The 144179-nt window shown below is 44.8% G+C and overlaps 1 protein-coding gene across 2 annotated transcripts; it reads left to right on the top strand.

Annotated features, from left to right (window-relative positions):
• Window positions 1-27608: 27608 nt before the first annotated feature.
• Window positions 27609-127523, top strand: stk40 (serine/threonine kinase 40). Of its 2 annotated transcripts, none has more exons than XM_068011142.1 (11): window positions 27609-27837; window positions 57717-57843; window positions 59339-59424; window positions 64934-65074; window positions 66617-66838; window positions 68235-68287; window positions 92064-92179; window positions 113101-113245; window positions 116736-116855; window positions 121265-121349; window positions 125049-127523. In XM_068011142.1, exons 1-11 carry the CDS (start codon window positions 27835-27837, stop codon window positions 125262-125264), a joined length of 1314 nt encoding a protein of 437 aa, XP_067867243.1. In that variant the 5' UTR covers window positions 27609-27834; the 3' UTR covers window positions 125265-127523. The 2 variants fall into 2 exon arrangements, with proteins under 2 accessions (XP_067867243.1, XP_067867244.1); XM_068011143.1 differs by lacking the exon at window positions 27609-27837 and adding an exon at window positions 29078-29346.
• Window positions 127524-144179: the final 16656 nt, after the last annotated feature.

The raw sequence follows: 144179 nt of genomic DNA, 5'->3' as shown, positions 1-144179 counted from the left end.
CGCTTCCTTCCTTCTGCACTGCAGCACTCAGGCACAATTTGCACAGTGGCAAGGCCAAAGCATTGAGCTTTCGGGGCTTGATCCCTCACATCTCTTGGGAGGAAGTTTAAAGGAATTCCCAAAGGGCAACAACAACAGAAAGGAGATGTAGTGAATGAACATCATTTGTTTATTCTGCGTCACACCAAGTACAGTACTACCCACTTCAACTGCATCTTCACCCATGATCCCCTAAATGCATCGAGGTGCTCTTCTAAAATCTTTTCCGGGTGCTCCTACGTGGTGCTCTCCCTGCACCGTCAGCTGAGGTGGAGACAGGCTGCTGACCATGCTGCTCCCTGGCTTGGGATGACCTTGGCTGCCGTTCTCTGGCTGCCTGAGATCAGGAGGGCCCCAGCACACCGAAGATCTCATGCACAGGTGTAGGGACCAACTCTGTCAGCGGAAATGATGGAGGTGCTGGCGTCACTGGCAGAGGAGCTTTGGAGCTGTGGCCCACACCAGCAGCACCCTGAGAGGAAGCCCTAGATGTGGCCGCCAGTCGCTCCACCCCCTTATAAGACACACTTGTACCTCCCTGCTGACCTGAGAGGGCGAGGACCTGGTGGAGAGTTCAGGTGCCTTGTTCCCCTCTCGCCTTGCCACTGCTGGATGGAGCTCTTGGACAAAATGTTGGAACGCAGGTCTGCGTGCATCTCTGGCAGCCACAGATCTGTCTGCTGGATCTGGCTCTCCATGAGAGTTACCAATCTCTCAATAGAAGAAGCCAGATGCACCCCCATCAGAGACAGTGCAGCATCCAAGGCCTGGATGGACTCCTCCATCATTTGTGTTGTGTGCACAGAGCTTCTGGTATCTTTGCCAGACATTGCCTCACTTTTCATTGCAGTTGTAGCATTTTCCACGTTGCCGCCAACACCAGAGGCACATCATCAGCTTGGGGCTCAGCACGAGCCTGGCCACCCACAGTCCCTGACTGCCAGTGGCCTGGGCTGTTACAGCCTCCTTCGGCTGCCCGGGCACATCTGTGATGTCGTCACCAGGTCATGTGCCCAAATCTAAACGCGACAGAATACCCATTGACGTGAGAGTGTCTGCACTGGTGGAGGGTGTGGGGGAATGTTGTGACAGTGCACCCTCTGAGGTTCCCCCCTCCTCCTCAGAGGTGGTTGCCTGACTCCAAACTCTTCAGCTCCTCACTCTTGTCATTCATCTTGACCTGCATGAGAAATCAGAGACATTGAACAATTAAGGTCAGCCCATCGTCACATTCCAACCACCCCAACTGTGCAGACCCATTAATGCAGTGCTGATCAGAAGCACAGCATGGCTTGTTACTACCAGATGCTCCCTTATGCCCCAGAGATGCTCCCTCACTCTGTTGGGTATACACCCCTGCCTCGCCATCAGCTGCCTCGCTGCGCTGCCAGTTCCAAGGGCTCCTCCTCCATCGGGATGAGGACATGGAGATAAGGCTCTCCACTGCTGGGTCTTGACACGCTCCTTCCGATAGTGGGCTGTCTTCTCCTGCAGACACGATAATGAACAAAGTTAGTCTCCCAGCAGGGAAAAGCCTTAGACCACTTTGGTGATAGTCCAGCAGGCCATGATGGGGGCACACACATGCCTCGCATGCGGGCCCTCTCGAGGAACTGTATGGTCTAACAATGACAGACATGCGCCCCTCCCTGAGATGCTGCCCAGCCAGAGGTATCACGTCCTAATGCCCTTCCCCACTGAATCTGACTGGGTAGCCACTCCCTTAAAAACAACTGCTTCCTCTCACTGAGCCACATGCAATGCCCAAAGGGTCCAAGGTGTTTGGAGTTCTCACCTTAGCAGCCCGGATGAGGTCATTGACCCACTTCCTGCTCTGGATCCATATCCTGTAGGTGACCCCACAGCTGCTGACATCCTCTGCAATCTCTGTCCAGGCTTTCTTGGTTAGGCAGGTAGGTCTCCTCCTCCCATCCCTGAGGAAGAGTGTTGTGTTTGATTGCTCAGTGATTGATTGCTCTGTGCTGTGTTTGCAAGACTGCTCATGATGCTGTCAGTCACTCCTGAGGGGGCGTGGTTCCAAAAGTAGAACTAAAACAGATCCAGCAACCATCTGAATAAAGCCTACATACGCACAGAATTTGTGCTTGGGCTATGAAACATAACATTTGGCAACGAGGATGGCAAGTAATTTAAATTTACCGGCCCCAACTCCTTTCCTGTCATGACCGGGAGATCCTCTCATTCCATGGGACAGATGGATTTCTGGGTTTAAACCTACTTGCCCACTAAGGGTGTGGATGGTGCGGATGTCGCAGCAACCCCGAAGAAGGCGATACCCCTGCATTGCCTCGGAGCAGAGGGCCAGCATATATTCAAGCAATTAATGGGCGATGTGAATATGTTCGATAAGGCAGTAAGTGCGAAACATAACAAAGATGACCTCCTGCCTTGCCCTGGCAGTCTGGAGGAGAACCTGCAGGGCGGCATCACTAAACCATGGGGCTACTCGGATCTTCCTTCAGCCACAGCCAGTGCAAAACTGTGATTAGCACCTTGCCTAGTATGCAGCAATGGCAGCAGCCATGGTCTGAGGGGAACAGAGGGCATTCAGAAAGTTTTGTTTCCTGTCCAGACAGAATGTATGCAGGGCTGGCGGTCCCTTAAATATGGCACCAGCTCCTGCCATTGCTTGAGATGATGGAGCCATCGGTGTCTCCTTCCCCGCCTCAGGCCCTTAATTCCACGGGCCCTATGTCACCCCTTCCTTAATTGGCTGCCCACCGTATGATCGCATTCGGACAGTCACATTTCCTTTATGCGGCGACAGCACCCTCTTCCGGTGCTGCTGCCCAGAGCCTTGCTGTCAATTTAAAATTCAACCCCATTTCTGTTTAATGTCTCATCTGAAAGACCTTCTTTCTTAATGGCCTAGCACAGAGCCACAGCTGACATTTAAATGACACCACCAGGGGCCCGGTGGAGGCACTTGGAGCATTTCAGCTGGATCCTGCTATGACATCTGCCACAAAGATGGCGTGGGAGTACGTGGAGCAGTCTCCGCCAACCACCTCTGGGCTAGATGTCCCAGGCCACTGAGGTACACTTGTGCATGTGGCCTCTGACAGTTCATGTACAGAGCGAGTGCAGAAAAATACGAGTGTCAGGTATGTTAACTGCTCCTCCAGAGAAAGTCAAAAAGGCCAACTCCTGGGGTACAATATTCTGTCTTTATTACACCTTCCAACTGAGGTTGGATTTGGAAAAGATTAAAATAAAAGCAAAATACTGCGGATGCTGGAAATCTGAAACAAAAACAAGAAATGCTGGATTCACTCAGCAGGTCTGGCAGCATCTGTGGAAAGAGAAGCAGAGTTAACGTTTCGGGTCAGTTCCGAAGAAGGGTCACTGACCCGAAACGTTAACTCTGCTTCTCTTTCCACAGATGCTGCCAGACCTGCTGAGTGAATCCAGCATTTCTTGTTTTTGTTTTGGAAAAGATTACCTGAGTCAATAGAAAGACAAGCCATCTAGATTATGTATAGCTGATATAAGCACAGATGGTTGGCTCTTGCTGTAGTTTGCAAGACACTGGTCAGGTTTTCACATGGGTAGATTAACTAGCAGACTCAAGGAGCTTTATATGGGGCCCTGTGTAAATTAAGCAGTTTCATTTAAGTGTGTGATTTAATTTGCTTTATTGTCTGTGTAGTGTGTAAGCTTTCTATGGCCTATTTCTTCATGCATTTTACGACAAGTTTGTCTTTTAATGGATGGAACAGGGTGTTGTGCAAAGGGACTGTTTCCTTGGTCCACTCCTCAATCACCCCCAACACCCACCTCCCTTCCCACAGCACCTTTCCATGCAAGCGCAGGAGATGTGACACCTGCCCTTTTACCTCCTCTCTCCTTATGGTCCAAGGCCTCAAACACTCCTTCCTGGTGAAACAGTGATTTACATTTGCTTCTTTCAATTTAGTATACAGTATTCACTGGTCACGATGTGGTTTGCTCTACATTGGGGAGACCAAACACAGACTGAGTGACCGTTTTACAGAACAGCTCCGTTCAGTCCACAAGCATGGCCCAGCCTTTCAGTCACCTGCCATTTTAATTCTCCACCTTCCTCTCACACTGACCTCTCTGTCCTTGTCCTCCTACACTGCTCCAATGAAGCTCAATGTAAGCTTGCGGAACAGCATCTCAATTTTCAATTAGGCACTTTACAGACTTCTGCACTCAACATTGAGTTCAACAATTTCATATTGTAATTTCTGCCCCCATTTTGTTTCCTTCGTCTTTGCAGGTTTCAGTTTTACTCTGATTTTTACCATGTTTTTGCTTTCGGACGACAGCTGTTCATCATTCTGCCATTCACACCTCCTCTAGACACATCTTTTGTTTCTTTACTTGTCCCATTACCACTCCCTTTGGCCTTACACCACCAAATCTTCTGTCATTTAATCTCTCCTGTCTACCACCCTATCACTGACCTTCCCTTTTGTTCTTTTTCCCACCCTCCCCCTTTCACTTGCTTGAAAGCTATTACATCTCGAACTTTTCCCAGTTCTGATGAAGGGTCATTGACCTGAAACATTAAATCTGTTTCTCTCCACACGTGCTGCCTGACCAGCATTTTCTGTTTTTATTTCAGATTTCCAGCATCCGCAGTATTTTGCTTTTGTCTCCTTTACACTGTCAAACCCAAGGACTCTTCTATCAAGCAGTCTTTGCATAAAAGAAATTTTTTAAAAAGGGTAAAAATTAGGATAAGGCAGCATTGGTGGTTCATTTTGTATAAAGAACACTGAACTGAGTGTTTGGGACCAGAAAGTCCCAGGTTTAGTCGTTGGTCAGCGCAGAATTAACTGATCTTGGTCAGGGAAATGCTGTAAATTAGCCAACAAATTAACCAATGTCCCTGCTCCTGATCCCTGTCCAGTGACTTCTGCTGGGAATTAATTAAAATACCTCGGTGGGATGACAGGAATTTCCTTCGAGCTATTTTTGCTAAAACCCTGTTTACTCTAAGGAAGTGTACCCCTCCCCCACCCTGCCATGTCTATGGAACTGTTTCTTCAAGTGGGATTATGGAGTGCCACATTCGTGACTGACAATGGTGGGAACCTACGTCCCGGGATTTGAATCGTATGTCTTTCTGTTGCTCCCTCCCTCCCTCTCTCCCTCTCCTCACAGATAGTCAAATCTCCTTCTTTTAACCTGTTGAGTTTCGCTTTTAGAAATGACTTGCAGGATGAGTCACAGCCGAAACCGAGCGCCCACACCAGGGAGTGTAGCTGATAAAAAGCTTGAACAAAGCAAGTGCTTGAAGCAGACAAAGTGAGGCATCAGAGGACGGGAGGACAGATTTCCAGCATCTTTCCTCTGTTAGTTTGAAGTGTGGGTGGGCCCCGGGGTCTGTGGGATCTTCCTGTTAAATGTTTACTCATGCATGAAAATCAGTCTGTGCCATGTGGCAGTGAGCTGGATTCCTGAATATTAACCTGATGTTCAGTCCATGGTGCAGAAGACTGAGGCAGTAGTAGGGAGACTCCGAATAGCATCAGTGTCCTGAACTAAACAGGAGGGTAAATCAGCCTGGGATCATGCTCTTGGTCATTATCCAGTGACAGCTGCTAGTGTATTTATATAGAGCCTTTAATGTAGTAAGACATCCCACAGTGCTTCACAGGTGTGTTATCGGACAAGATTTGACACCAAGCCATATAAGGAGATATTAGGACAGGTGATCAAAAGCTTGGTCAAAGAGGGAGGTTTTAAGGAGTGTCCTAAAGGGAGAGGAAGAGCGGTAGAGAGGCATAGAGGTTTAGCGATAGAATTCCCAAGCTTAAGGCCTAGGCAACTGAAGGCTGCCAATGGTTGAGTGAGCAATATAAGGGATACACAAGAGGCCAGAACTGGAGGATGCAGCGTTCTCAGAGGGTTGTGGGGTTGGAGAATCTTACAGAGATAGGGAAGGGCAAGGCCATGGTGAAATTTGAAAACAAAGATGAGAATTTTTAATTCAAGGCATGCCTGCCTGCATATGGGCCCACAAGTACAGGAGTGTTGGGTGAATTGGACTGGATGCAAGTTAGGACACGGGCAACAGAGTTTTAGATGACCGCAAGTTGACAGAGTGAGAATGATGGGAGGACTTCCCCCTCACCCCTTTAGTCATTTGCTGAGAAGCTCACTAAGAATGGCAACTTCAGAAAGGTACCATTGGGAGTCCAGGATGAGAGGGACTGCAGCTCAGGATGAATCAATGTCTTGACAGTGTGATGTGGTGAGACAGCTGTTAGTATTGCATGCAGCTGTGCACCATGTTGACATGTCAAGTGAAGACCAAACCCTTTGGGCATTATCCTACCTCCATTGGGCTGCTAAATGGGGGAGTTGGCAGGGGCCTGTGAATTTTCTTGGCGATGCAGCATGTAAGCCTCACTCATAGAGACAGACAGACAAGAAAAGACTGGCTGGTTTGTCGAGCTTGTTCCCACAAATGCTCATGATGCAACTAAGAATCATTGTCTCGTAGTGTGCCATTTTCACTTGCAGTCATGTCATCTTACGGGAAAGGCAAAAAAAAAAGACAAATTTTTTAAAAACCTTTAGGCCAATTCAAGAATAGGAAATCTGGGAAATCCCCTGCTCTGAACTTCCTGCTCAGCTCAGTGGAGGAGCCATCAATTAATGGCTGGCAGCTTGTTCAATAGTTACACCAATTACGCCAATAACGCCTGACTATGAGAATGACCTGAATCTCCCACTGGTGCCCACGAGTAGAGGGGGTATGATAACTCTGCCCATCACCCTGTTCAGTTCAAGTAAGCTGTATCACGGATGTGGATAGCACTGCAGGCTTTGGACCCTATACAATATGCTCACCCTGAGTCTGTAACCCCACATACCAACCCCTGAGTATGGTACTCTCACCCTGTGTATCTAACCTTACACACCAACCATTCCAAGGACTATCTTTTACTATTCTCAAAATAACTACAAAATCTATCCTAATTTTGTAACAATGTTATAGGATAGCACACTTCAAATTTCAGGTTGTTGTGATTACAAGGCTGCAGTCCTGGTGTGGTTAGCTCTGAGTTACCAACTTCTCTACATTCAGACTCTTTTCTAATGTGTTCCTCTCTCCCTTGTGTATTAATGGTAGTGTCTTCATTTCAAAAACACTGCATTGATGAGTATCTGTTACTGGGCCATGTGGGAAATTGGGAGATTACCCGAGTGGCACCATGAGTAATTCTATCCCCTTGTATTATCAGTGAGAATCTCACGCCCTGTTGGAGATGCCATCTGCCCCTGCCCATCACTGATGACACATGGGGTTCCCCTGCCCTGCATGACTTCCTCTCAATAGTTCAGTTCGCAGTCTTGGCCAAGTCATTGGGACAGTAGATGCTGGACAGAGGTAAGAGGGCAGAAAATGCCACTCAAAGAGAGGGAACTAAAGGGAGAGTCATCATCTCCTGCAGGACCATTACTGTTCTTCACACCTCATGGTGACATCAGTGTCACAGGTGATGTCTTTTGGATGAGACATTAAGCTGAGGTACCAACTGCCTCTCAGATACCATGGCGCTATATTGAAGAAGAGCAGGGAGGTTCTTCCCAGTGTCCTGGACAATATTTATCCCTCAATCAACATCACTAAAACAAATTATTTGGTCATGATCACATTGCTATTTGTGGGAGCTTATGTTTGTAAATTGGCTGCTGCTTTTCCTGCATTATAACAGTGACTATGCTTCAAAAAGTACTTAATTGGTTAAAAGCACTTTGGGATGCCCTGAGGGTGTGAAAGGTGTTATATAAGTGCAAGTCTTTCTTTTGCACGGAAGAGCTTCTTGCAGTTCAGGGAACAGTGTGTTGAGCTAACTGTAGGAGGAATGAAGAGAAACAAATTAAAAATTCAGGCTCCAGCTCCTTCAGTGGTTTCCTGAAATTTTTAGTGCTGTGCTTATAAAAAAAAAGCATTGGCTGCGATTCACTGAATTTGTGTAGAAAGTGTTTTTTATGATTCCAGCGACAGGGTAAAAACTGATTGCCTGGAGAGCCAGGAAAACGAGGAAAGGTTCCTGGAGAAATGAGTCATCTCCTGATTACACCAGCCAAAACACATCAGTTAAACAGCACATAATGAAAACAAGGCATTTAACACAGCCACGTGAACACCAGCATTGACCGGGTCACTCCGTACCAGAGGCATGCAAATACTTGGCATGGCCCTTTGAGGAATGTGGCACAGTATGGAATGAACTCCCTGTCTCTGTCAGATCGGTAGCATGAGTAGAGAGTGAACAGCAGGAGGATCAGGTTCAGACCTCTACCACCTGAAAGGTTAAGTTCGGCAGGTGCATGGGAACACCACCATCTCCAAGTTCCCCTCCAAGCCACACACCATCCCGACTTGGAAGTATATTGCCATTCCTTCATTTCCACTGGGTCAAATTCCTGGAACTCCCTCCCTGACAGCATTGTGGGAGTACCTTCATAACGTGGATTGCAGCGGATCAAGTAGAGGGCCCATCACTGCCTTTTCAGGGCAACTAGGGTGGCCAATAAATGCTAGCCTTGCCACCAACGCCCACATCCCAAGAATTTTTAAGAACAAAGACAATTGACAGATCTGTGAATTCAAGATTTCAGTCATTTTTTCCCCATCTATTTGTTGATCCTCCTCTTTTGAAGACTTTGTCTTCTCCTGCCGAGGTATGATTCAACGGCTAGTGATGCTTTGGTGTCCTAACCAAATCTCCATTCTTCTTGTCGGAGCCTGGACAGCAAGTGTTGGGAGGCCTGTCAACTTTGATAGGGTTAACTCCTCATAGCTGAATCTGATCCTGTTCTCACTCAGCATCCATTCATTTGGACTTTCCTGCACCCAGTGTGCAGCATGATGGAAATGGAAAGAAATGTATGCGATCATCTCCCTCAGAGACATCCACAGCCTCTCTTTTGGGAAGACAAGTTAAGAAAGAAGATACAGACCTGGCATGCTGCCCTGGGAAAGCACCTTGGAATCAAAGAGCACTGTGCTTGACCAATTGATAATATCCTTCCTGAGAGACGAAGAACAAATTTATTAGAGTTTTTTCAGAATATAATTAGTCGGTAGATAAAGGGGAACCGATAGATGTAGTATACTTAGATTTCCAAAAGGCATTTGATAAGGTGCCAGATAAAAAGTTAATATGCAAGGTAAGGGCTTATGAGGGTAACATATTAGCATGGACAGAAGATAGGTTAACAGACAGAAAGTAGTGATAAATGGGGCATATTCAAGTTGGCAGGCTGTACCTCAGGGTTGTCCAACCTCTTGCGTTGGGGAGGGGCACATTACAATTTTTATCTTATATTGGGGCTGGTGAGATAATTTTGGAAAGATAAAGGTGTTAAAATTTATCTTACGATTAATCAAAACAGCAACAAATGTACATTTTTGTGAAGAAGCTAATGAGAAGACTAATTTATTGACTTACTTTCTCTTCACTATGTTGGACACTGACTTAGTGAGAAACCTGGCATATTTTGCTTGCACAAGGAGTCAATATTTGCCCGCACACTTATGGTAGCGATGCGGAATATTCCAGATAGATGTCATTCAGTCAGGAGTTATCTTGGTCACTTTTTCTCCCTGTCTCTCTGTCCTTCTCTCTCTCTGCCTCTCTCTCTCTCTGCCCTCTCTCTCTGCCCCCTTTCTCTCTAACCCCTCTCTCTCTGTTCCCCTTTCTCTCTCTGTGTCCCCCTTTCTCTCTCCCTCTGTCCCTATCTCTCTGCCCCCTCTCTCTTTCTCTCTTTGTCTCCCTTCTCTCTCTCTGTCTCCCCCTCTCTCTGTCCCCCTTTCTCTGTCTGTCCCCTCTTTCTCTGTCCCCCATCCCCCTTACTCTCTCTCTGTCCCCCTCTTTCTCTCTCTCACTTTATCCCATTTTCTCTCTCTATCAATATTTCTCTCTCTCTCTCCAATCCCCTTTCTCTCTCTCTCTATCCCCCCATCCCCTTTCTCTCTCTCTATCACCCTTTCTGTCTCTCTCTGACAGTTGCAGAGAGTGGGAACGCTCAGCAGATAGTTGATCAGTTTTTTAAAAAATCTCAAGTCAGTTTCACAGTGACATTTGCTGACATTGGGATCATCTGTTTCCCAATGTCGGACAGATTCAGGATTTTTACAAGCCCGCCGGAAAACTGCGAATCTGTCTGAAGTTGGGAACGGCTGTTCCTGATGTCAGAATCTGTCAGCAGAAGAAGAAGACAAAGGGAAATTTCTCATCTCCAGTCATGGAGCCCTGGCGAGGATGAGGAACGACCCAGGTACAGTTTACACCTGCGGGCGGGATGGAAACCTTTGGCGGGCCAGATTCTGGCCTGTGGGCTGTATGTTGGACAACCCTGCTGTAACTAGTGGAGTGCTGCAAGGATCAGTGTTGGGGCCTCAGTTATTTACAATCTATATTAATGACTTAGATGAAGAGACTGAGAGTAATGTATCCAAGTTTGTTGCCAATACACAGTTAGGTGGGAATGTAAGCTGTGAGAAGGACACAACAAAGCTGCAAAGAGATATAGGCAGGTTACGTGAGTGAGCAACAAGGTGGCAGATGGAGTATACTGTGGGGAAGTGTGAGGTTATTAACTTTGGTAGAAAGAATAGAAAAGCAGAATATTTTTTAAAAGGCGTGAAACTTTTAAATGTTAATGTTCAAAGAGACTTGGGTGTATTCGAAAAAGGAACACAGAAAGTTAGAATGTAGGTACAGCAAGCAAATGGAAGGCAAATGGCCTGTTGGCCTTTATTGCAAGGTGATTGGAGTACAAGAATAAGGACATTTTGTTACAAGTGTACAGGGCTTTGGTGAGATGACATCTGGAGGACTGTGCACAGTTTTGGATTTTCTTGCCTTAAAGGCAGTACAGCAAAGGTTCACAGAATTGGTTCCTGGGATGAGAGGATTGTCCTATGATGGGAGACTGAATAAATTGGGCCTATAATCTCTGGAATTTTGAAGAATGAGAGGTGGTCACATTGAGACAAACATAAAAGATTCTGAAGGGGCTTCACAGGGTAGACACTGAGAGGTTGTCTCCACTGGCTGGGGAACCAAGAACATGGGGACACAGACTCCGGATAAGAGGTTGATAATTTAGGACTGAGATGAGGAGAAATTTCTCCACTGAAAGGGTTGTGGATCTTTAGAATTCTCTACCCCAGAGGGTGGTGGATGCTCTGTTGTTGAATATGTTCAAAACTGGGATAGACAGATTTTTGGTCTCACAGGGAATCAAGGGATATGGGGAGCGGGCGGGAAACTGGAGTTGAGGCAGAAGATCAGCCGTGATCGTATTGAATGGCAGAGCAGGCTCAAGGGGCCATATGGTCTACTCCTGCTCCTATTTCTTATGTTTTTATGTTCTTAAAGCACAGCCATTTCTATTGGAACAATAGATGATGCACTCATGGGGCTATACCACATCTAATTCCAAATTACTCTCTGAGTCATCCTCTATGTCCCAATTACTGCTGATGGTAAAATGAGCAAGACCTTCACTTTAACCAGAAATATCTGAAACCTAAGTATATTGTGCACATTCTTGCAGTGAGACTGTGCCTGAGACAATGGAGCTTAGTCATATTTGTCACATCAGTGGACATGGTGATATTAGCATTCAGGTTGCACATGGCCAGCAGTCACAGACCAAAATCAAGGCATACCAGCCTCTCCCCCAGAGTTGTAATTGGTCGCACTTCACATTGTGGGCAGGAATTCTTCCAAAATCCTTGTGAAGCAGGGCAAGGCTCCAACACCCACAGCACAGGCCTATTGGAAAAACATGAGGCAAAGGCAAATCCTTCGCATGGCCATTACTCCTGGTTTTTCACACGTCGAGCGTTCTGCAGGCCTCCACTGCCTGCCAGTGATGAGTGCATTTCAAGCCCTTTGTCCTTTAACCACATTTAGGCCCCAGGCTTGACGCAAACCTTTTTAATTAAACAATTCTACAGGATTTTCCCTATTTAGAATACGAACATGGGTGAAGGAGCTCTTAAGGTAGCAGGATCTTTGTATGTTTCCCAAAGTGTGCTCCACCTGACATGACAACTTGACCGTATTTGCGGGTTCACAACAGTAGCTTAGGCCCAACACACAACAGGCACATGTACCTGGAAATTCAGGCTTGGAAAAGCAACTACTGATGCAGGCCTCAGATGTCTCCTGTGTGATAATGGTTACTGATTTTGGGACGTTTGGCTACTGTCCAAAACCAACAGTCATCAGGTCCTTGCCTCTGATCATTGGCTTCCTATTTCTGAATGATAAAGGAACTTACCTTTATTAGCCGTTTGATTTATTGCTACCTGATCCTCCAATTGGTTAGGAGTTGGGTGCAAGACCTAAAGCCCTGTTCTTCTGGGCATTCCTCAGAATGGATGCACTTCCAACACTATGCCAGCAAAATAGCAAAATGAGGCACTGGAACTGTTTTTGTTTTTCCCACATTAGCGTGCATGACTGTCCCTTGCTTGCAAGCACGCCACCCCCACTCTCAGGGGAGGCGCGGGTAATCCCTTGACAATGTAAAGGAGGCAGAGACCTAGTGTCATTGCTTCCCACCTCCTTTCATCTCCTTTGCACCCGGGAGCACTGAATGATAACTGGCAGCCACAGGCTAGTGATGCAGTCTCCTGTTAATGTGGAATTATTGACATTTCCAGAGACATCCCAGCTCACAGGTACATGCATAGATGACTGATTCCGATCAGAAGCGGAGAAGAAAATGGCTTCAATTGATTAGGATCACGTGGGCAGGCATTTAAGCATATATAACACCTGAGCTACCCTAAACTTGAATACACTATACCTCAGAATCCTTAGTGATGAGGTGGAGGATTGAGCTGAGTTTCAGCGATGAGGGAGCGGGATTGAGTTGAATCTCAGCGATGAGGTGGAGCGATTGAGCTGAGTTGCAATGGCGATGTGTTTGATTATTTTTTGTTTCTTTTTTTAACTTTCTTTCTGCCCTCCTCTCCTGAAGGTGTTTACGTGTATTAGAATTGAGTTATATCCTCACAGGAAGCCCTCCGCTACATCACCCAAGTGGCCTCATTTGACGTGTGACGACAGTGTGCTTTTCGAGGGCAGCCCTTCCTCATCCTTCTCTTAACGTCTCCCTGTACGATGCAGCCGGTGTCACTCGAACGTCGTCAGGAACATTAACCCAGTGGATTCATTTTTCCATCCACCTGCCGGCAGGACTGAAGGAATTTGTAGCACCCAATGGCTGCCCTAGCTGAGATCAACACAACACAGGAAATAGGTTGACGCCACACGCCAAGGGTAATTTAGTATATGAAGTTTGGGGAGATTTCTCAATGGCTGTATGTAAATGAAAGTATTATTGCAGTTAACCTGGGAGCCCACAGAGAGTGTGACTCACGGTGGGTAAACTTTCAGCTTCGGCATTAGTGCAACCTGCGAAATGCCGTATCAGCAGCCCATTTTACGCTCAATTTTATTTCAAAAAGCAGGCTGCCGATTTGTTATCACTCATTTTGTGCTTCTGCCCAAGATGGATTTATACCCCTGTTCCTCTACAAGCTGCACTTTTATACACGAGTTATTGATGAAGCACCACATTCATAGTTTTGCCTTTCCTTGTGGCAGGAACTGCGATTATCCTGAAGAACAAACAAAATTAAACCCCAGTTACCCCATATCCAGCCTCTCCTGCAGGGAGGATTGCGAACCTTCCAGGCTTGTTATGGAGACTCCAGTAATTAAAGATTAATTTCCTGCAAACACTGCTACAAGCAACCTTTGGTAGCCCCCAAGCCCATTTCCTCTGAACAGTTTGGATTATTGGTTGTAAAAACATTGAAGATGGGAAATAAAGGGCTTCCTGACTGTCAGTCAAGGATCACTCATCTCAGGTAAATAAGAGTGTGTGCTTTCCAATTCACCATGAGGGTGTGTGTCAGGCAACCAATGGTGGGAAGGTGTTGTGGAGGCGGTGAGTGGGGGGAGGTGGGTGGGGTGGGGGTGCTGAGCAGCTGGAGGCGGGAGGTCTACTCCAGGAATACTCACAACCAACCTACTGAAATTACAGTGGGACACTTAACATATTGACGGTGGCGGCACCCGCCCCTCCTCCACAATCACGTGCCAGGGGCAGCATTGGTGACTCTGTTCATGGCGCCACCTGATGCAGGAGCAGGTGTCGGTGCCAACAGTTCAACATAATGCAGAGTTGACCCTTTCCCCAGTGCTTCCCCATACAAATCACGCAGAGTTGACCCTTCCCCACCTCAGTGGTGCCAGCTTCTCCTGGATGGGAAAGTGAAGGCACGCACGATGAGCTCAAGATTGGGGATCTGAAGGTAAGACTGCAGCAAGTTAAATTTAAATTTATGCAGGGAGGATTTTTAAATATTTAAAGTGGGACCCCATTGCAGAGCAGCAGAGGTGCTGCCGCAGAGCCTCGCCGCTGCCGGGAAGATCGGACCCGGCAGTCCCGGCATTAGGCTCCGTGGCAGCCGCTGCCACTCCGATTCTTTGGCCCCCGCCAATCTGGTCCGCCCTGCCCCCGCCACGGAACACTACGTCGGGCTGAGAACAAAATCCGGCCCTATGACTGGTCTCTGTGTCATTTGGCTCTATAAAGGCCTGATTTTCTTGTGGCCCACGCAGGGTAGTGCATGCACCGACAGGAAGTGGTCAGAGTTGGGCTAATTTTAATATAGTGGGTGAAATGTGGATGGTTGGCAAGGGTTCTGATTGAGTGAAAGTCATGTGGGTGCAGGAAAATTCTACTGCTACTGCTGGCGTTGAAGGCATATGGCTTCTTAAAGGTAGGTATACAATAGGAATGGCACCATAATGGTTAGGTTACTGGACTAGTCCAGAAACCTGCACTAATGATCTGGAAGTATGAATTCAAATCCCACCACAGTATCGGGAGCATTTAAATCCCATTCATTAAATAAATCTGGAACAAAAAGCTGCTCTCAATAATGATAAAACCCATCTGCTTCACTATTGCCCTACAGGGAAGGAAATCTGCCATCTTTACCTCGTCTGGTTTCTATGTGACTCCAGACCAACAGCAATATGGTTAACCTTTAACAGCCCATTTGAAATGGCCTAGCAAGCCACTCAGTTGTATAAAACTGCTAAGAAAAAGTATGATGAGAATAAAACAAGACGGACCACTCAGCATTGGTCTAGGGCACGGACCAGCAACCTCTTTTTAACTGAAGAGCCTTTTAAAAAAAATTGACGAAAATAAAAACTATTGGGAACCGCAAGATGAAATATGGCATTTCTAAACCAAATACTTGGCAAGTTGCCAAGTGTCTCTGGCAGAATGCATAATTTTTTTTTATTTATTCGGGGGAATGTGGGCCTCGCTGGCCAGGCCAGCATTTATTGCCCATCCCTAATTGCCCTTGAGAAGGTGGTGGTGAGCTGCCTTCTTGAACCGCTGCAGTGCTTGGGGTGCAGGTACACCCACTGTGCTGTTAGGAAGGGAGTTCCTAATGATTAAATTAATATGTTTCCATTTGGCAGGTGTGATTTCTGTCACAATACGTAGAATTAAGACAATTTTATCGACTATTCATTGTCGTAATTTAAAGAAAGCTTTTAATAGCACATTCAGAACAATTTATCGTCTCAGCTATATTAGAAATAATAATGTTCGCAGCCATAAAACCTGTTTCTCAAACCAAAGGCATTATCTATAACCATGGTGTAGCTGTACCACTCGAACAAGTTTATTTAGAGCACAATGATGCTTATCGCTAAAATAATCATTTGGAACCATAAAGTACGGCATAATGATTCAGTTTTTATTCACACAATAAAAGCACGGCTCTTACTTTTCTTGACTTAATATTTTTAGGCTTTTTTCATGTCAATGCAATCCAACTACAAAAAGATGGAAGCCACAAACGAGATGTTAAAGAGCTGCATGTGGGTCCCGAGCCGCAGACTTGCAGACCACTGGTCTAGACACTGGACACGACAAAGTCACATGCTGTCCAGTCAACCCTGCAAAACCATCCTCACTAACATCTGGGGATTTATGCTAAAATTGGGAGAGCTGTCCCGCAGACGAGTCAAGCGATAGCTTGACAGTCATACTCACAGCATCATACCTTACAACAAATGTCCCAGACTCCTCCATCTCGATCTCTGGTGTGTCCTGCCCTACCAGTAGGACAGACCCACCAGAGGTGGTATAAGTTGGGATGGAATGACCCTGGGAGTCCTTGACATTGACTCTGGACCCCATGAAGTTTCATGGTATAAGGTCAAACATGGACAAGGAACCTGCCTGCTGATTACCACCTACCTCCCTCCCTCGGTAGATGAATCAGTACTCCTCTCCATGTTGAAAACCACTTAGAAGAAGCACTGAGAGTAGCAAGCAATGTTCCCTGCATGCCACGTGGCTACATAGCAATCCAAAGGTCCCTGCACAGGCCGTGCACAAGTCTGTCCCATTAAGTTACTATGCGTGCGGGGCCAAGCACTTCAATAAATTAACCGTGTACTCCAAAAGAAATTAGAAGAATGTCGGTAGCAAGGGCACAGAATGTACTCTGGATGGGGGACTTCAATGTCCATCACCAAGAATGGCTAAGTAGCATCAATACTGTCTGAGCTAGTCAAGTCCTGAAGGACATATTTGCTAGATGCGGGCAGTTGGTGAGAGAACCAATAAGACAGAAAAACCTACTTGACCGCATACTCACCAATCAACTTGTTATAAATACATCTATCCATGACAGCATTGGTAGGAGTGACCACCGCACAGTCCTCGTGGAGACGAAATCCTGTCTTCACACTGAGGATACCCTTCATAACGTTGTGTGGCAATATAACCGTGCTAACTGGGATAGATTTTTGAACAGATCTAGCAGTTTAAAACTGGGCATCCACAAGGTGCTGTAGGCCACTTGTAGCTGCAAAACTGTATTCAACCATAATCTGTAACCGCATAGCCTGGCATATCCCTTAATCTACCATTACGATCAGACCTGGGGAACCAACCCTGGTTCAATGAGGAATGCAGAGTGTATGCCAGGCACAACAGCAGGCATACCTAAAAATGAGGTGTCAACCTGGTGAAGCTATAACACAGAACTACATGCGTGATAAACAGCGGAAACAGCATGCGATAGACAGAGCTAAGCGATCACACAACCAATGCATCAGATCTAAGCTCTGCAGTCCTGCCACATCCAGTTGTGAATGGTGGTGGACAATTAAACAACTAATGGGAAGAGGAGGTTCCATGAACATTTTGATGATGGTAGAGCCCAGCATGCAAGTGCAAAAGCCAAGGATGAAGCATTTGCATCTATCATCAGCCAGAAGTGCTGAGTGAATGATCCTTTTTGGCCAATTCAGTTCACTTCATGTGAAGAAATGTCTGAGCACAGTGGATACAGCAAAGTCTATGGCCCTGACAACATCCTGGCTGTAGTGCTGAAGTCTTCTACTCCTGAACTGGCTGCACTTCCAGTCAAGCTGCAACACTGGTATCTACCCAACAAAGTGGAAAAATGCTCAGGTATGTCTTGGCCACAAAAAGCAGGACAAATACATACAAAGCCAATTACTGCCCCATTAGTCTACACTAGATCATCAGCAAAGTGATGGAAGGCGCCATTGACAATGCTATCAAATTGCACTTACTCATCAATAACATGTTCACCGATGCTCAGTTTGGGTTCCGCTAGGACCAATCAGTTCCAGACCTCATTACAGCCTTGGTCCAAACATGGACAAAAGAACTGAATTCAAGAGGTGAGGTAAGAGTGACTGCCCTAGACATCAAGGCAGCATTTGACTGAGTGTGGCATTAAAGTGCCCGAGTATACTGAAGTCAATGGGAATCAGGGGAAAATGCTTCACTGGCTGAAGTCATGCCTTGCACAAAGGAAAATGGCTATGATTGTTGGAGGCCAATCATGTGAACCACAGGAGTTCCTCTGGGCAGTGACCTAGACCCAACCATTTTCATCAATGACCATCCCTTCATCAAAAGGTCAGAAGTGGGGATGTTTGCTGATGATTGCACAATGTTCAGATCCATTCCTAATTCTTCAGATAATGAAGCAGTCCAATTTTGCATGTAACTGGACCTGGACAACATTCAGGCTTAGACTGAAGAGTGTCAAGTAACCTTTGCACCGCGCAAGCACCAGGCAATGACCATCTCCAACGAGAGAGAGTCTAACCACCTCCCTTGACATTCAGTTGGATTACCATCGCTGAATCACCCACCATCAACAACCTGGAGATCACCATTGACCAGAATCTTAACTGAAGCAGCCACATTAATATTGTAGCTACAAGAACAGGCCAGAGACTGGGAATTCTGCAGTGAGTAACCCACCTTCTGACTCCCTAAAGCCTGTCCACCATCTACAAGATACAAATCACGAGTGTAATGGAATACACCCCACTCGCCTGGACGGGTGCAGCTCCAACATTCAAGAAGCTTGACACCATTCAGGATAAAGCAGTCTGCCTGACCAGCACGCCTTAAAGATTCACTCCCTCCTGGGGCACTGTGGCTGTAGTGTATACCATCTACAAGATGTACTGCAGCTATTCACAAGCCTCCTTCAACAGCTCCTTCCAACCCTATGACTTCTACCGCTTAGAGAAACAAGGGCAGCAGGTGTATGGAAATACCACCACCTGCAAATTCCCCTCCAAGTCACCCACCATCCTGGCTCAGAACTAGATCATCATTCCTTCACTGTCGCTGAGTCAAATTCCTGGAACTCCCTACCTGACAGCACTGTGGGTGTACCTACACCACATGGACTGCAGCAGTTCAAGAAAGCGGCTCACCACCACCTTCTCAAGGGCAATTAGGAATGGACAATAAATGCTGGCTTTGTGAGCAACACCCACATCCCATGAACGAATGAATGAACAAAGTGAGCATCTTGGGGCTTTGAGGAGACCCTGTGAGGAGTTTTGTGATTTAAGATGCCAAGAAGGAAGAATTGATGGCTGAGTCAATCTGAAGCTTTCCACAAGCCAACAGGGTGTGAGTAACGAGGGACTGAAAGAGCTGGACACACCACTTTGGTGATATGGGGACTGAGCAATTGCTGCAACAAGTTGAGCGATGGAGGGATGCCTTGTTCCCTGCCATGAAAAGAAGGGGTTTCAGACTTTGACCCTCAGGCATGGCATTGGGAGTAGGGCGGGCTTGTTTCACCCAGCATACCGAATACCTATCGGCTCCTGCTCTGGGACTTTCCCCCATCCCTCTCTCTGACGCAATGTGGGCCACTGGGAATTAACAGTGCATGATGGGAAAAGATTTATCTAGTTTCAGGCTTAATTTTCAGGCCTTTCAGTACACTCCTTCCCGATTATGATCGCAGTTTGCTGGAACCTCTGCGGGTTTTCTGGCCCCTCATGCTCTTTGTGAGCACCATGACAACAACCTAGTGTTTCCCCTCACACAATGGTATATGCTCCTTTAAATTAGGTAATGATAAACCATGTGCTGCCCAGTTAGGAATACCTCCTTGATCGCAATCTCCACTGACTTTATACAAGTACTTGATAGGATCTGATGCATGAAGAAACCTTACGCAGAAGGCATCTGTTACTTCACTGCAACTCCTTCGTAACACATAGGGAGTTGCTGTAGCTGATGTTCGAGTGTTTCAGCCTCAACATAACACTGTCAGTAATAAAGGTCTCATCATGTGTCTGTAAGTGAAGGCAGATTTTAATAGAAGACAAGTCCAATGCCACCAGAGAAGGCCCTGCTATTGTTCAAGAAGTCTCCCAGTTTCAAAGAATTTCAATCAAACTTATCTATAGAATATTAAGTACAGAAGATTAATGGACTTGAGGTGCTTAAGGATTTGATAGGATACATAGAAATAAACTTTTTCCTCTGGTGGGCACAATCTTAAAATTGGAGTCGATAGAAAAATACCATTGCACAAGGTCAAAATCTATCCCAGTGTTGTATTTAAAATTCCTAATCCTTCTTTGTCTCTGACCACTACCACTCCCAGACATCCACCAGGATTTGTGGGTGAGCAGCGCAGAATAGTGAATGATTTAAAGGGATATGGGGATAGTGTGGGAAAAAGGCATTGAAGTAGATGATCAGCCATGATTGTATAGAATGGCGGAGCAGTCTCGATGGGCTGAATGGCCTACTCCTGCTCCTATGTTCCTATGACTCTTAAAAAGGCTCTTGATTAAGGTGTGTGGGTGGTCTGTCCACTCCAGTGACAAAGTGAAGTAACTGGCAAAGTACCAAAGAAGCCAAATAAGGACAGGTGGAATTCAACGTGGAAAGTGCTAAGGTGATGACTGTTATCATGGAGATCACAAACACAATGGATGGGTTCCCACTGGCAAATAATCAGAAGACAAAGGACTTGGCTCTTATCAATTGCCATTCGTTGAAAGGATTCAATTATTGATGGACTGGTATCAACGAGGCTGAGCAAGTCATAGGATGCTTTCCAAGGTCATTAGATTTCAAGTCAAGCAGGATATCCTAGAGCTGCTCTGGATTACCCAAGACACACATGACAAATAGAGTACCAGACAGTACCTGATGCATATGGTACACATACAGGAGTTGTCACTGAGACACCTGTGAGCCATATTTTACCAGACAGGAGTAAAGGTAACATACAAGCATATAGTATCAGTTGGGAGTGAGCTATGCCTTTTTACCTGGTGTCTGTGTATATGATTTTTGGATCAAATTATAATAGTGAAAAGGTGAACTTCTGTTGGTTAAGATCAAATGTTTTGCAGGGGGTCATGGTGGGAGGGGCAGAGGGCAGCAATACTGGTCGTTATTTAAATGTTAGGGTAGGGCTAGTGGTTGTTGACCCAGAGATTCATCTTGATTAATAATGTGGTTGGGCAACGTTACAGAGCTCTACTTTGTTTCCTAGAAATGACAAAGCTCCCAGTTGCAGGGCGACCTGAGGAGAGCCCACAGGGATCCTAGCCTGCCCATGGGAATCAGGCTTTAAGGAGGGTGAAAAATATGTGGAAATGTCCTTGGCCAAGGGGTAGCTGGCTCATAACTCTTCCTCTAAGGCATTTGCATTTGATTCCTGGATAGCCGTAGCTGTGGAGGCTTTGGAAGCTTGAGCCTCGGAATTTAAACCTTTATTCCAAGTATCACAAAACTCTACAATATTCATCTCTGCAGGTTTTGACTTTCTGTCCTCCCTTTGGCCTGCAACCATAGGCGTATGGAAGGTGAGAGGGGACAACGGGTTCAAGGTTTCCAAATCAAAACCAGTAAAAGGAGGGATCTGGGCTCCAGATGTCCAGAGGATACTCTTCTTCCCCAGCTCCATTGGGAAGACCATTTGAGACAGCTGGCTTCAGTTCTTTGCAGCTAGGTGGGAGGGGATCACCACATGCTTGAGTCACAGGTGCTGCTGTTTTCTGTGTTGTACAGCTCAAGGAGAACCCAACTAAAGGGCAGTCTGGCTGGCGAAAGAGACACAGGTAGTTTCTAACCATGAACAGATAACACACACTGTCCTTCCTATAAGACACAATTTCTGGACACAAGATGGAGGTGAAATTTATCGTGAGGAGCTGGAATCACATTTGCTGACCATTATATGACATGCTTGATATTCAATTCTACTGAATTCACTGTAACTGAATATCGAGCAGAGCCTCTAATGGATAGAGATGGTGGTGCAGTGGTAATGTCACTGAGCTAGTAATCCTGAGGCCCAGGGCAGGCTAATACTCTCGGGGCAAGGGTTTAAATCCCACCATGGCAGCTGATGGAATTTTAAAGTTAATTAATACATTTTTAAAAATCTGAAATTGAAAGGTAGTGTCAGTAATGGTGCCATGAAACGATCATCGATTGTCATTAAAAAAACCCATCTGATTCACTAACTTCCTTTAGGGAAGGAAATTTGCCGTCCTTGCCTGGTCTGCCCTAAATGTGACTTCAGACCCACAGCAATGTGGTTGACTCTTAACTACCCTCTGAAACGGCCTAGCAAGCCACTCAGTTGTCAAGGGCAATTAGGGATGGACAACAAATGCTGGCCTTGTCTGCGATACCCGCATTCCTTGAAAGAATGGCACCTGCAGTATTGTGTACGGTTTTGGTCTTCTTACCCAAGGCAGGATATACTTGCCATTGAGGGAGTGCAATGAGGGTTCACTAGACTGATTCCTGGGATGGTGGGATTGTCTTATGAGGATAGATTGAGGAGGCTGAGCCTGTATTCTCTAGAGTTTAGAAGAATGATAGGTGATCTCATTGAAGCATATAAAATCCTTACAGGGTTCGACAGGGTAGTTGCGGGAAGGATGTTTCCCCTGGCTGTGGGGGGGGGGGGGGCGCGGGTGGCGGGAACCTAAAACCTGGGGACATAGTCTCAGAATAAGAGGTAGGCCATTTAAGACAGAGATGAGAAGGAATTTCTTCACTCAGAGGGTGGTGAATCTTTGGAATTCTCTACCCCAGAGGGCTGTGGATACTCAGATATTGAGTTTGTTCCAGACAGAGATCAATAGATTTCTACATATTTAAGATATATAGGGATATGGGGATAGTGTGGGAAAATGGCATTGAGGTAGAAGATCAGCTATGATCTCGTTGAATGGTGGAGCAGGCGCGAGGGGCCGAATGGCCTACTCCTGCTCCTATTTCCTATGAATAAAAAAAAGCAATATCACCTGCTTTTCATCACTGCCCATATCAAATACCATCCCCAGAGACCTAAGCTATCTTGGACCAGAAGTCTCCAAAGGAAAGGACTATTATAATTGGAGATGGTTACCCTCCCTCAAGCCATCCAGACAGTTTACCCAGGGGATTGCCAGTGTGTTCTATTCCAGAAAGCCAGTTGGTGAAGGATAGAACTGGGGCCAATCTTTATACTCTTTTATATTTATTTACAAAATTATATATTACAAGCATACACCTGCTAACTCAACAACCACAGTTTGAATCTGTATCTATTTATATAGTCTTAAGTGAAACCCCACCACTTATATATAATTAAATGCAATTAATATACAATTAACACAGGGCTCTATTGATTGATCTCAGGAATGTCTATCTTCATGCTGTTATTCAGTGTCACTGAAGCCTCTTCCCTACAGATTTCAAGGACATTAACGCCACAATGTATATGGGCATTGAACTTCTTTCAAACAATGGTCCGACCTACGGTAAATAACTTACAATTCAATTTTGGGGCGTGTGGGAAAATTTAAATGTTTTCTCACTGCCCTCCATTCAGATACATAATTCTCCTTCTTGCTAAGAGAAAAAAAACACAAAAAAAGACTGAAAATAAGTAGGCGTAGTTCTGGAGCAAAAAAAAGCCTTTGCTAATGATTCATCGTTCCCAGTCATTGATTTGTGGTTGAGCAATAACATGTCATAACGGACATGTTATAACTCTAAGCGTTGCATCTCAATGGGCTTAAAGGTCACTGGGCACTTTCTGAGGCCATTATATGTGGCTGAAACTCTCCCACATCCAATGTTTGCCAAGCTGCAGAGCCTGATTGGGCCATCTGGCTGTCAGTTTGTGCGTTAGACTATCTTTAGGGTCTGAATATGTCGAAACTCTCCTAATCAAAGATGACAAATCGTGTGTAGTTAACAATTTTATTCCCTCACTGACCTTATCACTTCTTTGCAATCAACCCATTTTGAGGTGAAGATCATTGTCAAGTTTGGGGAAAAGATTATCTGTCCCTAGATCTGTAATGGTAGTTGCCAATTGTCATTTAAGGCTGATAAGTACGATGTTCGTGAGGCTGGATTCTGTTTATCTGAGAATCTCAGTAAAAATTAAGGTAACTGTGCAGTTTGTCTTAACTTCAGCATAAGCATAGTATGAGAAAAGGGCCATTTGGCCCACCAAGCCTGCTTCCTCCACAGTGCTACCCATCTTATCATGAAATATACCATACCCATCCTCATCCAACATCTACAAACATAGTGCCTTCTAGTAGGGATTACTGAACAGCAATCAGGTCCATATCCAGATCCAGGAGAGCGGAGACAAGTTTATTGTCAGCTTAGATAAGATCAGGAAAACCACATAAATATTGTGGCTACAAGAGCAGGTCAGATGCTGGGTATTGTGCAGCGAGTAACTCACCACCTGACTCCCCAAAGTCTTATCACCATCTACAAGTCACAAATCAGGAGTGTGATGGAATACTCTCCACTTGCCTGGATGGGTGCGGCTCCAACAACACTCAAGAGGCTCGACACCATTCAGGACAAAGCAGCTCACTTGATTGGCACCCCATCTACCATCTTAAACATTCACTCCCTCCACTACTGGTGCACTGTGGCTGTGTTTACTATCTACAAGATGCACTGTAGCAACTTGCCAAGGCTTCTCTGACAACAACTTCCAAACCTGCAACCTCTACTGCCTAGAACAGCAATGGCAGCAGGTGTGTGTGAAAACCACGAGCTGCACGTTCCCCTCCAGGTTACTCACCATCCTGACTTGGAACTACATCACCGTTCCTTTACTGTTGCTTGGTCAAAATCCTGGGATTCCCTATCTAACAGCACTGTGGGTGTATCTACACCACATGGACTGCAGTGGTTCGAGAAGACAGCTCACCAGCACCTTCTCCCAGGCAATTAGAGATGGGCAATGAATGCTGGCCTTACCAGTGACTCCCACAATCCATGAACAAATAAAAAAATGGTGGTTGACCTTCTGTGTTTTTCTTGTTTTTTTTGTATTTATTTCATATTTGCAAAATTAGGTGTTTATTTTCTTCCTCTGTATTTCCATTCAATAGCCCTGTATTTCTCAACCACTTGCCTTAAGCATCTGAGCCATTGGATGAGCTTATGGACAGCTACTAAGTTTTCTATTATAAATTCCCATGCCGTTATTTATAATGAAAACTGCCTATGTAAACTTGTCATGCTGTAATTATATCTTCCCACCAGCACGGTAGCATCTCAATTTTACATCTTCCAGCTCCTCAGCTTGTACTGCAGAGAAACTCAGTGCTCCAAACAACTCTACTTCTCAAATTGCTGTAAATCTTGCTATTTAACCAAAAATAACAATTTACAACAACAACTTGCATTTATCTGGCATATTTAATGTAGTAAAATATCCCAAGGTGTTTCACAGAAGCAGTATCAAACAAAATCTGACACTAAACCACATAAGGAGACATTAGGACAGGTGACAAAAAGCTTGTTCAAAGAGGTAGGTTTCAAGGGGTGTTTTAAAGGATGAAAGAGAGATTGAGAGGTGAAGAGGTTTAGGGAGAGAATTCTAGAGCTTCAGGCCTAGGCAGCTGAAGATGCAGCCACCAGTGGCGCAGTGATGAAAATTGTGCAAGAGGCCAGAATTGGAGGAACACACATATTTTGGAGGGTTATAGGGTCAGAAGAGGTTATAGAGAGAGGGAGGGACGAGCCATGGAGGGATTTGAAAACAAAGATGAGAACTTTTAAATTAAGTATAATGTAAAAATGAGGACAAAATGCCCAAACATATACTGGGTATTGAATTACGTCTGCACGCCCTGGTCTGATTGTCCCCTTCCCTCTAATTCTGCCTTATCTGAACTGTACCCTTGGCCTTGACTTCCAGTGTGCAATGCCACACAAGCTGGACGAGCTCACACACAGTATGTTCACACACAGTAAGCTGACTCACAGTACTCCAGTTGGGCTTTCACCAGCAATACCAAAGTAATGAACTGCGAATGTTGGAAATCTGAAACAAAAACAGAAAATGCTCAAAACACTCAACAGGTCGGGCAGCATTTGTGGAGAGAGAAACAGAATTCATGAATGTTTCAGATTCAGAACTGGAAGATGTTAGAGATGAACAGCTTTTAAGCTAATGAAGAGGAAAAGGGCTTAATGAATGCTTTATACACTTCCAATATAATGTCAGAAAGAATATATTAGCCGTGGAGGGGGTGCAACACAGATTTTCTGCACAGAGGGGCTAAAAAGGTTAGATTATGTGTAGACTAGACTCTTACTCGCTTGAATATAAAAGATTAAGGGGTGCTCTAATTAATGTGTCTAAAATGATTAAAGGATTTGAAAGGATAGAGAGAAACTATTTCCTATGGTGGGGCAGTTGAGAACAATGGGGCATAACTTTAAAATTAGAGCTAGGCCAATCAGGGCTGATGTCAGGAACACTTTTTCACTCAAAGCATAGTGGAAATCTGGAACTCTCTTCCCCAAAACACTGTCAATGCTATCTCAATTGCATTTTCAAAACTGAGATTATAGATTTTTGTTGGGTAGGGGTATTCAGGCATATGGAACCAAGGCAGGTAAATGGAGTTAAAATACAGCCTCAATTGAATGGAATGGTAGAACAGGCTTGAGGGGCTGATTGGACTACTGATCCTCCTAATGCTCTATTCCTTTTGCTTCATTGTTGGCACCATCTCTTTTTTGGCATTGCTTTCATTCTCTCCTTCCTCCAGTTCTGGCCTCTTGCATGTCCCTGATTTCAATTGGCTCACCATCAGTGGCTGTGCCCTTAGCTATTGGGCCCAATGTTCTGGAATTGGCTCCCTAAACCTCTCTGCCTCTTTACCTCTCTCTGCGCCTTTAAGACGCTCCATAAAGCCTACCTCTTTGACAAAGCTTTTGGTCACCTGTCCTAATGTCTCCTTGTATAGCTCGATCACAGAATGGTTACAACACAAGAGTCCATACCGGCTCTCTGCAAGAGAAATTTTGCTGATAACTCTTTTGTTAAGCACCTTGGTACATTTTACCATGTTAAAGGTGCCTTTCAATACAAGTTACATTTTTAACTGTGTAACAGCCCTGACAACCAATTTTATCTGCAGCGCCTGTGGAAGAGTCTGTCACTATAGAATTGGTCTTCATAGCCACTCCAGGCGCTGCTCTACAAACCACTGACCACCTCTAGGCGCTTTACCCACTGTCTCTCGAGACAAGGAGGCCAAAGAAGACATTTTTAAAATACCTAATCACTGTATGCATGAACTTTGTTTTTCAAAAATATACTTTATTCATCAAAATTTGTAAAAAAAACTACAGTTCAAATTTGACATTTTGGAAAGTGCAATAGAAATCAGAGTATTTCCACACACACATGAGGTAACTCACAACTCTTGCCATTCCATTTTATATGCAGTGTGCATTTGAATTATAAACTTGGCGAATGACAGAGCCTCTTCGGGAATAATGATAGACATAATTATGGATGACTCAGTTCCCCAGTTTTATTCCCATTCATATTTAAATCTAATCTGCACATTTGACGTTTTCTTCGTGTTTAATGAGTTGGCACACACTCACAGCTCTCCCGACAGCCTGTGACTTTGCTCACAGCCTGTTTTTTTATAGTCCAAACATGTTTCCTTTTTTAAACTCGCGTTTTATCAAATAGCTGGCTATTTAATATACCTGTTTCAGGAGGAGGCGGTGGTTGTGATTTCAGAGGTAACTGGATTGGTTGGCGTTGTGCACTTTTATAGATTTGCTCATTGGCTTACTGGCCTTGGTCGGCTGGGATCTGTGTGTGTGCTTTGCAACTACCTGGGAGAAGGAAGCAGTTGTAATAGGAGGAAAGGGGAGGGCTTTGCGGGTGGAGGACCTTTTCGAAGAGAGGAAATGCGATCGGATTCATTCGACGGAAAAAGAAAGATTTGCGACCTTTAAGGTTCTCCAGAATGCGGGGGTCAGTGACAGCAATCTGAATGGAAACAAAGATCCGAGTCTAGACTCGACCGAGCAGAGCTAGCGAGAGGAGAGACTGCAATGGTAGGTCGAGCAAACTGTTTCACCTTTTATAGGGCTGTGTGTGGGAGGGGGGATTTGACTGATCTGCAAATATCACAACCGACTCTAAACTCTACATGATTGTTTATGAAGTGTAAGTTCTCAGGAGTGATTGGAAATAGTGACTTTTTGTAATACGATGACCAAAACCATGTGTTTTCAATTTCCCCTCCGTTGCAAGTTTCAAGTTCATGAGATTTATGGTGAATTTCACATCTATCTTTTAAGGGTTTGGGCATACGTGGATTTGGAAAAAGTCATGTTAAATGGGCTCTTCCAGTTCCTTTGAAAGATATTTCTTTTTCTGACAAGTTTTCAAGAGGTCCTTTTGCAAAGATGTTTCACAACCACAATAAAACTTAGCTTTGATCGAGCCAAGATATCGTTATTTGATTACACTTAAGGTCACTGGGTGGCGCTTGCAAGGACAAATATTAAAACTGAACCAAAATCGACAGTGATCTGACAATAAAGGTTAAGTTTAGCTGGTCGTGGGTTATTCGCTCTTCAGTGTTAAATATCCTGGCTTTGATTTTAGGCAAAATTGCACACTGATATAAATGCAAACCTTTCAAAACTTCCAAAGTTCTTCACGTGCACTTGATTCAAATTTTTAACATCAGTTCAACCAACTGCGTCTATTGTAGTGAAAGATCACCCACTCCGAATGAGGGACAAAATTCAGACTCTTCAAGGCCACCGCTGTGAAATGGCATTCATCTGCTGAAACGAGCTGACTGCTATATTCGGACAGCCAGCAGGAGAAATTCATGTCCCTTTTTAAAAACAAACTAGAGCCCCGATGTGGAGGTGAATTCGGATAAAATGGCTTGAAATGCATTAAAAGGTTGCATGTTAGAAATGGATGACAGGCTTAAAATAATAAGGGCATGCACCATTGATTTACAGCTGCCCTCCTGTGCTTCCAGTGATTTAAATGCACTGGGCATCTCTGCATGGCGCAGACTTGCTCTCCGAATCTCTATTTCAGGAACGGCACGTGCCCACCTCCCTGTGCCGAGCGCGAGCTGTGATTGGCTCAGCGCGCTGTCAATCTAGAGGATTGACAGAGCATGAAAAGCAGGTAGAGGTAGCGAGCCCCACCCCCCGCTCGCTGTGTCGGGATCTGAGTGGCGACTCCGGGGGGTTTACCATGTCAATCAAAGCGACGGCGGGGCGTGTCCTTCGATGGGATGTGCGTCATTTCCGTTGTCAGGTGGTGGCTCCGCCCTCTTCATTGGCTGGGAAAGGCGAGGCCTTGGCGTGATGGAGTCCGCTGTTGCTGCGCTGAGTGTCACCTCATCGCGCTGGCTCCGGGCTGCTCCACGATGGCTTCTAGCATCGACTGAATTCCCCGGGACAGAATAATAATTGCAAATAGTTTTTGTTTCAAAAATAAAAACCCGACCGAACGAAATAAGAGCTGAAGCCGCAGGCTTGGCATGAGAGGCGGGGAGCAGGTTTAGTGCGGTCGGCGCTGCGAACCGAGAGGTGAGTGAGTGGCTTTGTGTGGGGCCAGAGGCAACCGGGAGTGGGAGGAGGCAAGCTCTCTTTGGAAACCTCCCAAACCCCCATTCCTTTCCCAAGAGAAGCGATGGGATTTCTTCAATTCCCCCCATCTATCCCCGACTTGACCCCCCCAATCCATGACTCGACCCCCCCCAATCCATGACTCGACCCCCCCCAATCCATGACTCGACCCCCCCCAATCCATGACTCGACCCCCCCCAATCCATGACTCGACCCCCCCCAATCCATGACTCGACCCCCCCCAATCCATGACTCGACCCCCCCCAATCCATGACTCGACCCCCCCCAATCCATGACTCGACCCCCCCCAATCCATGACTCGACCCCCCCCAATCCATGACTCGACCCCCCCCAATCCATGACTCGACCCCCCCCAATCCATGACTCGACCCCCCCCAATCCATGACTCGACCCCCCCCAATCCATGACTCGACCCCCCCCAATCCATGACTCGACCCCCCCCAATCCATGACTCGACCCCCCCCAATCCATGACTCGACCCCCCCCAATCCATGACTCGACCCCCCCAATCCATGACTCGACCCCCCCCAATCCATGACTCGACCCCCCCCAATCCATGACTCGACCCCCCCCAATCCATGACTCGACCCCCCCCAATCCATGACTCGACCCCCCCCAATCCATGACTCGACCCCCCCCAATCCATGACTCGACCCCCCCCAATCCATGACTCGACCCCCCCCAATCCATGACTCGACCCCCCCCAATCCATGACTCGACCCCCCCCAATCCATGACTCGACCCCCCCCAATCCATGACTCGACCCCCCCCAATCCATGACTCGACCCCCCCCAATCCATGACTCGACCCCCCCCAATCCATGACTCGACCCCCCCCAATCCATGACTCGACCCCCCCCAATCCATGACTCGACCCCCCCCAATCCATGACTCGACCCCCCCCAATCCATGACTCGACCCCCCCCAATCCATGACTCGACCCCCCCCAATCCATGACTCGACCCCCCCCAATCCATGACTCGACCCCCCCCAATCCATGACTCGACCCCCCCCAATCCATGACTCGACCCCCCCCAATCCATGACTCGACCCCCCCCAATCCATGACTCGACCCCCCCCAATCCATGACTCGACCCCCCCCAATCCATGACTCGACCCCCCCCAATCCATGACTCGACCCCCCCCAATCCATGACTCGACCCCCCCCAATCCATGACTCGACCCCCCCCAATCCATGACTCGACCCCCCCCAATCCATGACTCGACCCCCCCCAATCCATGACTCGACCCCCCCCAATCCATGACTCGACCCCCCCCAATCCATGACTCGACCCCCCCCAATCCATGACTCGACCCCCCCCAATCCATGACTCGACCCCCCCCAATCCATGACTCGACCCCCCCCAATCCATGACTCGACCCCCCCCAATCCATGACTCGACCCCCCCCAATCCATGACTCGACCCCCCCCAATCCATGACTCGACCCCCCCCAATCCATGACTCGACCCCCCCCAATCCATGACTCGACCCCCCCCAATCCATGACTCGACCCCCCCCAATCCATGACTCGACCCCCCCCAATCCATGACTCGACCCCCCCCAATCCATGACTCGACCCCCCCCAATCCATGACTCGACCCCCCCCAATCCATGACTCGACCCCCCCCAATCCATGACTCGACCCCCCCCAATCCATGACTCGACCCCCCCCAATCCATGACTCGACCCCCCCCAATCCATGACTCGACCCCCCCCAATCCATGACTCGACCCCCCCCAATCCATGACTCGACCCCCCCCAATCCATGACTCGACCCCCCCCAATCCATGACTCGACCCCCCCCAATCCATGACTCGACCCCCCCCAATCCATGACTCGACCCCCCCCAATCCATGACTCGACCCCCCCCAATCCATGACTCGACCCCCCCCAATCCATGACTCGACCCCCCCCAATCCATGACTCGACCCCCCCCAATCCATGACTCGACCCCCCCCAATCCATGACTCGACCCCCCCCAATCCATGACTCGACCCCCCCCAATCCATGACTCGACCCCCCCCAATCCATGACTCGACCCCCCCCAATCCATGACTCGACCCCCCCCCAATCCATGACTCGACCCCCCCCAATCCATGACTCGACCCCCCCCAATCCATGACTCGACCCCCCCCCAATCCATGACTCGACCCCCCCCAATCCATGACTCGACCCCCCCAATCCATGACTCGACCCCCCCCAATCCATGACTCGACCCCCCCCCAATCCATGACTCGACCCCCCCCAATCCATGACTCGACCCCCCCCAATCCATGACTCGACCCCCCCCAATCCATGACTCGACCCCCCCCCCCCCAATCCATGACTCGACCCCCCCCAATCCATGACTCGACCCCCCCCAATCCATGACTCGACCCCCCCCAATCCATGACTCGACCCCCCCCAATCCATGACTCGACCCCCCCAATCCATGACTCGACCCCCCCCAATCCATGACTCGACCCCCCCAATCCATGACTCGACCCCCCACCCCAATCCATGACTCGACCCCCCCCAATCCATGACTCGACCCCCCCCAATCCATGACTCGACCCCCCCCAATCCATGACTCGAACCCCCCCCCAATCCATGACTCGACCCCCCCAATCCATGACTCGACCCCCCCCAATCCATGACTCGACCCCCCCAATCCATGACTCGACCCCCCCCAATCCATGACTCGACCCCCCCCAATCCATGACTCGACCCCCCCCAATCCATGACTCGACCCCCCCCAATCCATGACTCGACCCCCCCCAATCCATGACTCGACCCCCCCAATCCATGACTCGACCCCCCCCAATCCATGACTCGACCCCCCCCAATCCATGGACTCGACCCCCCCCAATCCATGACTCGACCCCCCCCCAATCCATGACTCGACCCCCCCCAATCCATGACTCGACCCCCCCAATCCATGACTCGACCCCCCCCCAATCCATGACTCGACCCCCCCCAATCCATGACTCGACCCCCCCCAATCCATGACTCGACCCCCCCAATCCATGACTCGACCCCCCCCAATCCATGACTCGACCCCCCCCAATCCATGACTCGACCCCCCCCAATCCATGACTCGACCCCCCCCAATCCATGACTCGACCCCCCCCAATCCATGACTCGACCCCCCCCAATCCATGACTCGACCCCCCCCAATCCATGACTCGACCCCCCCCAATCCATGACTCGACCCCCCCCAATCCATGACTCGACCCCCCCCCAATCCATGACTCGACCCCCCCCAATCCATGACTCGACCCCCCCCCAATCCATGACTCGACCCCCCCCCAATCCATGACTCGACCCCCCCCAATCCATGACTCGACCCCCCCCAATCCATGACTCGACCCACCCCAATCCATGACTCGACCCCCCCCAATCCATGACTCGACCCCCCCAATCCATGACTCGACCCCCCCCAATCCATGACTCGACCCCCCCCAATCCATGACTCGACCCCCCCCAATCCATGACTCGACCCCCCCCAATCCATGACTCGACCCCCCCCAATCCATGACTCGACCCCCCCCAATCCATGACCTCGACCCCCCCCAATCCATGACTCGACCCCCCCCAATCCATGACTCGACCCCCCCCCAATCCATGACTCGACCCCCCCCAATCCATGACTCGACCCCCCCCAATCCATGACTCGACCCCCCCCAATCCATGACTCGACCCCCCCCAATCCATGACTCGACCCCCCCCAATCCATGACTCGACCCCCCCCAATCCATGACTCGACCCCCCCCAATCCATGACTCGACCCCCCCAATCCATGACTCGACCCCCCCAATCCATGACTCGACCCCCCCAATCCATGACTCGACCCCCCCAATCCATGACTCGACCCCCCCCAATCCATGACTCGACCCCCCCCAATCCATGACTCGACCCCCCCCAATCCATGACTCGACCCCCCCCAATCCATGACTCGACCCCCCCCCAATCCATGACTCGACCCCCCCCAATCCATGACTCGACCCCCCCCAATCCATGACTCGACCCCCCCCCAATCCATGACTCGACCCCCCCCAATCCATGACTCGACCCCCCCCAATCCATGACTCGACCCCCCCCAATCCATGACTCGACCCCCCCCAATCCATGACTCGACCCCCCCCCAATCCATGACTCGACCCCCCCCAATCCATGACTCGACCCCCCCCAATCCATGACTCGACCCCCCCCAATCCATGACTCGACCCCCCCCAATCCATGACTCGACCCCCCCCAATCCATGACTCGACCCCCCCCAATCCATGACTCGACCCCCCCCAATCCATGACTCGACCCCCCCCCCAATCCATGACTCGACCCCCCCCAATCCATGACTCGACCCCCCCAATCCATGACTCGACCCCCCCCAATCCATGACTCGACCCCCCCCCAATCCATGACTCGACCCCCCCCAATCCATGACTCGACCCCCCCCAATCCATGACTCGACCCCCCCCAATCCATGACTCGACCCCCCCCAATCCATGACTCGACCCCACCCCAATCCATGACTCGACCCCCCCCAATCCATGACTCGACCCCCCCCAATCCATGACTCGACCCCCCCCAATCCATGACTCGACCCCCCCCAATCCATGACTCGAACCCCCCCCAATCCATGACTCGACCCCCCCCAATCCATGACTCGACCCCCCCCAATCCATGACTCGACCCCCCCCAATCCATGACTCGACCCCCCCCAATCCATGACTCGACCCCCCCAATCCATGACTCGACCCCCCCCAATCCATGACTCGACCCCCCCCAATCCATGACTCGACCCCCCCCAATCCATGACTCGACCCCCCCCAATCCATGACTCGACCCCCCCCAATCCATGACTCGACCCCCCCCAATCCATGACTCGACCCCCCCCAATCCATGACTCGACCCCCCCCAATCCATGACTCGACCCCCCCCAATCCATGACTCGACCCCCCCCAATCCATGACTCGACCCCCCCCAATCCATGACTCGACCCCCCCCAATCCATGACTCGACCCCCCCCAATCCATGACTCGACCCCCCCCAATCCATGACTCGACCCCCCCCAATCCATGACTCGACCCCCCCCAATCCATGACTCGACCCCCCCCAATCCATGACTCGACCCCCCCCAATCCATGACTCGACCCCCCCCAATCCATGACTCGACCCCCCCCAATCCATGACTCGACCCCCCCCAATCCATGACTCGACCCCCCCCAATCCATGACTCGACCCCCCCCAATCCATGACTCGACCCCCCCCAATCCATGACTCGACCCCCCCCAATCCATGACTCGACCCCCCCCAATCCATGACTCGACCCCCCCCAATCCATGACTCGACCCCCCCCAATCCATGACTCGACCCCCCCCAATCCATGACTCGACCCCCCCCAATCCATGACTCGACCCCCCCCAATCCATGACTCGACCCCCCCCAATCCATGACTCGACCCCCCCCAATCCATGACTCGACCCCCCCCAATCCATGACTCGACCCCCCCCAATCCATGACTCGACCCCCCCCAATCCATGACTCGACCCCCCCCAATCCATGACTCGACCCCCCCCAATCCATGACTCGACCCCCCCCAATCCATGACTCGACCCCCCCCAATCCATGACTCGACCCCCCCCAATCCATGACTCGACCCCCCCCAATCCATGACTCGACCCCCCCCAATCCATGACTCGACCCCCCCCAATCCATGACTCGACCCCCCCCAATCCATGACTCGACCCCCCCCAATCCATGACTCGACCCCCCCCAATCCATGACTCGACCCCCCCCAATCCATGACTCGACCCCCCCCAATCCATGACTCGACCCCCCCCAATCCATGACTCGACCCCCCCCAATCCATGACTCGACCCCCCCCAATCCATGACTCGACCCCCCCCAATCCATGACTCGACCCCCCCCAATCCATGACTCGACCCCCCCCAATCCATGACTCGACCCCCCCCAATCCATGACTCGACCCCCCCCAATCCATGACTCGACCCCCCCCAATCCATGACTCGACCCCCCCCAATCCATGACTCGACCCCCCCCAATCCATGACTCGACCCCCCCCAATCCATGACTCGACCCCCCCCAATCCATGACTCGACCCCCCCCAATCCATGACTCGACCCCCCCCAATCCATGACTCGACCCCCCCCAATCCATGACTCGACCCCCCCCAATCCATGACTCGACCCCCCCCAATCCATGACTCGACCCCCCCCAATCCATGACTCGACCCCCCCAATCCATGACTCGACCCCCCCAATCCATGACTCGACCCCCCCCAATCCATGACTCGACCCCCCCCAATCCATGACTCGACCCCCCCCAATCCATGACTCGACCCCCCCCAATCCATGACTCGACCCCCCCCAATCCATGACTCGACCCCCCCCAATCCATGACTCGACCCCCCCCAATCCATGACTCGACCCCCCCCCAATCCATGACTCGACCCCCCCCAATCCATGACTCGACCCCCCCCAATCCATGACTCGACCCCCCCCAATCCATGACTCGACCCCCCCCAATCCATGACTCGACCCCCCCCAATCCATGACTCGACCCCCCCCAATCCATGACTCGACCCCCCCCAATCCATGACTCGACCCCCCCCAATCCATGACTCGACCCCCCCCAATCCATGACTCGACCCCCCCCAATCCATGACTCGACCCCCCCCAATCCATGACTCGACCCCCCCCAATCCATGACTCGACCCCCCCCAATCCATGACTCGACCCCCCCCAATCCATGACTCGACCCCCCCCAATCCATGACTCGACCCCCCCAATCCATGACTCGACCCCCCCCAATCCATGACTCGACCCCCCCCAATCCATGACTCGACCCCCCCCAATCCATGACTCGACCCCCCCCAATCCATGACTCGACCCCCCCCAATCCATGACTCGACCCCCCCCAATCCATGACTCGACCCCCCCCAATCCATGACTCGACCCCCCCCAATCCATGACTCGACCCCCCCCCAATCCATGACTCGACCCCCCCCCCGTCCACTGCTTCACCCCCAACCCCCCTGATGATCTCTTGCCCCCTGCCTGTCCTCATCCCCATTCCTTCCTGCTGCCTGCCCAGTCCCCACTCTGTTCCTCCTCCTACCCTTCCTCAATCCCCATGTCCCCTGATGACTCCTCCCCCAATCTCTCCCACCCCATCCCCACTTGATTTCCCACCCCTAATCTCTTTTCCCCCCACTGCAATCCCCTCTCACTCCAATCTACCTCCCACCACCATGTTCCACTCCATCTCTGCACTCAAACCCCCACCCCCCCAACATGGAATATTTTCCAGGATCAACAGAAATGTGCAGAATGATTGACTTGTGATTCTCGCTGCAGCATTGCATGGCTTTGATTCTTCCAGATGCAAGTGCTTGCATTTAAAAGACACTTAAATGCATAAAGGGATATTTCAAGACCTTCTCCATAAATATCTAAACAGAGCTGCATTGTTACTTGCAGTGGCTCAAAGCTTGAAACAAAGGCATTGAAGGGAGGGTGAGTCTTTCTCATTCATTTGCTAGTCTTGGTCAGTTGTCAGTTCAGCCTCAAATAGAATGGAGAGTTGGAAATTCTATTTGTTGTTGTGGCATTCCCATTACCAGGTGATAACCTGAGTATTGGCCATTGACTATCTTAAGCAGTCATCTCTGCTCAGAAACGGACTTATCAGTATGAAGAATGAGTCTCTCAAAGTCATGCCTTATGGCTGACAGTCCCCTGGCACCACTAGTCATGTCATGTATGTCCTTTGCTATCCATTACTTGTCCCAGAATTTAATCAGCCTTATACAGTTGACAATGACAATATGAAACCAGATAAAATCATTCTGGACAGCTTTGACCCCCAATGTCATTTCCTACTCTAACTAACAGAAGAATGGTGTTGGCTTTGTTTTTTTTTAAGTTGTCATTTTGGTGTTTGAATATTATATAGGTGAAATTTGCTGAAAAGATGAGTTCCCACTTTGAAGATGTGGAAGCCTGTCTCTGTTGGACTTGCTTGGATTTTAGAAATAGCACAATGGCTTTCTGTCTCGGCCTTACTCTGGAAATAGTGCCCTGGTGGAGCTTGCTATAAAATGGCCACTTGGTGGTATGTTTTTCTCATGTAGACTGTATAGCAGGGGCAAAGACCATTGGGGTAATCAGAGCAAAATGCTGGAACTCTGAAATGAGGACAGCAAGTGCCAGAAATACTTGGGTCAGGCAGCGTCTGTTTAGAGAGAAACAGAGTTAACGTTTCAGGTCTGTGACTTTTCATCAGAACTGGCAAAAGTCAGAAATGTAACAGTCTTTGAGCAAGGGAAAAGGTCGGTGGGGGGGAGGGTGGGGTGGGGGGAGAACAAGAACAAAAGGGGAGGTCTGTGATAGGATGGGGGGTTGGAGAGATTAAATGACAGATGTCATGGAATAGAAGGCAAATGGAGTGTTAAGTAGTTGTAGTAAAAGGTAAAGCATTTGTCCAGAGAGAGTGCTAATGACAATAATGAACAGCTCTGTCTGAAAGCAACAACATGAAAATCGTGTTTAAGACTAGCACATGGTTAAAAAATAAATGATAAAATAAATATAATAAATAATGGGGCCCATGGTCTGCAATCATTGAACTCAGTATTGAGTCCAGAAGGCTGTAGAGCACCTAATCGGAAGATGGGGTGCTGTTCCTCAAGCTTGCGTTGAGCTTCAGTCGAACACTGCAGCAGGCCAAGGACAGAAATGTGGGCTTGAGAGCAGGTGGGTGAATTAAAATGGCAAGCAACTGGAAGCTCGGACCGAGTGGAGGTGTTCCGCAAGGTGATCACCCAATCTGTGTTTGGTCTCCCCAGTGTAGAGGAGACAGCATTGTGAGCAGCGAATACAGTATACTGAATTGAAAGAACTACTATTAATTGCTGCTTCACCTGGAAAGAGTGTTTGGAGCCTTGGATGGTCAAGAGAGAGGAGGTGAAAGGGCAGATATTACATCATCTGTGATTGCATGGGAAGGGGGCAAGATGTCGGGGGTGATGGAAAAGTGAACCAGGTGTTGTGGAGAGAATGGTCCCTTCGGAGGGGAGGGTAAGATGTTTTTGGTGGCATCACGCTGGAGGTGGCGGAAATGGCGGAGGATGATCCTTTGGATGTGGAGGCTGGTGGGGTAGAAAGTGAGGACATGGGGAACCGTGTCGTGGTTCTGGGAGGGGAAGGGGTGAAGGCAGAAGTGTGGGAAGTGGGGTGGATGCGGTCGAGGGCCCTGTCAACAACTCTGCGGGGGAATCGTCAGTTGAGGAAAAAGGAAGACATATCAGAGGCACTGTTGTGGAAGGTTGCATCATCAGAACAGATGCATTGGAGATGGAGAAACTGGGAGAATGGAATGGAATCCTTTTGACCATTGGGGTTTTGTTTCAGGTGACTGAAGTCTCTTTCCCTATTTTCCTAATAACGTACAGCCCTGAAGCAGAAAACTATTGGGGATGTATGCAGGGTGAGGATTGAAATTCAAATCCTCCAAACCCAGGATCTGAAGCGCAAACGCAGTATTGAATGATATGGGCTTAACAGCAGAAGCCAATTAACATAATTTGTGCACAGGCGCCCATTTGTTTTCTGATGCTTAGCATGTGCTCTTGGCCAAGTAGCAGATATTACACACCCCATGTAGTGTATCGAGGGTGTCGTCTGCTGCACCGCATTCCTGCTCTGCTTTTGAGTTTTCCAGATTATGGTACTAAAGTTCCTTGGAATCAGAGTTATACAGCACAGAAACAGGCTCTTGGGCCCATTGTGTCCGTGCCAGCCATCAAGCACCTGTCTGTAAGACATTCCAACTTTCTTTGTGAAATAAAATATGGATCTTATTGATAGGATGTTAAGCGTATGTGGCAGGGTTAACAATTTTTGCAAATAAAGATGCTAGAATTTGATTTGTCTTGTGGCGGGGATGGGGGTGGTTGGTGGAGGTTGTGCCGTCTCGGAAACTAAAGCTTCCTATTCACATTGGCGTTGGATTCTACCTCTTGAGATTTTTGAGACTAGTCAACAGGTAACCTAGATTAGTACATGTGCTTTTACTGAGCATTGCTGTCTTGCCAGCCCAATGTGTTAATCACATTTGTTCCATGGTGCTTTAAGCTGATCTGAAAATGATAAATTCCGTGCAGCCCAGCCCCAAAGGAGGAAGAGTGCTGAAAGACCATACCAAAAGATCTGTAATCTAATTCCTTGATTTGGAGTGGGGCCTCCACATACCGAGCTCTCTCTTGACTGGAGCTTTGTGTTCCGTTTACACTGTCCTCAATGAGCTTTCAATCTTGTACTCTTCCTACATTGGAGTTGGTGATGACCACTAAATTGGCAGGGCAGCTGAACTGCAAGTCGTTGTCATTAAAGCTGAACCAATAGTGATGGAGAGTGCCAATTTTCATCTGGATTGGAAGTCTAATTTATATCCTACCACATCCTTTGAAAGCACCACATTTCTTATATGGAAGTTTGCCCAGGTGGTACTTTGCTCCTTGATATAAGATTTAAAAAAAATTCTTTTTTATTTAGGAGAATGGTCCATTTTAAGGCTTAGAAGTTTAATCTTGTTTTGTAACTTGCTAAGAATTCCTTTGATATTCAATTGGATGGGAACTTAGTTGCAGCTTTTGATGTGGTCCTGTTGCAAATTGTTATTAAGCAAGTGTTCTGCAGCTTAATTTTTGTTGTCTGCAAGTTCCTTGGATCTTAAAATTAATCTCATTCCACTGAGTTTCTGTGTTCCTTTTGTAGCATTTGGCAACTTCTATCTTTTATGTTTAATAATGAGCCAATATTATGAAGTGAGCTCATCATATCCTGTGGCGTAGTTATATTGTAGAACTGGTTGCTAAAATGTTTTTCCAGTACTGGCTCCTAGCCTCACTGTAGGATGATCTGCCCTACTTCTGGTGAGGGGCTAATATTACAATGCTAGGTTCCAATTTGAAACCACTGCAGGCATGTGCTCTTTGGAACTGTTTTTCTGACTACATCCTGGCATCAGGAAAGGTCCTATCAGTGTAGATTGGTGATATCTGTAAAGATCATGCAGGAGTGCTTCTGCTGCTTGCCTCGCTGGTGTCCAAGCAACATGGCTTTTTCTAGTGGCTAATCAGTTTCTGTTGCCTGCAGAGGTGACTCTGGTAGCATGCGCACTCTCTTGTTCACAGCATCAGCTTGCTGCTGATAATGAAGCTGCTGTCAATGGACTGGCAAAGTAAATGCAATGTTCGGGACTGACTATTTGTGACTGCAGTCAGAGATGGCACCAGCTTTTCTGAAGGGTCAGGCAACCACCATGCCCAGCATGGTTCGAAGGCAGTAAGGCAAGTGGCAGCAGCACTCTTGTTCAGTCTGTACAGATACTCCCAGCATGTGCAGACTCTCTCAACTCCCAGCATGTGCAGACTCTCTCAACTCCCAGCATGTGCAGACTCTCTCAACTCCCAGCATGTGCAGACTCTCTCAACTCCCAGCATGTGCAGACTCTCTCAACTCCCAGCATGTGCAGACTCTCTCAACTCCCAGCATGTGCAGACTCTCTCAACTCCCAGCATGTGCAGACTCTCTCAACTCCCAGCATGTGCAGACTCTCTCAACTCCCAGCATGTGCAGACTCTCTCAACTCCCAGCATGTGCAGACTCTCTCAACTCCCAGCATGTGCAGACTCTCTCAACTCCCAGCATGTGCAGACTCTCTCAACTCCCAGCATGTGCAGACTCTCTCAACTCCCAGCATGTGCAGACTCTCTCAACTCCCAGCATGTGCAGACTCTCTCAACTCCCAGCATGTGCAGACTCTCTCAACTCCCAGCATGTGCAGACTCTCTCAACTCCCAGCATGTGCAGACTCTCTCAACTCCCAGCATGTGGTGACTCTCTCAACTCCCAGCATGTGGTGACTCTCTCAACTCCCAGCATGTGGTGACTCTCTCAACTCCCAGCATGTGGTGACTCTCTCAACTCCCAGCATGTGGTGACTCTCTCAACTCCCAGCATGTGGTGACTCTCTCAACTCCCAGCATGTGGTGACTCTCTCAACTCCCAGCATGTGGTGACTCTCTCAACTCCCAGCATGTGGTGACTCTCTCAACTCCCAGCATGTGGTGACTCTCTCAACTCCCAGCATGTGGTGACTCTCTCAACTCCCAGCATGTGGTGACTCTCTCAACTCCCAGCATGTGGTGACTCTCTCAACTCCCAGCATGTGCAGACTCTCTCAACTCCCAGCATGTGCAGACTCTCTCAACTCCCAGCATGTGCAGACTCTCTCAACTCCCAGCATGTGCAGACTCTCTCAACTCCCAGCATGTGCAGACTCTCTCAACTCCCAGCATGTGCAGACTCTCTCAACTCCCAGCATGTGCAGACTCTCTCAACTCCCAGCATGTGCAGACTCTCTCAACTCCCAGCATGTGCAGACTCTATATCCAGGCAAATAGTAGGTCCTAGGCTTGACTACTGGTTTGTGCTGGCTTATCTGATCAGAGCTGGGCAGCAACAAGAATGCAACAATTGGCCCAATCCCCATGGGTTTGAGAAGGTTCTTGCTGCAAATGACTGCAGTGACTTCTGGCAAGTGTTCTTTTTCACTACCTCTACATGGACAATATTAGATTTGACTGTGTTGACTTTACACCGATTATAAATGGTTTGCGTGTAAAGAATGACTGCTTTTGTGAGGCACTGGACTGTGCAGCAGCTAAGGTCAGCTCTTTGGTGTGGAAGGGTGAGTGAACAGAAAAGCAGTAAAACATAGTAGAAATGATCATTTTGTTTCTAGTATCTTGTGTTAATTACTGGTTTGAATACTGCTGAGAGTTGTGGAAGTGACCAAATGGGGCAGAGTCGCTTCAGCTTGTGTCAGAGTTGTGGTTACTTTGCGATTATTGGCTGTGGCATAATTTGTTGTGGCTAGTGAGATGTTGTGGTCTGTTTTGTTCATGCAAACAGGCTATAGATATTTGACTTTTGGCTCCTTTTTTGAGAAATACTTTTGTCATGGAATTGATGAGATGATGAACTCTTGCCTTCGACACAAGAACACATCTAATGAATTTGTGTGCCACCTATTTTTCCCAGAAATTCTAGGTCCTTTTTTAAAAAAAAAACAGTAATTCTGCATTTGTGTGTATCTGGGGCATAAATACTGGTGTACTTGTCTGTAATATTCATCCATGCTTTTAGTCTTCAGAAAATCAAAAGTAATCAACAGTAAACAAGCAGCCTCAGATGTAGTAGTATCCTTTGGTCTACTTCACATATAAAATCATACCCTGTTTAGGGAATGTTGCCACCCTGCTGTCAGTAGAAGCCTGGACTTTGCTGCTCATCTGCAGACTGTGGGACTGGCTTACCTTGTTTGCATTGCCAAAACCAGAACCAGCACTCAATGGCAAAATATTCATGTTTTCTTATGCCACTGAAACCTGGGCTTGTTTATACTGTGGAGTGTGGCCAACAGAAAGTGACCTGCTTGGTTGCACTTCTGGTATAAAAGTGTCTTTAGCTTATGCCAGTGTAGGTGTTGACCTATTGTCATAGTACTTTTTATTAGTTGAATGAAGAGTGCTGTTAATTTCAGTGTATTGGTTGTACCACCACATCTGTAATTGGTTTGTAAAACTCTTAATCTGGCCTCCCAAATTTGAGTTCTAAAGGTTTGTGAGAAACTACTTGTTCACGCTAGTTTTGGAAATATTTAGGTGATTCTGGCTCTGGAAAGGTTATAGGTGGGTTTGAAAGTTTTCCCTGTGGCAATTAGTCACTATTTAAATGTTAGCTTCCAAATGCTGCCTTTTTGAGTCCTATAAGGTTGGTATCTGGAATCTCCACCTCAGCAGCACTCTCCTTTCTCCTTCAACAAAGCACTCCACAGTAATACTAGGTTTGTTTAGGTAATATGCAATTGAGGGAAATAAATCACACTTTTGGTGCTGTGTTTATACATTTCTTGTGTTTTCCACCTCAAATTGTCTCCAACATTACTGCCTTCAGTGACAGACCTGCAACTATCAATACCTCACTTTGGTGATACATAGCTCTCTCCGGGCAGAACCCAAGTTTGGAACGACAAGCTGGGTGGTGTTCACATTTTAAATGCACAGACTGTAAACAGTTCACATGCCTATCTGCAAGTTTTACTGAAAATCTGATCACATTCAGAATGTGTTTGATCAGAGTCTAATGTTACCTAAGAGCAACCGTGCAATAATCACCCTACTTCAAAATAAAACATGATTGTGCAAAGCTTCTTGAGATGTTTAAGCATATAGGATACTGTATAAATGAAACTTTAGTATGAAACTATCATTTCTTTGCTTTTGTGAAGCTTTTGGATATTCTTGTGCTGGTTATTTAAGAAAGAAAGTAGGACTTGCATTGGTATCGTACCTTTCACAATTTCAGCATTCCAAAATGCTTTATAGCCAGTTAAATACTTTTGAAGTGCAGTCTCTGTTGTCATGCAAGAAATGCAACAGCCAATTTATACACTGCCAGGTCCCACAGACAGCAATTTGATAATGACCAAATAAACTGTTTTAGTGATGTTGGGTGAGGGATAAATGCCAGGCAAAATATTGGGGAGAACTCCCCTACTTCTCTTCAAAATAAAACAGTGGGATTGAATAATCCTTGGCTTTTTAAAAAAAAAACTGATAAGACTGATATCTCTGGGATGCTTTCTCTGCTGGTTGGCTGGTACGAGAATGAATAAGTGTTAACTTTGGGGGCGCAAAGCAAACAGGAAAGGATAGAGATGAATTAGTGGAAATAAATTTTACTTTCCTTTATTGCAAGATTTATGTGCTAAACAGTCTCATTTCTCTGGTTCACTGTACTTCATTTCAAAATCATTAGTGCAGACACTCCAATCTGGATTATTGCTAGTAACTTCGATTTACCTAGTTTAAAGCCTTCCCAATTTCTGTTTCGTGTTTGTTTGTATTGGTACTTCTAAATCAGCACATTGTCTTCCTGTTTAAATTAGTACTGGCTAATCATAAAGTACTGATGCATGCTAAGCATATAAGTGGTTTCCAGTCTGAATCTGGGCACAGCTGAATAATTGAGCTGGTCTCGACCACTTGCTAAGATTCGGGACCAGTGAGGTTTGTATCCTGTGTAAAAAGTTCTCTTAAAAATAGATTTTTCTCTATTATTATTTTCTCTATAATTTATTTCAGAATAATCTCATGTGAATTGAGATTGTGTTACAATATGTAAAACTTGTGGCAGCTCAGTGCTTTAGAATGTGTGGCTGCTAAAATTTATTGTCTTTTCCATTTGAAACCCAATGTTTAAGTTTGGTATAATATCTCCCTTAAAATTTGGCGGTGATTATTTATATGATTGTGCTGATTTAAGTATGGGTTTGAAGGGGTTGCTACATGCAGTGGAATTTCAGGTAGAGTTGAGGGTACATAGTACAGCTTTGATTGAGTTGCAGCTGCATGCTTTGTGAGCCTTGATTCTGGCTATAGTAATTTACAACTATGCACAACTGTTCAGCTTCTTGTGAAAGTGAACGATCTCTTCAGAAATAAACGGCAACTGCTCCCAACCAGACTGTCAATTATTTTAAATCTTTTGATAACTCTGTGGTTAGCAATGATAGTGCAGTCATTCCGGTGAGGATAATGGGCTGATCCAGCCTATAAATATACACCATGTACTCATCAACTCATTATTAAATTTATTCTTGGGATCTCGGGAGTTCTGGCAAGACTGCACTTGTTGCCTTGAGAAGGGGGGCTGGGCCTTCCTTTGGAGTAACTGTTTGTACAACTAAGCAGTTGATTACTTCAATAGACCTTAACAGCACCAAGTGTGGGACTGCAGTCATGGGCCAGACCTGGCGATGATGGCAGTTTTTCTTCCCTGCAGGATATTTGTTTTTTTTTCCCTTTCCAGTGCAACCCCACAAATTACTAGTTCTCATCAAAGTCTAATTGACAGGAGCCATGAATGGCACAGATACCACCTTCCATGTATGCTTGATCAGTGTGGGATGGTGCTAGTTGTCTCTATGTCCTGCTTTAAAGTCAGAGGTTCAAGGGTAATGAGAAGTTATGTGCACATGTACATGTTGGGGTCTTCCCTCAATTGACACTGTTTAGTGCACTGAGCCATATAGCTATGGAAAATCACAGATCCCATTCAGTGTTCAGGTTGCAGTAGCTGATATTGGCCAGTGCAGCTGTGGAAATGCTGTAGTTGTGTTCAGTGTATCCATAATATGGGAGCAGGAGGGAAATTGGGAAGAATAGAGTTCTTTGCTATTCCACCATGGTGAATAACCATTAGAACATTACAGCGCAGTACAGGCCCTTCGGCCCTCGATGTTGCGCCGACCTGTGAAACCATCTGACCTACACTATTCCATTTTCATCCATATGTCTATCCAATGACCACTTAAATGCCCTTAAAGTTGGCGAATCTACTACTGCTGCAGGCAGGGCGTTCCACGCCCCTACTACTCTCTGAGTAAAGAAACTACCTCTGACATCTGTCCTATATCTATCACCCCTCAACTTGAAGCTATGTCCCCTCGTGTTTGCCATCACCATCCGAGGAAAAAGACGCTCACTATCTACCCTATCTAACCCTCTGATTATCTTATATGTCTCTATTAAGTCACCTCTCCTCCTCCTTCTCTCCAACGAAAACAACCTCAAGTCCCTCAGCCTTTCCTCGTAAGACCTTCCCTCCATACCAGGCAACATCCTAGTAAATCTCCTCTGCACCCTTTCCATAGCTTCCACATCCTTCCTATAATGCGGTGACCAGAACTGCACGCAATACTCCAGGTGCGGTCTCACCAGAGTTTTGTACAGCTGCAGCATGACCTCGTGGCTCCGAAACTCGATCCCCCTACTAATAAAAGCTAACACACCATATGCCTTCTTAACAGCCCTATTAACCTGGTTAGCAACCTTCAAGGATTTATGCACCTGGACACCAAGATCTCTCTGTTCATCTACACTACCAAGAATCTTCCCATTAGCCCAGTACTCTGCATTCCTGTTACTCCTTCCAAAGTGAATCACCTCACAATTTTCCGCATTAAACTCCATTTGCCATCTCTCATCCCAGCTCTGCAGCCTATCTATGTCCCTCTGTACCCTACAACATCCTTCGGCACTATCCACAACTCCACCAACCTTAGTGTCATCTGCAAATTTACTAACCCACCCTTCTACACCTTAATGCTGTCTGACTGGAATCATGCACAGTGAATGGTTCTTTGGGCATGTTGTTGCACTTGATAAATAGCTACACTCGTGAAGCTGACCATAACTCAGTTGTGAATTTGATTAGCTTTAATATTTACTCCTTAGTTCAGTGTGGTATGTTTCCATAGTAAAAATACTGGTTAAGGCTTAAAAACTTTGTTCTTTTTCGAAAGGCTTTGTAGTTAAATTTAGTGTTAACCAGCTCAATTGGGTGTAGTAGAAACTTAGTGTTCTGACCTACTTGTTACTGGCATGTCTGGAAAAATCTAGTTTTTTTTTTTGCGTTTTGTAGAATATTTCTGTGGATAGTAGTTGCGTGCAGTGGGGTACTGCTGACCTGCTTTGATCGAAAAATGAGTTATCTCACTAATTCAGCCTCCGAAATAAATGCTGGCTTTTTAAAAAGAAATTCTCACCACTGTTGCCTAGTAATGACTTCACAGCATTACTCATTGAAAGTTGCTTTGAGCATTAACCGCAGGAATTTTAATCCTATAAAAGGATTAAATGGTTCCATTTATGGTATTTGAAGGAAATGCACGGGAGAGATCGAAACCTTTGTGCTGCTTTTAGGAAGTGATTTCTGACGTGTATCAGCATAATTTGACAATGAATTTGTCATTTCTACTCCTTAAATCTGCCCGATTCTGCCTTTACCTTCAAACTGAATGAAAAAACCTGCAAAGAAAAGTTCTTTCTGCACATAGTTTTCTTATTTCCTGAGAGGTTGCAGGATGCCCAGGGGAACTTTAGTGAGTTGGATTTTTGCCTTTTGGGTCTCCTTCGTTAATGTGACACAAAACAAAGGCTGCAGCGTATCCAAGGAACGAGAGAGCAGTAGAATTAAGATATTAAACTCGATAATGTGTGTTCTAAATAAAAACAGGAAATGCTGGAAATATCTAGTTGGGTCAGTCAGCATCTGAAATTATTAATTAGCATTTTGGATGAAGTACTTCATCTCTTTTTTCCACCCTATCCCAAAGTATCAGTGAGGAATTTGCCATTTTTGTTTTGGTGCTTTGCAGTGTGACTCTGTCAACCTGTTGTGTCGTCGTGTGAAAAATTCTAAAACCAGCCTTCGAATTAATTCTCCCTTTTGAGCCTTTCCAGAACACGCTACATCAATTTCATTTATATAGTTAATGAGACAATCCAACAGTGTAGGCTGAGTTTAGGGAGTAAGCAAAGAGATTAGCAAACAGGACCTCAAAGGTAGTAATCTCCGGATTACTCCCAAGGCCATGTGCTAATGAGTTTTGAAATAGGAGAATACACCAGATGAATGTGTGGCTGGAGAGATGTTGCAGGACTGAGGGCTTCAGATTTCTGGGGCATTGGGACCGGTTCTGGGGAAGGTGGGACCTGTACAAGCCGGATGGCCTATGCTTGAACAGGCCTGGGACAAATATCCTTGCAGGAAGGTTTGCCAGTGCTGTTGGGGATAGTTTAAATTAGTTTGGCAGGATGATGGGAACTTGAGGGCAGTTTCAGATAGGACACTTTCAGGGCAGGGGACAAGAGGCAGACAATTAGCGAGTGACTCTGAAAGACAGAAGAAGCAAAGGTTAAAAAGTGTACAGCACAGGAATTTGGCAATGTTAAGAGGTATTTATTTAAATGCAAGGAGTATAGTAAATAAAGCCAATGAGCTGAAGGCACAGGCAGACACATGGCAACATGATATCATTGCTATATCGGAAACTTGGCTTAAAGAGGGGCAAGAATGGCAGTTCAACATCCCTGGATATAGAGTTTTCAGGCAGAATAGAGAGGGGGATAAAAAAGGAGGGGTGTAGCATTATTGGTTAAGGAATCAATAACAGCTGTAAGGAGGGATGGTGTACTAAATTAACCATCAAATGAGGCCACATGGGTTGAGTTCAGAAATAAAATAGGGGCAACTACGCTACTAGGAGTGAACTATAGACCCCCAAATAGTGAGAGGGAGATAGAAGAACAAATATGTAGGCAAATTTCTGAGTGAAAAAACTATAGGGCAAGAAAAGTTGGGGATTTTAATTACCCTAATATCAACTGCGATGCAAACAGTGTGAAGGGCACAAAATTCTTGAACAGCATTCAGGAGAACTTTTTTAGTCAGCACCTAACAAGCCCAACAAGAGGGAGCACAATTCCAGGTTTAATCTTCGGTAATGAAGCTGGGCAAGTGGATGAAGTAGCAGTGGGTGACCATTTTGGAAATAGTGACCATAATACAGTAAGTTTTAGCATGGAAACAGGAGTAAAAGTTCTAAATTGGGGGGGAAGGCAAATTTTACAAAGTTGAGGGGTGATCGGGCGAAAGTGGACTGGATGCAGCTACTTGAAGGAAAATCAGTAGCAAACCAGTGGGAGACATTCAAAAGTGAAATTCTACAGGCACGGTGTAGGCATGTCCCCACAAAGGTAAAGGGTGGTACGGCCAAATCTAGAGGCCCCGGTTATCTACAAGCATACAGGGTAAGTTAAAGCAGAAAAAGAAAGCTTATGACGGTCACAAAAAACTTAATACTTCAGAAAGCTTAGAGGAGTATAGAAAGTGCAGGGGTGGAGTAAAAAAGGAAATTAGAAAAGCAAAGAGAGGACATGAAAAATTATTGGCAGGTAAAATCAAGGAAAACCCAAAGATGTTTTTATCAGTACATTAAGAGCAACAGGATAACTAAGGAAAGGGTAGGGCCTATTGGAGATGTACAAGGGAACTTGTGTGGATGCAGAAGATGTCAGCAGGGCTCTTCATGAATTTTTTGTCTCTCTCTTCACAAAGGCGAGGGATGATACAGGCATTGTAGTAAAAGAGAAGTGTGAAATATTAGATAAGATGAGCATAATGAGAGAGGAAGTACTAGAAGGTCTGAAATCCTTGAAAGTGGATAAATCACCAGGGCCGTATGGATTGCATCCCAGATTGTTAAAGGAAGCCAGGGAGGAAATAGCAGATGCGCTGAGAGTCATCTTCAAATCCTCACTGGATACGGGCGAAGTGCCAGAGGATTGGAGGTCTGTGAACATTTTACCATTAATTAAAAAGGGAGCGAGGGATAGGCGAAATAATTATAGGCTGGTCAGTCTGATCTCGGTGGTGGGTAAATTATTAGAATCAATTCTGAGAGACAGGATAAACTGTCACTTAAAAAGGCATAGATTTGTTAAGGGAAGGTCGTGTCTTACTAACTTAATTGAATTTTTTGGAGGAGTGATGAGGGTAGTGCAGTGGATGTGGTCCATATGGATTTTAGTAAGGCATTTGACAAGGTCCCGCATGGAAGACTGGTCAGGAAAATGAAAACCCATAGGATACAGGGGAATGTGGCAGGTTGAATCCAAAATTGGCTCAGTGACAGGAGACAAAGGGTAGTAGTCGACGGATGTTTTTTGCCAATGGAAAGCGGTTTTCAGTGGCATTCCACAGGGCTCAGTGTTGGATCCCCTGCTGTTTGTGGTATATATTAATGATTTGGACTTAAATGTGGGAGGCATGATTGGGAAATTTGCTGATGACACAAAAATTGGCTATGTAATTGATAGTGAAGACGATAGCTGTAGACTCCAGAATTATATCAATGGTTTGGTTGAGTGGGCAGAAAAGTGGCAAATGGAATTCAATCTGGAGAAGTGTGAGGTAATGCATTTGGGGAGGGCAAACAAAGCAAGGGAATACAAAAAACAGGAGGATATTGAGAGCGGTAGAAGAAGTGAGACCTTGAAGTGCATGTCCACAGGATAGGTAGATAGAGTGGTGAAGAAGGCATATGGAATACTTTGTTTTATTGACCAAGGTATAGAATATAAAAGCAGGGAGTAATGCTGGAACTGTATAAAATGCTGGTTAGGCCACAGCTGGAATATTGCGTACAGTTCTGGTCACCACATTACAGGAAGGACAAAATTGTTCTGGAGAGAGTACAGAGGAGACTTGCAAGAATGTTGCCAGGGCTTGAAAGTTGCAGCCAAGAGGAAAGTTTGGATCGGTTAGGGTTGTTTTCCTTCAAACAGAGGAGGCTGAGGGGGAACTTAATTGAGGTGTACAAAATTATGAGGGGCCGAGATAGAGTAGACATGAAGGACCTGTTTGCCCGAGCGGAGAGGTCAATTACCGGGGACACAGATTTAAGGTGATTGGTAGAAGGATTAGAGGGGATTAGTGAGGAAAAACCTTTTCACCCAGAGAGTGATGTGTGTCTGGAATTCACTGCCAGGAATGGTGGTGGAGGCAGAAACCCTCAACTCATTTAAAAGGTGCCTGGACATGCACCTGAAGTGCTGTAACCTGCAAGGCAAGGCTATGGACCAGGTGCTGGAAAATGGGATTAGATTGGGCAGCCAGTTTTTTTTCGGCTGGTGTAGACATGATGGGCTGAATGGGCCTCCTTCTGTGCCATAATTTTTCTATCATTAAACTCCAGTAGAAGTTTACAATTCTTGGTCACATTTTAACTAGTGGTAACTGCAGATTGTGTGCCTTCTAGCAAGGAAACCTGGTGAGCCCGATATCACTGGTTGATCTATCCCATTGTCTCTTCTGTCTTTGCAATCTATGTGTTCTGTGCTGTGAGCCTAGATCTTTCCCCTAGTTCTATTGTAATTTGAAAATTGTAAAGAATTTTCTGGTACTGACCTCTAAACATTGATTTGGAGAATTGATGCTGTTAGTTGAATTCTGTTGAAGGATTTGTAGCAACAATACTCGAATGATGCCAAGGATTGGAAGACTTGAGTTATGTGGACAGGCTTGACAAACTGGAGTGGTTCTTAAAGCAGAAAAGGTTAAGGGGAGATTTGATGGGCAGAACATAATTGCTCTGGAGAGAGTACAGAAGAGATTTACAAGAATGTTGCCAGGGCTTGAAAGTTGCAGCTATGAGGAAAGATTGGATTGGCTAGTGTTGTTTTCCTTAGAACAGAGGAGGCTTAATTGAGGTGTACAAAATTGAGGGGCCTAGATAGGGTAGACAGGAAGGACCTGTTTCTCCTAGTGGAGAGGTCAATTACCAGGGGGCACAGATTTAAGGTGATTGGTAGAAGGATTAGAGGGGACATGAGAAAAAACGTTTTCACCCAGAGGGTGGTGGGTGTCTGGAATTCACTGCCCGGATCGGTGGTGGAGGCAGAAACCTTCAACTCATTTGAAAGGTACCTGGACCTACACCTGAAGGTAACCTGCAAGACTATGGAGCAGGTGCTGGAAGGTGGGATTAGATTGGGCAGCTAATTTTTTAGTCCGCGCGGACACGATGGGCTGAATGGCCACCTTCTTTGCTGTAACTTTTCTATGCTTCTGTGTTCAAAATCATGAAGGATTTTGACAGAATAGATGGGGAGAAACTGTTTCCACTGGCAGGAGGGTTGGTAACCAGAGGACACAGATATAAGGTAATTAGCAAAAGGACCAGAGATGATGTGCAGATGTTTTTTTTACATAGTGTTATTAACTGGCTGGCACTTTCTGGAAGCATGGTGTGAGCAGATTTAATAATATTCAAAAGGAAATTGAATAAATATTTCAAGGAGAAATTTGCATGGCTATGGGGAAAGTGTCTGGGAGTGGGACTAATTGGATAGCTGAGAAGAGCTGCCACAGGCACTATGAGCCAAATGCGCTGTATCATTTGACGATTGTTAAAACTTGTCCCTTTTCCTCCTCTTGTCATTGACAGATCGCCACCTGTGCATTTCTGGCATTTTGTGGCTTCATTTCATTTTTGTATTTGAAGTCTTTTTTTTACCTTTGATCAGTTTCAATAACTACCGTAACCAGTTGATTTTACCTTCTGTCCTCATTTGAAAATATTATTTTTACTTAGCTATTTTTTATTTTCTAGACTGCTGATTCTTGCTCCTGTGCTATTCTATAATTGACTGGGTATGTGATGTCTGGATAGTTCAGATTCCATTCCTCCTCCCTGCAGGCTAGTACCTGGTTTCCAAAGCACAAATCACTAAAATTCCTTGACTACACTTAACATCTTGCCTGCAGTTCAGATGCAGTGTCACTGACCTGAAATGTTAACTCTGCTTCTCTCTCCACAGATGCTGCCAGACCTGCTGAGTATTTCCAGCAATTTTTGTTATTTCACTAAAATTCCTTACTATTCCTATTTCTAGTAAAATACTGCACAAGGTTATTCACCTGTGCATGTTCTAGAATAGAATCATAGAAACTTAACAGCGCAGAACGAGGCCATGTGGCCCATTGAGCCTCTGCTGGCTCTTTGAAAGACCAGTTGTGCTTAGACTTACATCCCTGCCTTTTGTCCGTGACTCTTAAGTTCCTCATCCTCAACTCCCTTTTTAAAATTATTATTGGAATCAGATTCGACCACCTTTTCAGGTAGAAGGTTCCAGATCCCGACAACTGAGTGAGTGAAAACATTTCTCCTTGTCTCCCCTCTAGATCATTTACCAATGATCTTGATTCATTGGCTTCTGTTTGTTGACCCACTTGCCAGAGGAGTAGAGTAGATATAGAAAAACTACCAAAACATTTATGAAGCAACAAAATTTACAGTGCTTCGTTCTTGAAACACGAGCAACTGCAAATGGTATTCAGTGTTTTAAGCTTCAGGAGAAGTTATACTAGCAGCAGTTTACGTGATTTAATTCCATAATTTGAGGAAAAAATACAGTGAGTCAGAAGGGCTGCTTTAACAGTGTGAAGCTTACTGCAGTTTGCACAAAACAGGTGCTAGCGTCCTGCTGACTTTTAAACTATACAGCTGTGTTTTTTTGTGTGAATACAGTGCAGCCTGACTGATGGAATTTATCCCACTGCTCTGTTGAGTAGAAACTATGAATTATGCATTAAAGTATGGAGCAGTTGCGGGTTCTATATTCTACTTTCCCAGCATTGTCCTTGCCACCCTCCGATTTCCCCATCCTTCCTGAACTTCAAAGTTTGGACAATGAGATGCCTGTATTCTGGTCTGCACTATACTTTTGCTTTCCCATCCATGTTAATCTTCCTATTGTCAATGCATTGAATCAGAACCCTCATCCTTTCCACCCCATCACCCACTTTCTCGTCCTTGGACAAGTATGTCCTGTACACAAAAAGCAGGACAAATCCAATCCGGCCAATTACTACCCTATCAGTTCTACTCTCGATCTTCAGTAAAGTGATGGAAGGGGTTTTCGACAGCGCTATCGAGCGGCACTTGCTCAGCAATAACCTCACTCATGCACAGTTTGGGTTCCGCCAGGGCCGCTCAGCTCCTGATCTCATTACAGCCTTTGTCCAAACATGGGCAAAAGAGCTGAACTCCAGAGGTGAGGTGAGAGTGACTGTCCTTGACATTAAGGCAGCATTTGACTCAGTGTGGCATCAAGGAGCCCTCGCAAAACTGGTGTCAGTGGGAATCAAGGGGAAAATTCTATGCTGGTTGGAGTCATACCGAGCACAAAGAAAGATGGTTGTGGTTGTTGGAGGTCAATTATCTCGGTTCCAGGATAACACTGCAGGAGTTTCTAGGGTAGTGTCCTAGGCCCACCCATCTTCAGCTGCTTCATCAATGACCTTCCTTCAATCGTAAGATCAGAAGTGGGGCTATATCGCCGTTCCTTCACTGTCACTGAGTCAAAATCCTGGAACTCCCTTCCTAACAGCACTGTTGGTGTACCTGCACCCAAGGACTTGCAGCGGTTCAAGAAGGCAGCTCACCATCACCACCTCGAGGGCAATTAGAGATGGACAATAATTGCTAGCCAAGCCAGTGATGCCCACATCCCATGAATGAATAAAAAAAAAAACTCTGGCCTTCCTCCCTTCAGCTGCCTTATCCTATTGTCTTGAATTCCTTCCCTAAACTTCTTTGCTTCTCCTCATCTCATCCTTTAATGCATCAAAACCAGGCTTTTGCTTACCTCTCCCCTACTTTCTCATCTTGACTAGGCTCCTGTTCTTCATTCCTTCTAACTTCATTTTCCTTCTCTCCCATTCTATGCCTCCCATCTATCAAGTAGCTTGAGATGTTTCTATGTTGCAAATAATACATAAATACAAGTGATTTTGTGATGCTTACTAGGTGTCAAAATGAGCATGTGGATGCAATGGTTTGTGACCAAGGTTCTTCTTTCTTTCTTTTGGGCCTCCTTATCTCGAGAGACAATGGATACGCGCCTGGAGGTGGTCAGTGGAGTGACCTCTCCATGGCGCATGCCTGGCTGCTGAATTTTGCATCAGCTATTGGAAGTTTAGCTTCTTAGCTAGTAATGAGTAACAACCTGATTTAGGGAAAGATACTTTTAAAATGGTGCTGAACTTGCATTGTATAATACTATTCTGTTCAGTGTCTTGGAATTAAGCCAATTTGGCTCTATGCCAGAACTTCTCACCTTTTGGGCAAAGCTAAAACTCTGATCTGTCTTCTGCCACTTAAGTTGGGTGGAATGAATGATCTCAGCTTGCCCAGCAGTTGGAAGAATTGGAATTCCTGCTGATGAGTGCTATAGTTATGTCTGATGGAAAGTGCACTTGTGGGGGAGCATCAGATTATGGCAGGATTGCCCTCTTTGAACTAATAACCACCAACACTCGCTGTCTTGTCTTGCACCTGAAGAATAGTCACTTGGGTCAGATGGAAAGGGTGACTGGGCTGCTCGAATTAAACGGCAGCAGGAACTTGGGGGGCAGGGGAGGAGAGAAGAGTGGGAGGGCGAGACTCCAGGTTTCGTTGTTGCTACTCTAATAAATGTGTATAGCAGGACGTGACACACCCTTCACCTACCCTGAAACATTCTGCTGATCAGGTGTATTAATACATCATTTGTTTTGAAACTAAATAGTGTGATTATGCGGGAATAAGCAGGTCATTTTTGAGAAACTTTCTGCTATTTGTTTGGAAATTTAAATGAGTTTATTCACTGTTGTCCTTGTGAAATAAATGACCAAATGATGCCTCAACTGCCTTAACATCGGTGGTTACCCTATGAACTTGAATTGGGATATCAAAGTGAGGTTTGTACTGTAGTATGTGTGAGCTTGATTAAAGTCTTTAGCACCAGAAAACAAGACCAATACTAGAGCCAACTGTTGGTCTGCAGTGGAAAAATCATTGCTTTGTATATAAAACTAAAAATATAATTACTGTACCCAATATTTATGGATGTTGCATTTTTATTGAGCTGTGTGTTTTAGTGCAGATACAGGTTTATTGACCCAGTTACACTGCTCTGTTGCTGAATGTATTGGTCCATCTTTGAATTTTTACTGAAACAAGCGTGAAGCTAGAGTCATTCCACCAGCTCCTCAAAAGTGATCTCACCACTTCCTTAAATGTGACAATGTTGCATTGGTGCTAAGATTGCAAGCATAACCTTTATAAATTGTAATGTAATTTTGGACATGAAACCTTCACATGTTTGCAAAGGTGTACTGATATTGTAAGAAGCATATGATATTCTTAGCATGTTGTCTTCTCTTTGAATTACTGAAATGGAGCATACAGTAAGGTTTGTTTCATATCAAGCTTCTTAAAATTGAAGAGCAAAATAGCATCAATGAGTTCTAAAAATGTGAAGAATACTTCATCTATCCAAGAGGAGCTGGTTGAAGAACTGTATCACCCACTAGTTTCTCTCCCTTTCTCCCTTCCCCTCGTACTCACTTTCTCCCATATGCAATGCAGACTCTGAAAAGCTACCACTGAATTGGGAACTGGGACAAGAAAAAATGTGGCAAAACTGTTGTCATGTAGAGGAGGATTTTTTATAACTCCCATTTTCTTAATGAGGTTTCAATGTTAATTAGGTGTTTCAAATATAGTGTGCTTCACAGTTTATATTTGGTACATTCATTTCCTCTAGTAATGCCCTTTAATTGTTTGTAGACTTGTGTTGCTGTTCTACAAACTTGAATGCATACTCCCAGTTACATATTTTTTAATCCTTTTGAGGAGAGGTGTACTGTCTTGGGGCTGAGGTTTTAGAATGTGGACAGCCTGAACTTGCATTTAGTTGCTCAAAGACTTCCACTCCCTGTCCAGGGTTGCTAGTAAAGCAGTGACAGCAGAAGTGGAGTCACCAGCACGATCCAGAGAGAGACTGAGCCAGCTGTGTAAAAGGTTTGGACTGTTGTTGAATGTCAGTTTCTCTCAATCAGTCATATCCTGTTTTCATGCAAGTTGTGGTGCACTGTACGTTTTAAATCAGTGAAAACCTAACTGTTTAAAGACTTGACTGCAGTAAAATGCCATTTCAAAACTGCTGAATCTTAGTTAATCTTGAAATTGTCAAATAGGCATCTCCCAGTTTCTATTTACTTGAACAAAAATAAGTCTTGATAACTAGCTTTGAAATGACTAAGTAGGAAAGTTAACCACAGGTAATTGATGATCTAAGTTAGACGAATGAGAAATCATTTTGCTGCCATCAGCATAAGTGTTAGGTTTTGAGTTAAGGTCGTTGCAAATGTTGACTGCTGGGAGGGAAATTTTTTTGTGGAGAAAAAATTCTCTTCAGCTCGGAACACAGATCAGAGAAAAAGTCAATAAAGTATGTCGTCTCATAAGGAAACAGCAGTGTTAGGAAGAGCTGGAGTAGGCAGAAAAGGATCTAAGACAGCAAGAATCTAAAAGATGAAGGAAAACAGCTAGACACAGTTTTACTGGGAAAGCTGCTCAATGGCTTCTTCGAAGAGTAAAACAGAATGCCTTGCTGAAAGCCAGGCTTTACTTACCATTTAATTTGTAATGACATAATTCTTTGCACAGGTTTTTTTTTTAAATTCCATGAAAAAGCCCTGCCCAGTGTGATACCGAGGAGATTCTGTGGTGATTACTCACTGTTCTTCCTTTCCATGACTGGGAATTGTTGGTTGCATCATAAAAACCACCACTGCTTCTCACAGCATCAGTGCCTCTCCGTCTCGGAGCTGCCAAGTCAATTGAGTTCCTTGTAGTAGGGAATAATTCAGGTTGTATGCATCAAATAGGTATTTTTTTCACTTGTATTTTGCTAAATTAGTTAATTAGGGTCATTTTAAAATAACACTGGTCAGTTGAATCAACTCAGGCTTGGCTGATAATTAAAATTATTTGCTTTCTCTAGAGTGGAGACTGCAGGATGAAGAGGAGAGCACCAGACAGAGTAACCGGTGAACCTTCAATGCGATCCAAGGCTCTTTGTACAGGGATCTCTGGGAGCAACAGCAAAAGGGCTGGGCCGTTCATCTTGGGTGAGTTTGTTGAGTTGTAGGGTCTTTGAGGAAGAATACAGATTATAGCCATCAATTTATATTTTTCTTGGCCATTCTCTTCTGTCTCCTGCCTTGAACTTGTGCTGGGTTCAGTTCCATAGGATTTAAACCCAGAAGCACTCTTTGCCCCTTGATGCTCTTCATGAGTAAACCTAAATGGTGAGTGCTGACCGATTAATCCAGCTATAGGGCATATTCCAACCAGCGCAATCCTATCTTCACCTGGCCTAGACAATATCCAGTACTTGATTATGATCAAAAGTAGGACCCCAGGTTTTCCCCTCCCCTTCAGTAGCTTGAGTCAGAGTCTAATGCAGTGCTCAAGTAAGATCAATTTGGCATGTAGGGCATCAAACCTGGGACCTCTGGTTTCTGTGACTGGGAGACCAATTGCTATTAACAACTGAACCATCAAAGGAACTAATTAACAAAATAGTCTCAGTGCACAGGCTTAATGAAAAAATTGGCCAGAGTTTCTGCTCCTGGTCGTTACCTATTACCTTACTGAAAACTTTCACTATAATGCAGTCATCTCTGCTCTAATACCCTTGCCATCACTCAGTATCCAGACTTGTGAGCAGTGGGCACTTGGATGAGACGATTTTTAGTTGACATGTGAAAGGGGATGCTGCTTTGGCTGGGCGTTCTTCTCAAAATGCTCATTTCAGTAAACTGACACATCAGGGTGGGTAAATACATGCAGGTCAGTTCGAGCATGTGTTTTTGATGGAAGATAACCTGCTATGGTTTTAGGAGTGCAGATCTCTTTTTCCAAATAGAGGGAGTGTGCTTCCCCGAAGCTTCAGCTTGTTAAAGCAGGGAGTAGTTGAGCCCTACTGTTTTGATCTTCAGTTTGTGTAAGTGAGCAGATCTCTGCTTGGACAATAGTAGAAAAATTAGAACTTGCTTCAGAGCCCCTGAGTTAGGGAGGAGGAAAAAAATTGGCTGGGATTTCTGCTTCTACTGGCTATCCAGTGAATCCTGCTGGAAGTGTGGAGTGAGGACAGGATTAAGTTTGGATGTCCCTTGCAGTTGAGCAGCCTGTCAAACTGAGGGTCATAGAGAATTTGGGTGCCTGTAAATCCATATATGCTTTGGAAAATGGAGGAGAAAAGAAAATTTACTCTGATTAAATAATTACTTGAGCCCTTTTATTTCAAACATTCCTTGAAAAATAGCAAGCTTTGCTCTGCCTTAAAACAGATTGGAAAATGGGATTTATTCTCCAACTTGTCAGCTGCATTTTGTTTTTATGGTTTTTTGGTGACTCAAAAACGATTAGTCATTCTTAGAGCTGTTCCCAGTGGCACTTATTACACAAAATAACCTTGATTTTTAAAATGAGTAAGAAGTGCTACACATTGGGGAAGTCTTTTATGTAATTGTGAGTTAGTCATAGGCCTTCCACTAAATTGAAAGGAATCTCTGGGGTGTATGTTTTCTTTTTAAAGCAGTTTCTTTTCCTCTTGGTTAGGTCCTCGTTTGGGAAATTCGCCTGTACAGAGCATTGTTCAATGTTTGGCGAGAAAAGATGGAACAGATGATTTCTACCAATTAAAAGTGAGTGAAGAATGTCTGCCAGCATTTCTTAAAATGTCTGTTACACAGAAGAACAAATGTACTTCTATACATGCAATTATAAACTCGCCCACCAGGTAATAACATGAGAACATAAGAAGTAGGAGCAGGAGTAGGCCATTCAGCCCCTCAAGCCTGCCCTGCCATTTAATAAGAACATGGATGATCTGCCCCAGACCTCAACTCCCCTTTTGTGCCAGCTCCTCATAGTCCACAATTCCCCGATATTTTAAAAATCTTCTACCTCCTCTTTAAATACTTTCTGTGATCTCGCCTCCACAACTCTCTGGGGTAGAGAATTCCAGAAATTCCTTTGCATCTCAGTTTTAAATGTGTGTTCCCTTATTCTGTAACTAGGTCCCCTAGTTTGAGATTCCCCCACTAGTGGAAACATCTTCTCAACATCTACCCTGTCAAGCCTCTTTGGAATCTTGTACCCCTCGTTCTTCTAAACTCTAATGAATAAAGGTCTAACCTGTTTAGTTGTTCTTGATAAGTCAACCCCTTCATCCCAGGAATCAGCCTAGTGAATCTCTTTTGAACTGCCTCCAATGCTAGTATATCCTTGCTTAAATACTGGGTCCAAAACTGGACACAGTACTTCAGGTGCGGCCTCACCAACACCCTGTACAGTTGTGACAAGCCTTCCCTATTTTTAAACTCCAACTCCCGAGCAATAAAGGCCAAAATTCCATTTGCCTTTTTAATTACTTGCTGCACTTGCATGCTAACTTTTTGTGTTTCATGCACAAGAACACCCAGATCCCTCTGTGCTGCACTTTTTTGGAGTCTCTCCATTTAAATAATAGTCTGCCTTTTGATTCTTCTGACCAAAGTGCATGAGCTCATACTTTCCCATATTAAACTCCATCTGCCAAGTTTTTGCCTGCTCACTCAACCTATCTATATCCCCTTGCAAATTCCTATGTCTTCATCACAACATGCCCTCCCACCTATTTTTGTATCGTCAGCAAATTTGGGTATATTACACTCTGCCCCCTCCACCAAGTCATTCATTTAGATAGTAAATAATTGAGGCCCTAGGACTGATCCTTTTGGCACTCCACAAGTTACGTCTTTCCAACCTGAAAAAGACCCATTAATCCCGACTCTCTGTCTTCTGTGAGTTAATGAATTCTCAATCCATGCTAATACGTTACCCCCAAACCGTGAACTCGTACCTTGTGCAATAATTTTGTTATTTATATAAACAACATAGATGACTATGGGGGGTAGGATCAGTAAGTTTGCGGATGACACAAAGATTGGCCGAGTGGTTAACAGTGAGGTGGAGTGTCTTAGGTTACAGGAAGATATAGACGGGATGGTCAAATGGGCAGAAAAGTGGCAGATGGAATTTAACGCTGAAAAGTGTGAGGTGATACACTTTGGAAGGAGTAATGTGACACGGAAGTATTCAATGAATGTCCTGACACTGGGAAGTTCCGAGGAACAAAGGGACCTTGGCGTGTTTGTCCATAGATCTCTGAAGGCAGAAGGGCAGGTTAATAGGGTTGTGAAAAAGGCATATGGGACACTTGCCTTTATCAGTCGAGGCATAGATTACAAAAGCAGGGAGGTCATGTTGGAGTTGTACAGAACTTTGGTAAGGCCACAGCTGGAGTACTGTGTGCAATTCTGATCGCCACATTATAGGAAGGATGTGATTGCATTGGAGGGGGTGCAGAGGCGATTCGCCAGGATGTTGCCTGGGATGGAATATTTAAGCTATGAAGAGAGGTTGGATAGGCTTGGGTTGTTTTCGCTGGAGCAGAGAAGAGTGAGGGGTGACCTGATCGAGGTGTACAAGATTATGAGGGGCATGGACAGGGTGAATAGGGAGCAGCTGTTCCCCTTAGTTGAAGGGTCAGTTACGAGGGGGTCACAAGTTTAAGGTGAGGGGCGGGAGGTTTAAGGGGGATTTGAGGAAGAACTTTTTTACCCAGAGGGCGGTGACGGTCTGGAATGCCCTGCCTGGGAGGGTGGTAGAGGCAGGTTGCCTCACATCCTTTAAAAAGTACCTGGATGAGCACTTGGCACGTCATAACATTCAAGGCTATGGGCCAAGTGCTGGCAAATGGGATTAGGTAGACAGGTCAGGTGTTTTAATGCATCGGTGCAGACTCGATGGGCCAAAGGGCCTCTTCTGCACTGTTTATTCTGTGATCTTTTAAGTGGCACCTTATCAAATGCCTTCTGGAAATCCAAATGCCCTACATCTGCCAGTTCCCCTTTATCAACTCTGCTTATTATATCCTCAAAGAACTCGAGAGCAAATTTGTCAAACATGATTTCCCTTTCACAAAACCATGTTGACTCTGTTTGATTGCAATAAGCTTTTCTAAATGTCCCACTATTTCTTCCTTAATAATGGTCTCTAGTATTTTCCCAACGACCGACATTAGGCTGACTGGCCTATAGTTTCCTGCTTTTTGTCTCCTTCCCTTCTTAAACAGGGGTGTTACATTAGCGGTTTTCCATACTGCTGGGACCCTCCCGGAATCCAGTAAGTCTAGAATATTTCGACCAATGCTTCCACTATCTCTGCAGCCACTTCCTTTAAAACCCTTGGATGGAGGCCATCAGGTCCTGGTGACGTCTGCCTTTAGTCCCATTAGTTTGTCAAATACTTTGTCCCTTGTGATAGAGACTGTTAGAAGATCTTTCCTCCCATTAGCTCCTTGCTTATCTGATCTCTGTGGGATGTTTATAGTGTCCTCCACCATGAAGACCGATGCAAAATATTGGTTTAAATTATCTGCCATTTCCCTGTTCCCCATTATCAGTTCTCCAGTCGCATCCTCCAAGCGTCCCACGCTCACTTTAGCTGCTATTTCTTTTGAGATATTCATAGAAGCTCATGCTGTTTGTCTTTATATTTCTTGCCAATTTACTTTCATAATCAATTTTCTCCCTCTTTATTAGCTTTTTAGTCATCCGCTGCTGGTTCCTAAAAAAAAAAAATTCCCAATCCTCTGGCCTACCACTAGTTTTTGCCACTTTGTATGCCTTAGTTTTTAATTGGATACTCTCCTTGACCACCTTTGTTAACCACGGGTGGTTCATCCTTCTCATCGAGTCCTTTTTGACCAGGATAAATTTTTGCTGAGTGTTACGAAATATCTGCTTAAATGTCTGCCACTGCTCATCCTCTGACCTTCCCCTTAGTCTATTTTTCCAGCCTGCTTTAGACAACTCTTTCTTCATACCTCTGTAATTGCCCTTGTTTAAGTTAAGGACACTGGTTTGAGACCCGAGTTGCTCGCCCTCAAACTAATTTGAAATTCTACCATGTTGTGATCGCTACCCCCCTACAGGATCCTTAACTACGAGATCTCTTATTAGTCCTACCTCATTACACATTACTCGATCTAAAATAGCCTGTTCCTGGGTAGGTTCTGCAACGTATTGTTCTAAGAAACAATAATGCACTCTACAAATGCGTCTTCCATGTTACCTCTGCCAATCTGATTTGTCCAATCAATGTGTAGATTAAAATCACTCATGACAATTGTAGCACCTTTCTTGCACACCCCTGTTATTCTCCGATTTATACTTTGTCCTACAGTGAGGCAACACTTTGGGGACCTATAGTTGACTCCCACCCGTAACAACTTCCCCTTGCTGTTCCTAATTTCCACCCTAACTGATTCCACATCACTATCTATTGCACCTATATCACTACTCACCACCGCACTGATGCCTTTCTTAATTAACAAAGCTACCCCACCTCCTTTTCCTTTTTGCCTATTTTTCTGGAACATCGAATACCCCTGAATATTGGGTTCCCAGTCTTGGTCACCCTGCAACCACGTCTCGGTCATAGCTATCTAGTCATACTCGTTAATTTCTATTTGTGCTGTCAACTCATCTATCTTGTTACAAATGCTGCTGCATTCCAATGAAGAGCCTCAAGCTTTGACTTCCAAAGCAGCATTGTCACTAAGATACCAGTGTAGCTTACTGTTAGATGTGAAAGTTTTCAAACTGCATCCACTTGAATAGTGAAAGGGAGACGCAGCACAATTAAAGGTTCTACCCTTTCAAATGTATCCAAGGGAGACTATTTTGAGGATGAAGTACTAGTGGTTATAGGTTTGTCACTGGTGTTGGTGTTTGTGGGAGCAATTTCAAGTGATGACTTAAGTGTATTTCACAGAGCATATAATGGTACCAATGTGCTAAATGAGCCCAGTGAAGGTTGAGTTCAAGGCCAACAAGGTCTCCTTTTGTTAACTGCTACACTGCTTTTAGGATCCCTGCCTAGAGGAGATGGTGATTGGAGGCCACACTTGAACCACTGGTATTTATCTCCATGTACCATCGACTGCAGCCAGCAAGTTCATTTGTGAATATTACTATTGTATCCAGTTACTGCTATACCATTGTTTCTTCTCCCTCTTTCTCCTTCCAACCCCACCCTCCAACTGTTACAAGTATGCATGGGTTGCATTGGAAGATGGGATTGAGTTCAGCTGTGGTGCTTCCTACAATATGTGCTTGCTGAGACACTCGCTGTCCAGGTCCTTGCTGGATGAATGGCTATTGAGACTAGATATGAGAATGCCATTTGCTTTATAATGAATGAATGAATGCAGAATCCTTCAGGAAAACCTATAGATGTGATTTTGGCATGTTACAAAACATTGTTCATGGTTCGGGCTCCTACCTCTTTCCCCATTGTTGGAAGGCTGTAATTAGAATTGGACTGTGCTGTTTCTAATTACTCTCCACAATTGTGCAGTTAGACATCTTGCCTGATGGCTTGCTCTGTTTTCTTTGACCAGAAGGTTTAAGAGATTGTAGATGTACAATTGTCAAGCATGGCCACAGATCTGAAAGTGCAAATACATGGATCTTTAAGAGCATGATAGAAGGTGGAAAAAACAAAAGAACAAGTAGGATTATATATAAGGGAATTAAATATAAAAATGTGATTAAACCTGCATTACATGTAGAGCTATTGAAAAGGTACACTATAGACTTAATATCACTGGGTCCCATCATTATACTAAATTAGGACTATGCACGAGAAAGGGTTGAATGTTTTAAGAGGATAAATAAGATCATTTCCACTGGCCACTGAATCTGTAACAAGGCATACATTTGGGATTGGTGGAGGCATGAAAGCAGAAGTTAGAATATTTTTCTTTCCCCACACATAAAGGGGTTACTAGTTGTTTGAGGCAGCAAAAATATTAAAGGGCCTGTGGAATGAGCTGGGAAATGGGCAAGTAGTTTCAATGCCGAGCTGGCATAGGTACAGTGATTCCAGTGGTTACCTCCTGTGCTGAATTTGAGATTCTGGGAGAAAATACTTGTGTATATATACAGGAAAAGTTGCTTCATCAAGAGTCAGTGAGAAACCTACTTGCTTTTTATGTGAGCACTGCAGTGTCTTTTAATTGTATTGATTGAAAAACGGTCATTAAAATGAAAAGAGATACTCTGATATAAATAAATATTTGCTGACTATTTTGCCCTCCTTCAGATTCTCACACTTGAAGATAGAGGTGAGAGAATGGAAACTCAGGAAGAACGACAAGGAAAGATGCTTTTACATACAGAATACTCTCTTCTGTCCCTTCTTCCCAATCAAGATGGAGTGGTACATCACCACGGTCTCTTTCAGGTAACTATATTAAAGCACAGTGCATGGTTACTTTCACTGACCTCATTAATCCTACACAGTCTTCTGGTGATAGTGTCTATAACCTTTTCTCTGCAAATTATTTCTCTCTTTAAGCTCGTATTTATTTCACAAAGCTGCACCGTGGCCGTAAAATATTTAAAGCAGGAGTCGACCAAGTTGTACACAAGGTGTAAATTGAATCTGTCTGGAGGACAAATTTATTGAAACCTTAATCTGGATTAGTCATTGAAATAATGAAGGGCACACGTCCTTAAGAATCTTATCAAGGTTTCTTTCCACTTGTGAATTTCTTGGGCCAGGCAATTGTTCACCTGATGCCTGCTGGCCATTGGGAGGGGTCTGGGAGCAGATGCTTTTGAATTTAATTTTCTTTCCCCTCCCTGGTTTCTGCTTGACACTCGGAAACACTCGCATAAACATGAGCCAATGTAAGTTAATGCTGGAAATGAGGCCACATCAAAGTAACCTATTTCAAAAGTCAAATGTCTGCAGCTTTGTGCTGCTTTAATATCCTTTGTATTTAAGTACAGAAAGCAAAGGTACTCTTAACCGAATTGGCAACAATGCAGTAGGGTTCAATTTATACATCAGTTGTGGGAAGGTAAAAGTGGGTGCAAGTTAGCACTCGGATTTGAGATTAGGTGTGATTGATTTATGGTTCTTAATCGATTTTCATTTTTCCAACTAGCTGTCCTGCACATCCACATTACTGTGTACTTTTCCGTTATCCCACTCGACAGTAGTGTGTGCTATTCAAGATGTAAAGTAAACAAATACCATTGGCTGGAAGGGCAGCAGCATCTTGCAGGACTCTTGAGAAAGGGTTAACAACCTGGAAATTGTAGAAGTGTGGGCTCGCTGCAGTTCATAATCTGGGAGAACCAGTGTGTCACGAGATCAGTGTGGGATTTTGAAGTGAAATTTATTGATGAGTGACCATATTAATAAAAGGATTTAGCAAATTTCTCTGGAGCAATTCGGTCAGGTAGCATCAGGGATTTATCCGACATTTTTTTCCAATGTCTCAGGAAAAATGTGGCAACAGGAGTTTCAAGCATGCCTTTCAGGACAAATGTTCTTACGCTTGCTTCTAAGAGCTTTTCAGAGATGGAAACACTGGCAGACTTTTTAAAGAGATAGAATAGGCTGAACTGGGTTTTGTCCTTCATGTTGATTTTTAAAACTCCAACTGGCCGAAGTGAAACCAAAACAATTTCAAGAGTCAAGCCTCCTGTCTCCTATAAATCGTGACCTGTCACTTCTCTGTAACCATCACCCCCAAGTCAAAAAAAGGTCCCTGCTGGGTATTTATCCAAGACAGGTGACTTTCAGTACATGATGTTTGCAAATAAGACCCCTCAGTCCTTTTAATGACCCTAGTTTAAAAAAAAATTAGGGGAATTCTTTTCAGTTTTCCCAAATAAAACCAGAAGTCCTCAAAATTTAACAAAAAATGGAAGGATTTTCATAACAGTGCTACCTTAAAAAATGGTCTGATTTTAGATGTCTAATCGTTTACAGGATAGGGCTGTTGTAGAAGAGTTTGAGTCCAGTAAGCTTGTACGAAGGATGAAGAAAAGGATCTGTTTAGTTCTGGACTGCCTCTGTGCCCACGACTTTAGTGACAAAACTGCAGATCTCATCAATCTACAACATTATGTTATCAAAGAGAAGAGGCTCAGTGAGCGTGAAACAATCGCAATATTCTATGATGTGGTACGGGTAGTGGAAGCTTTACATAAGGTAAAAGGATTTTGTTTATTACATTTTACTTGGAGACAGGGATTTTGGTGCTGATGGATGGAGCAAATTCAATTTGGTTCGGATAGAAAATAAGGTCCTCAATGTGAATATCTGTAAGTGCTAGGAACCATGCTTGGGGCTGATTTTTGTCAGCTAATTGGGAAGAGTTATTGCAAACTCCTGTGACTTTAGAGGAAAAATTACATTAACATCGCAGGACCTAGTATACCTGTGATAAAGACACATAGCAACAAGAGTAGGTCATCCAGTCATCCGAGCTTGTTGTACCATTGAGTTAGATCATGGCTGCTCTGTACCTCCACCCCATCTACCTGCCTTTACTCCATGACCCTTAATCATAACTAATCAAGATCGATCAGTCTCCATCTAGCTCATCCCTTTAGTATTCCAGTTCACCCTGCCTAGCTTCCAACTGCATTCTGAGCTTCCTTGATGTACTTTTACTTCACTGTGACTTGGTAGATCATTCCACCAGCTTATTTTTTGAGAAAAGATCTCTTTAGTTTTAACTTTGTCTAATTTGAATAGTTTTTAATATATGCAATCAGCATCCCAAAGGGGAGCAAATAGTTACCTTACAAGTAAGAGTAACTACAGTTCTATGGGCAGATAGTGTTTAATCTTCCTATGCTTGCTTTACTTGCCCATTTGCTTTTCTCTCTTTCAGCAATTTAAGAGGATCAGAGGCACTGAAGTAAAGCTTTTCACAAGTAACTCAAACAGGCTATTGTGTAATATGTGCTTATCTGCTGATCTACCTGTTGCTTCTTTATAAAGGTCAAGGGGTAGGAATTCCTTTGCTTATGTGTAGTGACATGATAAATGGGTTTACGCAGATGTCCTCTGTTTAGAAATGAAGCTCAATTATTGAGCATGTTCAAGACAGAAATCAATTGATTTCTGAATACTAATGACATCAAGGGATATGGGGATCTTGGGGAAAAATGGTATAGAGGTATGGTGGAGCAGGCTCAATGGGCCGAATGGCCCCTACTCCTGCTCCTACTCCCTATGATCTTATGCCCCCTCTACCCGCTCCCCCCCCGTCCCCGTCCCCACCAAGCCAAAAAGCTGTAATCAGGTACTTGTCATGTAGTAGAGTAGCTGTCAGTTGATCCCCCAAACAGGACCATCCTGACATGGTAAAAGCAAAGATGATCACACACCACCATTATCTGTAATTTGTAGTGTATTTAGTGACTTTGATACGGAGAAACCTCGTCTTTGAGATTATTTTTAACGCCTGTCAGTTGGATGTAAACCAAACCTCTGGCCATGACCCTTTATAAATTACTTTTTATTTCAACTTCACTCTGACTGCCCTGGAGAAGGTTGCTCAATTACAAAAAATAATCAAATTTCTTTCCTACTGCAGAAGAACATTGTGCACAGGGACCTGAAGCTGGGGAACATGGTGCTAAATAAAAGGTAAATTGAAACTGCTTTATCTGTCAATTATTGAATCTACATTTTGTTCATACTCTTTTATTTTGTTCTTTCATGCAATGTGGCATCTCTGGCAAGGCCAGCATTTGTTGCCCAATCCTAATTGCCCTTGACAACTGACTGGCTTGTTAGGCCATTTCAGAGGGCAGTTATGTGTCAACCACATTGCTATGGGTTTGGAATCACACGTAAACCAGTTAAGGACAGCATATTTCCTTCCCTAAAGGACATTAGTGAACCAGATGGGTTTTTACAACAATTGATAGTTCCATGGCACATTTGATTAATTGAATTTAAGTTCCACCTGCTACCGTGGTGGGATTTGAACCCGTGTCCCCAGGGAATTATTTTGAGCATCTGGATTACTAGTCCAGTGTCATTATCACTACGGTACAATCTCCCCCTTGGCTTATCAAGTTGAGGAATATTAGTGCCGGAGAATGGAATGCTTGGCGTGGGCACTCATTGTCAACATCGAGTACTCCAAGATCACAGTTAGAGCTAAGCTTCCTCTACTCCACCTATGTACCTGGACTCAAAGCTCAGAAGAGCACCTATCTATTCCACCTCTGATATTTTTCCTTTTCCCACATCAGTCACGTGTGGCTTTTCTGTGTGCGATTGCCAGTTGCAGGTAGTTTTGTGTATTTGGTATTTGGGCTGAGGCTGCTTAAAATTATCTCCCAAAAGGCTGATAACTAGTGGTCAAGAGGAGACTTTCATCTTGTTAGTCTGAGCTGGATGTGAACCCAGATCCAAAAAATGGAAGCCCAACATCCAGTGCAATTCATCAACCCAAACCCATTGCTCCTTTATTTAATTGAGCCATTTCTGTAATGCAACCAGTTGCAGCTGGTTTGGTTTGAGTCAGTCAGGATGCATCAGTAAGTCACCACTTGGCAATGTGACAGGTCTTGGTATTCCATCTGTAAACATTAAACTTGGAAACATCAATTCATGTGCTGATGTACATAACTGAAGAACTTCGGCGATTGCAAAGGAAAACTTAAGTGCTGGAAATCTGAAATAAAAACAGCAAATACTGACCATATATCACTAGTCAGTGGGTGCCTGAAAGGAAACAGTCTTTTTTTCTTCAGATGCAGCTGATATGTTGTGCAGTCCTGACAATTTAATTCTGTTGTTCCATTTAAAGCTTTAGTCTTGTGCTTTCATTTCCCTCTTCACCTCCAAACAAGAAAAAGCTGTGCATCTGCCCTCACCAAAAAGGAAACATTGTGATGAATGGTGTTCTCTTGCCAGTTGCTTGGAAGTGTGTAGGATCAGCTTAATCAAAAGTGTATATTGAGTTCAACAAACATTATTTTTAATCTTGTATAGGGATTGATGTTTGGTTTGTACTGGCACTACAGTTTTTTCTTTCTCCTCATTTGTTGGCTGGAACTTGAATGCAAAAAAGAAAATTTAAGTCAGCAACATGCCAACACTTGATAATTCTTTGTAAAGAGCTGTTTAATTGCAGAGTCTAAACTTATAACTTTGTGATGGAAATACTTCAACATTAATAGAAAAAATCTTGGCCACTATACCTTCAGTGCAGTGTATGATTCCGTACTGTATAGTTCAGAACTGCAAGTCGTAATTTGTTGGCATTTTTCAAGACATTGAAAGTGAATTTTTGTAATTGGGTTGCATTTAAATAGCCGGATTGAAGTTTGAATTCAGTAACCTGGAGTGATGACCTCATTGCATTCATCAAGGAATGGATGTTTTGGAGCTGGTGCTAGACAGTGTTGGTTAATTTGCTTTCTGCGTAAAATACTCTCTGCTGTATTTTCCAATCCTGCGTGTGAGTTTGTTTCCCACTTGGTTTCTGTCCGTGGTCTTTCTATATACCTTGTTACATTTATTTAATCACTCCTGTAATTCTTCCATTCCTGAGCAAATTTGCCAGCTGCATCGTTAAATTTCAAGAAAAAAATGAACACTTTGAGTTTTGAAATCGGTAAATGTCCTGTTTTTTTGAAAAACCGCAATATTACTGCCAACAGCAGGTTACATAATGCATGCTAATACTGCGCTATAACTCTGATTTGAGGGACTCACCCCTTACTGAGCAAACACTTGGCAGTTTAGTTGTAAGTCAGGAGGTCAAGAGAGTTTTTGTTACATACATGAAGAGAATAGCTTCTAGCTTCAGTGGAACCCACTCTTTCCCCATAATCACTTTGATTAAAAGAGTAGAAGGTATATTTGTGTTTGTAAGTACATGGCCATTTAAATGAGCCATGTGCAAGTTGTGGTGAACACATCCCTCCCAGCAGTCAGTATTTTTAGGCCATTCATTGTGCAAAATAAATCAAAACTCTGCCTGCTGAGAAGGCACTATAATTCTGCATTAATATGTTGGCTCAGTGTTGGAGTTGTATTATTTAGTAATCTAGTAAAGTGATTGCACCACATAAAAATGGTGCAAGTTTTTAGATTTAGATTTACAGAGGGATGATGATTTTTGAGCCATCTCTGAAATATGTTCCATGCTAGTACAGACAGCAACAGCTCATTTCTTGTGTTGATTTTCATTTATTCCAAGGCCTAAAAATCTATCTTGTTTGAATAAAATCAATTTTCGAATAATTTTACTCGTCTTTTTTCATCCCTTACACCTGGGATACACTGCATGTGTGTCCTTTACCGATGGATGTAGTGGCCAAGAACACCAGTGAGCGAGAGAGCTTTGCTATTGTGTGCAGAAGCTATCCACAGCCTTTTGCATGCATCTTTCAGTGGCGATTAATGCAGGGTTTTGATTTAGATGTATATTACTCAGACTTGATTTGAGGATACTGTCCATCCCATTAAAATACCTGCTGTTGGCAAGTGATTTATTTTTAAGCGTAAGCAATGTGTGTTTTTAAATTCTGTAAAGAATGAAGAAACTTAGCTGGTGTACTGTAGCTGAAACTATGAATGCTTACATAGGAAGACTCCACTACCACTGTGCCACCATTATTTTGAAAACAACCAAATTTCATACTTACAAGTTGTCTCCTGCACGCTCCAGTTGAGCAGGATTCCAACCTTATCTTTTGCTGATCTTAGTTTCTCTGCTGTGGAAACTGGCAGTCCTGGGGGAGTAAGTCTGTATGGCTTTGAATTCTTGAGTGTGTCCATATTGGATAGGGGAAGGGAAAGGAAGAAATGAGCAAAAGTGACCTGAAACCTTGCTCTTTAATTGCACATGGTAGGGCTTTCAATTAATGACTGTTCAGTTTTTATTTTCTTTTGTGTTGATGTAGCTGTGGAGTCTACCTTTGAGATTACTAATGAACTTGTACACCCGTCTTTCAGCAAGGGGTTATCAACCAGGTCCAGCCTCAAGTCGAACATGTCCTGCGCAATGTTCCTTAATGGTACTGGGAGATTTTTTTGCCCCGCCCCTTACTTTTTTTTTTGTTCTACTCAACCATAGGATGAACTGATGTTTTTAAGTTGAAACTTTTACCATTCCATCTACAGGCAGCAAGACGTTTGAAGCTGGTTGAACGGCTTTTTTGTCGCAATTTTTATGCCGCTAAAACAGATAACGCCTGAACAATGGAGATAAATCTCTATCCTTTGTGGCTTAGGAATGCTTCTTGATTGGTTGCTCTGGTTACCCAATTGGCACTTAATGATTGGCGAGAGGCAGAACTGCTTTGTTCCAGAACAGTTGAGTGTTTGCATAGAATATTGATGACACTTTTCGTTGTGAAATTCTTAGTGTTTGCATTTAACTGACTATAACCATGTTGCAACTTCTTGTGCCATTTTATAGATTGAGCGCCCCATCAGTTATGTTTTTTAAGTTCCGATCAGACCAAGTACGTTGCTTTTCACAATACTGGATTAAAGACCACCTCAGCTGTACAGTTAATTATTGTTAGCTGTGAACCGCACAGCCCAATCTCTCACAATCTGACGTTACAGGAAAAAGGGAAATAATGTCTATCCACAGTGGTTGAAACCAGTGTACAAACTCATATGACTATTTTACTTCTAACCAAAAGCATTTGAATGGTTTGATACTAACCGTTGAAAATATTTTGTAACCCTTTTAAGGGTTACGTAGTCACGTGTAACATTTTGACAGTGTGCAGTAATGAAAAATGTTCATTTTGTACACACTGCTTCTGACTTTTTGTTTGTTCACTTGCATGTCCCCACTCTGATTCTGTGTTGTGGTTTGCCATGACATGTTCATGTGTGGTAAGAGATGGGTAGGGGAAGACAGGGAAAGGAAACACTTAACTGGTGTAGGAACTAAAGGATTTTAGGTAGTTGAAGGGTTAAAGTTCTTGCCACTGTGCAAAGGGAGAGGCTCTCAGAACCCTTCACTACAACAAACGATAGTCATTTGCTAGAGGAACCATGGCTTGCATGACTCATCCAGTGTAAATTGTGCTGACGCAAGAGAAGGCTTGCTCATATTTATAACCCTGGATAATGCAGCACAGGGAGCAATTAAAGCAGCAAGTGTCCTACCCGATGTCAGGGTGTGTGTGTGTACCTTCTATTTCCCCAGCCACCACCCACTCCCACGTTTGCTTGTAGTAGGCTTTCAGATGCATGGAAACGTGTACAGTGCTTCAAACGTTCCTGTTTCTGAAATAATGCAAGGCTGCGAATCTGATCTGCTTCAGTAGTTAAATGTTTGTTTAAGCTGGACGCAAGTAGTAGGCAGTAGTGAGATCCTGAGGCATGTTTTTTTTTAAAGCCACACAAGTAATTTGACAGTCTGCTTCACCTTTGTGATAATACAGCGTATGATTGAAAAGCTTTTGTGCTATACCCCTTTTGGATATCAATTTTGTTCACTAACGATGCTTGTTTCTGTGGCCTGTTATATTCTACAGTATAAGTGTCACTTTCATTTTGAAGAGTTGCACTAGGTTTGTGTGTGGGGTGGAAGCGATTCTAAATGTTCTAATTATGTAGGGGATTTCGAATGCTGTGATAGCTAGTCAGTATTGCAGTTATTTCTGTTAAAATTCTTTCTCTCTGGCCATACCACAGCTTCATACATCGCAATGTAGGTATTCTATATTTTTTAAGGTAGAAATTCCAGCCTGATATTTTTACGCCCATAACCAATAAAAATAATCACTGCTTCAGAAGTGCAGTCTCCACTCTGCCAGTGTAATATTTTCTTTTCCTTTAACCAGACATCCAGGAGCCCTTTGAGAGAGACTGCAAAATTATGGGCATCCTGATGTTGTAAACTCCAATTCAGTGTTTATAAATGAATAACAAATCTGACCTATTTGAGAAGCTTTTTTCCATTTTCTTTTACCCCGTCTCACCTCAAACCACAGACTGCTGTTAGGGGATCTAGTTGTACGTGTATCAGCAGTCCTGCCCGTTGTTCATACGTGAGCCAAATGGTCAGTATTTGCACGCTTCTTAAGTGTAGGAGTTGCGTAGCCAAGCTGGTTCCTGTCATGACCACTTGGACTTTCTAGTGGGTGTGGTTGTTACTGGACTAATAATCCAGAAAAAGTGATTTCAAATCCCACCATGGCAGTTTGGGAATTTGAATTCAGACTTTAAAAAAAAAAGCTGGAGTCAGTGAAAATAGTCAATGTCATAAAAACCCAACTTATTCACTAATGCCCTTCTTTTGGGCCTCCTTATCTTGAGAGACAATGGATACGCGCCTGGAGGTGGTCAGTGGTTTGTGAAGCAGCGCCTGGAGTGGCTATAAAGGCCAATTCTGGAGTAACAGGCTCTTCCACAGGTGCTGCAGAGAAATTTGTTTGTTGGGGCTGTTGCACAGTTGGCTCTCCCCTTGCGCCTCTGTCTTTTTTCCTGCCAACTACTAAGTCTCTTCGACTCGCCACAATTTAGCCCTGTCTTTATGGCTGCCCGCCAGCTCTGGCGAATGCTGGCAACTGACTCCCACGACTTGTGATCAATGTCACACGATTTCATGTCGCGTTTGCAGACGTCTTTATAACGGAGACATGGACGGCCGGTGGGTCTGATACCAGTGGCGAGCTCGCTGTACAATGTGTCTTTGGGGATCCTGCCATCTTCCATGCGGCTCACATGGCCAAGCCATCTCAAGCGCCGCTGACTCAGTAGTGTGTATAAGCTGGGGATGTTGGCCGCTTCAAGGACTTCTGTGTTGGAGATATAGTCCTGCCACCTGATGCCAAGTATTCTCCGAAGGCAGCGAAGATGGAATGAATTGAGACGTCTCTCTTGGCTGGCATACGTTGTCCAGGCCTCGCTGCCGTAGAGCAAGGTACTGAGGACACAGGCCTGATACACTCGGACTTTTGTGTTCCGTGTCAGTGCGCCATTTTCCCACACTCTCTTGGCCAGTCTGAACATAGCAGTGGAAGCCTTACCCATGCGCTTGTTGATTTCTGCATCTAGAGACAGGTTACTGGTGATAGTTGAGCCTAGGTAGGTGAACTCTTGAACCACTTCCAGAGCGTGGTCGCCAATATTGATGGATGGAGCATTTCTGACATCCTGCCCCATGATGTTCGTTTTCTTGAGGCTGATGGTTAGGCCAAATTCATTGCAGGCAGACGCAAACCTGTCGATGAGACTCTGCAGGCATTCTTCAGTGTGAGATGTTAAAGCAGCATCGTCAGCAAAGAGGAGTTCTCTGATGAGGACTTTCCGTACTTTGGACTTCGCTCTTAGACGGGCAAGGTTGAACAACCTGCCCCCTGATCTTGTGTGGAGGAAAATTCCTTCTTCAGAGGATTTGAACGCATGTGAAAGCAGCAGGGAGAAGAAAATCCCAAAAAGTGTGGGTGCGAGAACACAGCCCTGTTTCACACCACTCAGGATAGGAAAGGGCTCTGATGAGGAGCCACCATGTTGAATTGTGCCTTTCATATTGTCATGGAATGAGGTGATGATACTTAGTAGCTTTGGTGGACATCCGATCTTTTCTAGTAGTCTGAAGAGACCACGTCTGCTGACGAGGTCAAAGGCTTTGGTGAGATCAATGAAAGCAATGTAGAGGGGCATCTGCTGTTCACGGCATTTCTCCTGTATCTGACGAAGGGAGAACAGCATGTCAATAGTCGATCTCTCTGCACGAAAGCCACACTGTGCCTCAGGGTAGACGTGCTCGGCCAGCTTCTGGAGCCTGTTCAGAGCGACTCGAGCAAAGACTTTCCCCACTATGCTGAGCAGGGAGATTCCACGATAGTTGTTGCAGTCACCGCGGTCACCTTTGTTTTTATAGAGGGTGATGATGTTGGCATCGCGCATGTCCTGGGGTACTGCTCCCTCGTCCCAGCACAGGCATAGCAGTTCATGTAGTGCTGAGAGTATAGCAGGCTTGGCACTCTTGATTATTTCAGGGGTAATGCTGTCCTTCCCAGGGGCTTTTCCGCTGGCTAGGGAATCAATGGCATCACAGAGTTCCGATTTGGTTGGCTGTATGTCCAGCTCATCCATGACTGGTAGAGGCTGGGCTGCATTGAGGGCAGTCTCAGTGACAGCATTCTCCCTGGAGTACAGTTCTAGGTAGTGCTCAACCCAGCGGTCCATCTGTTTGCGTTGGTCAGTGATTATGTCCCCCGATTTAGATTTGAGGGGGGTGATCTTCTTGATGGTTGGCCCAAGAGCTCTCTTCATGCCATCATACATTCCTCTGATGTTTCCGGTGTCTGAGGCCAGCTGAATATGACTGCATAGGTGTTGCCAGTAGTCGTTTGCGCAACGCCTAGCTGTTCTTTGTGCAGTACTTCTGGCTGCTTTAAGTGCTGCGGATGTTAAATCGCTGGGGGCTTTCTTGTAGTTCAAAAGTGCAATGCGCTTAGCGGCTATGACAGGTTCCAGCTCTTCATTATGAGATTGAAACCAGTCTGCATTTCTCTTCGCACTTTTGCCGTAGGTGGTCAAAGCTGACTCATAGATGGCGTCTCTGATGTGGGCCCACTTGGTCTCAGCATCCCCTGTGGGAGTGTTTTGAAGGGCTGTTACAAGTGAATTTAGAAATTTTTGTAACAGCTGTGGGTGAGAAATTCTGCTCGTGTTGATGCGCGGGTGGCCCTTCTGCTTGGAATGATGCAACTTCTTTGGTCTGAGTCTAACCTTGCTGCACACCAGGGAGTGGTCGGTGTCGCAGTCCGCACTGTGGAAGCTGCGTGTGATTTGAACACTGTTTAAGGCGGCTCGCCTTGTGACAATGAGGTCTAGCTGGTGCCAACGACGTGATCTTGGGTGCCTCCATGAAACCTGGTGACAGGGTTTAGTGTGAAAGAACGAGTTGGTGATGCAGAGGTTATGATAGGTACACAACTCAAGCAGTCTCTGCCCGTTCTCATTCATCCTTCCAACGCCATAGCGCCCAAGGCAGGAGGGCCATGAGTCATGGTCGGCCCCAACCCTGGCATTAAAGTCCCCCAGCAGGAATAGGTGTTCGGTGTTGGGGATGCTGCTAATGATGTTATGGAGTTGTTCATAGAACTGGTCTTTAGCTTCAGGTGCGGAACAGAGTGTTGGAGCATAGATGCTGAGTAGGTGTACTGGACCAGAGGTGGTGAGCAGTCGGATGGACAGTATGCGTTCCGAGCCATTTGAGGGAGGCTCTATCATGCTGAGCAAGGAGTTTCTGATGGCGAAGCCCACTCCATGCTGTCTTGGTTCTTCAGGATCCCTGCCCTGCCAGAAGAAGGTGTAGTCTTGCTCTGCTAGAGAGCCACTCGCGGGGAGGCGAGTCTCCTGAAGTGCTGCAATGTCCACATTGAGTCTACTGAGCTCGTTGTTAATGATGGCGGTCTTCCGAGAATCGTTGATTTGTGTAAGGTCTTCCGACAGGCCAGGACACATAGTTCTGACGTTCCAGCTTGCAAAGCGAAGGGCTGGTACCTTCTTTCCTTTTTTCATGTTGTTTGGTGCGGTGTATCAGTCCACCTTTCGGGCAATGACCCTGAGCTCCAAGCACCCATTGAAGCAGGCAGACTGTGGCGGGACAGAACCTTATTGACCGGGGGCTGCCCGGTTTGAGGCGGGCGGTAGCTGTCCAGTGAGGTGCAATGACCTCTCCCACCGACAAAGGCAAGCCGTGGCGCCCAGTTTCTACGCCAATTTATCTGGACTTAAAACCCGTAACTGCTGCCTTCCGTGTTGTTTCAGTCGCTGTGAGGCAACTATGGAGTGACCTCTCCATGGCGCATGCCTGGGCAAATTTATGGAGGTTGAGAGTTGCCCAGTCGTCAAAACCCCCCTCTCGGCCTTTCTGGTGGGGTCCAAAGGAGTGCAGGACACGACGTTTGGCACCAGTATGGCTGCAGGAACTGCCGGAAACATGCCAAAGGTGACACATGACCGCCTACGGGGTTCCGCCCTGAAGGTAAGGAAACCTGCTGTGCTTACCTGGTCTGGCTAATATGTGACTCCAGTCCCACACCAATGTCAGTGACTCTTAATTTCCCTTGAAAGTGGCCTATCGAGCTACTCAATTATATCGAAACTGTTGCAAAGACCATTGACACCTTGAGAAAATGAGATATGGGCATTGAATGCAGCAGGGCCAGTGAAGCCCACATCCCAATAATGAATTGGGGGTGAGAGGGAAAGTTCTTCCTTAGGCAGCAGTAGAGGGAACTTTGTGTGTTGCACTCCTGCATTGGTCTGGGGTCTCTGAGGCTAATTGTGGAAGCCCAGCTGCTTGGCTGAGGAATCCTAAATCAGTACTGATTAGAGATCAAACCTAGTATATCTGCCTCATTATGACACTACATTTACTCCCTGAATGACCCCAAAAACTTCTCCCCATTTTAAACCTAGAAGTACATGAGAATGAATTTGGTCCTGTCACAAGTACCTGGAATTTCAAATGGGTCAGTAGTTTGCAGGGTGAGATCTCTTGGGTTAAACTGTACATAAGAAATAGGAGCAGGAGTAGGCCATTTGGCCCTGCAAGCCTGCCCCGCTGTTCAATAAGATCATGGTTAATCTGATTGTGGACTCATTTCCATGTTAATGGGAGACCCCTTAATTTGAAACTGTGTCCCCTCATTCTAGATTCCCCCGTGAGGGGAACCATCCTCTCAGCATCTACCTGCCTCCCCCCCCCCCCCCCCCCCCCAAAGAATCTTTTATGTTTCACTAAGATCACTCCAATGAGCATACGAATTGGAAGCAGGAGTGGGTTGTTCGGCCCCTTGAGCCTCCTCCGCCATTTGATAAGAGCATGGCTGATCTGATTGTAGCCTCAATTCTACTTTCCTGTCTACCTGTTATAAACTTTGACTCCTTATCAGTCAAGAATGTATCTAACTTAGCCTTAAAAATATTCAATGACCTTGCCTTCACTGCTCTTTGGGGAAGAGAATTCCACAGACTAATGACTGCAAGAAAAAATTTCTCCTCATTTCGGTTTTAAATGGGCGACCCTTAATTTTTAAACTGTGTCCCCTAGTCATAGTCTCTCTCATAAGGGGAAACATCCTCTCAGCATCCACCCTGTCAGGTCCCCTCAGGATCTTGTATGTTTCTATAAGATCATCTCTCATTCTTCTAAACTTCAGTGGATGCAGGCCCAACCTGCCAAACCTTTCCTCAATGATACCCCCCCTCGTCCCAGGAATTGTCGGGCGAACCTTCTCTGAACTGCTTCTGATGCAAGTATATCCCTTCTTAAGTAAGGAGATCAAAACTGAATGCAGTACTCCAGATGTAGTCTCACCACTGCCCTGTACAACTGTAGCAATACTTCCCTATTTTTATATTCCATTCCCCTTGCAATAAATGACAACATTCCATTTACCTTCCCAATAACTTGCTGTGCCTGCAGACTAACTTTTATATCTTGTGCCAGGGCACAAAGATCCAAGTGTACCACAGAGTTCTACAGTCTCCATTTAAATAATATACTGCTTTTCTATTCTTCCTGTCAAAGTGGAGAAGTTTACATTTCCCCACATTATACTCCATCTGCCAGATTTTTGCCCACTCACTTAACCTATTTATAGCACCGCAGCCTCACATCTCCAGGGACCCGGGTTCGATTCTGGGCACTGCTTGTGCGGAGTTTGCAAGTTCTCCCTGTGACCGCATGGGTTTTCGCCGGTGCTCTGGTTTCCTCCCACAGCCAAAGACTTGCAGGTGATAGGTAAATTGGCTGTTGTAAATTGCCCCTAGTGTAGGTAGGTGGTAGGGAATATGGGATTACTGTAGGGTTAGTATAAATGGATGGTTGTTGGTCGGCACAGACTCTGGCCGAAGGGCCTGTTTCAATGTTGTATCTCTAAATAAATAAAATAAAAAAAAATTAAAAATAGCCCTTTGTGGACTCTTTATGTCCGCTTCACAACTCACTCTTCTCAATCTGTGTGTCATCAGTAAATTTAGCAACCATACATTTGGTCCTTTCATCCAGTCATTGAGATAGATTGTAAATAGTTGAGGCGCCAGCACTGATCCCTGTGGCACTCTGCTTTTAACAGTTTGTCAACCTGAAAATGACCTATTTATCCTGACTCTGTTTCTTGTTAGCTAGTCCCCTATCCATGCTAATATATCTCCCCCAACACCATGAGCTCTTACCTTGTGGAGTAACCTATGATGTGGCACCTTATCGAATGCCTTTTGGAAATCCAAATGCAACAGATCTACTGGTTCCCCTTTATTCACTCTACTTGTTATATCCTCAAAGAACTAATAAATTTGTCAAACACGATTTCTTTTTCACAAAACCATGTTGACTCTGCCTGATTGTATTGTGGTATTCTAGATGTCCTGCTACTACCTCTTCAATAATGGATTCTAGCATTTTCTCAACGATATTTGTTAGGCTATCTGGCCTATGGTTTCTAGCTTTCTGTCTCCCTCCTTCCTTGAACAGAGGTGTTAAATTTGCAGTTTTCCAATCCACTGGGACCTTTCCAGAATCTAGGGAATTTTGGAAGATTATAACCAATGCATCCACTATCTGCAGCCACTGCCTTTAAGATCCTAGGATGCAGGCCATCAGGTCCAGGACACTTGTCAGCCTTTAGTCCCATTACTTTACTTTTTCTTTAGTGATCGTGATTGTTTTAATTTCCTCCCTCCCTCTTGCCTCTGGATTTTCTACTATTTTTGGGAAGCCTTTTGTGTCTTCCACTGTGAAGATGGATGCAAAATAATTGTTCAAAGTCTCTGCCCTTTCCTTGTTTCCCATTATTGATTCCCTGGTCTTAGTCTTTAGGGACCAATGCTCACTTGAGCTATTCTTTTCCTTTTTTCTATATTTGTAGAAGCTTTTACTGTCTGTTTTTCATATTACTTGCTAGGTTTCTCTCATATTCCACTTTTTTCCTTTTTAAGTTTAAGCCACCAGTTTCAGACCCAAATTTCTCCCCCTCCCCCAAACTGAATGTGAAATTCAGCATGTTATGATCACTCTTGCCTGGAGGATCCTTTACTATCAGGTCTTTATATCTGTCTCATTACCAGGTCCAAAATAGCATGGTCCCTGGTAGGTTCTGGAATGTATTGTTCTAAGCAACTGTCCCGAATACACTCTTATGAACACCTCCTCCGGGCTACCTTTGCCAGTTTGAGTTGTCCAATTTATATGAGGATTAAAATCACCCACACTTATTGCCATACGTTTTTTGCAATCCTCCATTATTTCTTGATGAAGTCTCTGTCCTACTTTGTATCTACTATTAGGGGGCCTATACACTACTTCAGCCTGTGAATTCTTTCCTATGCTATTTCTTAACTCTATCCCAACTGATTCGACATCTTGATCTTCTGAACCAAGATCGTTTCTCACTATTGTACTGATCTCCTCTTTTATTAACAGAACAACCCCACCTCCTTTTCCTTTCCTCCCGAAATATCAGATACCCTTGAATATTCAGGTCAACTTGCAACCATGTCTCTGTAATGGCTGTCATTGTACTCATTTATTTCTATTTGTGCTGTCAATTCATCCATATTGTTCTGAATGTTGTGAGCATTCAGACAAAGAGCTTTTAATTCTGTCGTCTTGCCATTTTTCCCTCTTCTGACCTTATTTGCTGGTGCACTGTTATGTTTGTACACTCTGTCCCTTCCTGTCACACTCTGGTTCTCATAACCTGTATCATTACCTTGCAGTAGTTTCCACTGACCTTTCTGTTTAACTTTCCAAATCTTCCCTCAAGTGATCCCTTCCCACCACTATTTAGTTTAAAGCTCTCTCTGCTGCCCTAGGTATACGATTCGTCAGGGTACTGGTCCCAGTGTGGCTCAGATGATGGTACAGCCCCCTCTTTCCCCAGTATTGGTGCCTGTGCCCCATGAATTGAAACCCACTTCTCCCACACCAGTCTTTGAACCAAGCATTCAACTCTCTGACCTTATTTACCCTATGTCAAGTTGCTTGTGGCTCAGGGAGTGACCCAGAGATTTATTACCTTTGTGGTTCTGCTTTTTAATTTAGCCCCTAGCTGCTCATACTCCCTCAGCAGAACCTCATTCTTAGTCCTACTTATGTCATTGGTACCCATGTGGACCACAACAACTGGATCCTTCCCCTCCCACTCCATGTTCTTCTCCAGCCCTGACGAGGTGTTCTTAACCCTGGTACCGAGCAGGCAACACAGCCTTTGGGACTCATCCTCCCCTTCCCCCAAATGGCCCCATGGTCAGTTTGCTCATCCTCCCTGCAGTCCCGGCTCTTATCTACACAAGTTGCAAGAACATGGAACCTGTTGGACAATTGCAAGGGCTGAGGTTCCTCCAGTGTTGCCTTCTGGATCCCCATACCTGCCACTTTTGCAGTCACCGTCCTGTCCCTGACCATTTAAAAAAATTCATTCATGGGATGTGGGCGTTGTTGGCCAGGCCAGCATTTATTGCCCGTCCCTAATTGCTCTTGAGAAGGTGGTGGTGAGCTGCCTTCTTGAACCGCTGCAGTCCATGTGGGGTAGGAAGGGAGTTCCAGGATTTTTACCCAGCGACTGTGAAGGAACAGTGATCGACAGGGTTGGGTTTGCTCTTGTCATTTCCAGTGCCTAGGTCGATGCCGTGTGGTCCGTCCTGTTTCATTCCTTTTTATTGACTTCGTAGCGGTTAGATACAACTGAGTGGCTTGCTAGGCCATTTCAGAGGGCATGTAAGAGTCAACCACATTACTGTGGGTCTGGAGTCACATGTAGGCCAGACCAGGTAAGGACAGCAGATTTCCTTCCCTAAAGGACATTAGTGAACCAGATGGGTTTTTACAACAATCGACAATGGTTTCATGGCCATCATTAGATTAGCTTTTAATTCCAGACTTATTAATTAAATTCAAATTCCACCTTCTGCTGTGGTGGGATTCGGACCCATGTCCCCAGAGAAATACCCTGTGTCAGACCAAATCAGAAGTACTTAGACTAAGGGGTATGACCGTCTCCTGGAACAAAGTGTCCAGGTAACTTTCCTGTCCCTGATGCATCCCAGTGTCCGGAGCTTGGATTACAACTCATTAACTCTGAGCTGAAGTTCCCTGGTCTGGAGACATTAAGTTGAAATTGCCTCAATTCATCTCCGTTTGGACTTGGAAAGAGACTTTGGGATGGATTCAAGTGCATGTTCCAGAAGTAAAAATGTCCTATTCTCCATGATGATTTGTCTAGTGCCCCCAGTAATGTGCTTTAATTCTGTGCATTTCTATTGTCCTGCCACAGTTTTGCCAGAAACATGTTTGTGCTGTGGTTCATTGGGTGGGCCCACGAGCTAGAAGCTTCCTGTTTGAGTTTTTGTGTTGTTGTGATATCTCAAATGCATTTCACACGCCGAATTGTCTTTTGATATACAGTGACTTTTCTGTAGACAAGCAATGCCTTCAGGCTGAGCTCTTTACTGGGAGCTCTTTGACTTTCTCTCCCTCTGCCTCGTACATCTTTGATTCCACTGCCATTTTCTGGATTTTCCCCAAGTACCACTCTTCCTGGTGAAAACACTGGGAGGAGAGATTTTTCTCCAGTGTTCAAGGGTGTGTCCTGAAGAGGCAATAATACAGTCGGTATATCTTGAGATGTACATGCAATGGATCTCTTCACTGCATCGAGGTGTAGGATGTGAGCAGAAGGAGAGAAAATAGTTGGGGCAGTGGAAGTGGTGAGAACTGCACAGAAATATCTGTGCAACTTCATAGATTCCAACTTATATTCAACTCTTGCAGTTTAAACACAATTTAAAAACAAGTTTGAAATATATGGACTGCAGCGGTTCAAGAAGGCAGATCACCACTACCTTCTGCAGGGCAATTAGGGATGGGCAATAAATGCTGGCCTAGCCTGCGATGCCCACATCCCATGAATGAATTAAAAAAAATTTGTACAAGGATGGTACTTCAAAGAAAATAGACACAGCGTGGTTTGTGACCTCATTTGCAATTCATCTTCAGAAATCATTATTAAGGTATACACTCTGGTGCAGTTCATTGATGTTACTATAAAAATCTAAACAAATGCTGTCATGAGCTACATTTAACTGGCTCTATTAAGAACCCGCCAAGTATCCTTCCATGTTTATAACTCAACGAATCTGACTGTGGGAAAGCTTTGTTCAGTTTTCTTTTCCCCCCTCCCGGTCCCTCCTCAAGCCACAGACTCCTGTTCAAGGATGTAAAAGGAAAAAAAAAATTGCATTTATGTGGCGCCTTTCACGACCATAGAACATCCTCAAAGCAGTTTACAGCCAATGAAGCACTTTGAATTGTGGTCACTGTTGTAATGTAAGAAACCTGGCAGCTAGTTTGTGCACAGTAAGCTCCCACAAACAGCAATGTGATAGAACAGTGAGCTGTTTTGTGATATTGTTTGAGGGATAAATATTGTCCAGGGCACTGGGGATAACTCCCCTAGTTTTCTTTGAAATTGTGCTGTGGGATCTTTACGTCCACCTGAGAAGGCAGACGGAGAGCAGTTTTAACATCTGATCCAAAAGATGTCACCTTTGTCAATGCAGCAATCCTTCGGTACTGCTCTGGAGTGTCAGCTTTGATTTTTGTGCTCAGTCCCTGGAGTGGAACCTGAACCCACAACCTTGTAGTTCTACATTTATCAGCAGCCATGCAGTACCTCACCCATGTGCCCATTCTACATTTGTGAGCCAGATGGTGAGTATTTGCAGGAGTCTTAAGTGTAGGAGTTCTTGTAGCCAAGCTGGCTCCTGTCATGAACACCTGTACTTTTAAGTGGGAGCAGTTATATTATTGGACAGAGGTATGGACTAATAATCTGGAGAACACAAGTTTAAATCCCACCATGGCAGTTTGAGTCATGGACTTGCAAGCAGGGGAGGAGCCCTCTGTGTGTGCATGTGTTACACTGTTGCCTTGATCTGGGGACACGGGCTAATTCTGGCAGCCTTACTGCCTAATCAAAGCATGCTACATCAGCATTGACCAGAAATCAAACCAGGTGTATGGCTCAGCTTAAAAATACACTTACTCGCACACCGCAGCAACTTTTTCTTTCTAAACCTAAACATAAATGCGTGTTGACTGGAAAATGTGACCAAGGTTATTTGGAGTGATGTCACTGCAATTGCAGTTCCCTTTTTTATCCTGTCTGAACCTCTCCCCTTTTCCCCACTCCAAATTGAATTCACTGAGCTGTTGATCTATAGTTAGAATTTCTCGTTTTAGAAGTCTAGTGGCTGTCATTTATTTTAGTGTGCCTATAAAAATCATGAGTCTGGGCAGAGTAGATTGGGAAAAACTGTTCTCATTGGCTGAAGGATCCAGGACCAGAGGACACTGATTTAAGGTGATTGGTAAAAAAACATTTTTACGCAGCGAGTGGTTAGGATCTGGAATGCCCTGCCTGAGAATGTGGTGGAGGCAGATTCAATTGAGGCATTCACAAGAGAATTGGATAATTACCTGAAGAGAGAAAATTTGCAGGGCTACCGGGCAGAGGAGTGAGACCAGATAAGTTGCAGTTGCAGAGAGCTGGCACAGACATGATGGGCCAAATGGCCTCCTGTGTTGTAACCATTCTATGATTCTATATGTAACATATCTTTTTGGATATGGGCTAACTGAGCCTTTAATGAATTACATGAGGTACATGTTGGAATTCACAGAATCACAGAATTGTTGCAGCACAGAAGGAGACCATTCAGCCCGTCATGTCCACTGGCTCTCCAAAAGTAATTTACCTAGTGCCACTCCCCTGCCGTCTCAAATTTCTATGCTGTGCATTTGTAACCGTGGCTGCACACACAGCCCACTGTTTTTTGAGTTAGATTTGATGTGTGGTTATCTTGCATGCCTCAAGTGTTGTGTGATATTTGCCATGAATTAGTGTGGCTCTGAATTGTGACTTAAACTGTTCATGTAGGCTCACTCCTCTACATGCACCCCTCCCCAAAAAGAGAATCATTTGTGGAAAGGCCCATGTGTCCAGATATTTTAAGGATACAGCAGTCTACTGAATTTTGGCCCCTTAATCTTGTACAGCTCCCTCTGACTTTGATACATTGTCAGAGGTGACCCTATAGTGTAAATGGCCTGGTGCCAATGAAGCCTACTTTAGGAGGTCATTTCACCTGGCGCCTTTGAGGCCAATTGCAGTCAGTTGCAAAAGTCAATGACTGTCTACTGGAATTTGCATTTGGTCTCCCACTTTGACTGCCCTCAGCCAACCCATAGAGAACAGCAGTGCATTTTTTTGCAAGGAGGATATAAATAGGTGGGGGGATTTGTTTTCCCTTGAGTACTGCTCGTTATAGCTTTCCTCTTGTTTGCAGTGATCCACCCTTGCAATGTTTTGATATTGTAATCTAATAAATATTCCATGAAATCTCTTGCATATGTGTTTATCATTTCCCTAATCTGTAGCAGTCATGTTTGGAAATACAAATTTAGCTTCAGGCCATTGGTCTATAACTTGGTGCTAGTTGTTATTGTGGTGGGACATTGCTGAAAGGTGAGTCATATATTTGTTTAATTGCAGCCATCTGTGGTTTCAGTTGCTTAGTGATGTGTACCTGTTCCAGGCTTTAATAGAAATACTACTGTAGAATTCTTTTAAGTCTTTTGTTCCAAGAAAAATGTCTTAATGATATGGTCTTCTGGGCATTGTACTAGACTGGTACTTGTTTCTGCTCCATTGTTGGTGCTAAGATGCACCTGGTTTGAATTTCCCTCCTGCTTAAACCTGTTGGTGTAAACGTTATGGAAATTTATTCTTCAACCATGAGCCTCCACCATAGTTACTTTATGGACAGTTTTAAAGCTGCTGTTTTGACCATTGTGGTCATTGGGATTACTTGGCATATTGGTAATACTCTGTAAGGGGGGATTCTTCAGTCAGTATGCTTCATATTCTCCACTGGCGCACTTCACCCGAAATGCTCCAATCACTCTCACTAGTGCTTAAACAATTTATTTAACAGTTCAAAATGTTCCATGCAGACTGAGTCTGTAGTTGCGGTGCTGGGTGTTGTACAATTCGAATGGGAACACTGCGAAAACTTCTCTCGCTTTCCATCGCATGTCAAACAAATTCTAGTGACAGTTCTTCTAGAATTGCTTCAGTTAAATAGAGAGACCAGAGGAGCTTGGAGATTGTTCTTTATAGCATAGAAGGTTAAGGGTTGATTTCAGACAAGTGTTCAAAATTATGAATAAGAAATTTTGATAGAATGGATCACAGGTGGGTTGGAATCTAGAGGTTTAAAGTAATTGACAAAATAACCAAAGGGAGTGGGTTATGAACTGGAATGCACTGCCTGAAAGACTGATGGAAGCAGATTCAATTTAAGAGAATTGGATAAATCTTGAAGGGGAAAAAATGTTCAAGAGCTGGCGTAAATTGGGGCAGCTTTCAAAGAGCCTCCTGTGCTCTGACTCATGAGATTTTTATCCTAATTACCTTGTACCAATGCAAGTGAGTTATTCAGTGGTCCATCTTTCCCTATTCTGGGAAGGATCCTGCTTCAGAGTTGTAAAAATTAACTGGGTATAAATTTTAATTTAGATGCAAAGAGGTTATCACCTCTGCATTCTTCAAAATGTTCACAGCATTTGGTGTCTAAATGAAGCATCTGTAAATGTCCATCCTTGAATACTAATTTGACACGTGAATTTTTTTTCTAAAAAATCTGACTTTATCAGGCTTGGTAATTGACATTCCCCAGTAGGTCTCTTTGTGACTAGGAGACCATGGAAACTGTGTGCGCGTTGCAGTTCACGAATGTGTGCTTTTTGTAATGTGCTGGAAATAATCAATTTCTGAAAGGGAAAACTGGCTTAATGCTTTAGAAGCAGACCATTTGTCAAGAATCGTCTCATGGAGTTCATGTGTGAAATGTTGAACCTTTTTCACCTGATAGTGATCTGTATTAATAGTCTTGTTTTTATTTGATTTCCAGCATTTACAGTTTTCATTTTATTGATACTTGTCATGGCGGCTTCTTACTGAAACTGGTTATGTAAGTGTATATTAAGACTTCCTTTACAGGCTCTCTTGCCTTCAGCTGAGAAGGCAAGTGAGAAAGATTAGAGGGCCGAGAGAGGTTTGTGCTCTCATTCTCCCTGGTAAGAGTACATGCATGTAGGGCAACATGAATATCCTCAAATCTTTCAGGCTATTTCTTACAGACTTGTGATAACTGAACTCTTCATGATTGCTGCAAGGAAGCATACTCCTGCAGCTAAAATCAAATTGACAACTGTATGCGTCGGAGATTGTTGCAGACAGTTCAAATAGGGGTTAGCTGTTCTTTTCTAAGCCTTGGATGTATTTACTGATCTTGGTTTGATCGGGTGGCTCAGGCAAATACCTATATGTAGTTAATCTAGTGACTGTGCTTAGACATGAGGAATTGCATTTGAGAAGCTAGGAGTTGGAATGTTCAATTTCAGAAAGGCCTCTTTTCCTGAAGCACTGATCCGTGTTAGGGCACAGTTGTATGGGTGTTGCCTGCACTGTCATGGTAAAATGCCAGACTTCTCACTAACACAGCAGTGGTTTCCCCTCATCTTCAAAATTGCTCAAATTGCATTCCACGTTGCTACAATCCTAGAAAACGTTCATTGTCACCTGGCTCTGTGGTCATCTCTTCAGTCGTTTTAGCCTGGTTTTCCTTCTGCTCACAGCATTGGAACAGCCCTATGACTGATAGCATATTAATCTTCTTGTGCTCCTCAACCAGTATTGGAGTTTGCCACTCTGCTTGCTTCCATTACTTCTCCTTCGTGATGTGGCATGGTTTCACTCTGTTTGCCCCATGTCATCTATACATCAGCTGCACTGGTTCCATTTTCTGCCCCCACACACTGTCATTATTCTGGCTTTTCTGCAGTTTTCCCATCCTTCATTAACATGCTGCCCCTTGGTGCCAGCTTGTTCGATAGCTTGATGTGGACATCAGAAAATCTGCATTGTGACTTCTTCCCTGCTGGCTCAGGCTGTGTTCAGTACAATCTTTTTGATTTCAAGCTGAGCTTCAAATTCCATATTCCATCCATCACCAAGGCCACCTGTTCCACCTTAATATCAGCATCCTCCATTTGTACCACACTGCTGTTAGAATTTTTTTTTATCCATCCACATCTTTGCCATCTCTATACTTGACTTCTGTGATCCATCCTGGCCTCCTCCTGTGGTCCCCAGCATCACAGATGCCTGTCTTCAACCAATCCGATTCACTCCATGTTATATCAAGGACAGCTGAAGGCACAGGATACTGCGAAGACTATGGGCCCTGACAACATTCTGGCCATAGTACTGAAGATTGTGCTCCAGAACAAGTCCCGCCCCTAGCCAAGCCGTTCTAGTACAGCTACAGCACTGCCATCTACCCGGCAATGTGGAAAATTGCCCAGGTATGTCCTGTACACAAAAAGCAGGACAGATCCAACTCTGCCAATTACCACCCTATCAGTCTACACTCGATCATCAACAAAGTGATGGAAGGGGTAATGCCAGTGCTATCAAACGGCACTTGCTCAGCAATAACCTGCTTACTGATGCTCAGTTTGGGTTCTGTCAGTGCCGCTCAGCTCCTGACCTCATTACAGCTGGTCCAAACATGCACAAAAGAGCTGAACTCCAGAGCTGAGGTGAGAGTGACTGCCCTTAACATCAAGGCAGCATTTGACAGAGTATGGCATCAAGGAGCCCTAGCACAACTGGAGTCAATGAGAATCAAGGGGAAAATTTTCCACTGGTTGGAGTCATACCTAGCTGAAATGAACATGGTTGTGGTTGTTGGAGGTCAAACATCTCAGCCCCAGGACATTGCTACAAGTGCCTCAGGATCGTGTCCTCGGCCCAACCACCTTCAGCTACTTCATCAATGACCACCTCTCCATTATAAGGTCAGAAGTGGGGATGTTTGCTGAAGATTGCACAATGCTCAGTACCATTTTCAACTCCTCAGATACTGACGCAGTCCATATCCATATGCACCAAGACATGGACAACATCCAGGCAAGTGCCAGGCAATGACCATATCAAACAAGAGAGAATTTAACCATCTCCGCTTGACATTCAATGGCATTATGATTGCTGAATTTTCCACTATCAACATTTTGAGGTGTTGCCATTGACCAGAAACTGAACTGGACCAGCCACATAAATGCTGTGGCTACAAGAGCAGGTCAGAGGCTGGGAATTCAGCGGCGAGTAACTCACCTCCTGACTCCCCAAAGCCTGTCCACCATCTACAAGGCACAAGTCAGGAGTGTGATGGAATACTCTCCACTTGCCTAGATGAGTGCAGCTCCAACAACACTCAAGAAGCTTGACACCATCCAGTTCAAAGCAGCCCACTTGATTGGCACCCCATCCACCATCGTCAACATTCACTCCCTCCACCATCGATGCACAGTGGCAGCATTATGTACCATCTACAAGATGCACTGCAGCAACTCACCAAGTCTCCTTCGACAGCACCTTCCAAACCTATAACCTCTACCACCTAGAAGGACAAGTGCAGCAGATGCATGGGAACACCACCACCTGCAAGATCCCCTTCAAGCCGCACGCCATCCTGACTTGGAACTATATCACCATTCCTTCACCGACGTTGGGTCAAAATCCTGGAACTTCCTTCCTAACAGCACTGTGGATGTACCTACACCCCAAGGACTGCAGCAGTTCAAGAAGGCAGCTCACCACCACCTTCTCGAGGGCCATTAGGGATGGGCAACGAATGCTGGCTGAGCCAACGACACCCACGTCCCCCAAACGAATAAAAAGAAAACTTGCTGGTCTCTTGAGCTTCATCCATTCCAGACAAAGTCTTAACTAATCCAAACTCAACCCTTTATATCCCAGCCCCATCCTGTACTCAGGTTTGCTCACTCATCTTTTTCCTCACTGGTTTCCTGTTGCCAACAAGCTAATGTCAAGTTAATCCTGCTATTTTTGGAATTTCTCCTTGACCTTGCTTCCCTCTCCCCCACTGTGACTTTCGATATTGGCCGCCTTCCTCATCTTGCCTCCACTGTCCTCCAATCTGACGTCAGTGGCCGAAACGTCAATCGTGCCTTTGAACTATGAAATTTTCTTCCTAAACCTTGCCACCTTGCTCACCTCTCCATTTTTTAAAAGTCTCCTTGAAACAACAACTTGCTTTTATAAAGTGCCTTTTAATGTAGCAAAATGTCCCAAGGTGCTTCACAGGAACATTGAGACAAAATTTGACACTGAGCTACATATGGAGATGTTGGGACAGGTGACCAAATGTTTGTTCAAAGAGGTAGGTTTTAACGTGCATCTTAAAGGAAGGCAGAGAGATAGAGGTTTAGGGTCAGAATTTCATAGCTTAAGGCCTAGGCAGCTGAAGGCACAGCCATTAATGGTGGAGTGAAGAAAAGTGGGGATGTGCAAGAAGCTAGAATTAGGTGTGCAGCTATCTGAGGGTTGTAGGGTTAGAGTAGGTTGCAGAGGTAGAAGGGGTGAGACCATGGAAGGATTTGAAAATAATGAGTTTTAAAATTGGGCTTTGCTGGACCCGGAGCCAATGTAGACAAGCTAAATGAGCGTAAGTTTGATACGCAGTAAGATTCCTATTCAATAAATAGGTAATTTTGAGCGAACTTCATCTTTAGATGGCTCCTTGTCAGGTATTCTGAGAATACAAGGATAGGTGGTCTTCCATGGCCCTGTTGATCTGGAGGATCCTTGTAGCGTCCATTGGACCTATGATTGCCATCACAGTCCTGTTGTCAGTGCTGAACTGTAGCCTTGATGGTGGTTTGCTGTTGGCTGCTTTTCGGGATAGTTGAGTCAGAGCATTTGTACAACGTATTCCACCATTAAATTGTGTTAGGGGTTGTGGATTGTATGCAACAAGATCAATTAATTGACAAGGCATACTGGTAATTTTAGAACATTATTAAAAATCTCTTTGCAGGATTACAGTATTTACACAGTTGTGCCTTTGGCCACCCTGTATTCTGGGAGGGTGGCGGTTATGATAGAATGTATTGTTTATCTAGGAGATGGACCAATTCTACACCTTCCCTGACTTCCAGCTCCTTCCTCCTGTGGTCCACCACAAAGGTAATTTAGTACAGTGCATCATATAATTCACACATTGCTGCTTAGATATTCTGGGATATGAGCTCTACTTTCATTTGTGAAGCTGGTTGTAGATTTGTATAATGACCTCAGTTGCAGAAATAAAAATTTAGTCAGATGCTCATAGGTTAATTTGACAGCCTATTCAAAGACACTAACTTTTAAAGTGAGCTTCTCTGGTGGATGAATGCATTTTCTGCTGCTCTTTCTCTTCACCTTTAGCGCTTTAAAAAATAAGTAAATTGTGTGCACACTCACTCGTTTTCTCTTGCCCACAGGACCCACAGAATCACCATCACTAACTTCTGCCTTGGAAAGCATCTAGTTAGTGAGGATGATTTACTGAAAGATCAGCGGGGGAGCCCTGCCTACATTAGCCCTGATGTGCTGAGTGGTGAGTTCCCAGTTCTGTCTGATGACTAAAAACTGTTGGCAGGGGAGTGGGCGGGTTGCAGTGTTTAAGGCTGTCCGTGTTCCTGCATCAGTGTTCACTGAGTGTAGAGCCATGAGACAGGAAAGCCTTCTCTAGTCTCTACACCCACTGTTTTTTCCTGTTGTCCAATTCTTTCAGCTTTCAGTGAGGTTTCTGTACCGTAACCATATTTATCATGTAGCTGCTGTAACAGATGGTATAGCAACCATGGGGAATATGAACAACAAATATTCTATTTAAGTTGGAGCGATCCTCATTGCTGTTTGTACTGTAGCTCGGATATGAATGTTCAAATATTAATTTTATTGACATGCATATATCAGATAACTTAAATTTTTCTAATGTCCTCATCTTGTCTCCCTGAACATCTTGGTTGGAAGAATCATAGTATAATACAACACAAAGGGAGGCCATTTGGCCCATTGTGCCTGTGCCTGCTCTCTGGTAGTGCATTGCAGTTAGTCCCAGTACCTTCATTTTTCCCTTCAATATTGATGTAATTTCCTTTTGAAAGTAACTGTTGAATCTGCTTCCACAACCCTTTCTGGCAATACATTCCAGATCATAACTTGCTGCATTCAAAAAAAAACATTTTCCTCATCAGAGCTCTGGTTCTTTTGCAAATTGCCTTTTTTTTGTGTCTTCTGGTTACTGACACTTTTGCCACTGGAAAAGGTTTATCTTTACTGTATTAAACAATGCATGATTTTAAATATCTCTATCAAATCTCCTCTTAACCTTAATACAAAAGGCAAATACTCAGCAGATTTGACAGCATCTGTGGAGAGAGAAACAGAGTTGGCATTTCAGGTCAGTGACCTTTAGTCAGACTGGAAAATGTTCAAGATGTAACAGGTTTTAAGCAAGCACAGAGGCAGGAAACAGAGGGATGAAGAAGAGGAGGAAAACAAAAGAAAAGTTCTGTGTTGAAGTGGAAGGCAAGGATGATTTAATTGACAAAAGGGGTGATGGAACAAGTCAAGAAACAAAAGATGGGTTTAGAGGAGCTGTAAATGGCAACAACAGATACATTACCAGCACCTGCTGTCCAACAAAAATGAACTGGTTATGATTTTAAATTGCTGAATGCAATGTTGAGTTTGGAAGGCTGTTAAGGCCCTCAGTGGAAGATGAAATGCTGTTGCTCAAGCTTCCACTGAAATTTGTAGCAGCAGTATAAGAGGCTAAGGGCTGAGTGGGGTGGAGATTTAGATTGGCAAGTTACCGGAAGCTCAGGGTCATGCGTTTTAGTTTAGTTTAGAGATACAGCGCTGAAACAGGCCCTTCGGCCCACCGAGTCTGTGCCGACCATCAACCACCCATTTATACTAATCCTACACTAATTCCATATTCCTACCACATCCCCACCTGTCCCTATATTTCCCTACCACCTACCTATACTAGGGGCAATTTATAATGGCCAATTAACCTATCAACCTGCAAGTCTTTGGCATGTGGGAGGAAACCGGAGCACCCGGAGGAAACCCACGCAGACACAGGGAGAACTTGCAAACTCCACACAGGCAGTACCCAGAATTGAACCTGGGTCGCTGGAGCTGTGAGGCTGCGGTGCTAACCACTGCGCCACTGTGCCGCTCCTTGTGGACTAAATGGATGTGTTCAGCAAAGCGATCACCCAGTCTGCATTTGGTCTCTACAATGTAGAGGAGACCGCGTTGTGAGTAGTAAATGCAGTATACTAAATTGAAAAACATAAGCAATATTTGCGGTTTCACCTGGAAGGAGTGTCTGGGGCCCTGGATGATGGGAAAGGGGGAGCTGAAAGGGAAGGTAAGATGTATTTGGCGCTGACATCTGGAGATGGTGGAGGATGAATCTTGAATGTGGAGGCTGGTGCATTGAAAGTGAGGGCAAGGGGAACACGATTGTGATACAGGGAGGGAGGGGAAGGGTGAGACCAGAAGTAGGGGAAATGGGATGGACGTGGACGAGGTCCACATCAATCATGCTGGAGAGGAATCGATTAAGGAAAAAGGAATACACATCAGAAGTACTTGTGTGGCAGGTGACATCATCAGAACAGATGTGACAGAGATAGAGAAACTTAAAAAATAGAATAGAACCGTTACAGGAAATGGGGTGGGAGGAAGTGCAGTTAAGGTAGCTGTGGGTGTCAATGGGCTTAGAGTAGATATCCAGAAGTGGAGATGTACCCATTATGGGCCTATACCCATTGGAGTTTAGAAGCATGAAAGGTGATCTTATAGAAACATAAAATCCTGAGGGATCTTGACTGGGTGGATGCTCAGAGGGTGTTTCCCCTTGTGGGGGAGTCTAGTTTCAAAATTAGGGGTCTCCCATTTAAGACTGAGGTGAGGAGAAATTTTTCCTCTCAGGGTCATTAAACTGTGGAATTCTCTTTCCCAGAGAACAGTAGAGGCTGGGTCATTGAATATATTCAGGTCTCTGTTAGATTTTTGACTGACAAAGGGAGTCAAGGGCTATGGGGGGCAGACAGCACAGTGGAGCTGAGGCCACAATAAGATCAGCCATAATCTTATCGAATGGCAGAACAGGCCCGAGGGACTGAATGGCGTACTCCTAATTCTTGTGTTCTTGTGTGTGATAGAAAAGTGAGGTGGAGAAGAGTTGGACCATGTGAAGGCGAGGGAAGGGTAGAGATTTGAACCAAGTTAACTGCCTCTGTTCCAAGGAGAATAACCCCAAGCTATCCAGTCTCTACAGTACTGAAGCCCCTCACCCCTGTAAATCTCTTCTGTACCCTGTCTGAGGCCTTGACATCTTTCCTAAAGTGTGGTGCCCAGAGTTGAACAGAATACTTCAGCTGAGGCCTAACCATTGTTTTATAAAGTTTAGCATAAGTTCCTTACTTCTGTACTTTGTGCTTGTACTTACAAAACCAAGGATTGAATGCACTTTTTAAAATGGCCTTCTCAACTTGTCCTGCAGCCTTCTAAGATTTGTCATCCCCCCCCCACCCCCCTCCCTGCCTCTGTTCTTACACCCGTTTAAAATTGTGCCATTTAGTTTATATTGCCCCTCATTCTTCCTACAAAATCGATCACTTCACACTTTGCTTAAAGTTTCATTTGCCATGTGTCTGTCCATTTCACCTAGTCTGGCCAGGACATCCCTAAGTCTGTTCCTATCCTCACTGTTTGCAACATTTCCAAATTTCAGCAAACTTTAAAATTATGCCCTATAAGCTCAAGTCCATGTCATTAATATATATCAAAAAGAACAGTGATCTTAATACTGACTCCTGGGGAACACTACTGTATACTTCCCTCCTTTTCACCACTATTCTCAACCTTCTGTCCTTTAGTCAATTTTGTATCCACACTGCTACTATTCCTTTAATTCTCTGAGCTTAAATTTTACTAACAAGTCAATTATGTGGAACTTTATCAAACACCTCTTTGAAAGTCCATATACACATCAACTGCATCAACCCTCTTGGTTACTTTATCAAATAATTCAAGAAAGTCGGCCAAACGTGATTTGCCTTTAACAAATCCATGCTCACTTTCATTTATCACTTAGTTTTGAATATTGAATGGGATAGTAAATGAAGTCTCCCAATTTCACTACTCTTACAGTTCTGGCATCTTTCTGTACTTTGCCTGCAAAATTGCTCCTCTATCTCCTTTCCACCATTAGGTGAGCTGCAGTATACACCCAGTATAGTAATGCTTCTGCATTAAGAACATGAGAAATAGGAGCGCAAGTATATCATACGACCTCTCGCGCCTGCTCTGCAATTCTATACGATCATGGCTAATCTTCTGCCTGAACTCTATTTTCCTGCCCGCACCTCATATCCCCTGATTCCCTGAGTGACCAAAAATCTGTCTGTCTCAGCTTTAAATATGTTCAACGATGGGGCATGCTCAACATTCTGGGGTAGAAAATTCCAAAGATTCACAGCCCTTTGAGTAAAGAAATTTCTCCTCATCTTAGTCCTAAATGATCAGTCCCTTATCTTGAGACTGTGTCCCCATGTTTTCGATTCCCCAGCCAGGGGAAACAGCGCCTCAGTGTCACATAGGAACATAGGACTGATCTGGTTGTGGTCTCAACTCCACTTCCCTGTCTGCCCCCATACCCCTTGACTCCCTTGTCTATCAAAAATCTGGCTAACTCAGCCTTGAATAAATTCGATGACCCAGCCTCCACTGTCTTCTGAGGAAGAGAATGCCACAGACTAATGAGCCTTTGAGAAAAACATTTCTTCTCATGTCCATCTTAAAAGGGAAACCTATTATTCTTAAACTGTGTCCCCTAGTTCTATTCTCCCCCATAAGAGGAAACATCTTCCCGGCATCCCATCTTAAGTCCCCTAAAATCTCCAATGTCAAGCCCTTCAGAATCTTGTATGTTTCAATAAGATCACCTCTCATTCTTCTAAACTCCAGAGAGTATAGGCCCAGTTTACTCAGCCTGTCGTCATAAGACCAACCTCTTTGCGTCTTTATTTATTTTTAAATTTATTTAGAGATACAGCACTGAAACAGGCCCTTTGGCCCACCGAGTCTGTGCCGACCAACAACCACCCATTTATACTAATCCTACATTAATCCCATATTCCCTACCACATCCCCACAATTCTCCTACCACCTACCTATACTAGGGGCAATTTACAATGGCCAATTTACCTATCAACCTGCAAGCCTTTGGCTGTGGGAGGAAGCCAGAGCACCCGGCAGAAACCCACGCGGTCACAGGGAGAACTTGCAAACTCCGCACAGGCAGTACCCAGAACTGAAACTGGGTTGCTGGAGCTGTGAGGCTGCGGTGCTAACCACTGTGCCGCCCTGTTCCTCCTCTTGCTGTGTTTCTTGGGTGCCCATCCCATGCCAAATTTGTTTAAGCACTCCACCACAGCACTTGCAAACCACTCAATGAAGACGTTGGTCCCAGCTCTATTGAGGTGCTACCTGTCCATCTTGTTTGTTGCTGGATTGTTATACTGTGGGCACCAACAGCCCTCCGATATCTTGACCAGGTGGAAATACTTGAGGTGAGTCCTGCGAAAGTGACAATATGCTATTCAACATGGAGGATATCACAGTCGAGTTTGGTTGTGTCCTTGTCTGACTCTCACACCTATGCACTTTCCAACATAGGGTCACTGGATAATGATCAGGAGTATGAGCTAGGCTGCTGCTCTTCCAGAAATGCTGAAGCCAGTTGTAGCACCTCAGCTCGTGATTAGCTATTGAGCACAAACTGGAAATCAAACCTGGATTTTCTAGTCTCTATGGCTTTGTGCTCTGTTGTTAAAATTGTTCTCGGGATGTGAGATAATGCTGACAGGGTTGTATTTATTTTCCATTCCTAGTTGCCCTGAAATGTTGGTGAAATGCCTTGAGGCGATTGTTTTTGCAGTTGGTACATTGCTAGGTGCTCAAATCGACCGTTCAGTGTAGGGCTGGAGTTGCACATATGACAGAGTAGGTTACAGTGGCAAGTTTCCTTCCCTCGAGTATATTGGCGGATGACAACTTGGCAGCTTGCATGCTTTTGGCTGACTCAACTTCAGCTTACCATGGTGAGAATTGAATGTGCAACCTTTAGCTTGCTGGTTCAATATATTAGGCCTTCCATTGTCCAGAATGTGATGCATATTTCTAAACTCCAATGTGATGTGTTGTGCAGTTACAGCCTCTCTAACGCCTCCTGTCTCTTTCTGCTTACTCTGTTACTATTCTGAATTTTGCAATTTTACAACCAACAGTAACGTTAGTTGGAGACCAGTTACATGAATTCCTGGGAAGTGAAAGCAAATTCTGTGGCGCACTTAATCAGAATAGACAGTCTACCAAAAGCTTTACAATTGCATGATTATTGATAAATGGTTTTTTTGCAGTGTGTTTTGGCTGGTCAAATCAAATAGTTGTCCTGCATTACTAATATTTACAATTTTCTCAGTTTTTGTATCCCTCCTTTTTAAAACATTTGTTCCTTTTCTCCCTACCACCTCAAAAAAGCACTTGCCTTCTATTCAGTGTGTTGATATGGCATAGGCAGGGCAATCCCTGTGAGAATTGTTAGAGGAAACTCCTGTAGTTGAAGTGTTTTAATTGTGACAGGTATATTTTCTGGCACCTTTTGTTTGTTCCTTTCATTTCTGTTTGCCCCAACACTCCATTTTTCATCCTGTCCTGAATCCATTTGCTGAAGATCTCTTACTGATCATACCTCTGTCTCCTAAGGGGCAATATCTTGTGGAGGCCTTAATAGTGAGTGTCGACAAGCAGTTTAATTGGGAAAACATCACAGCCAACACTGATATCCACACACTTGCCATCAGGGCTTTTGGGAGCAGGAGACGTGCCTGATTTTTGTTGCCCCCCTCTCGCCCTGATACTAAGGCGACTTATGATGGATGGTCTTGGCATATTGAGCACAGATCAGTGATTGAAACTGGGACCTCCTGCTCTCTCTGGCTTAATATTGCATCAGTTAACTTGCCAGCTAAGCAATGGGAGAATGTTAGTGTTTGGGTGGGTGTGTTTCTATGTGGTTATGTAGTCATTCATGTGTTAAATTGGTAGTTTTGGGGCTTGTGGATGTGTTACTGTGGTCGTTCAGGATTATAAAAGTGTGGAGAATAGTGGTGTACCAAGTAGATCTGCCACAGTCAAAGGAAAGAGCCAATAATCAGTTTAATTACACTTGTGACCTTGCAAAGCAAGTCAAGCAGCAGTAACCTTAAAAAGAAAGTTAAATTCAAAACGAACCACCCAATGCTGTGTATAGTAACACAAAGTGATTGGTGTTTAGAGCATAGTGATTTGATATCTCAGAATATGACAGTTGGAAATGGGTGATTCCTGCCAGTTATCTGGTTGCTCAGACTTTGTGACTGCAAAGTGATGGCATATATTTGTAAATTTAAAAAAATTGCAGTAGTTTAAAAAGCTGGAACTGTTTCTTGGTCAGAAGTGTTGTCATCAGTTGATCTTCATTGCATTGGTTGGGGAAGAAGTGGTGGAGGGTAAAATGTGGTGAAATCTAGGATAATAACTGGCTATGCTCATGGCAGTACTGCATTGCAAGGGGTCAGATGCAGTTTTTGTTTAAATTGAGATCAAGGTCCGGTCCGAGCAAAATTGAATTCATTGAAGGACAAAGGGAAAACCATTCAGTGGCAGGAGTCATGGCTGTCGCAGAAGAATATATTGGTGGTTGCTAGAGGCTGCTCACTGCAGCTTGAGGTCATTCCTTGGGAAACAGTACTCAACACGATCATCTTGAGCTGTTTTGCCAAAGGTGTTCCATCTGTTATACAGTCAAGTGAAGTGGTCCATTGATTCAGTTCAAGGCTCTGATAACACAACCCATGCCACCTTCTGCAGGATATGGGCAACAGACACAATTGTAAATGGTCACTGCCTGGCACTAATCAGTCCAACAAAAAAAAGCTTCCTCACCTTGACCTTCAAATGGGCGGCGCAGTGGTTAGCACTGCAGCCTCACAGCTCCAGCGACCCGGGTTCAATTCCAGGTACTGCCTGTGTGGAGTTTGCAAGTTCTCCCTGTGTCTGCGTGGGTTTCCTCCGGGTGCTCCGGTTTTCTCCCACAAGCCAAAAGACTTGCAGGTTGGTAGGTAAATTGGCCATTATAAATTGCCCCTAGTATAGGTCGGTGGTAGGGAAATATAGGGACAGGTGGGGATGTGGTAGGAATATGGGATTAGTGTAGGATTAGTATAAATGGGTGGTTGATGGTCGGCACAGACTCGGTGGGCTGAAGGGCCTGTTTCAGTGCTGTGTCTCTAAACATCATTGAGTCCCCTAACATCAACATCTTTATGGGTTACTATTGACCAGGAAGTTAGCTGGGCCAACCATATCAACACCCTGTTTAGAGGCTAGGTACTATGTGTGGCTTTGGTTTTGACATTTGAATCTCTAGTCAAATTGCCTGACATGGAGAGGGAGAGTGGAAAAATAAAACTAAACTGCCTCATGCAACAGATGCCACTCTTGGCAATATGCTGTTTGTGTGTCTCATTTTTGAGCTCTGCTCCTTGCTCGAGTTTCTGTTCATTGGTGCAAGAACTTAACCTGTAAAGGAAAATGAGCAATATAAGCACACTGTGCATTCCTCACTGACTGTTTTTTCACCAATGGTTCATTCCTGTACTCTGATCTATTTGATTCAGTCTCCTTCACCTGTTAGGAATTAGCAGCAAAATGAACGAACATTTTTCAATCTGGACCTTAATTCGATCCTTTTATAATAGAAAATTTGAGATTTCACCAATTTCATTCAATTATTAATCTACTGAAGGTTAGGTGTAGAAAAGATCTTCATTGGTTATGAACATTTAGATCATTAAATTTGCAATAGGTTTAGTGGTATAACCTTGCAGTTGCAGTGTGCAAAGTAACAAACTCTGCTGATTAAGCAAAACCTCACACTGAGCAATGTGGAAATAGTTGGTTACCTCTGTACATTGCTTAATCATTCACATGGCACTGCACTTTACATCTTGCTTTTGGCTGGAGCTGTAAAAAGATAACTGGTTTATGAGCAAGGATTTACTAGAAAATAATCTCTGGACAAACTTCTTTTTGAAAAGGAGTTGTATGATCCTGATGTGTTTCTGATAAAGCTACTGTGTCCTTTTCTACTGTGTATATTTTGGCAAAAATTTGAGTTAGTTGTGATTGTGCAGTCACAGTAAGTGGATAGAATTTGTTTTTCCTTGTTTCTCTTTGTGAAACTGCACTAGGATGACCTGAAGACCTGGGGTGCCTGGTCTGTGCTGACTTAGTTGACTTCAGCTGGGGTGAAAGTTGAGATGCGACAATGGGTCAGAAAGGTTCCTACTCCTGATAATTGAACACTGCTGGAAAGCACACTTGTGTGGATGTTGGATGAGCAAAGGATCGAGATCTGCTGCTTCCTTGGGTAAAACAGCTAGCCTTCACTCACTAACACATGACTCCCTTGCAAAGAATGATAACTTAAGCAGGCTACTAGATGGCTATTGGCAGACAGGGGACCGTACTAGAGCATTCAGAAGAGATGTGGAAATAATTATGTAGAATTAAAAGAAACTTAAGCACACAACAGACTAACTGGTCTATGCTGGTGTTTATGCTCCACATGATGCTCCTCCTGCCCTACTTTATCTAACACTATCAGCATAGCCTATTCCTTTCTCAGTTATGTAATTAGCATTTCTTTTCTCCAAAGGGAATTTATTTTCAACTTTTATTCACCTCTGTGAAGGTGCAAAGTGCATTGAATTTTGAATTGGGGCAGAAGCAATCTACAGCTTCAGATGGGTGTGAGGGAACACTTGCTGTTCTTTCCCTCTCTTTTCCACCTCCGCCATCCCCCCCCCCCCACACACGCACACTGTAGCAGGAAGATGCAGAATCTGTGGTTGCTATCTTCGGCACAGTCAGTCTCGATTGGTGTTTTTGAGCTGACACTAATGTAAGATGCACAGTATTAATTGAGATAATGGTGTTCAATTTTGTTGGGTATTGCCCTACCTTTCACTGAAATTTTAATTACCTCCAACACATTTTGAAACTCAAAATACTGCTTATAAGGCTCTGTTTTGTTTTTCATTGACTTTACAGAAATGAGTCAGGAATTCACATGCCACATGCTCAATAAATCCTGTACAAACCACAAAACCCCCAGCTGTCCCAGAATTTACTGAATTGATTTGTAACCCAATCTAAAAATGACATTGGTACTAAATTGCAACCACTCATTCTTGCTCCAGATTTTTGAATCTCCCTGTCTAAAGCTTCTGAAAAGAGCTTGCATGTACCCTGGCCTCCCTTTGTACCTAAACTGTTTTGTTAACTACTATTGTTGCTTTTCCACTGCGCACATATTTGCTGCCCTAGACCTGAGCTGCTCCTACACCTCGTTCATCTTTCCTATGTCTTGTCCTCATTTTCTCCATCTCTTAGAGTTATAGAGTTATACAGCACAGAAACAGGCCCTTTGGCCCATCGTGTCTGTACTGGCTCTTGTGTCTAATGCTCTTAAATCTCCTCAAATAAGTGCACCCTGGCCCACAAATTCTTTTCCCTCCATTAATCCAGCACCAGATCATGGCTTCCCTCTGCTTCACTGTACTCATCACAGTGTTTTTCTAACTTAATAGTCCTGCTGACTGTTTTATTCCCCTCGTCTACCTTGTTCCCCTGAGGGAAAACTTGCATTTCCTCTTTCTGTGCCGCTTTCAACCCAGTTCTCATAAGTCTTGACTCAACTTCCCTACATACATACCTGTAAATGAGGTGGTCCATTCACTGTGGAGCACTTTGATCATGGTCCTGGCTAAAAGGTAGCTCGCAGATGGTAACTCCTGGGCTACTGTGTACAGTGCTGGTCTCCATATTATAAAAAGGCTGCAGGGGCACTGAAGAAGGTTCGGAAAAGGTTTACTGGAATGATACCGGAACTGAGGTTATATCTATTAAGTAAGACTTAACAGCCTGGGGTTCTTTGCTCTAGAAAAGTTAAGACTGAGGGGTGACCTGGCACAGGTCTTTTAAGATTATGAAAGGGTTTGATGGGGTAGACATAGAGAAGATGTCTTCACTTGCAGGGGAGCGCATAACTGGGGTCATAAACATAAGATGTTCACTAATCAGTCCAATAAGGAATTCAGGAGAAACTTTTTTTATCTGGAAAATGATTAGAATGTGGAACTTGTTATCACAAGAAGTAGTTGAGGCAACTAGCATAGATGCATTAATGGGAAGCTAGGTAAATACATAAGTGAGAAAGGAATAGAAGGATATGTTGATGGGTTTAAAGGAAGAAGGGCGGGAGGAGGCTCATGTGAAGCATAAACGCTGGAATGGATCTTTTAGGCCGAATGACCTGTTTTTGTGCTGTAAATGCTATGTCATACTTTGTAATTTTTGCTAGTTGAACCTGTGTTCCCAGGGATTAATGGGAAGAGCAGACTCTTCAGGCATGTGCAGAATGCTTCTGTTCAAAGAATGAGTAAGTGCTCACAAGCATATCACCTGCATACATAGACTAAAAGCTGAATTAGCAGTCCTTCTGTTTGAATTATGTAATGGACAAATCTATTTTGGGTGTGTATTTTGCACATTAACCTTGAGTTGTCTCAGCGAAAGAGAGGCTTTAAGATAATAGGCATGGCATGATTTCAGCAGAATCTTATAAGGAGAATTTAATTGGGACAAATTTTGTTGCCACTTGTGCCAGATATGGGTGTGTTTTCCTGTATTGGATACACGAAAAAAATCCCTCCATTGAAGCTTTCTGATTTAAGTGCTTGGTGTTTCATGTGCAAGTTTTAAGTACTGTTCTCTTGTTTTGGGACACTCTTCTAATATTTCTGCTTCCTGTAGAGGATATAAGGAAAGGCTGTCTTCAAGTGCAAGGAGATCTCAGACTTTTGGCATTAAAACTGAGACATTGTTCAGATAGCATTCATCACCCCCTCTTCAGAAAGAAGGTCCAACCTTAACCCCGTCTCCACCTTCCTTTCCATAGTACTTGAACCCAAATTCTTTCCTGCGATTCCCATGTTTGACTCTGCAATCATGTTTCCGTTCTATCACAGCACTGAAATGGTCCTGCTCAGTCACAAATGGTATCCTTTGTCCATTATCCCTATTCATTTTTCTTGACCTCTCCACGACTTTTGACACTGCTGACCATACCGCTGTTCACAAATGGCTCCTCAGTTGTCCAGCTCAATGGGACTGCCCCAGCTTGGTTCACCTCTCAATGTAATCTGATCATCTCTAGAAATTTCTTTTGTTCCCTCTTTTCTATTCAAGTAAGGAGGGAGAGACAAAGCAGAAAACTACAGATCAATTAGCCTGACATCAGTCATTGGGAAAATGTTGGAATCCATTACGAAGGAAGTGGTAACACGGTTCTTCGAAAATCTGAATCAACCTGGTTTTATTGAAAGGAAATTATGTTTCTTAAATCTATTGAGTTTTTTGAGGGTGTAACTAGCAGGATAGTTAAAGGGGAACCAGTGGATGCATTATATTTGGATTTTCAAAATCCCCCACAGGAAAGGTTGTTACATAAGAGAAGGGCTCTTGGTGTTGGCGGTAATATATTAGCATGGAAAAAGGATTGACTGAAGGACAGAAAACATAGTAAACGGATCATTTTGAGGTTAGCTGGCTATTACTAGTGGGGTGCCACAAGGATCAATGCTGGAGCCTGTGCAATTTACAGTTTATATTAATGACTTAGATGAAGGGACCAAGTGTAATGTATCCAAGTTTGTTGACTATACTAGGTGTGAATATGAGCACTGCACAGAGCCTGCAAGTCGATATAGATAGGGTAAATGAGTGGGCAAGAAAGTGGCGGATGTAGTATTATGTTTTTATTTTTTCATGGGATGTGGGCGTTGCTGGCTAGGACAGCATTTATTACTGATCCTAATTACCCCTCAGAAGGTGGTGATGAGCTGGTGTCTTGAACCGATGCAATCCATATGGTGTAGTTATACCCACAGTGCTGTTAGGAAGGGAGTTACAGGATTTTGATCCAGCGACAGTGAAGGGACGGTGATATAGTTCCAAGTCAGGATGGTGTGCAGCTTGGAGGGTGTACTGTATATGTGGAGACTAGAGTCCTAACTGTAATCATTTTATATTTTTATATAAATACTATATATTTTATAATTAATCACTCAGGACCTTCCCGGTCTCTGCATCTCAGCTGCTCACTGGATAAACTTGCAGCAAGTATTTCAACCTGTAAAGCAGGAGTCTAGGTAATGTATAATATTTTCTGAGCCTTCGGCCAATTGCTGTGTTTATTTTAAGCAATAGAGATACTGGTACAGTGTGGCACAACTCCATGGGTTTATGTTTAACTCGTGACCAAACAATCACTGACTTCATGGCTCCAATCTTCAACTTTTTAAACAACCTTTCAGGTCCAATTACAGTTTTTGTTGCTTATCTGCACAAACTGAAAGTGAAAAACCGATTCGGAATCGGAAGGTAGGTAAAGTGAACATTCCTGTGCTCGGGTCGGGTCAGGTCCGGGGAAAAAATGGAAGGACTCAGGTTGGGCCCAGGTCCGATGTGGTTCTGTTGGGTTTGGGTCGGGTTTTCTTTTTCCGGACTTGAGCAGGCCTTTAGAGTAGGCCACTTGGCCCTTCAAGCCTGCTCTGCCATTCAATAAGTTCATGGCTGAACTGATGACTCCACATTTCCACCTACCCCTGATAACCTTCCACCCCCTTGCTTCTCAAGAATCTATCTACATCTGCCTTAAAAATATTCAAAGACTCTGCTTCCACTGCCTTTTGAGGAAGAGAATTCCAAAGACTCATGACCCTCTGAGAGAAAAAAATTCTCCTCATCTGTCTTAAATGAGCAACCGCTTATTTTTAAACAGTGACCCCTAGTTCTGGATTCTCTCACAAGGGGAAACATCCTTTCCACATCCACCCTGTCAAGACCCTTCAGGATCTTCTATGTTTCCGTCAAGCTCCCTTTTACTCTTCAAAATTCCAGCGGATACAAGCCTAGCCTGTCCAATCTTACTTCGTAAGACAGCCCGCCCATTCCAGGTATTAGTCTAGTAAACGTTCTCTGTACTGCCCCCAACGCATTTACATCCTTCCTTAAATAAGGAGACCAGTACTGTACACAGTACTCAAGATGTGGTCTCACCAATGCCCTGTATAGCTGAAACATAACTTCCTGACTTTTGTATTTAATTTCCTTTGTGATAAACCATAACATTCTATTAGCTTTTATAATTACGTGCTGTACCTGCAGACTAACCTTTTGCGATTCATGCACTAAGACACCCAGATCCCTCTGCATCTCAGAGCTCTGCAATCTCTCACCATTTGGATAATATGCTTTTTTAAAAATTCTTACTGCCAAAGTGGACAGTTTCACACTTTCCCACATTAAGCTCCATTTGCCAGGTCTTTGCCCACTCACTTAACCTATCTATATCCCTTTGTAGCCCCCTGATGTCCTCTTCACAAGTTACTTTCCTACCTGTCTTTGTGTCATCAGCAAATTTAGCAATCATACCTTCGGTCCCTTCATCCAAGTCATTTATATAAATGTAAAAAGTTGAGATCCCAACATAGATCCCTGCGGCACACTACTTGTTACATCTTGCCAACCAGAAAATGACCCATTTATGCCTACTCTCTGTTTCCTGTTAGCTAGCCAATCTTCTATCCATGCCAATATGTTACCCCTACATCATGAGCTTTTATTTTCTGCTATAACCTTTGATGTGGCACCTTATCAAATGCCTTCTGGAAATCTAAGTACAATACATCCACTGGTTCCCCTTTGTCCACAGCATGTGTAACTCCCTCAAAGAACTCCAATAAATTGGTTAAACATAATTTCCCTTTCACAAAATCATGTTCACTCTGCCTGATTACCTTGATTTTTTTTCTAAATGCCCAGCTATAGCGTCTTTTATAGCTTCTAACATTTTCCCTAAGACAGATGTTAAGCTAACTGGCTTGTAGTTTCCTGCTTTCTGTCTCTCCTTTTTGAATAAAGGAGTTAGATTTGCTATTTTCCAATCTAACAGAAACTTCCCCGAATCTAGGGAATTTTGGCAAATTAAAACTAACGCATCAACTGTCTCAGTCGCCACTTCTTTTAACACCCTAGGATGAAGTCCATCAGGACCCGGGGACTTGTCTGCCCGCAGCTCCAACAATTTGTTCAGTACCACTTCCGTGGTGATTGTAATTTTCTTGAGTTCCTCCCTCTGTTCCATTTCCTGACTTGCATCTATTTCTGGGATGTTATGCCTATCCTCAATAGTGAAGACTGATGCAAAATATCTGTTCAGTTCATTTGCCATTTCCTTATTATCCATTATTAATTCCCCAAACTTACTTTCTATAGGACCAACACTCACTTTGTTATAAAAACAAGAAATGCTGGAACCACTCAGCAGGTCTGGCAGCATCTGTGAAAAGAGAAGCAGAGTTAATGTTTCGGGTCAGTGACCCTTCTCACTTTGTTAACTCTTCTGTTTTAAATATAGAAACTTTTACTATCTGCCTTTATATTTCTGGCTAGCTTTCTTTCGTACTCTAATTTTACATTCATCAATCTTTTGGTCACTCTTTGCTGTTTTTTATATTTTGTGCAATCTTCTGACCTGCCTCCCATCTTTGCGCATTTATAGGCTTTTTCTTTAAGTTTGATACTATCTATAACTGTTTTAGTTAACCACAGATGGCGGGTCGCACCCTTGGAATTTTTCTTTCTTGTTGAAATGTACCTATTCTGTGTATTCTGAAATATCCCCTTAAATGTCTGCCACTGCATCTCTACTGACCTATCCCTTATCCTGATTTGCCAGTTCACTTTAGCTGGCTCTGCTTTCATGCCCTCATAATTGCCCTTATTTAAGCTTAAAATACTGGTCTTGGACCCACTCTTCTCTCCCTCAATACCAGCTCTAGTATAACCTGCTCTCTGGTTGGCTCCAGAATGTATTGTTCCAAGAAATTATCCCGAAAACATTCCATGTACTCCTCATCTAGGCTACCTCTGCCCATCTGATTTTTCCAGCCTTATGGGGGTTCAAATCCCCCATAATTATCGATGTACCTTTCTGACAAGCTGCCATTATTTCTTCCTTTATACCCCGTCCTACAGTGTGGTTAACATTAGGTGGCCTGTACCCAACTCTCACAAGTGACTTCTTGCCTTTGTAACTTCTCATCTCTACCCAAACTGCTTCTACATCCTGGTCTCCTGAACTTAGGTCATCCCTTTCTATTGTGCTAATGCCATCATTAATTAACAAAGCTACCCCTCCATCTTTTCCTAGCTTCCTGTCTTTCCCAAATGCCATGTATCCTTCAATATTCAAGTCCCAATCTGTCGTCCTGCAGCCATGTCACTGTAATGGCTATCAGATTGTACTTATTTATTTCTATTTGCGCTCTCAGTTCATCTGTTTTGTTTTGAATGCTACGTGCATTCAGATACAGAGCCTTTAGTTTTGTCCTTTTATTATTTTTGTAACCCCTAGCTTATCTGTTGATTTACTCTTAGATTTGTATGCTCTGTCGCTTCCTGTCAGCCTGTTTATCATTTCCCATATTAATACCTTTCTTGCCTTGTCTCCACTGCTTCATTTACCATAGAGTCATAGAGTTATACAGCCAATCATGTCTGTGCTGACCATCAAGCACCTAACTATTCTAATCCCATTTTCCAGCACTTGGCCCGTAGCCTTGTATGCTATGGTGTTTCAAGTGCTCATCTAAATACTTAAATGTTGTGCGGGTTCCTGCCTCTACCACCTCTTCAGGCACTACATTCCAGATTCCAACCACTCTCTGGGTGAAATTTTTTTTCCTCAAATCCCCTCTAAACCTCCTGCACCTTACCTTAAATCTATGCCCCCTGGTTATTGACCCCTCCATTAAGGGAAAAAGTTTCTTCCTATCTAACCTATCAATGCCCCTCATAATTTTGTACACCTCAATCATATCTCCCCTCAGCCTTCTCTGCTTTTAGGAAAGCAATCCGAGCCTTTTCACTCTCTCTTCATAGCTGAAATGCTCCAGCCCAGGCAACATCCTGGTGAATCTCCTCTGCACCCTTTCCACTGCAATCACATTGATCCCTTGCTGCCACTATTCAGTTTAAAGCCCTCTCTACATCCCGAGTTATGCAGCTCGCTATAACACTGGCCCCGCACGGTTCAGGTGTAGACTGTCCCAACGGTAGAGCCACCACTTTCCCTAGTATTGGTGCCAGTGCCCCACGAACTGGAACCCACTTCTAACACACCAGTCTTTGAGCCACGCATTAATCTCTCTAATCTTATTTGCCCTTTGCCAATTTGCATGTGGCTTAGATAATAATCCGGAGATTATTACTTTTGAGGTTCTGCTTAATTTGACGCCTAGTTCCTCATACTGACTATGCAGACCCTCTTTCCTTGTCCTGCCTATGTCGTTGGTACCTATGTGGACCACAACGACTGGATCCTCCCTCTCCCACTGTAAGTTCCTCTCCAGCCCTGAGCACATGTCCTGAACCCTGGCAATGGGCAGGCAACACAACCGTCTGGACTTTCGCTCTTTGCTGCAGAGAACAGTGTCAATCCCTGTAACTGTACTGGCCCCTACTACCACTACATTCCTTTTTTTCTCCCTCCACTTGAATGGCTTCCTGTACCATGGTCAAATTGTTCATCCACCCTGTAGCCTCCACTCTCATCCAAACAAGCTGAAAGAACTTCAAACCTGTTAGACAATTGCAAAGGCTGAGGCTCCTGCACTCCTGCCCTCTGGGTCCCCTTACCTGTCTCAGCTGCAGCCACACTCTCCTATCCCTGACCACTGACAAAATCAGAAGACCCTATTCTAAGGGGTGTGACTGCCTCCTGGTACAAAATGTCCAGGTAACTTTCCCCCTCCCTAATGTGTCGCAGTGTCTGCAACTAGGACTCCAGTTCCGTGACTCTGAGCCGAAGCTCCTCGAGCCACAAACACTGCAGACGTGTTTGCCCTGGATCACGCTGGCATCCAGGAGCTCCCACATGCTGCAGCTGTGGCACCTCACCTGTCCTGCCATCCTTAATGTGTTTTAATTAACTACTTAATTATTTTATTAAATTATTTATTTTTTCCTTTTTTATATATATTTTATTCAGTTTGTCACTAGTTCCTTTACTATTTTAAACGTTAGGAATAGAATGGACCTTAATCACTTACCAGATACTCTCCAAACAGGGAGCTTCTTCCCAAAGCAATCACCTACCTGCTTACCTGTGATTTTTGATGCTATGTTTGATTTAAATTAAAAACATACGTGTATACTCACCCCGGCGGCTCTCTGTTTCCCTGCTCTCACTGTTGATTGTGACGTCACTCTGATGCTCCTCTCTCTTGTTCTGCCTCTGTCTCCGGTCTCCGACTCTGGGCTTTTGGCGCGCTGTTTAAACCTCCACTCCTGTCGTGCTCCTCTCGCGCTCTGTCTCTGTCTCCATCTCCGGTCTTGTGCCTTATAGATGATGGACAAGCTTTGGGGTCAGGAGGTGAGTTACTCGCTGTAGAATTCCCAGCCTCTAACCTGCTCTTGTAGCCGTGGTGTTTATATGGCTACTCCAGTTCAATTTCTGGTCAATGGTAATCCGCAGAATGTTAATATTGGGGGATTCAGCGATCGTAATACCATTGAATGTCAAGGGGAGATGGTTAGATTCTCTCTTGTTTGAGATAGTCATTGCCCAGCACTTGTGTGGCACAGATGTTACTTGCCACTTGTCAGCTCAAGCCTGGATATTGTCCTGGTCTTGCTGCATTTCTACACAGACTGCTTCAGTATCTGAGGAGTCACGAATGGTGCTGAACATTGCGCAATTATCAGCGAACATCCCCACATCTGACTTTATAATTGAAGGGAGGTCATTGATGAAGCAGCTGAAGATGGTTGGGCCTAGGACACTACCCTGAGGAACTTCTGCAGTGATGTCCTGGAGCTGAGATGATTGACCTCCAGCAACCACAACCATCTTCCTTTGCAATAGGTACGACTCCAACCAGCGGAGCGTTTTCCCCCTGATTCCCATTGACTCCAGTTTTGCTAGGGCTCCTTGATGGCAAGGGCAGTCATTTTCACCCCACCTCTGGAATTGAGCTCTTCTGTATATGTTTAAACCAAGGCTGTAATGAGGTCAGGAGCTGAGTTACCCTGGCGGAATCCAAACTGAGCAGGTTATTGCTACGCAAGTGCGCACGATAGCACTGTCGACGACACCTTCCATCACTTTACTGATGATCAAGAGTAGACTGTGGGGTGATAATTGGCGGGGTTGGATTTGTCCTCCTTTTTCTGTACAGGTCATACCCGGGCAATTTTCTACATTGCCATTGAGATTAATTTCCATTTTCCATCAGCTATTTCCTTTGACGCCGCAGCCGCCCCCACCCCCCAACAATAAACCCTTGCCACTGATTGCATTCTGCACCAATGTCTCTGGCTGGACCAGACTCTTTGCAGTCTCAGCGCCTATTAGACAAAGAGCTGAACTTTAGACCCCATACCCTCTCCATCAAAATGACTGTCTACATCTACCTACGTAACACAGCCTGCCTTCACCCCTACCCCACCTCTAGCCTCCCATTCTCCACCCTCCACAAACTAAGGCTCATCCAAAAAGCTGCCTGTATCTTATCCTACATACACTCGTCACTCTTATTCCTTGCTGACCTAGTCTCCTGAGGCCTCCAATTTAACATTCTCATCCTTGTGTTTAAATTCCCCTTCGCTATTTCTATAACATTTGCATTATTGCAGGTTTCTTTCTCTTCTCTTTTTCCCTCTCCCCGTCTAGTCTACTCTGTCTCCTACAATTCGCACCACTACTAGTGCCATGTCTTCATTCACGTAGGCCCCATATTCTGGAGTTCTCTCCCTTAAACCCCACTGCTTCTATACCTCTGTCCTCCTTTAACATGCACAACTTTGGACAACCTTTTGGCCACCACTGTGAAGAATCTTTGGCTTGGTGTACAAATTTGACCACGCCTCTTTGAAGTATTTTGGACTTATTTTACGGGTGCTATATAAATGCAAGTTGTTGCTAGGTTGACCCTTGCTCATTTGTAGTCTCTTAAGACTTCTTAATCTTCTCCATTATATCAGTACTGCTATACTGTACTTTCTCTCATTCCTCCTACTCACTCTTACTCTTGTTTGCCTAGTGTGTTAACCAAGACTCATGCTGACTGAGTCGTCTTTCCCAGACCTTAAAATTGTGGCATTTCTTGTCTCCTACTCCATCCTTCCATAGTTTATTGTTGCCTAACCACTGATTGATTTGCCCTGACATGTTGTCTTGCACTTTGATTTTTGATTATTCACCTAAGTTTCTAAATAATGAAAGTAATTTTGCAGCATTACTTTTTGCGTATGTTATTGTCTTTTTTTTATTTATTCATTCATGGGATGTGGCTATCGCTGGTGTTAGCATTTATTGTCCTTGAGAAGGTGGTGCTGAGACGTCATCTTGAACAGCTTTAGTCCATATGGTGAAGTTACTCCTACCAAGTGTTTGGTAGGGAGTTTGAGTTTTGACTGAATGGCGATACATTTCCAAGTCTGGATGGTGTGTGGATTGGAAGGGAACTTGCAGGTGGTTGTATCCCCATGTGCTTGCAACCGTTGTCCTTCCAGATGGCAGAGCTCGCGGGGTTGGGATGTGCTGTCAAAGGAGCCTTTGCAGGTTGCTGCAGTCTGACTTGTAGATGGTACACACTGCTGTCAAGCTGTGCTGGTGGTGGAGGGAGTGAATGGTTAAGATCTTGTTTAGAAGTAGTTAAATTTAATGTTTGTCTGCATGTAATGCTGCAATCCAAAAGTGATTCATTGTGTGAAATGCTTTTGAGATGATTTAACAATGTAATGAGGTGTTGCTTAAATATGATTTTTATTTTGTAGAGTGAGCAGTATATTTTCATGGACTCCATTGCAACAGTTCCACCAGGGCTAAAAATGGGTAACATTACAAAAGGGAGCAGTGATGGCCTGTCGGGCACTGTATCGTGCCTTGCGCTGTGGGTCAATGAGACATGCTTGTGTCTGCACTGAGTTTCCAGTATCTGAGATAAAATGGAGATGAAAGTTCTTTTTGGGAAGAGCCAAATTTTTAGAGCAGGCGATCTTTGCATACAATGTCAACTCCTTGTAGCACTGCAAAGCTGCATTTGCCAGGGCCTGGGAGCAGATTGCCTAACAACCCAGGTCTCTTGGTTTATTTGTGACGTATGGGATTCTTGCAGCAATTATCTAAAATATATATATAAAAATTGCATAATTAGTCAACTGTTGAGACCTTGAAGCTTTAGCTAAATGTTATTCTGTATGTCTCTTGTTTTTCAGGCCGACCATACAGGGGCAAACCCAGTGATATGTGGGCACTTGGTGTGGTGCTCTTCACCATGCTTTATGGACAGTTCCCATTTTATGACAGCATACCTCAAGAGCTTTTCAGGAAAATCAAAGCGGCAGAATACACCATCCCAGAGTAAGTTAAGGGTTTTTGCAGGTTCGACTTTGGCTTAAAAATTACCTAGAGTACTAATATGTGGTTTTATGTGATTATTTTTGAATCCTAATTTTCCCATCCCCTCGGGAAAACTTACTTCACAAGTCTCTTTCACACTAGCTGCTTTCAGGATTGGCTGTGTTGCAAACAGTTCATTTTCCTGGAACCTTCATCAGTCATTAGTAAACACAAGGTCAGGAGACTTTTAGCCAAACTTAAGTCTTGGACCCTCTTTTTTTTTTAAATGAGGCTGACAATAGTCTTGTTCAAGGTTTTCACTGATGAAGGCCATTCAGCACATTGCATTTCATCCATGTAGAAAGACCTTGAGTCCCACTCATTGCAGCATCCAACCTAAGCGATTCAAGGGCTTTTGGTTCTGATGTGCCTGGGAGTCTATTCCACATGTGAAGAGCTTCCTGATTTCATTCCAACATTTACCTTTGATTAGTTTAGACCTGTGTCGCCTTGTTTTACTTTGTTTAAAGTAACTTTGTGGATTTATCTTTTCGACAATGTTGGATATCTCTAAGATCACTTCTCTGTGCCTCCCTTTGAGGCTGAGGAGCCCTCAATTCTCCACTCTGAAGTCTCGGACTGGGGCTAGTCTTGTGCTAGTCTCTGCGTTGCCTTCCGATCTTGGTGTCTTGGTGACCAGAACTGGACACGGTACTCTGGGTGCAGTCTGACCAGAGCAATGTATGGTTTGAGCACAGGGTACCTCAGGTTTGTTTCGTACTATTTCTATTGGCTTTGTTTGGTGCTCTGCATTGGTTGAACATTGCTGAGCACTACATCTACGAAGACTCCTGGATCTCTTTCAATTGACCCATAGTTATTTCAGCCATTTATGATATGCGTGTCTCCCATTGTTTGTTCCAGTCTGCACGCTTTGCATTCATCTGCCATTGTTCTTGCAAGTACAGCACTGAGTCAGAGCCTTTGATCTGTACTCTTGGCTTTTCAAAATTTGTTTTTAACAAGTGCACTTGTCTGGTTCTTTTGTAAATGTTTTTAATTGTGTGAGGTGCTAATTTGTAATGCTGTGGAAGTGTTGCTGACTCTGCTGGTGTGAGGGAACTGACTTACTTGCACAGCTGAAATGAACAAAGTTGCTGAACTTCCCAGGAGTGGGGTTGGTGAGTCAGTTGCCACATGCTGGTTAGGCTTCACAGTGTCAGCTTTCTGGATTTTACTCAGTGTTTAAACCAACGCTACTCAAAACAAACAGTGTTCAGAATTCTTTTAAAAAGTGCTTCCACTGTTAAAAGGATTTTGAAAATGCTTCATTGGTTTTGTAAACGGATGAATATGTCTGCCAATCCCTCCCCCCTCCCCCCCCCTCTCTTTCTCCCCCCTCTTTTCCCCCCCCCCCCCCCCCCAACTACACCCTCCCTCCCCTCCCTTGTAAACTCTATTTGGGACTGGTTGATTGCCACACTTCGTCAGCCTATTCAGCTGGATATTAAATGATGTAATAGGGATCTTAGCAGCATAAGAATAAATGCACTGGTGGGTTGCCTTCATCCAATTCAGTCTTGAAAGCTTGCCCATTATGGTCTTGGTCCTGTTTGACAAAATCCAGACGAGCATGTGAAGAATTGCCAATTGGGCAAACTATTGGAATGCTGTTGCACCTATAGGACTTCTTGTGCATGTGTTGGCACCTTAAGGAAAGACAGTTCTGCACTTGCACAGTAGCTTTGAAATCATTGGGGGATTCCGTATTGTATTTTCAGCTAACAAATTCCTTTTGAAATATAAGTTACTCATTTTGTAGGCAAATGTTATAACCAGTCTCCACACAAGAAGTTTCTAAAAATAGCACTGGAATGACCATTGAATCTGTTTGAGTGGTTAGTTACAAAAATGTGAAAATGAAGGATAGGAAAAGACCATTTGGTCTATCAAGCCTGTCCAGTGGTGCAACACTTGTGTACCAAGACCCCCATCTGCATGCCCCCTCTGTTCCCCATTTCCATCCACCAACAATGCAGTCTGCTGGGGGGAAAAACCATACATAAATATAGCGATTTTAAAAAAAAGCTGGTAAATTCCTCTCTGACCCCCAAAGGCGATCAGGCAAGTTCCAGGAGCCCACAGTGGCTTGGGGAGGCATCCTCCAGTATCATGTGTGTAGTTATGACAGCCACACCCCTGTACCTTCTGGCTTCTTGAAGTTGAGGGAGGAATGTTGTCAGGACACTGGGGGATATCTCTGGTCTTCAGAAAACAGCCATGAGATCTTGTATATCGATCTGAATAAGCAGACATACCTCAGGTTTAAGTTTCACCCAAAAGACTGCACCAATGACAATGCAGCACTCTTTCAGTACTGCACTGAAGTGTGGTGTAGATTGTGCTCAATTTCTGAATTGCATCTCATACCCACAGTCTACTAAATTGAGCGCACGGAGGCGCGAAGAATGAAAAGCTTGTAAAGATAGAGAATTCCTGTAGTATTGTAGTAGTTAGAAAGTACCCTTATTTCCAAACTCAACATTTTTGGTCAGAGCGATGCACATCAGAATCTCAAGTATGACAATGTGGGAGATAAATGAATTGGGTGTAGTCACTGCTGAATCATCCAAGGAGGCGACATTCGATGGAGGATTCAGTTCCTTCACAGACCTGATCATTCCCTTGGGCGGTATGCTGATGGCGCCAGGACTTGCTAAATTAAAATAAAATTGACAGATGGGGGAGGGACAGATGAGCATGTTAATTGCAATCCTTTGTAATGATTAAAGGGGAGCTCGATGCTGAGATCCCTTTAAGAAGAGTTTGCCTGAAAGTTTACTATGTTGAGTGGAAATTTAAAGCCCAGTGCTGGTGATTTACCAATTGGCTGAACTTTGTTTTGACCGAAGGGAATGGTTAAATCATTTGCTCAGTATTCACCATTTGATTATGTTTACAGGCCAAACTGGCCATTCCCTTTCCTACACTATGCTAAACTTTTATAAAGAACTGCCACCAGTAAAAAGAAAGAGTTTCCATTTCACTGATGCCCATTTTATAATTAAAAGCATCAGTAAAGTTCTTGGGAAAATTCATTGTCTATTGTTGATCAATCATTTGTTTTCCTCCATCTTTGCTCTGCAAAGAAATATTGCCTTATTTCTATATGTGGGAGCACTAGTTTCCATTAACCTTTAGACTTGCAGTGTTGTTTTTAAAAGTCTCATTACTGCTCAGATCTGCAGGGTTTGTTTTGTTTGGGGAGGTGGATTTTGTAAGCATTACTCACTGGTTTCTAGTTGCTTGTCTTGTGCCTGAGGTATTGGGTGTGCTGCTGTGTGACTCATGGGTTTACATGTTCTACGCTGCTTTGTGTCAAATTGATAGAAGACTTTACTGTGCAGCTGGCACCAGAGTGTTGTGCGTTTCATGTATCTTTATTTCCCTAAAAGTGCTATCCAGCCAGTATTGATCTGTCTTTTTTTTGTTCTTTCTCTCTCCCTGTTAGGGACTGCCGTGTATCAGAAAACACAGTTTGTTTGATCCGAAAGTTGCTGCTTCTGGATCCACAGCAAAGGCTGACAGCAACTGAAGTGTTGGATTCACTGAGCTCCATCATAGCTACATGGTGAGTTTGCTATGCGGTACATATGGCCGCGCCGCCCTTCACACTCAACGCTCTGGACGGACAACTGAGCTTCCCGCCGGCTCGGGAGCAGCGACCTCGCTCCTTTCAGGCGTTTATAAGCCATTAAAAACAGGTATCGACCTCCCATTTTCAGTACCCATGAAATCCAATGGAGTTGCTGTGCTGGCGCCATGGGTTGCTTGCCTTTGTCGGTGGGAGAGGTCATTGCATCTCACTGGACAGCTACCGCCTGCTTCAAACCGGGCAGTCCCTAGTCAGTAAGGTTCTGTCCTGCCACAGTCCACCTGCTTCAATGGGTGCTTGGAGCTCAGGGTCATTGCCCGACAAATGGATTGTGACACCGCACCAAACAGCACGACAAAAAAAGGAAAGAAGGTACCAGCCCTTTGTTTTGCAAGCTGGAATGTCAGAACTATGTGTCCTGGCCTGTCGGAAGACCTTGCACAAAGCAACGATTCTTGGAAGACCGCCATCATTAACAACGAGCTCAGCAGACTCAATGTGGACATTGCAGCACTTCAGGAGACACGCCTCCCTGCGAGCGGATCTCTAAGAGAGCAAGACTACACATTATTCTGGCAGGGTAGGGATCCTGAAGAACCAAGACAGCATGGAGTGGGCTTTGCCATCAGAAACTCTTTGCTCAGCACGATAGAGCCACCCTCAAATAACTTGGAACGCATACTGTCCATCCGACTGCTCACCGCCTCTGGTCTAGCACACACCTACTCGGCATCTATGCTCCAACACTCTGCTCCCCACCTGAAGTTAAAGACCAGTTCTACGAGGGACTCCATAATATCATTAGTAGCATCCCCAATACCGAAAACCTGTTCCTGCTGGGGGACTTTAATGCCAGGGTTGGGGCCGACCATGACTCATGGCCCTCCTGCCTTGGGCGCTATGGCATTGGAAGGATGAATGAGAATGGACTGCTTGAGTTGTGTACCTTTCATAACCTCTGCATCACCAACTCGTTCTTTCACACTAAACCCTGTCACCAGGTTTCTAGGAGGCACCCAAGATCACGTCGTTGCCACCAGTTGGACCTCATCATCACAAGGCGAGCCTCTTTAAACAGCGTTCAAATCACACGCAGCTTCCACAGTGCGGACTGCGACACCGACCACTCCCTGGTGTGCAGCAAGGTTAGACTCAAACCAAAGAAGCTGCATCACTCCAAGCAGAAGGGCCGCCCGTGCATCAACACTAGCAGAATCTCCCATCCACAGCTCTTAGATAGGTTTCTAAATTCACTTGAAAAAGCCCTTCAGAACACTCCTACAGGGGATGCAGAGACCAGTGGGCCCAAATCAGAGACGCCATCTGTGACTCAGCAATGACCACCTATGGCAAACGTGTGAAGCGGAATGTAGACTGGTTTCACTCTCTTTGAAGAGCTGGAACCTAGCGCATTGCACTGCTGGACTACAAGAAAGCCCCCAGCGAGTTAACATTCGTAGCACTTAAAGCAGCCAGAAGTGCTGCACAAAGAACAGCCAGGCGCTGCACAAATGACTACTGGCAACACCTATGCAGTCATATTCAGCTGACCTGTGACACCGGAAGCACCAGAGGAATATATGATGGCATTAAGAGAGCTTTTGGGCCAACCATCAAGAAGATCGCCCCCCTCAAATCTAAATCAGGGGACACAATCACTGACCAACGCAAGCAAATGGATCGCTGGGTGGAGCACTACCTAGAACTGTACTCCAGGGAAAATGTCACTGAGACCACCCTCAATGCAGCCCAGTCTCTGCCAGTCATGGACAAGCTGGACGTACAGCCAACAAAATCGGAACTCAGTGATGCCATTGATTCTCTGGCCAGCGGAAAAGCCCCTGGGAAGGATGGCATTACCCCTGAAATAATCGAGTGCCAAGCCTGCTATACTTTCAGCACTCTACGAACTGCTTTGCCTGTGCTGGGACGAGGGAGCAGTACCACAGGACATGCGCGATGCCAATATCATCACCCTCTATAAGAACTAGGGTGACCACGGTGACTGCAACAACTACTGTGGAATCTCCCTGCTCAGCATAGTGGGGAAAGTCTTCGCTCAAGTTGCTTTAAACAGGCTCCAGAAGCTGGCTGAGCGCGTCTACCCTGAGGCACTGTGTGGCTTTTGAGCAGAGAGATCCGCCATTGACATGCTGTTCTCCCTTCGCCAGCTACAGGAGAAATGCCGCGAACAACAGATGCCCCTCTACGTTGCTTTCATTGATCTCACCAAAGCCTTTGACCTCGTCAGCAGACGTGGTCTCTTCAAACTACTAGCAAAGATCGGATGTCCACCAAAGCTACTATCATCACCTCATTCCATGACAATATGAAAGGCACAATTCAGCATACCGGCGCCTCATCAGACCCCTTTCCTATCCTGAGTGGTGTGAAGCAGGGCTGTGTACTCACACCTACACTGTTTGGGATCTTCCCTCTGCTGCTCTCACATGCATTCAAGTCTTCAGAAGAAGGAATTTTCCTCCACACAAGATCTGGTGGCAGGTTGTTCAACCTTGCCCATCTAAGAGCGAAGACCAAAGTACGGAAAGTCCTCATCAGGGAACTCCCCTTTGCTGACGATGCTGCATTAACATCTCACGCTGAAGAGTGTCTGCAGAGACTCATCAACAGGATTGCGGCTGCAATTTGACCTAACCATCAGCCTGAAGAAAACTAACATCATGGGACAGGACGTCAGAAATGCTCCATCCATCAATATTGGTGACCACACTCTGGAAATGGATCAAGAGTTCACCTACCTCGGCTCAACTATCACCAGTAACCTTTCTCTCGATGCAGAAATCAACAAGCGCATGGGAAAGGCTTCCACTGCTATGTCCAGACTGGCCAAGAGAGTGTGGGAAAATGGCGCACTGACACGGAACACAAAAGTCTGAGTGGATCAAGCCTGTGTCCTCAGTACCTTGCTCTACGGCAGTGAGGCCTGGACAACGTATGTCAGCCAAGAGCGACGTCTCAATTCATTCCATCTTCGCTGCCTCCAAAGAATCCTTGGCAGCAGGTGGCAGGACCGTATCTGCAACACAGAAGTCCTCGAGGCGGCCAACATCCCTAGCATATACACCCTACTGAGCCAGCGGCGCTTGAGATGGCTTGGCCATGTGAGCCGCATGGAAGATGGCAGGATCCCCAAGGACACATTGTACAGCGAGCTCGTCACTGGTATCAGACCCACCGGCCATCCATGTCTCCGCTTTAAAGACGTCTGCAAATGCGACATGAAGTCCTGTGACATTGATCACAAGTCGTGGGAGTCAGTTGTCAGTGATCACCAGAGCTGTCGGGCCGCCATAAAGGCGGGGCTTAAGTGTGGCGAGTCGAAGATACTTAGCAGTTGGCAGGAAAAAAGACAAAAGCGCAAGGGGAGAGCCAACAGTGTAACAGCCCGACAACCAATTTTATCTGCAGCACCTGTGGAAGAGTCTGTCACTCTAGAATTGGCCTTTATAGCCACTCCAGGCGCTGCTTCACAAACCACTGACCGCCTCCAGGCGCTTACCCATTGTCTCTCGAGACAAGGAGGCCAAAGAAGACATACAGCATAGTTCCATTCATGACATAACCCTAAACTGCTCACCTCTTAACACAAAGTTCCAGATTTCCTACCCTCCTTTCTCATTACATCTCGCCCCCACCCCAAGCTTGTATTGTCAGAGGGCCTGTCTAGCTCACCTGTGTTACTGTGTAAGTGGCTGACAGAGTGTGCATGCAACCAGGAATAGATTTGCCATCAGATTGTCTCTATCTGAAGAGGAATTACTTTGCCTCCTATGTCTCCCTTTCCCTCATCAAAAGCTTGGTGAGGCCTTTGTCATTTGGAACTGTGAAATCTGTTGAAACATTTCGTAATAAACCATTTAAACTTGCACATCCAAATATAACCCCACACAAATTTCAAGGCGCAGCAAACGTGTGGTAGAACAGCATACATACATCATAATCTGATTAACATTTTTCAACAATCCTGTTCTGAAAATCTGTGAAAGTTTGGTGATGTCATCCGAGCCCAACAACCTTTGGACATCTCAATTTCAGCGCATTGCTTTAATGCTTCTCTTTCCTGAAAGTTCTCTTTGCTTTATGAATCCATTTATAGTGCCTGATGCAGTGATCCTCCCTGGTGATTACCACGAGTAGAACAAGTTCTGCATGACTCCTCCCCCTAACCCCGGGCCTCTTCATTTTAAGCCTCATTCCTTGGCTGAAAACTTTGGTTGCATCGGGTTTCTACTAATGCAACCATTGTTTCCAAATACTTGCCATTTTATCAGCAAGGTAACAAATCACTGCATTGTTTAGGAACAGTTTAGATCAAGTGCAACAGCAAATTTTTCTGATGCAATACCTCTGACCTCTTGCAGGCAGTCTCTTTCGTCACTTAGTGGTCCTTTGCAGGTGGTACCAGATATCGATGACCAGGTCAACAATCCAGAAATCTTACAGGAGGTAAGAACCCCTAGAAATCGGGTGATCCTGTGTTGCTAATGCCAGATATATTGCACCATTCAGTTCACTAACAGCAGGATTAAAAATCAGTCTGTATGAATCCAATTACTTTAGTGTCTTAGGTTTAGTTCCATAACTGGGAATTGACTTTTCCGGATTGGAACTGTTGGATGTGCAATGAGCCCAACCTCAGCAATTTTTGGCTACACTGCTCCATGAGCCAGTGTATAGCTCTTAATGTACAGTATAATTATATTTTTGCTGTCATCTAATCTGTCATGGAGTCAGTAAAATTTGCCTTTTAGCTTCATGTGTAGTGTGGGAAGGGACTCATCTCTTCCTGAAAACCCATCACCGGTTGTGCCTGTTGCTAATAAATCATAGAATGGTAACTGCACAGAAGGAGGCCATTTGTCCTGTCATATCCGTGCCAGCTCCTTGCAAAAGCAACTCAGCTTGTCCCACTCCCCTGCCCTTTCCCCAGAACCCTGCAGTTTCTTTTGCCCTACAGGGCCTTATTTAATTTCATTTTGAAAGCCCCAATTGAATCTGCTTCCACCAGACTCTCAGGCAGTGCATTCCAGATCCTAACCACTCACTGTGTGAAGAGGTCTTTCCTCATGTTGCTGTTGGTTCTTTTGCATTCTCTCCATCTGCTTTGTCCAGACCACTCATGATTTTGAACACTTCTACCAAATCTCCAAGTTTTGTGTCATCTACAGTTTTTTTCAGTTGTGCCCTCCACACCCAAGTCAGTCGAACTGAGCCACTGTTGATACCATGAGGAAGGAGGAACAGAATTTCAGGGTGGAAGACATTGTACTTTGTTCTTCACTGACTTGTCTATTCAACTCAGTCCAAAAAAATCTGTTCTAATTGCCCTGTCTTGTGCTCCTGCTGTGAATTTGGCATTAAGTGCCTGGCTTAAGTCTCAAAGAATCAAGCAGATTTTCAGACACTGGGTCTTGGCCAGCTTGTGCACCAGAATTGTTCTGTGGCCAGTTTACCGTGCGGTACCTTTCTGGAGAGTAGCTTTGGGTACTGAAGCTAGTTGCTGACTTCATTTTTCTCTCTCCCAAGCATAATGCCTCATCCACTGGCAAGTCATTAAAAAAAGCCACACACTATAAAGAATAGTATTTTCAAATTTTTGGGGTATAAGTGCCAACTCACTAAGTGTCAGCAATTTATTTGACCATGAAGGGGATTGTAGCCAAGCAGATCCTGTTCTTTCCGATAATTCATATGCACTCACTTTCTAGCAAACGACACTGAACAGCGATCTTGCATGGAATCTTTCTCTTTCCTCCCCAGATCATGGTGCTCAGGCCAACACTAGTATCCCAACTGCTGTTTCACCCGAGATTCAGCAAAAACTGGAGATAGAACCTGCGACATTCTGGTCTGTTTGACTCAGTGCCACCAACTTCATTTTCCTGCCTTTGCCCTTACCCTTTTTAAAAAAAAAAAGTCTTATCAATCTCAGTCTTGAAAACTTCAGTTGACCACCAGCATCCATATCCGTTTAGGGGAGAGAGTTCCTGATTTCCACTGCCCTTTGTGTGAAACATGTTATCTGATTTCACTCCTGAACAGCCTAGCTCTTAGTTTTATTATTCCCCCTGATTCTGGACTCCCCCGCCAGAGGAAATAGTTTCTCCGTATCTGCGCCCCTCATTTTAAACATCTTAATTAGATCACCCCTCAATCTTATAAACTCAAGGGAATACAAATCAAGTTTATTTGAATGACTTGCCCTCAGTTTAATTCCTTTTAAGCTCTGGTATCATTGTGGTGTATTGCACTTGTAGCTCCTCCATGGCCAATATTTTTTCCCTGAGATCCGCCCCCGAAACTGAATGCCAGATATGGTCTGACCAAGACAAATCACTTCCTGACTTTTGATTTACAACCTACTTGAGATAAAGACTGATATTCCATTAGCTTTTTTGATGGACTATTTGTACCGTGCCGTAGCTTTTAATGTGTGCAGAAACACTTAATTTCTTTTGCTTCTCCACATCTAGTCTCTTTCCATTAAGAAAATAATCCGATTTGTGTCTCAGATCCTACATTGAATTCCATCGGTCATAGTTTTGACCATTCACGTTGCTTGTCTTTATTACCTTTCACTCCCATCCACACAGCTTACTGTGCCTCCTAACTTAGTGGCATCTGTAAACTTAGATTTACACCTCTCAGTTTTTTCAGTCAAGTCAGTATTATGTATGGTTAAAAAAACTGAGGCCCCAATACAGATCCTTGGAGGAACGAGGGTAAATTCATTATCTTTGAAGTTTATAATGGTAATAATTTTTTGAACTTTGGTTCTCACTTAAGATTCACTCATGAATTGATAGTAATGTGCTGCATTTATTCATGGTACATGGTAACAGAGGTGGTGGAGTTGGTGGTTCTTCAGTATTGAAGTGCTGTGCAACCAGCTATTTAACTCCCCTTTTTAGATACCCTCATGAAATCAAACACCAGACAGCAGTCATGGTCTTGCTGTTCCTCAATAGCTATCCTTCAAACGAACAAGAAGATTTGTACGGTGGAAGCTGCTTCACCAATGACTTTGCTGACTGGGACAATACTAACGCTGCAGAGTGAAATGTGACGCGATGGGCAGTGAGGCTTGGCACGTTCATGATTATAGCTGAGCTGTTTGGGGGGCATATGTAGGTTGAGGAAGGAAGGAGGTTGAGCTGTGTGACCAGGCCATTTCTTTTACAGGGCCATAGGAATCTTTACAAGGCAGTAGACTGATTAATGGACCACTGCCAGCAAGCAAGCATTTAAAAAAATTTACAATTAAAATGTTTCTTCACCTGTGGAATCTGGGGTTAAATCCAGCCAAGTGTTGCAGTTAAAAGCCCCCTTCTCTTTGACTCTAATATAACAAGAATATGGGCAGTCTCTAACTATAGCACAAAACTAACTCATTTGGCATTAATTGGCAATTGTATTCAGAGACTGCAGAATAGATTTTTCGGGAAAGGAACACTATCAACTGTTGCAGTAAGGGATTAGAATTGAGGCACTTTGGGACAGAGTTGAGGAAGATTTGCTCTGCATTTAACAGCTGTACCTAACAAGGGAGTGATTGACCATCAGAAATGGAGAAAGTGTTCCATTTGCTAGCAATAATTTGCTATGAACAGAGGTTTTACAAAAAGAAAATGTATGGGTACACTCAGCAGACAGCAGCTCCTCACTGCTCCCTGAGCAACACTGCAGTTCAGACTGACTTGACCTGCTTAAACTCCTGGTCCATAGGGAGATTGGTTGTTGCGAAGATGGAGTAATTTTTTAAAGTGCCCTTCTTGAGGAAGATCATTTCAGTATCATGGAATATACTATGTCCACTTGAACTGCGAAAGCATACAACAGTACAATTAGAGGGTTTAGTTGCACCTTGAGTTTATGTGATAATAGGAAGTACAGGTGGCTTCATGTTTGTCATTACAGCAATTTGAAGTGTTAAAATAAGAGCATCACATTTTTCCTTTCTGTAACATCGATGCATCATCTCACTAAATACACTGGGGAAAAAATGCGATGAACTTGGGAAATTTACATTTTTATAATGGCTGTCTCCTGGCCCTTCATAATGAATTATTTGGAAATGCAGTAAAAGCTATTTTTTTTTTTTAAAAAGTGATATTTCTTTAACTTCTTGCACTCTCCCCCTCTCAGGCAAAAGTCACAGAAGAGTCCTCACAATATGAATTTGAAAACTACATGCGGCAGCAGCTGATGCTGGCTGAGGGAAACACTATGCACGAAGTAAAGAGTTTTGCACACAAGCGACAGTTCAGCAACATCCCGCCGGTGCGGCGACTGGGCCATGACGCCCAACCCATAAATCCTCTCGACGCAGCAATCCTTGCTCAGCGCTACTTGCGGAAATGATGGCCAGAAACAGCATCTGAAGCTCCACAAGCCAAGTTCACTGCACAGTAATACTCATCATGCCACGTAGTACCGATCCTGAGCAATACAGTATTCTGTGACAGATATGTAGCATTGAACAGTCTCTTCAAGGATCACTGTTGTTTTAAGAGACAACTGAAGATGGCTTTTCTTATATATAAAGAAAGGACAGTGTTGCAGCATCGTCAGGGGCCGTAGTAGATGTTTAGTTTTACTTTATATAATCTACCTCTTTCTTCATTTAACCAAGACACATTCTCAAATCTGTAGATTGAGAGACTGGGCTGAGATCTTCGTCCTATGTTGTGACTTTGAAAAGGACTTGTACTGCAAGAGATTTTGAGAGCATTAAGGTTTGGGTGTGTTCATCGCTGTGGAGTCCCATTTACCTGCATTACCTGCCGTATAATAGACCGTTTAAAATGTGGGTTGTTGGGGTTATTTTTTTCCTCCCCCTTTTGTGAAAGTTTTTCTTGCAGAATTCAGTGTGGTACAAAATGTCTGACAAAGGAAAATGTGAAGGAAAGAAAACCAATGTGATCTCCATATATATTGTTTTTACTGTGTTTAACAGCAAAGATCAGTTTAACCGGCCTTTCCCATCTTGATATTTTTATTTTGGAGTTTAAAAGCTCTCAGCGTGGAGAGTGAATTTTTATTAAAAAAAAGAAACCAATGGCATTCTTCAAAAATTGTTTGATGTGGGGCCACTGGAATTTGTGAAGTTCACTGAGCTGCAGAAACTGTTAGAACACTAAAGAGCAGTTGGGTTTGTCATTTCTTTTTTTTATTTAACAAACTCAGGGAGAACATTCAGCGTTGCCGCTAGGATTTCGATAAAGCATTGAATGTGATAGATTCCCATACAGCCGCACTTGTTGATGCTTCAGTGCCCAGTGGTGCAAGGTGGTTCTGTCCTTTTATACATCACTTCTGTGTGGAGGAGGGGTTTGAATTATTCAACACTGGTGGTTGCAGGCCAGTGGCTTGAGGTGAATTGGTCATCATGCATTCAAGTGTATGGTGTTAAGTGTAGATTGGTTTGGTATCAGTACGCCAGGTGATAACACTGACATTGCTATGATTCTGAGCATTCAGAAGGTCCATTAACCCCTTAAGTTCTGGTTTCATTGCACTAAGTGCACAAGATTTACAACTGTAAAATGTTCACCAGTGAAATTGACCAACAGGACAATGAAGGGGAGAAGTCTTGGTTTGATTATGAGCATTGTATAGATTATGTACTGCTACTTACACCATTTTGTATCATACCTACCTCTCCCCTTCGCATTCCTCTGGTGGGATGCATTCTTTCTCTGGTTGCAATGGACTTGGCGATTTACAGTTTTGTCAGTGTCCACAAGAGGTTGTGCTGTGTCGGCTAGAGCCTGCCAATTCTCTGTATCTTGCCATGTCTTAGGGAATGGTTCATATGTTACTTAGCAATTAGCCTGGCTCAGGTAAAATACTTCCAGCTTTGGAGAGCTGTCAATGTATCAGATCGCTCTGATCTGGCATAATGCTGGGCCAGCATAATCAGACTTTTTGAAAATCATTTTAGCTTGCTTTCAGTTCCAGAGGAGTCACCAGTGAAGAATATCCGTTGCCTTTTTAGCAGGGACAATAGATCTCATCCTACTTAGCATGGCGTTATTTTCCCACCACTCTTTTGAATGACAGCTGAGACTGCTAAATCTTGCCCCAACCCTCCGAAGATTGAAATTCAGACGCTGTCCTCCTGGTTGTCCAATATCCTGGTTCCTGGTGATCCTTTTAAAGGGTGGGTCTTGGGAGTGTCATTTAACTATAGCACAAATCATTATCAGCCAGATGTTGCCTGAGTGACTTTCTTATGGCTTCAGCTTCTCTTAGTCCCAATTTTCATGATGGAAGGATATGTAAAATGACTCAAACGTGGTCTGCAGTGATATCGAGCTCAGTGTACATATTTATTTTTCTGTGGTGGCTTTCAGACTTCATTGGGTTTCCTCATTATTGCTGAGAATTTCAGTTAGTATTAAAACCAGTAATAAATGCCTGTCTTGCCTAAGTATATTTAACCTGTGAAAATATACAAGGAATTGAGCAGATTCAAATTGTTTTAGTTTCAACTTATCATTGCATTGAGGGATGGTCTGGTCCCTCGTGTGATGGAAAGTTGTACACAGAAAACTCCACCATTCAGGGATGAACACAAGTGATCTCTGGTCGGTGTGACCTTGTAGATTGATGTCTTGGGGTGGGGGGGGGGGGGGTGGGTGGGTGGGAAATGCCCTGACGTGGTTAAAGCTTCTATTTATTTAATACCATGTGTTCCTCATAAAGCTTTTATTCTGTGTGTGATTGGGGTAAACCAATTGATTGCTTGGGGTGAGGGGTGGACATCGGTGTTGCATTGCGTAACATTCTGAAGATCCCTGGGTCCTTGAGGTTAGTGTTGTGGGGCTAGTGTGCAGACTAGTTGGGACAGTCTGCAGTGGTTCACCAATATCATGGAGCAGACAAGACACATGCATACAGGAGTGAAGTAGAGTAAAAGTTTACATGTAATAGTGAGGCAAGTTTTCATGGAAGTCTCACCCACCGTTAAATGCCTCACTAACATGAGTTTGAAGAGGCCCTGGTTTCCACCATGTATTGGGGGCCACTTCAATAAGTGAACATGTCCCACCTTGAGTATGGTATGTTAATGAATTTAAGTGGAACACACAGTAGCAGTTTGTGATGAGACTCAAGTATGGATGCAATAAAGTGTAGAAGGTGTTAAAATATATAAATACATTTTTTGAAATGGTCTTTAAAGGCCAAGGTAGCTTATAATGGTGCGACACGAGGGTTGTTGAAGAAATGGTGCTGGCCAGCTTAGACTGGATCTGAAGATGATGTGATATTGGTAGAGTGATGCTCAAGTCAACGTCTTGATCTATGAGCTTTGCTGTCCTTGTTCTTTAATATAATCTGCTACTGCCCTCTATAGGGCTAGTTAGAGGCATGTGTTTTGAATTAAAGGCTGTATTTTCCACTGGCTGTAACTACAGATCTCAGGATCTGTAAAGATTAGTTTCTGGGCACTTGTCAGCAGTGTGGAATTAAAACTTTTTGTAATGGGTGATATCAATGGTGAGTACACAGTGCCTGCCACTGAGGTTACATCAGTGCTGTAAGGAATGAAGGGTCTTACCTAAGACCCCAGTCTGCTATTCTTGGACCTTGGCCAATGCTCATCTGAAAATAACTGCTTTGGAGAATGCTGAGCCCAGTTGTAGAGATCAGCAGAGAAGTAGCTCCATCACTTGTTGCATTATTACCCACTGAACAACTGGGAGAAACCCAGCCAAAAAAACTTCGGGTTTTAAAAAATGGACTGTTTCTTCAACTCCTCATTCACTGAGTTCTCTGAGCCTTACTCCAGTCTGGCTGCTCCAATTTTTTTGTAATAACTTGTATATAATTTCTAATAACTTTAATTCAGTGAAGACACTTAAAGCATTACCATTTGTCACAATTAGAAGCTGTGGCTTTTTATTTCATCCTGGGGAATCTATTATTGAGCAAGTTTTTTTTGTTCCCTCTAATTATGTCTTTATGGTAGAAGTGATTGTCTAATCAGACTGGAATAATGCAGCAGTTCGTGCATGGCAGTGATTTGTGTGTTTGAACTGCCACTGGATGTATCAATTGAAGTACGTTGTATGAGACGTCAGTAGAAAGGAATCGTGATCATTGTATACAAATTTGTATAAATAAAGATGACATATTTTTGTACTTCATTTAAAATCTACTTGCATGTCAGCAATAAATTTCATACTATAGAGAAGTTCATTCTGACTTGTGATTAAATGGGTTCCTGTAGAGTTACCTGGCTCCCATGTCTCCCATGTAACGATACAAAATTTATTTCAATGTGTGGTGATCATCGATGTTTGATTTTCTGTGGTAAATGAGCTCAAGGTTGAAGGAGGTTACTGCTGTTACTGGAGCACTTGTCATTTCAAGTAATGTCTTCATCAAACTCTCCAGGTCAGATACAGAGTAAAGATTCCTCTGCACTGCACCTTTTGGACATCAGCCTATATCATATAACTGTCCCGATGTCACTCAGGCTACAAGATGGGTGGCGTGGAAGTGGGGAATCTGGTACACTGCTACAGTGTGGGATGCTGTTATGAGGTTGAGCTGGAGTAAAAAGGTGCTTTACTCTGCATTCGGTTTGTTATAGCTGGCCTGAGTGTGTTTACTGGCACTGAAATGGGAACAGTCCCATTCCTTGGCATTAACATTCCTCAATTTTCAGCATAAGGAGAAAGAACATTCTTATATTTTATCCACTTTATTCCCTCTTCTCTTGGTGCTGGTTCATGCTGGGGTAAAGGCAGCCCTCTGGGATCTTTCCAGGTGGTTATTCTTCAGTAGGCAGCAAGGCCTGGACAACGTATGCCAGCCAAGAGCGACGTCTCAATTCATTCCATCTTCGCTGCCTTCGGAGAATACTTGGCATCAGGTGGCAGGACTATATCTCCAACACAGAAGTCCTTGAAGCGGCCAACACCCCCAGCTTATACACACTACTGAGTCAGCGGCGCTTGAGATGGCGTGGCCATGTGAGCCGCATGGAAGATGGCAGGATCCCCAAAGACACATTGTACAGCGAGCTCGCCACTGGTATCAGACCCACCGGCCGTCCATGTCTCCGTTATAAAGACGTCTGCAAACGCGACATGAAATCGTGTGACATTGATCACAAGTCGTGGGAGTCAGTTGCCAGCATTCGCCAGAGCTGGCGGGCAGCCATAAAGACAGGGCTAAATTGTGGCGAGTCGAAGAGACTTAGTAGTTGGCAGGAAAAAAGACAGAGGCGCAAGGGGAGAGCCAACTGTGCAACAGCCCCAACAAACAAATTTCTCTGCAGCACCTGTGGAAGAGCCTGTCACTCCAGAATTGGCCTTTATAGCCACTCCAGGCGCTGCTTCACAAACCACTGACCACCTCCAGGCGCGTATCCATTGTCTCTCGAGATAAGGAGGCCCAAAAGAAAGAATTCTTCAGTAGGCTATCTGAGTGTCTGAGGCCTAGTTACTAAGTAGTCAGCCTTGGCTCAAGGGAAGCACTCTTACCTCTGTCAGAAGGTTGTGGGTTCAAGCCCTGCTCCAGAGACGAGCACAAAAATCAAGGCTGGCATCCTGTGCAGTACTGAGCGAGTGCTACACTGGTGGAGCTACCATCTTTCAAATGGGAGTGTTAAATCAAGGCCTCGTCTATAAAAGATCCTATGGCACAATTTGAAAAATAGGGGAGTTCTCCCTGGTGTCCTGGCCAGTATTCATCCTCCAACCAACACGGCCAAAAACATTATCTGCTCATTTATCTCACTACTGTTTCCAGGACCTTGCTGTGTGCAAATTGTTTGCTGCATTTCCTACAACAGTTAATACACTTAAGTACTTAATTGACTGTAAAGCATTTTGGGATGTCATGAAAGATGCTTCTGTAAATGCAAGTTGTTTTTGTTTCTCTAACCAATGGGAACATAACAGCCAACTCTGATCCTATCTTTATCCAACAATGCACTTGTGCAGTTCCCAGAAGGGGTATAGACCAGTTGTAGGACTGTTCCAGCTGCACTGGCTCAAATTGGCCACCCAGCCCTGAGCAGGGATCAAACCTGACTCTTCCCTAGTTTCTGACTGTTCCACTCCAGACTTTGTATAGATGATTTTTTTAAAAATCCAGAAGTTAAATTATTTATGGTCCATTCATACAGTTACTTGCATTATGAGATCATCTCTTTTTAGTGACCTGATTTTGTTCCTCTGCTATTTTGTTTAAAATCTCCATTTCTGATTTGTGTAAAAGTATAAAAATTGGGGCAGGAATAGACCATGCGTCCCCTCAAGCCTGCTCTGCCATTTAATACGATCATGGCTGATTATCTGGTCAAGAAGGAAGAAGGAGCTGTGCTTCGGAGACCATCCTAAAATGAACCAGAACAGCGCTGTTTTCTGAATGTTTTGCTTTCACTCACTCAAACCTTGATCAACACAACTACTAATCTAATCTCACAAATCGGTTGACAATTTTAGACACAACAGCACAGGAACAAAAACAGAACACATTAGCCCTACGGGGGAGATGAACTTAAGTGGGAAAGGAAGATTACTGCCAAATAAGGCTGATAAGTTAATTAGTAAGGAGGATAAAAGGGATTCACTGGAACATTTGCATTATTTTCATGATGAACCATTCAGCTAGATGTTATACAAATTAGGAGCAGAAGTAGGCCATTCAGTGTTCAAGCCTGCTGTGTCATTCAATAAGATCATGGCTGATCTGTTTGTGTCTCGAATTCCACACTTCCATCTACCCCCGATAAGCTGTAATTCCCTTGCCTAACAATCTATCTACCTCTGCCGTAAAAATATTCAATGGTCCCGCCTCCACCACCTTCTGAGATGGTGAGTTCCAAAGTCGCACACCCCTTAGAGAAAAAAATTCTCATCTCTGTCCTAAAAGGGTGACCCCTACTTTTAAAACCATGTCGCCTAGTTCTGGACTCGTCCACAAGAGGAAACATCCTTTCCATAACCACCTTGTCAAGACCGTTCAGGATCTTATATACTTCAATCACTCTTCTAAACTCCAGTGAAAACCAGCCCAACCTTTCCTCATAAGACAACCCGCTCATTCCAGGTATCAATCTAGTAAGCCGCCTCCAGTGCATTTACATCCTTCCTTAAATGAGACCAAAACTGCACACAGTATTTGAGATGTGGTCTCACCAATGCCCTGTATAACAAGCATAACATCCTTTTATTTTCAAATCCTCTCATAATAAAGGATAGCATTCCATTAGCCTTCTTTATTACTTGCTGAGCACTTAGCAAGTAATAAAGAAGGCAAATGGATATCATTTGTGAGTTCTTTGTTAAATCTGGTTTATGATTTACATTATTTAATCTTTTCATAACAGGACTCTGCCCCTAAAGGGCACTTTTGCACCTGTAGCTACATTCAAAGTTCCTTTGCACAGCTGCAACCACTGATGGTTTAATTGCAATACACTAACTTTGCCTCACTCTCTGCCAATCAGAGTTCTGGTTTGTGTAACCCAGACCGTTAATGTTGTGGTGTCTGAATAAGCTGTGCTGCTCACTGTAAGGCTCTAATATATTTCACATTCCTCACCCTTTATATACACCACACACAAACAATCTGCAATATTCGACATTGTGCCTTTTATCCCTTTCTCTTTAGGTGAGTGCCATGGCACAATGGGTAGCATTATTGCCTCTGAGTCAGGAAAGTTATGGGTTCAAGCCCCACGCAGAGTGTAAAATCTAGGCTGATAATCCAGTGCGAGGATGTGCTGTACTGTCGGAGGTGCTGTCTTTTGGATGAAAGGTGAAACTGAGGCCACACCTGCCCTCAAGTGGCCCATGGCACTATGAAGAGCAGTAGGGGAGTTCTCCCTGTTGTATTTCATGAACTTTGCTGTCCCGCTTACAGCGCAAAACAAATGTTTTGTTTTTTTTCTCATTGGCACTGCAAGTGAGGTAAAGTTAATGTACTGTGATAGCCACCACCTGTGGCTTCAGCGATGCAAAGGGAGCTTTGGATGTAGCTACAGAAGCAAAGGTGCCCTCTGGGGACAGAGTCCTGTTATGACATGAAAAGATTATTTAATAGTGCGAAAATGTTTAGCAATGAAAATACAAGCTGCTATCCAGCTCAAGTGGTGTAAATGTTCTAGTGAATCCCTTTTATCCTCCTTACTAATTAACTTACCAGCCTCATTTTGCAGTAATCTCCCCCTCCCAGTTGAGTTGATCTCCCGTGCAGGGTTAATGTGTTCTGTTTTGGTTCTTGTATGCTTACCTAAAATTGCCAACCCTGATTTATGTGTACAGATCAGTAGCTGTGTTGATCAAGGTTTGAGCAAGTGTAAGGAAAGCATTTAGAAAAGAGAGCTGCTCTGGTTCATTTAAGGATGGTCTCCGAAGCACAGCTCCTTCCTCCTTGACCACAGATGATCAGCCATGATCGTATTGAATGGCAGAACAGGCTTGAGGATTATTGAGATCATAGACAACTACACGGAAGGAGGTCTTTCCGTTGCCATAGAATAATGCCAGTTATTAAACTTTACTCTTGGAGCCGTCCCCAAATCTGGTGGCACCATTCAGCTTTCCCCCTATTCCAATATGCCAGGCTCCCATGCTTCATATTCTTGAGGGGTGTGTTTACCCAATGGGAATGTGAGGGTAGTCCTGAATGCCACAGCAAGCTGAGCCTCTTCAACAATACCAGTAGAACATTGAGCAAACACTGCAGAGCCATCACTTCACATGAGTCCCAATAAGCCCATTTCAGTATCATTAGTGGCAGCTCCTTGTGTAACCATGGCGCCTACCACACTTCTTGCATCCCCCCCCCTGTCAAAGGGGAGGTTTTAGGGCAAGCAATGCCACAATGTGTCACAACACCTACTCCGCATTCTACTTAGTGTATTTAATGTTGAGGGTCACCATCTGAATCAACCTCATCCACATATTGCTTTGGACCAGACTGTTGGCTAGTTTTTAATCTGTGAATTCGAGTTTAATCAGTGTACGAAAAGATGGAGAAGAGATAGACACACAGCACTAAATGGGATGGATTGTTCCCTTTTGTTGAGAGTGCACTGCATGTAAAGGAACTGACACTGAGGCACACAGGAGCTGTCCAACATCAGATGTGATGATTTGTGATTTGTGTTCCTGCATGTAGCATGCAAAGTTGAGCACAAATAGCCCTTTTCCCCATTGCTAGTTGTAGAACAAAAAGTTAATATTTTTATTTGCATGTTAGCTGTTTACAAAAACTTGTTTTTTAATAAGCAGTTTTGAAATTAACAGTCAATGTTGTAGGGTTAGATATATAGCAAATCAATAACTGACTTACTATACTATCAGGGTTACTTTTCAAAGACAGACTTGAGAATAACAAATGACTTAGCTATAAAGTCTCTCCTTAGAGGCCAGAAGAGATCACTGAGTCTGGTTCAGTCAGTGGATAGCCCAAACTATAAAAAATGTCAATGATGAGAAGCTCATTTGGCCCAGTGAGCTCATCTCCCTCATGCTCACACTCAGCCAGCCTAGTAACCAACTGAATTGGTTCCACAACCTTTCCTTATTGTTTATTCTAAATGCTTATCATCTCTTCAAGTAAAGAAATCAACTCCAGCAGAGTGATGTACCTCCAGTGAATTTTGACAATGGAAATGTTCTTCCATTATCTCCTGAAGAAGGTGTTGAGTCGAGCTCCATGAGCACTGGAAACTCCAGTACTTCAACAAAGTGATAATACCTCATGCATGAATCTGGACATTCAATGTTGGGACTATGGTTTCTTCCAATAGGGCCAGATGTCCTTTTATGTTCAGAGGGGGTTGATAGGGCCTTGGTTTAACATATTCGAAAGGCAACACCTCCTTAATATACAAAGCTGTAGTGACAGTATAGATTTTGTGCAACAGACTCTGAAGTGGAACTTGAGCTCATGCCCTGATAGATGAGAGAGTGCTACCACTGAACTGCAGCTGACACTTGGCTGGGCATGCCCAGGGAAGAGATGGTCTGAATTTTTACTTTTTTTTTGCAAGGATCTCCCTTCCCCTGCTGAAGGCATTGACTTTCAGGGTACCTGTCTCAGGATTGAGAGATGAATAAAGCTGTTTCATCCTCCAATCCGCTCACTTTGATGAGGACAGAATTCATGAATTTTTTTAAAAAAGGATTCCATGTGTAATATCACAAAACCACCAGGCATTGGCACTGTTGGGCTTCTAAAAGTCACCGTGTTCGTCAGCACCACCAGGAGGCCTTATAGTGACCCTGCACCCAATACTTTGAACAACAGTTATTACAATATATCATATTTAATGCACATTCTATTATGGTCTATATATGTTGTATGGCAGCTAGTCTGCATTGTGTATGAGTACAATTAGCAGAGGACTTGGTGCGAGTTAGGATGACATATCAGAAATAAAGAACTAACTTACATTTATACAGTCCCTTTTATGACCTTGACACTTCCCAAAGTGCTCTACAGCCAATGACATACTTTTAAAATGCTGAGTGATCTTATTGAGATGTTTAAAATGCAAAAGGGATTCATTAGAGTAGATCGAGAAACTATTTCCTTTTGTGGGGGAATCGAGAACAATTGGGTATAAGCTTAAAACTAGAGCTAGGCAGACAAGAGTGAAATCAGGAAGCAGTTTTTCACAGAAAGGATTGTGGAAATTTGGAACTCTCTTCCTCCGAAAGGCTGTGAATGCTGGGGAACAATGACATTTTTAAGACCAATGGACAGATTTTGTTAGCCAAGGGTATGGAGGGATATGGATCAAAGGTGGGTAAATGGATCTGAGGTACAGATTGTTCATAATCTAATTGAATGGTAGAGCCGGTTCGAGGAGCAAAGTGATCACCTTTTTTTTATTCATTCATGTGGGCATCGCTGGCTAGGCCAGCATTTATTGCTCTTCCCTAATTGCCCTTGAGAAGGTGGTGGTGAGCTGCCTTCTTGAACCGCTGCAGTCCATGTGGGGTAGGTACACCCACAGTGCTGTTAGGAAGGGAGTTCCAGGATTTTGCCGACAGTGACGGAACGGCGATATAGTTCCAAATCAGGATGGTGTGTGACTTGGAGGGGAACTTGCAGGTGGCGATATTCCCACGCATTTGCTGCTCTTGTCCTTCTAGGTGGTAGAGGTCAGGGGTTTAGAAGGTGCTGTCTAAGGAGCCTCATTACATTGCTGCAGTGCATCTTGTAGATGGTACACACTGCTGCCACTGTGCAGCGGTGGTAGAGGGAGTGAATGTTTGTGGATAGGGTGCCAATCAAGCGGGCTGCTTTGGCCTGGATGGTGTTGAGCTTCTTGAGTGTTGTTGGAGCTGCATCCCTCCAGGCAAGTGGAGAGTATTCCATCACACTCCTGACCTGTGCCTTGTAGATGGTGGACAGGCTTTGGGGAGTCAGGAGGTGAGTTACTCGCCACAGGATTCCTAGCCTCTGACCTATTCTTGTAGCCACTGTATTTATATTTCTACTCCAGTTCAGTTTCTGGTCAATGGTAACCCCCAGGATGTTGATAGTGGAGGATTCAGCGATTGTAATGTCATTGAATGTCAAGGGGAGATGGTTAGATTCTCTCTTGTTGGAGATAGTCATTGCCTGGCACTTGTGTGTCGCGAATGTTAGTTGCCGCTTATCAGCCGAAGACTGGATATTGGACTAGGTCTTGCTGCATTTCTACACGGACTGCTTCAGTATCTGAGGAGTTGCGAATGGTGCTGAACATTGTGCAATCATCAGCGAACATCCCCACTTCTGACATTATGATGGAAGGAAGGTCATTGATGAAGCAGCTGAAGATGGTTGGGCCGAGGACACTACCCTGAGGAACACCTACAGTGATGTCCTGGAGCTGAGATGATTGACCAGCGACAGCCACAACCATATTCCTTTGCGCTAGGTATGACTCCAACCAGCGGAGAGTTTTCCCCCTGAGTCCCATTGACTCCAGTTTTGCTAGGGCTCCTTGATGCCATACTCGGTCAAATGCTGCCTTCATGTCAAGGGCAGTCACTCTCACCTCACCTCTTGGGTTCAGCTCTTTTGTCCAAGTTTGAACCAAGGCTGTAATGAGGTCAGGAGCTGAGTGACCCTGGTGGAACCCAAATTGAACGTCACTGAGCAGGTTATTGTTAAGCAAGAGCCACTTGATAGCACTGTTGATGACACCTTCCATCACTTTACTGATGATTGATAGTAGACTGATTAGGCGGTAATTGACTGAGTTGGACTTGTCCTGCTTTTTGTGTACAGGACATACCTGGGCAATTTTCCACATTGCTGGGTGGATGCCAGTGTTGTAGCTGTACTGGAACAGCTTGGCTAGGGGTGCAGCATGTTCTGGAGCACAAGTCTTCAGTACTATTGCCAGAATGTTGTCAGGGCCCATAGCCTTTGCAGTATCCAATGCATTCAGTCATTTCTTGATTTCTTGATATAGAACATAAAACATAGAACATAGAACAGTACAGCACAGTATAGGCCCTTCGGCCCACTATGTTGTGCCGAAAATTTAACCTACTCTAATATCAAACTAACTACCTACCCTTCATTCTACTATCATCCATGTACCTATCCAAGAGTTGCTTAAATGCCCCTAATGTATCTGCTTCTACTACCACCGCTGGCAGCGCATTCCACGCACCCAGCACTCTCTGTGTCAAGAACCTACCTCTGACATCTCCCCGAAACCTTCCTCCAATCACCTTAAAATTATGCCCCCTGGTGATAGCCCTTTCCACCCTAGGAAAAAGTCTCTGACTATCCACTCTATCTATGCCTCTCATCATCTTGTACCCCTCTATCAAGTCACCTCTCATCCTTCTTTGCTCCAATGAGAAAAGCCCTAGCTCCCTCAATATTTCTTCGTAGGACATGCCATCCAGTCCAGGCAGCATCCTGGTAAATCTCCTCTGCACCCTCTCTAAAGCTTCCACATCCTTCCTATAATGAGGCGACCAGAACTGAACACAATATTCCAAGTGTGGTCGAACCAGGGCCTTATAGAGCTGCAGCATAACCTTGCGGCTCTTAAACTCAATCCCCCTGTTAATGAAAGCCAATACACCATACGCCGCCTTAACAACCCTATCAACTTGGGTGGGAACTTTGAGCGATCTATGGATATGGACCCCAAGATCCCTCTGTTCCTCCACACTACCAAGAATCCTGTCTTTAAGCCTGTATTCCGCATTCAAATTCGACCTTCCAAAATGAATCACTTCACACTTTTCCAGGTTGAACTCCATCTGCCACTTCTCAGCCCAGCTCTGCATCCTGTCAATGTCCCGTTGCAACCTAGAACAGCCTTCCACACTATGCACAACTCCAGCAACATTTCGTGTCATCGGCAAACTTGCTAACCCAGCCTTCCACATCCTCATCCAAGTCATTTATAAAAATCACAATGAGCAGAGGTCCCAGAACAGATCCTTGTGGAACACCACTGGTCATCGAGCTCCATGCTGAATACTTTCCATCTACTACCACACTCTGACTTCTATGGGACAGCCAATTTTGTATCCAGACAGCCAGCTTTCCCTGAATCCCATGCCTCCTTACTTTCTGAATGAGCCTACCATGGGGAACCTTATCAAACGCCTTGCTAAAATCCATATACACCACATCCACTGCTCTTCCTTCATCAATGTGTTTTGTCACATCTTCAAAGAATTCAATAAGGCTTGTGAGGCATGACCTGCCCCTCACAAAGCCATGCTGACTGTCTCTAATCAAACCATGCTTTTCCAAATAATCATAAATCCTGTCTCTCAGAATCCTCTCCAATAATTTGCCCACTAGTAAGACTGACTGGTCTATAATTCCCAGGGTTATCCCTATTCCCTTTCTTGAACAAGGGAACAACACTTGCCATCCTCCAATCATCCGGTACTACTCCAGTGGACAACGAAGACACAAAGATCATTGCCAAAGGCGTGGCAATCTCTTCCCTCGCTTCCCGTAATATCCTTGGGTATATCCCGTCTGGCCCCGGGGACTTATCTGTCCTCATATCACTCAAAATTTCCAGCACATCCTCCCTCTTAACCTCAACCTGTTCGAGCATATCAGCCTGTTCCACGCTGCCCTCACAAACGACCAGGTCCCTCTCACTAGTGAATACTGAAGCAAAGTATTCATTTAGGACCTCCCCTACCTCCTCCGACTCCAGGCACAAGTTCCCCCCGCTATCCCTGATCGGCCCTACCCTCACTCTGGCCATCCTCGTGTTCCTCACATAAGTGTAGAACGCCTTGGGATTTTCCTTAATCCTACCCGCAAGACTTTTTCACGTCCCCTTCTAGCTCTCCTAAGTCCATTCTTCAGTTCCTTCCTGGCTACCTTGTAACCCTCTAGAGCCCTGTCTGATCCTTGCTTCCTCAACCTTAAGTAAGCTTCCTTCTTCCTCTTGACTAGCTGTTCCACATCTCTTGTCATCCAAGGTTCCTTCACCCTACCATCCCTTCCCTGCCTCATTGGGACAAACCTATCCAGCAGTCGCAGCAAGTGCTCCCTAAACAACCTCCACATTTCTGTCGTGCATTTCCCTGAGAACATCTGTTCCCAATTTATGCTCCCCAGTTCCTGCCTAATAGCATTGTAATTCCCCCTCCCCCAATTAAATATTTTCCCATCCCGTCTGCTCTTGTCCCTCTCCATGACTATAGTAAAGGTCAGGGAGTTGTGATCACTATCACCGAAATGCTCTCCCACCGAGAGATCTGCCACCTGGCCTGGTTTGTTGCCAAGCACCAAGTCCAACATAGTCTCCCCTCTAGTCGGCCTATCTACATATTGAGTCAGGAAACCTTCCTGGGCACACCTGACAAAAACTGCTCCATCCAAACTATTTGCACTAAGGAGGTTCCAATCAATATTAGGGAAGTTGAAGTCACCCATGACAACAACTCTGTTGATATCACGTGGCCTGATATCACATGGAGTGAATAAAATTGGCTGAAGACTGGCATTTGTGATGCTGGGGACTTCAGGAGGAGGCCTAAATGCATCGTCAACTCGACATTTCTGGCCGAAGATTGTTGCAAGTGCTTCTGCCTTTTCTTTTGCACTGATGTGCTGGGCTCCTCCATCATTGAGAATGGGGATATTTGTGCAGCCACTTCCTCCTGTCAGTTGTTTAATTGTCCACCACCAATCACGACTGGATGTGGCAGGACTACAGAGCGTAGATCTGATCCGTTGGTTGTGGGATCGCTTCGCTCTATCGCATTCTGCTTAGCACGCATGTAGTCCTGTGTTGAAGCTTCATCAGGTTGACACCTCATTTTGAGGTATGCCTGATGCTGCTCCTGGCATGCCCTCTTGCACTCCTCATTGAACCATTGTTGATCCCCTGGCTTGATGGTAATGGTAGAGTGGGGGATATGCCAGACCATGAGGTTACAGATTGTGGTTGAGCACAAATCTGCTGCTGCCCCACAGCGCATCATGGATGACCAGTTTTGCATTGCTAGATCTGTTCGAAATCTATCCCACTTAGCACGTTGGTAGTGCCACACAACGTGTTGGAGGGTATCCTCAATGTGAAGACGGGACTTTGTCTCCGCAAGGACTGTGCGGTGGTCACTCCTACCAATATTGTCATGGACAGATGCATCTGTGACAGGCAGATTGGTGAGGATGAGGTCAAGTATGTTTTTCCCTCTTGTTGGTTCCCTCACCACCTGCCGCAGACCCAGTCTAGCAGCTATGTCCTTATGGCTACCGAGCCACACTTGGTGATGGACATTGAAGTCCCCACCCAGAGTACATTTTGTGCCCTTGCTACCTCCAGTTGGTATTTAACATGGAGGAGTACTGATTCATCAGCTGAGGGAGGGCAGTAATCAGCAGGAGGTTTCCTTGCCCATGTGGTCCGGAGTTGATGTTGATGACTCCCAGGGCAACTCCCTCCCGACTGTATACCACTGTGTTGTCACCTCTGCTGGGTCTGTCCTGCTGGTGGGACAGGACATACCTGGGGATTGTGATGACAGTGTCTGAGACATTGTCTGTAAGGTATGATTCGGTGAGTATGACTATGTCAGGCTGTTGCTTGATTAGTCTGTGGGACATCTCTCCCAACTTTGGCACAAGCCCTCAGATGTTAGTAAGTAGGACTTTGCAGGGTCTTCAGGGCTGGGTTTGCCATTGTCGCTTCTGATTTCATTCCTTCTTGACTTTGTAACGGTTTGATACAACTGAGTGGCTTGCTAGGCCATTTCAGAGGGCATTTAAGTCAACCACATTGCTGTGGGTCTGGAGCCACATATAGGCCAGACCAGGTAAGGACAGCAGATTTTCATTCCCTAAAGGGCTGATGGGCTTTTACAACAATCGACAATAGTTTCATTGCCATCATTAGACTAGCATTTTTAATTCTAGAAGTATTAATTGACTTCAAATTCCACCTTCTGTCATGGTGGGATTTGAACCCATGTCCCCAGAGCAAATCCCTGGGTCTCTTGGGTATTCATCCAGTGACAATACCACTACACCACCACCTCCCCTTCCCTTGGGTCCTATGTCACAAAATGCAGCAGCTAATTTGTGCACAGCAAGGTCCCACAAATAGCAATGAGATAAATAATCTGATAGTTTCATCGTGATGTTGACTGAGGGGTAAATATTGACCAGGGCACCAGGGTGAACTTACCTGCTCTTCTTCAGTGAGGTATGTGGGATCTTTTATATCCATTTAAGACAAGAAGTGGGACCTCAATTTAACATCTTATCAAAATACAACACCTCCAACAGACAGTGCAGCATTCCGTCGGTGTCCCTTAGAGCAGAGAAGGCTAAAAGGAGATTTAATAGAATTATGAATTTAAAATATGAAGGCTTTTGACAGGGTAGATAGGGAAAGATAAGTTCCTCCTGTTGGGGTGTTGGTGATGAGGAATCATCAATTTAAAATGATCATTAAATGATTTTGGAGAAAATTTATTACACAGAGTGTTGCTGGAGCACTAAATGCTTTGTCACAGAGGCAATTGTATCTTTTAAGGGAGCATTGGATATGCGTGTGAAGCAGTGGATCATACAAGGATATCGCCAGAGAGCGGGGCAGTGGGATTAGTTTTCAATTGCTCTAGTAAAGAGCTGACACATCCATGATGGGCCAAATGTCCTCCTGTCCTGTAAACGTCTATGTTAATTCCACAGTTCTACAGTCTCCTACTCTAACTGATTGTTTCCAGACCTCAGGAGGTGGAACTCTCGATCTCCTTCAGATTAACCTGCCTCCTACAACCTTCTAGCTTTTGAAACAAGCATAGAATAATAATAAAAGCTAAGTCCTGGTTTGCCTCATGAATAGGAAGGGAATAGAGGGATATGGGCCCCGGAAGTGTTAGTTTAGGCAGGCATCAAGATCGGCGCAGGCTTGGAGGGCCGAATGGCCTGTTCCTGTGCTGTACTGTTCTTTGTTCTTTGTTCTCTCCTATTCTTTTCACCATTGGTGGTGTCCTGCACTGTAGGCCTTGGGCATTCACTTCGAAAAGCTACAAAATGTAATTAATACAGCTAAAATGCACTAGATTGTATTATATATTTGTTAATTAATGCAACACATCTACAATTGGCATATTTCACACAATAATTATAGATATCTTAGTTATACATTATGTAGAGTTACCCCCCTCGCCCCTTTCCTGGTTTAGCCGTAACAGGGTTTAACTTTTAAAATACAGGGCAGAATTTTACCGGCTCCTCAATGCCATGGGTTGTGGTGTGGGAGCCAGTAAAATTCTGCGAGGAGAGGCCCGCCTTGACCACCAACGTCAAGAAGGACCCACCGCAAATTACCGGCAGTGGGAGGACCTCAGTGCACTCGAGTCACCCTGAATGTGGGGAGAGTGCCAGAGACGGTAGGCGTGTGAAGCTTATATGTTTTATGGGCCAATCGATGCAGCATGTACAATCTTTATGTGGTCATGCGATGCCACTCTTAGTGGGAGCTAAGACGGGCAATGCCATGCCACATAGCTGCTGCATGAAAGCACCTGGTGTACCACTCAACATCAATCTCTGCCCTGTCAGGAACCTTCGAAGCATTGAAAGAACTGAGTTGAATTGCAACTTGAAGATGGGGATGGTTCACCCTATAGTCATTGATGCGCTTCTTGAGAGGATCCATATGCGCTGCAGGCAAAACCAACATGCAGTTGCAGCCCACATAGAATCCCTCGATTGTGGGCAGCAGCGCCCAAGACGAGCTCGCCACTACAGATCGCCGAGCATCTACAGGTCCCTCATGACATACCTGCAGATGTCAAAGCGCCATTATCAGAGGTGACTGCGGATGTCGAGAGAGGCAGTGACACATCTCTGTGCCCTGCTTCATGATGACCTGCAGCCCAGGGGCTTCGGGGGACATCCTATGCCTGTGGCCCTCAAAGTGACAGCGGCTCTTAATTTTTATGTCTCTGCATCATTTCAGGGGCCCATTGGAGACCTTTGTGGGGTCACACAGTCAGCAGTGCACTGCTGCATCAGGGAGGTCACCGATGTCCTGTTCCGGAGGACTGGTGACTTTATCCACTTAAGGATGGACCCTGGGAGCCATGCCCAGAGGGCCACCGGTTTCGGCACCGTCACGGGGTTCCCACAGGTGCAAGGGGTCATAGATTGCACTCATGTGGCCGTCAAGGCTCCCGCCAGGCAACCAGTTGAATACGTAAACTGTAAGGGCTTCCACTCGCTCAATGTGTAGCTCGTATGTGATCACCAGAAACAATTCATGTAAATCTGTGCCTGCTTTCCAGGCAGCTGCCATGATGCCGTCATCCTGCGCCAGTTGCAGTTGCCGTTGCTGTTCACTGAAATGGCTCAGATGGAGGGGTGGCTTCCCGTAGACAAGGGCTACCCCTTGCAGACATGGCTCCTGACACCAGTGAGACACCCCAGCACTGCTACAGAGGAGAGATACAACGCTAGCCATGAAGCTACAAGAGCTAACATTGCGCAGGCAATCGGCATGCTGAAAATATGATTCTGCTGCCTGGATAGATCGGGTGATGCCCTGCAGTACAAGCTGGAAAGGGTAGCTCGTATCATTACTGTTTGCTGTGCTCTGCATAACTACACACTCATAGTGGGAAGGTCTTTCAGGATGAGGAGAGACATGAGCAGAACTCATCCTCGGACGATGAGGACGCTGAGGAATTACAGCAAGAAAGGCACATGGGAGGACAGGGAGCATCCAGGCACTGCATGCAGGGAGAGCAGCAAGCTATGGATGCACGGCAGTGCCTCATTGATCAAAGGTTCTCC

Source organism: Heterodontus francisci, chromosome 31, assembly GCF_036365525.1.
Source record: "Heterodontus francisci isolate sHetFra1 chromosome 31, sHetFra1.hap1, whole genome shotgun sequence".
Lineage (NCBI taxonomy): Eukaryota > Metazoa > Chordata > Chondrichthyes > Heterodontiformes > Heterodontidae > Heterodontus > Heterodontus francisci.
This window is presented reverse-complemented; position numbering and strand designations above follow the sequence as displayed.

Coding starts and splice junctions, on each gene's coding strand:
- stk40 (XM_068011142.1), top strand. Junction 59,425..64,933: donor ATGATTTCTACCAATTAAAA/GTGAGTGAAGAA, acceptor GCCCTCCTTCAG/ATTCTCACACTTGAAGATAG. Junction 66,839..68,234: donor TAGTGGAAGCTTTACATAAG/GTAAAAGGATTT, acceptor TTCCTACTGCAG/AAGAACATTGTGCACAGGGA.